General features: G+C 33.4%; 6 protein-coding genes, 3 long non-coding RNA genes and 1 pseudogene across 18 annotated transcripts; 6 read left to right on the top strand and 4 right to left on the bottom strand.

Annotated features, from left to right (window-relative positions):
* The first annotated feature begins 646 nt into the window (after positions 1-646).
* Positions 647-4,489, top strand: LOC112496068 (wall-associated receptor kinase-like 1). 2 transcript variants are annotated; one of them, XM_052440742.1, is made up of 3 exons: positions 647-1,726; positions 2,212-2,331; positions 3,182-4,489. In XM_052440742.1, exons 1-3 carry the CDS (start codon positions 862-864, stop codon positions 4,261-4,263), a joined length of 2,067 nt encoding a protein of 688 aa, XP_052296702.1. In that variant the 5' UTR covers positions 647-861; the 3' UTR covers positions 4,264-4,489. The 2 variants fall into 2 exon arrangements, with proteins under 2 accessions (XP_052296702.1, XP_024948918.2); XM_025093150.2 differs by having other exon boundaries at positions 3,170-4,489.
* A 35,846-nt stretch (positions 4,490-40,335) lies between these two features.
* Positions 40,336-43,923, top strand: LOC102608101 (wall-associated receptor kinase-like 1). The gene is made up of 3 exons (XM_025093166.2): positions 40,336-41,278; positions 41,791-41,910; positions 42,665-43,923. The coding sequence occupies exons 1-3, from the start codon at positions 40,417-40,419 to the stop codon at positions 43,774-43,776; spliced, it is 2,094 nt and encodes a 697-aa protein (XP_024948934.2). The 5' UTR covers positions 40,336-40,416; the 3' UTR covers positions 43,777-43,923.
* Positions 43,924-58,543: 14,620 nt separating this feature from the next.
* LOC102607808 (UDP-glycosyltransferase 76B1-like) lies at positions 58,544-60,487 on the top strand (annotated as a pseudogene).
* Positions 60,488-64,008: 3,521 nt separating this feature from the next.
* On the top strand, positions 64,009-66,249 carry LOC102607216 (uncharacterized). Its single transcript, XM_006492508.4, has 2 exons — positions 64,009-64,484; positions 65,214-66,249. The coding sequence occupies exons 1-2, from the start codon at positions 64,310-64,312 to the stop codon at positions 66,041-66,043; spliced, it is 1,005 nt and encodes a 334-aa protein (XP_006492571.2). The 5' UTR covers positions 64,009-64,309; the 3' UTR covers positions 66,044-66,249.
* A 508-nt stretch (positions 66,250-66,757) lies between these two features.
* LOC112495491 (heat shock 70 kDa protein 6, chloroplastic) lies at positions 66,758-71,065 on the bottom strand. Its single transcript, XM_025093156.2, has 8 exons — positions 70,188-71,065; positions 69,289-69,541; positions 69,076-69,155; positions 68,832-68,974; positions 68,641-68,739; positions 68,258-68,447; positions 67,718-68,116; positions 66,758-67,418 (listed from the first exon to the last, which is right to left on the bottom strand). Exons 1-8 carry the CDS (start codon positions 70,761-70,763, stop codon positions 67,014-67,016), a joined length of 2,145 nt encoding a protein of 714 aa, XP_024948924.2. The 5' UTR covers positions 70,764-71,065; the 3' UTR covers positions 66,758-67,013.
* Positions 71,066-93,659: 22,594 nt separating this feature from the next.
* On the bottom strand, positions 93,660-100,817 carry LOC102606928 (stromal 70 kDa heat shock-related protein, chloroplastic). Of its 3 annotated transcripts, XM_052441393.1 has the most exons (9): positions 100,116-100,816; positions 99,030-99,282; positions 98,782-98,861; positions 98,520-98,662; positions 98,327-98,425; positions 97,944-98,133; positions 97,353-97,751; positions 96,577-96,880; positions 93,660-93,969 (listed from the first exon to the last, which is right to left on the bottom strand). In XM_052441393.1, the coding sequence occupies exons 1-9, from the start codon at positions 100,695-100,697 to the stop codon at positions 93,869-93,871; spliced, it is 2,151 nt and encodes a 716-aa protein (XP_052297353.1). In that variant the 5' UTR covers positions 100,698-100,816; the 3' UTR covers positions 93,660-93,868. The 3 variants fall into 3 exon arrangements, with proteins under 3 accessions (XP_052297353.1, XP_052297352.1, XP_006492570.2); XM_052441392.1 differs by lacking the exon at positions 96,577-96,880 and having other exon boundaries at positions 93,660-94,255; positions 100,116-100,817; XM_006492507.4 differs by lacking the exon at positions 93,660-93,969 and having other exon boundaries at positions 96,280-96,880; positions 100,116-100,815.
* Positions 100,818-101,597: 780 nt separating this feature from the next.
* On the bottom strand, positions 101,598-106,441 carry LOC102615577 (phosphoribosylamine--glycine ligase). Its single transcript, XM_052442292.1, has 5 exons — positions 105,705-106,441; positions 104,778-105,021; positions 103,915-104,288; positions 103,085-103,615; positions 101,598-102,301 (listed from the first exon to the last, which is right to left on the bottom strand). Exons 2-5 carry the CDS (start codon positions 105,010-105,012, stop codon positions 101,885-101,887), a joined length of 1,557 nt encoding a protein of 518 aa, XP_052298252.1. The 5' UTR covers positions 105,013-105,021; positions 105,705-106,441; the 3' UTR covers positions 101,598-101,884.
* Positions 106,442-126,257: 19,816 nt separating this feature from the next.
* On the top strand, positions 126,258-130,608 carry LOC102615297 (uncharacterized). Of its 3 annotated transcripts, none has more exons than XR_008054448.1 (6): positions 126,258-126,773; positions 127,059-127,132; positions 127,226-127,764; positions 127,954-128,179; positions 128,770-129,352; positions 129,920-130,608. It is a non-coding gene; the product is annotated as an uncharacterized LOC102615297 (long non-coding RNA). The 3 variants fall into 3 exon arrangements; XR_008054449.1 differs by having other exon boundaries at positions 126,259-126,773; positions 127,226-127,477; positions 128,757-129,352; XR_008054447.1 differs by having other exon boundaries at positions 126,260-126,773; positions 128,757-129,352.
* Positions 130,609-131,235: 627 nt separating this feature from the next.
* Positions 131,236-137,630, top strand: LOC127902032 (uncharacterized). Of its 5 annotated transcripts, none has more exons than XR_008054453.1 (4): positions 131,236-131,850; positions 132,016-133,681; positions 133,973-134,833; positions 137,452-137,630. It is a non-coding gene; the product is annotated as an uncharacterized LOC127902032 (long non-coding RNA). The 5 variants fall into 5 exon arrangements; XR_008054454.1 differs by lacking the exon at positions 137,452-137,630 and having other exon boundaries at positions 131,241-131,850; positions 133,973-134,044; positions 134,257-135,537; XR_008054450.1 differs by lacking the exon at positions 137,452-137,630 and having other exon boundaries at positions 131,241-131,850; positions 133,973-134,899.
* On the bottom strand, positions 135,987-136,939 carry LOC127902033 (uncharacterized). Its single transcript, XR_008054455.1, has 4 exons — positions 136,608-136,939; positions 136,420-136,496; positions 136,238-136,291; positions 135,987-136,132 (listed from the first exon to the last, which is right to left on the bottom strand). It is a non-coding gene; the product is annotated as an uncharacterized LOC127902033 (long non-coding RNA).
* Positions 137,631-144,179: the final 6,549 nt, after the last annotated feature.

Here is a 144,179-nt window from a genome sequence, read left to right as displayed (position 1 = left end):
TGGGTGGATATGGATATGGATTTAGATATTAAGATAGATCCAGACCTGCCCCAGATCCGTCTTAGATCCGTACATCAATATTCAAATTCGATCCAAATTCATTTTAAACTGACCCAAATCCGATCCAATTAGATTTGGATCATGTGGATCATGGGTCAGATCCAATCCATTGCCATTCCTACAGTGCTGATTTGAGTTGTGCCAATTTTTTAAAGGTTTTGTGACGAAATGGAAACAATTAAAGAGCAACGTTTTGGATCGGTAATTGATTATTGATAGTTACCGACAAACTAGGGATTAAAGAACCAAAAAAAAAAAATCTAATTCCTGAAATAAAAAGATTAAAAAAATGGCATGCAATTCTGGGTTCTAGAAATAAAATTAAAAATCCGGAAAGAAGCCTAAAAATTAGGCAAAAGTTATTATAATTTGCGGCACCAAAAAATGGAATTTCTGAAAAATTTGCAGACGGTTTACAGTAATGTAAAATTAATATCTGATTACATATGTGTCTTGGTCAATAACTAACAATACCCACAATTTCATAGCCTTGTAATTAAAAACATCAGCACTGAATTTAAATACAAGAATCAATAAATTTATGGTATATTCTCTTATGTGTAAAGTCTGTCGCTTTGGTCTTGACACACGTTTCAGATCACTTGGGAAACCATTCCTTTTTGGTGATTGGATTGCTTTTCCTTTTTAATTTTCAAGTGTTCTGCGCAACTTGGTTGTAAATTAAAGAACTGCTGCATCTAAGAAGCAGCAGAGAAACTACTCTGCTTTGCTCTGATAAAATCTCTCTCTCTCTCTCTCTCTTTTTCTCTTAGTAGCAAAAACCGTGACAGCAGATTGAAAATGAATCTGCAGTTGCTGTTACAAGTTATAATATTGCTGCTTCTATGGCCAATAAAATCAGTAGCTAAAGCACCACCACCACCACCACCTTTAACAAAACCAAATTGTCCATACAGTTGTGGAAACAATGTTACAATTCCATTTCCATTCGGAATTGGAGAAAATTGCTATTTTGATAAACTTTATGCAATAGATTGCAAATCCAGTAAGCCAATCCTGAGAAGCATCAACCTGGAAGTGCTTGAATTCTTACTTGAAAAGAGTACAATGAGAGTAAATCAATCAGTGATCAGTTCTTGTCAGGACAAAACTACAGAAGCAAGTTTTGTAAACCTGGAGAAGCTTCCTTTTTACTTCTCATACTATGACAACATATTCTCTGGCATCGGCTGCAACAACCTTGCCTCAATGTCATCAGCTGATCATGACTTCATTCTTGGTGGTTGCTTCTCTATTTGTGATCCAAGAAACAAGACAGAAGATGATAGCTGCAATGGAATTGAGTGTTGCAAAGCAGGGGTCCCTTGGGCTCTCAAAAGTTTTAATATTTCTATAATCAGCATAAATAATGCAACAAGTAGCAGCAGCAGCAGCCAGGAGGAGGGGAAATGCAAATATGCATTTATGGTAGAAAAAGAATGGTTTGAAAGCAACTTTAAGAGTGCTAGGCGTGTTCAAAATTGGAATCAAGTACCGGTTATATTGGATTGGAGGATTCCCAATTCATCCTTTGGCGAGTTAGAAAGGGATGAATCTTCGAAATTTACATCAACTTCTCATTGTGAGAGTGATGAAGGTGGGCTTTTTAGATGTTCATGCAAGGAAAAATACCATGGGAATCCCTATTTCCTCCACGGATGTCAAGGTAAATTTCTTAATAAAATTAAGTTGTAACTTAATTAACTAAGCTTGGAATCTTTTACATGGCTTGGGCTCCTTAAGTATATTTTGGTATAAAATGTTATCAATGATACTAGAGCCAGATTGTGACCGGTTTGGATGCTTTAAGCAGGCTTAGTTTTTGTCAATTAAGGCTCACGTTGGTGTTTTTGCTTTCAAGCCATGATTGTTGTGAAATAAAAGTCATATCTATAAAATAAAAGGCTACATTATTAGAAAATTAAATATGAATTTTAAATGATATTTTTAACAAAATTAGTAAAATTAATATAAGTTTTTCATTGACAGGTAAAAACATCTTAACATGAAACTAGAGTTGCAAGTGTTAATTAATCAAATGTTGTACTTTAGAGTTGTGCCAGAAAGCAATATTAAATGATGCCAATAACATTTCTTGTTAGGTGTATAGATATTTACCTATTGTCATTTGGGTCTTCTTTTTCGTGACAGATATTGATGAGTGTAGGGATGGAACTGCCAATTGCAGTGGAGATCTGCGTTGTGAAAACTATGAAGGAGGCTACCGTTGCGTTAATCCCAAAAGACCAAAGGTTTACACGATCATCTTAGGTATGCCTTGGTTGGGTATATTTTTATAATCAAATTTTGCATTCATTTAGTTGTTATCTGGTGAGGATTTCTACACTTTAATAAAGTGCGAAAATACTACTACATAATATAGAATAGTGTAATAAACACCATATAGTATAATAACATTCCTCCATTTTGATAAAACTGCGGAGACCCTTATTAAAAATTTTTCTAAACATGGCCATCATTAACAGATAGTTTCAAATTTCATGTCAAAGATTTGCATCTTTATGTTACTGTTTTTATGTAAAGAGGTTTTAATTCTTCTGCTAAAGTTTTCAAGTATTGCTGGAAAAATGTAATCTTTTGTACAAGTTCGAAACCTTACAAACTTCATGGCTACCCCCTTAGATAATATTTTTATAATGCAAATCATAGGGTGTTTAATGGCTTATAAAATTATAAAGAATTAATATCTTGACTAACTACGTAACACGTAGAGACCTGAGGAGATTTTCAACCACAGCAGTACAGTCTATGGGATGGATGATGAGTCGGGCCGGGCTTTACCAAGCCTAATAGTGGTTCAGAAAATCTTAATGCTTTAAAAGTTCAGGCCCAATTTTGACAGGCCATATCTAAATCATATACAAACATTACTTTTCATCCGATTTGTTCGTATATATTAGTTTGTATAAAAGTGGTTGCCACTCTATCATTCTTGATATATGATATATGATTTACTTTTATTATGATTTCTTTCTTCTTAAAACTTATTTTTGAAGCATCAATAACAATAATAAAATGGTTTCGATCAGGCTCAATATTAGAGAATGAAACAATTCCGAATAATTAATTAAAAATAATGATTCTGTAGGAATTGGCACAGGTCTCGGAGGTTTGTTACTTTCTATTGGAGCATTGTGGCTGTGCATCATAATAATAAGAAGAATCAAGCAGAAAGAGGAGAATTTTAAAAAGAATGGTGGCTTACTTTTAGAACAACAGTTGCATTCACTTGATGGTAGCATCGATAGATGCAAAATATTCAACTCCAAGGAATTAGACAAGGCCACTGACCATTTCAATGTGAACAGAATTCTTGGCCAGGGAGGCCAAGGTACGGTTTACAAAGGAATGTTGGCAGATGGAAGAATCATTGCAGTGAAGAAATCCAAAGTAGTTGATGAATCAAAGCTTGAAGAATTCATTAACGAGGTTGTAATTCTTTCGCAAATTAGCCACAGAAATGTGGTTAAGCTTTTGGGATCTTGCTTAGAGGTTGAGGTTCCTTTACTTGTATATGAGTTCATTCCCAATGGAACCCTTTTTCAGTATCTTCATGATCCTTCTGAAGAGCTTTCACTGACATGGGAAATGCGTTTACGGATTGCTACAGAAGTTGCTGAAGCTCTTGCTTACTTGCATTCTTCGGCTTACTTACCCATTTACCATCGTGACATCAAGTCAACAAACATACTCTTGGATGAAAAATATAGAGCAAAGATAGCTGATTTTGGAACTTCTAGATCGATTGCCATTGATCAAACTCATGTGAGCACCAAAGTACAAGGAACTTTTGGATACTTGGATCCTGAGTACTTTCATTCAAGCCAATTCACTGATAAAAGTGATGTCTATAGCTTTGGAGTTGTGCTTGTTGAGCTTTTAACGGGACAAAAACCAATATCTTATATTTGGGCAAATGAAGGTCGAAATTTGGCAACATATTTTGTGGAATGTGTAGAGGAGAATTGTTTGTTTGACATTCTTGACGATCAAGTGAGAAAATCAGGAAAGACAGAAGAGATTATGGAAGTTTCTGACGTCGCGAAAAGATGCTTGAATTCGAATGGGAGGAGCAGACCTACCATGAAGGAAGTTGCAATGGAATTGGAAAGAATAAGAGCTTGCAATTTACAAGATGATGATGATAATATTCAGAAATGTTATGAAGAGTTGAGTAGGTGAGAAGTGAAGTAATTGAGCCTTGGGATATCGTTTCTACCTCTACAAATCCTATTGTCATCTAGTTAAAACTCATGCAATTTGATCGATAAAAAAATAAACAAAAGATGTGTTGTTGCATGTATACACTTTACTTGATTGTATAGAGTGTGTGTGTGTGTATTCTACTTTCTTGTTATTTCTGATTATCTTCTGTACATTTCAGAATCTTCTATTAAATTCTCATCAATTGGAAGTGACCTAGCTTGTTCTCTCTATAAGTTATCTCAAATTGGTAGTACTTATATTGACCAAAACAAATTTTTTCACTCTACAGTCTGAACGTTCTTTCCATTTTTTTTATTTGTTATTTTTTTGTGTTGGTGTTGTAAGCCCGATGATCAACAACCGGGTCAAATCTGTTGACAATTAAAAAAAAAAAGTTCAAAACTGAGGAGGACTAAATTGCTGAACATTAAAACTATTTAGATAATAAATTTTTTTACTAAATTAAAGGATTTTATTGATATTTTACAATTCACGCCTCACTCTTCTTTCTCTCTTCTAATTTTTCACTCCTCACCTAAAATAAAGAGCTAGGTGTCTCCCACAGTTGGGGCCCTACTCAGAATACCTCATGGTCAAAAAAAAAAAAAACTAATACAAATTATACAAATATTAAATTACAAAAATATAACAACCACATTTTACAAATATCTCTAAATATTTCAGAGATATCTAGACTTAAAATATTTTTACCTTCATTAGATATTTTTTTATTAGAAATATCTCTCATTCTCTACACAATTTTTGAGTCTTCCATGGATTGGACTTTGAACTTGGACTTGAAAAAATATAATTGGATTAGATTATGAAATTGGTGTTGGACTTTTAACACTCTCTCTCAACACCAATTTTCATCATATGATCCATATTGAGCTTCGAATAGAACTCTTAAAACTTTTTAGTTTTAAGATTTTTTATAAACAAATCCGTAACTTAATCTACTTATTTGTATAGATCTTTCATCAACTGCATCAACCAAGTGCTTTCTTAAGTTGCCATTGTCATTGCTCTATACTTCGCTTCTGTGGTTAATAATGATACAGTTGGTTGTCTCTTACTACACCAAGAAACTGCACCACACCCAATTATAAAAATATACCTAGTATTTGATCTTTCTTGTATCATGATCTTCGGCATGGTCAACGTTAAAATAGCTAGTTAGGTTGTAACTTTCTCCTTTCTTATACGATAGACCATAGTCAATTGTACTTTTCACGTATCTCAGTATTTATTAAATTACTTCCAAGTGAGGCTTCTTTGAATTTTTCATGTATTGACTCATTACACCCATTGCATATGAAATGTCTTGTTAAGTCAGCATTAGGTAGATTAAACTACTTATTAATTATCAATAGATTATTCTATTTAATAATCTTTGCCTTTATGTGCGACAATTTTGCATTAACTTCCATTAGAGTTGAGATTGGCTTGCATTCCAACATTTTAAACATTTTCAGCAAGTTTTTGGCATATTTCTACTAGCAAAAAAATATAACTTCTCATGTTCGATCAACCTCTAGAGCAAGGAAGTGCTTAAGCTAACCAAACTCTTTCATCTAAAAGCAAACTAATAAATTATCTCTTGTTCGCTGAATCTCTTCTTCATCGTCACTAATAAGAATCAAATCATCTATATACACTAGTATAATTGCTAACTTTCTTTCACTAGCTTTGGCAAAAAAGCTAAAACCTGCATGTACTACTAAATAACAACTCTGAGTTGGAAATTCAGCAATCTTACCATATCATGCCTTTAGTGCTTACTTTAAATAGTAAAATGTCTTTCTCAGCTTACACACATACTCTGGATGAGCTTTATCATCAAATCTTCTAGGTTGATTCATGTAGATCTCTTGATCTAATTTTCTATGTAGGCAGTTTTTACATCCGTTTGCCACAATTTTCATTTCTTGCTGGCTACACATCCAAGTAAGGCTATTACTGTCGTGAGCTTTTCCATCAGACTAAACGTTTCATGATAGTCTATCTTGTATGGTTGTGAGAAAACTCGAGCTACCAACCGAGCTTTGTATCTTTCAACTACTCAAGCTACTAACCAAGCTTTATATCTTTCAACTGAACTATTTGGGCACTTCTTATGTACACTCATTTGCAAGCTACTGGTTTTGCATCATTTGATTTCAGAACCAGATCCCAGGTCTGATTTTGCTTAAGTCTGGTGATTTCTTCTGCAATTGCCTTCATCCAATGAGAATTCTTTGTTACTTCTTCAAATGTCTCAATTATTTATTTATTTATTCTTCTGTAGCTACTACATTAATGTACTTGAGATTTAGATTTCTCCTTTTTTTTAATTTTCTAAGTTGAGGTTCAGGAGCTTCTAATTTTGGTTCACTTGGTTCTTCGTCTTCAATAGGGCTTTTATGAAGATGTATCTTCCAATGATTTTGTACCTTATCATGCTCAATATCATCATCCCTTGGATTATCAGAATCTTTAGATTCTTGCTGGCTCAAGTTAATTTTGGTAATTGTTCTTCATTTGATCTTCAATTTCGTTTGAATGTGCTAGCCCTTCTTTTCTTGAAGAGCAACATAAAAATGCTTCGTCAAACACCACATTTCGTATCATGTAGCATCCTCTACTAGTAGAATCAAAACACTTTTATCCTTTCCTCTGGCTATCATACCTGACAAAGATATAATCACTTTCTTTTTAAATTTACTTTGTAAGTGGCTTGGCTTGACGACATTGCACACAAAGCAAGATACACAAAAGTGGCTCACTGTAGGTTTCACATTCCATAGTTTCTTATAAGGTGATATGAACCCTAGTTTTGATTGAGAAATTCTATTGATTAATGAGGTATTATCTTCATAGCTTCGACTCAAAACTTTCCTAGTATATTCTTCACATGCATCACACACTAATAGATCTCTGTTAGATCTAGTTCTTTCGTTCTGTTACATTGCTTTCTTGTGATGTATTGGCACAAGTGAACTAATGACATATCTTATAGTTTTTAAGATATTGGGAGAAATCATGTGATGTATACTATCTTTTGTTGTTTGTTCATAGATAATAGACATTCTTTCTTACTTTTCCTTCGGCTATGTCTCTGAATTCCTTAAACTTTGAAAAAATGTCAAATTTTTCTTTCATAAAAAAGACTCAGGCATACCTAGGAAAGTCATTGATAAATCTAACCATGTATCAAATGTCACTAATAGAAGGTTGCTTGATAGACCCAAACATGTCAAAGTATACCAACTCTAATGGGTTTTTTATTTTGAACTACAACTCATCATATAGGAGTTAATGAGCCTTGTCATATTGACATCCTACACACATCGTGTCTATTCTCACATCATATTGAGATAAACCTCTAAGTATTAACTTGTTCATCATCATTTTCAACTTGTGACAAATGACATGTCCCAACCGAGCATGGCATAAATATACTGTCTTATTCTTTGGAGTCTTATCTACATAAGCAGACTCTGTTGATAATAGGTAGACTGACTTTAATCTTTATCTTTTTTTAATAGGTGCCCCTGAGATATTTACTTCTTGATACACCTTCATAACTTAAGAACTATACAATACATAGTTGCTTGATGATGTTGTTGTGATACTGAGAGTAATTCTCTTCAAACCTGGGACATAATGCACATTTTGAAGTGATGAATTGTATGGACCATCTTAAGGTGTAAGAACGGTAGTACCAACGTAAGTTATTGGCAGTTGTGAGTTATTTGTTGTTTCTACCACGCAACCTCCTTTGTACTTAGTGTTAGTGATATGCCCTAAAGGCCAATCGAATGGTGTTTGCTTTTAGGGAATTATTGTATTTTATTAGCATTTTGATATTTATAAAATGGCAAAGTTATCAACATTCATAAATTAATTTAATGAATATAATTCAAGAAGTAAAATAGCTAAAGAACACATTCTTGAATTTGTCAAAAATATGAAATGTGTATCCTTTATACTATACTTCTAAAATCGTTCTTAGTGGTGGATTTATGATTGGACGTCATAAATCCCTATTAATTAACGCTAGTTTGTGTTATGACTTATTTATAGTATGTGATACTAAAATGAATGGTGAGTTTCATATCATTGATACAAGATGTCAAGTCAAACACATAGGTACTTGTTGCGAGAACGAGTTTACTGAACTTGACCAAACATAATAAGCCACATGGTTTTGAGTGTTAATGACTTATTATTATATATTGTGATAGACACTATGTTTCGTAATAGTCTTTAGACCTGAGGCATCACATATGTCTTATACATAGACATTTTTGATATGTGAAAGCATAAGGATTGATTCTTAATCAAGGAAGAGATCTAACAATAGCTGTCATAGTTGGCTATGTATAGAGACAAATGTATGGCCAATATGGAATTCATCACTTTGTAATATACAAAAAAGATGTCCCTATGAGATAATATGAATTGGCATGAGAAATCCTTGGCCAAGTTCATTTAGATTTTTTTTTACATAAAGCATAAATAGTTAACACACTAAACCATAAGTCGTTCTTTTCTCTGAACATGGATGATGAAGAGATCAAGATATAGAGATACAATGGAATAAGTTCTAACAACAATTCTTGTTATTTGGGTTGTTGTGAAGTACTGCTAGGTGTCACTCATGACTTGTAGAAACCTTAAGATCATTATTGGTAAAGGGTATTAGCAATGCATTTTAAGGTCATTAGAAAGGTTCTAATTGATGACTAAAGAGTTTAACATCATTTAATGAATAAAGAGTTATCATTAAAATAATTCTACTACCTTATGATAAAGAACCTAAAAGGTCACACACCTAATAGAAATGAAAAAGAAGTTATTAGAAAATGAGAATTTAAATTTCATAATTTTAGGAAAATCGATATTTATATTATAATTCATTAAGAATGAATATATATAAATCTATCTTAAATATTTGATGTTCCATAAATAGTTTAAGGAACAAAATAAATTTCATAAATCTTCAATTAAACATTATGCATAAGATTAAGCATGTAAAATGACCATATTAGACATGTTTCAGTTCATAAATGTTAATGGACTTCTAGACCAATTTTGGGTTTAGAATTTTGGGCTTTTATTGTACTTAATAAGGATTAGGAAAAGACGTAAGAATGTGTCACAAAAGAGGCCCACAATTAACCATTTGATTTGATCAAAATGGGCTTAATTAATTAAAGATAAAATTAATTAATTTAGCTATTTATTTATTTAATATTAATTTGATTAAATAAATTATTGAAGTGATAAGATCACATTCAATAAAGAATGGTTTAGTGGGTGGGCCTAGCTCATGATAATGTTTGGTGCCATTATTGGAAATATAATGGTGGCTTTATTTGGTGAAATGAATGATTATGAACTAGCATTCATTTTTCTTCATTATCTCTCTCATTTCAAAACGAAATTTGGTGATTCCAAATCATATGAACTCCTAGAACATTTCTAAGTGTGGAACTATTAGAGGCATCATAATTAGGGTGCTTTAAGGATCTCAAATCATGCTAAAACAGAAGCTGTTTGTGCAGTGGTCTATTTCCTGGATAGTGTTCGTACCTTGCTGTTTTCAATCATTTTCTCCTACCTCACGAGGTCGTCTCTGAAACTACAAGTAAGGTAAATAAACTTTAATCTTTCCTCTTGATTTTTGTTTTCGAGTGAAGCCGATTCGAGGTTTCTAGAGATTTCACCATCTGTTTTAATTTTACTGCACAAAAGTTGCATTTTTAGGAACCTCATGGACAAATTTTGTCCTTCACTCGGTCATTTCTTCTAGCTTCTTTCCATCATCAGTCATGTGATTTGAATACTTTAAGTCAACGATCCAATCACTTCCGTAGGCAAGGATGATGACAAAGATTGATACCATGCATTTCCGTGGGCTGATATGCTTACACCATCAAGACACAGTTCTCAAAGCTGTGTAAAATTCTTTAGAAATGAGCTCAAATTTGGGTTCTCAAGTTTCAAGCAGAAAGGTCCTTCGAAATGAGGAGTTGATAAATCAAGAGTAACCAACCTTGTCATGCTTGAAATCTAGATAGGAATTTGCCCCGCGAAGCTAGCTTGAGTAAGTCAAATTTGTGAGATTGCCCAATCTAGGTGGCACTTGAACTTCATACAACTAATTGGAAGCCAAATTTAAGCTCCGCAGGTATTGACGACTTAAAGACCGGTAGCATTCTCAATTCCGCCAAAGATTGATAGCATGCTTAAGTCAAGACCAATAACATGACCAGCCTCATCACAATGTACATTGTTCCAATCACTATAATCTCTGCTTTGATTCCACTAGATCAGTTTAGTAGAAGTTGAATAAAATCTGAGACTGTTTTTCATTTGAAGTAACAGTTGCTGATCGCCATGAAATTGGCAGGAAACTAAGAACATTTCGATACCAAGGATATTTACTAAAAAGGGTACCAAGAAAAGCCATCATAAGATTAAAATTATCATTACAATAATAGCTGATCAAAACAAACTTGGAGAAGTGGTAGAACCGGATGGTAAGTATTCATGAACAACTTTTTAGCTAGTAATTAATTTCAACTTTGGAAAATATATTAAAGTTTGCAAGACATGAACCAAATGAATAATGTAGTACGAGCTAGAATAGAAATAATGAAAAGCAAAGTGAATAGAAATTTAAGTCATCAGGTCAAAGTGGCATAGAAAAAGCCGTGTATTGATAGTCAAAGCTTAAATATTGTTTAATATTATATAGTTAATTAATTAACTTAGTTATTATAAAATCGTTAGCAAACACATTCTTGGATTTGCTTGAATGTCTAAGTTGTTTATGACTAATATATATATTTTTATATTATTTGGTTTCTACTTTATAGGCTCCAACAAGTTACGCAGTTCAATTTCAATTTCTTTAAGTTCTGATTTTGGGCGGAAATTTGTACGAAGTTAATTTAGTAGTATAAAAGAATTGGTTGATTATCCTATGAAGATAACGACCAAAATGATCATTAATTTCTTCGAGAAAGCTGAGCTTATTATAATAAAGGTTGCATACGTGATTTAGTTACACCATCGACTTTTAGTACTGTATTTTTATTTTTTTGAATTACTAATATATGTGGTATAATCAGATGGCTACAACGTTGAAAACAGAGGAGATTAAAATGCACAAGACTGAAGCTATTTAGAGAATAAAAGAATTTTATTAAATTAAAAGACTTTATTGATATTTTACAAGAGAGAGACACTACAACAATCATGGCTTAGTCTTCTTTCTCTCTTCTAATTCTTCACTCCTCACTTGAAGCCTACAATAAAGAGTTTAAGGATATTTATAGTATACTAAAACTAATACAAACCACACAAATATTAACTTACAAAAATTTAATAACCACATTTTACAAAATTTCTCTAAATATCTAAGAGATTTTTTAGCACCATTAGATATTTTTAGGTTAGAAATATATCCTAATCTCTACATAATTCTTGAATCTTCCATGGATTGTGCTTTGAACTTGGGTTTCGACTAATGTAGTTGGATTGGACCATGAAATTGATGTTGAACTTTTAACACTCCCCTTCAACACAAATTTTCATCCTTTGATGCATATTGAGTTTTTGACGGATCTCTTCAAACTTCACGGTGCTAAGACCTTTTGTAAACAAATCTACAACTTGCTCGTTTGTCTTGACGTACCACATCTCAATTTCATCTTGTAATAATGTTTCCCTAATGAAGTGATAATGGACCCCCACATGCTTAATTCTTGCATGAAAAACTAGATTTTCAGTCTAGTTGTTTGACGATTGATTATCGTAATACAATACTATTGCGTTATCTACTGGTTGGTGTAGATCCTTCATCAACTGCATCAACCAAGTGCTTTCTTGAGCTACATCGTGGCTACTCTATACTCACTTCTGTGGTTGATAGTGATATAGTTGGTTGTCTCTTACTACACCAAGAAATTACTTCAACTCCAATTCTGAAAACATACCCAGTAGTTGATCTTATTAGATTATGATCTCTGGTGTAGTAAGCATCATAATAGCCAGTCAGCTTGTAACTTTCACCTTTCTTACACAATACACTGTAGTCGATTGTACTTTTCACATGGCCTAGTATCCATCGAGCCGCTTCCATGTGAGGTTTCTTTGGATTTTGCATCTACCGACTTATTACTCCTACTACATATGAAATGTTTGGTTGCATCAGCATTAAGAGATTAAACTACATACCAATTGTCGATATATAATTCCATCTTGTAAATATTTACCTTCATGTGCACAATTTTGCATTGACCTCCATTAGAGTTGAAATTTGCTTGCATTCTAACATTTTGAAATTATTCAGCAAGTCTTTGGCATATTTCTACTGGCAAAGAAATATCCCTTTTTTTGTTTAATCAACCTCCAGACCAAGGAAGTGCTTAAACTAACTAAGCTCTTTCATCTGAAAATAAATTTATAAGTTCTCCCTTGTTCACCGAATCTTTTTTTCATCATCATCGAAAAGAATTAAATCATCAACGTACATCAGTATAGTTGGTAATTTCCTTCATTGGTTTTGACAAACAAGCTAGAGTCTGCATGTGCTACTCAATGACCACTTTGAGTTAGAAATTCAGCAATCTTATCATACCATGCCCTTGGTGCTTACTTTAAATCGTAAAATGTCTTTCTCAGCTTGTATACATACTCTGGACGAGCTTGATTCTCAAATCCTCTCAGTTTGTTTATATAGATCTCTTGATCCAATTCTCCATGTAGGAAGATATTTTTTACATCCATTTGCCATAATTTTCATTCCTTACTCGCTATGAATGCAAGTAAAACTCTTAGTGTTGTGAGCTTTTCCATCGAACTAAACGTTTCATCATAGTCTAGCTCGTATCATTATAAGAATCCTCAAGCTACCAACCGAGCCTTATACTTTTCAACTGAACCATCTGGGAACTTCTTAATCTTGAACACCCACTCGCAAGATATCGGTTTTGTACTCTTTGGTTTCAGAACCAAATCCCAAGCCTAATTCTACTTCAGTGCAGTAAGTTTTTCTTCCATCGCCTTCTTCCAAAGAGAATTTTCTACTGCTTCTTCAAACGTCTCAAGTTCTTTTATTTTTTCTTCTTCTGCAGCCACTGCATTAGCATACTTGAGATTTGGCTTCCTTATTCTTTTGAATCTTTAAGTTGAAATTCAGGGTTCTTGGTTCTGGTTCACTTGGTTCTTCGTCGTCAATAGGGCTCTGGTGAACACTTATTTTCCAAGGAACTTGTGTCTTATCATGCTCAATATCATCATCCCTTGGATCATATAATCTTTAGATTCTTCTTTACTTGGGCATATTTCAGCAACTTGTTCCTTTATTTGATCTTCAATTTCTTTTAAATCTGGTATATCTTTTTTTTTGAAGACCGCTACGAAGATACTTCATCAAACACCATATTTCTTGCTGTGTAACATTGTCCACTTGTAAGATCACAATACCTCCATTTTCTCTAGCTGTCATATCCGACAAAGATACAACGTATTGCTTTCTTGTCAAATTTGTTTGCAAGTAGCTTGGCATGAAAACATAGCACACACATCCGGATACACAAAAGTGGCTAACTATAGGCTTCACATTCCACAACTTTTCTTAAGGTGATATGAATACTAATTTTGGTTCAGGAAGTCTATTGATCATATGAGTTACTATCTTTATACCTTCGGCCCAAAACCTCCCCAATACATTCTTTACATGTATTATACTTCACAGAGGAGGACTAAATTGTATAAATCTGAAACTATTTAGGCAACATAATTTTACTAAACTGAAGAACTTTGTTGATATTTTACATGAGAAACACTACAACACTCAACCCTCACTCTTCTTTCTCTCTTTTAATTCTTCACTTCTCACTTGATGCTTATAACAAAGAGCTTAGGATATTTATAGTATCATAGAATTAATACAAACCATGAAATATTAAATTACAAAAATTTGATGATCATATTTTACAAAATATCTCTAAATATCCAAGAGATTTCTAGAATTAGATTTTTTTTAGCGCCATTAGATATTTTTAGGTTAGAAATATCACATAATCTCTACACAATTCTTGAATCTTCCATGGATTGAACTTTGAACTTGGGCTTAGACTAATGTAGATGGATTGGATCATGAAATTGGTGTTGGACTTTTAACATACCAATTATTATATCGGTTATTTTCTAGCACTACAGAAATCAATAATATTATAATCACTCCAACTTCTTATTCTTATAAATATTAGAGAGACATCAATTTCATGGACAAATTATTGAAGAAGATGCCTACCTCTACCTAATTTTTAATTAGGAGAGGAAATAAGAGTCATGTATTAAAGTAATAGTCGTTGTTGTATTAACTACTCAGATGTGTTTGGCAGGATGCTCTAGCCTAGTCTGTACTATGTTCCAAAGTGCACACCGATGTTTTGGTCATGAGAACTACTATGCGTCCCTTGTGTCTAAGCGGGTCATTTTAGTTGACTACTCACAGCCAATGAGAGCTCCTCAGGAATAAGAGCTGAGATCGATGGACTCATCAAGAAACATTTGTTCATCTTAGTCAAGTGAGTTGCTTAATTACAACTGATAATATTATATGAATATATTATGCTTTTGGATCTTTATAATAATTCAGTCCTTTTTTGGTATTGAGACTAGGCAGTTATAATATAAGAACTATAGAATTAAAATGTTTGATAAATATTATTTGCTGTAGCTTGAAAGTTAGGTTGAGTTGATTTTGTACTTATATAATGAAAAACCGATAATATTTTATTATTTTTGTCAAAATTAGTATTTAAAAATTAGATTTACTGTATGCTATTAATTTTAAAGATTACAGCATCTTAATACCAAACAAGACATTAACTCTTGTATTTTATTGATGCATAGTGTTGAATTTATACAAACAGAGTGGGGTCTTTATGAGGAAAGGTGTTGAAAATTCAGTCTTTTGGGCATCGAATTTAGTGCCCACAAAGTTGATTTTTCCATACAATTTGGCTTGACAAATTGGAGGTTGGTGGCACAAATATTTGACAAGTTGAAGCCATGCATGCATGAAGATTTCAATGCCCACCAAAGTTGACCTTTTTCTTTTAAACTCCATTTGCCAATTTGACAAATTGTTGCCAATTTGGAAAACGATAGGTAAGCATTACTTGTCTATAAATAGAGAGGAGTGGAAGTGTTTTAAATAATCCAAATTGTAAGAGTTGAGAATAATTGCAAGTCAAGCAATTTGAGAGAGCTTCTACTTGAGTGCTCTAGTGAAGATCCATTTGGATGCATTAAGTTATTGGGTTTTGAAAGTTTTTCCCACTTTTGTAAAGTCCCATTTATTAGTGAAATTATCTTCCAGTCTTTGCTCGTGGACATAGACTTTATGTCGAACCACGTAAATTATTGTGTCCTATTTTCATTGCATTTGTTTATCACCACATTTATATTTTTCCAGAAGTCGCAGTTATCGTAATATTCACATATTTGCTCAATCTGCGCTTCTACAACAATTGGTATCAGAGTCGAAGGGTCATACTTGTCACTGTTCACATATATAGTACTATTCATAAATACGGTCACTATTCACTTCGGTATATGGTACTGGTCATTGTTCACGTATATGGTATTATTCATAGATACAGTACTGTTCACGTATATGGTACTGTTCACCGATACAATGAAGATGACCATTTTGTTTGGGAGATAGTCTATTGTAAGTAGTGTGTATATTTGCATGTCTAGGAAAGTTCTGTTAATAAGACGATAAGAGCCAAAGGATTTTGTGTTTTAAGTGGAATCGTTTTGACTCCTCCATACTAGGAACTTTCTTGGTGTATTTATTCACGCAAAATTAAAATCATAAAGGTTATTCTTTCAAGTATAAATAGTTGTTGAAGGCACTAGTCAATTGGGTTAAGATGGATGGCAGAGGCATCGTTATCGTCATCTTTATCGGCAAGGACTATTGTAACTAATACAAATTTTGAATTGGAGAAATTTGATACTACCAATTATTTTTGTATGTGGCAATATGAGGTTTTGGATGTCTTATGTCAATAAGAGTTGGAGCTTGCTCTTGAGCAAAAGCTTGACAAGATAGATGACAATGACTAGACAAAGATTAATAGATAGACATGTGGTATATTCGTCTCTGTCTGGCTAAAGATTAGAAATAATCTGTCATAAAGGAGACATTGGAAAAGAAATTATGGAAGACATTGGAAGAAAATACACGAAGAAAAGCCTTGAAAATAAGTTATATATGAGGAAAAAACTTTATTGATTTACATATGCATTTAGTATGTCAATGAATGACCATGTAAACTCATTCAACAAGATATTGGCGGTTTAGCAAATCTGGATGAGAAATTTAAAGATAAAGATAAGACTTTATTACTGTTAAATTCTCTGCCTGATAAATATAACCATCTCACCACCACTTTGCTTTATGGGAAGGATAATGTCACATTCGATGTTGTGTGCAGTGCATTGTACAACTCTAAGACTATAAAGAAAGATAAAAAGGATTGTAGAGATATAGTTGTAGAAGTATTGGCAACAAAAGGCCGTTCACAAAGCCGTAAACCTAGAAAGAAGCAAATTTAAAAGGAGGCCTGCCAAAGATGAATGTATTTTTTATTGTAAGAAAGGGCATTGGAAAAAGAATTGTCCTAAGTTACAAAATGGTAAGACTATTTCTAATGCATGTGTACCAAAACATGATGAAGATTCAAACTTTAGTTTAGTTGGCATGACATTAACATGTCACTTAGATGAGTGGATTTTGGATTTAGGTTATACTTATCATATATGTCCTAATAAAGACTTATTTTCTAGTTTCAAAGAGCTGGACAGTGGAGTTATTTTCATGGGCAATGTCAGTGCTTATAAATCCATGAGAATAGGTTCAATCCAATTGAAGAATCATGACAGATCAATCTAAATCTTGATAGATGTATGCTATATACCAAGCTTGAAGACAAATCTCATCTCATTAGAAGTCCTAGAATCTAAAGGGCTCACAATCAATCTAAAAGATGGATTCTTAAAGGTAGTACCTGGTGCACTGACGGTGATTAAAGACACAAGAAGAAATAACTTGTATTATTTCCAAGAAAGTAAAGTTATTGGATAAGCATAAACAGTCTCTGGAAAAGATACAGATTCAAAAGCAACCAAGTTGTGGCATATGCGTTTAGGACATGCTGGTGAAAAAGCTTTGCACACTTTAATAAAGCAATGCTTATTGAAAGGTGCAAATTCTTACAAATTAGAATTTTATGAATATTTTGTTCTAGGCAACCAGATAAGGGTAAAGTTTGGTTCAACAATTCACGCTACAAAAAAGATTCTAGACTATGTTCACAATGATGTGTGAGACCTACTAGAATAGCTTCTTTGAGAGGTATGTACTATTTTGTTACTTTTATTGATGATTATTGGAGAAAAGTGTGGGTTGTATTTAATAAAGAAAAAGAATAAAGTTTTAGGCACATTTCTGAAATGGAAAAAGATGGTAGAGACTCAGACTAGTTAAATGTTAAAAGACTTCGCTCAGACAATGATGGTGAATATAAGAATGATATGTTTCTATAGTATGACAAGATAAGAGTATTGTGAGACACGTCATTGTTTGAGATACACTACAACAGAACGGGGTGGCAGAACGCATGAACAAGGCTATATTGGAGAAAGTTTGGTTCATGTTGTCTAAAGAATTTTGGGCTAAGTCAATTGTATATGCGTGCCATCTGATCAACTGCTTGTCATCAGCTACAATTGGGGGCAAAACACTCATATAAATGTGGACTGGTAAACCTGCTATTGATTATGATTTTTTATATGCTTTTGATTCCACTGCTTATTATTATATAAAGGAATCTAAGTTAGCCCCAAAAGCAAAGAAAACATTATTCATGGGTATAACTGGTGGAGCAAAATGATATCGTCTCTGATGTCCTAGTATAAATAAGATTATTTTTAGTAAAATTGTGACTTTTGATTAATCAACCATGTTGAAACAAAAAGATTTATAAAAAGATAACAAAACCAGTGGTACTTTGCAGCAGGTGAAGTTTGAAAATGTTAAAAATGATTCAGCCAATGTTGAGGAAATAAATAGTGATTCTCCATTGACCGAAGATAAAAAGAGGTTCTGGCCCAAGAACCTTCACAACAACAAGATTCAATTGCACATAGAAGGCCACACAGAGAAATTCGTAAACTTGCTCACCATATTGATGGCCTACACACTTTCGGTTGTAAATGATGATGTTCCTTCCACTTACAAAGAAACAATGAGTAACCTGAAAAATGTACAGTGGAAGAGAATAATGGATGAAGAAATGCAGTCTCTTCATAAAAATAGAACTTGAAAGTTAGTTACACTGCTCAAGGAAAAGAAGACAATTGAGTGCAAATGGGTATATGCAAAGAGGGAAGGATTTCGTTATAAGAATGAAATTTGATATAAGGCAAGATTAATTTGATATAAGACAAGATTAATAGCAAAGGATTACGCTCAGAAAGAAAGAATAAACTGCAACAAAGTATTTTGCTCCAGTTGTGAAACACTCGTCTATTCGAATTTTGTTGGCTATGGTTGCACAATTTGATCTTGAACTATTTTAGCTTGAGGTGGAAACTACATTTTTACAAGGTGATTTGGAAGAGTAAATCTACATGACTCATATAGATGGATTCAAGGTTGCTGGAAAAGAAAATTAAGTTCGCAAATTGACAAAATCACTTTATGGATTAAAATAATCTATGAGGTAGTGGTACAAGCGATTTAATCGGTTTATGAAAGGGCAAAGGTACACAAGAAATAAATTTGATCATCGTGTATATTTTTTCATAAGTTACAAGAAGGATCCTTCATATATTTCCTCTTGTATATTGATGATATACTAATAGTATCCAAGAGTAAAGATTAGATTGAGAAGTTGAAGACTCAACTCTGTCAAGAGTTTGAGATGAACGAACTGGATAAAGCTAAGAAGAGTCTCGGCATGGAGATACGCAAAAATCGAGCTCATGGCAAACTCAACTTGTTTCAGAAGCAATATTTAAAAAAGGTGCTACAATAGTTTTACATGACTGAGCAAACAAAACCTATGAGTACCCCATTGGCTTCTCATTTCAAACTTTCTACACAACTATCTCTTTTTACAGATACAGAATGAGAATACTTGTTATAAGTTTCGTGTTCAAATAAAGTGGGTAGCTTGATGTATGCAATGGTGTGTACAAGGCCTGACATTTCACATGCAATTAGTATAGTAAGTAGGTATATGCATAATCCTGGCAAAAGACATTGGCAAGCTGTGAAATGTATTCTACGGTATGTTTAGAAAACCGTGGATGTTGGTTTATTGTTTGAGGGGGATGATACACTTAGTCAAGGTGTGATTGGATACATTGATTCTGATTTATGCTGGTGATTTAGACAAACGACAATCAATCACCGGATATGTATTTACTTTTACTAAAAGGCCAATTAGTTGGAAGTCTAAATGACAATCTACAGTTGTACTGTTGGCCATAGAGGCCGAGTACATCACAATTACAGAGGTTGTAAAAAATACTATTTGGTTACAAGCCTGCTTTAAAACTTGGGATTAGTCCAGGAACATGTTAATGTGTATTGTAATAGTCAAAATACTATTCACTTAGCAAAGAATCAAGTTTATCATGCATGTATGAAGATATCGATGTACAATTTCACTTTGTGTGAGAAATTATTGATGAAGGGAAGATTCTTCTTTAGAAAATCAAGAGTATAGATAATCTCATAGATATGTTGACCAAGGTAGTGACAGTGTTGTGCAAATTTTATTGTACTTGAAAGAGCGCGAATCTATTGTATAATAGATTCTATGGTGACGAGTGTCGATCCCATGAAGAGATAGATTTAATTATATGTAGGATTAATTTTCTAGGTGTATATGTGAGTTCGTTGGAAGAATTTTTTCTTAAAATTTAAAATGAAATGGCGGGAATGAACTAAAGATGAAAGTAATGCAAATGAAACGCTTAAGTCTTTAGATTCACATTCAACATTCACCATGGGCTTAATATTTTCTTTTTTTAATTCCAATTAATTCATGAGAGAGGTATTTCCACTCATCATAATCATCACTCTAATAAATATGGTATCAAGAACCAGAGATAATAAGTGTGGTGTCAAAAACACGTTGTGCGAATAATCCTTTTGTCGACAAAGTGGTAAGACCATCCACTAAATAGCTTATATATACTCTCTGTCGACACTGAGTCAAGGCGACTCACAAAATACTATAGGGGAATTTTATCTCTAATTAATATGGTACTAAGTGCTCATTATGCAAAACAGTAACGATCATTCACTAGAGAGTCGATATATCATGCAAAATCTGGACAAGATATACTATATGTCGACAATGAGTCAAAACAACCACATAAATCCGAGAGGAAAAGAAAATAAACTTACCTAATTAAGTTCATGGATCATGTTGAGGCTTCACCTGCAACCTAACCTTGAAACTAAACTAGCCACTTATAATTGAACTAAGGGTAAAATGATAATTTTATTAAAATACGTAAAAAAAATATAAGATAGAGAGAGAATTATAGAAAATAGAGCTCGAAAATGGATTCAGGGGTGTCATATTAAGGAGAAGCCATCTATTTATAGATACAATGGGTAAATCATGGCCATTGGATGAAAATAATTCGAATGCTCAAGATTGCGCCACGTGGCAAGTTTTGATTGATTGGAACACATTATCAGTCAACACCACATCAGCATTTTGGTCCAATAAAATGTTGCCACGTCATCGGCCAACATCAAATCAATGTTTTGGTCTAATAGCATCCTACCACATCGTCGGTCAATTCCATGTCATTATACCATATATGTGAACAGTGTCGTACTTGTGAATAGTACCGAATACCCTTTTATGATCCTCCTAAGGTTTTCGATTGTTCCAAGTTTAAAAATGCCATCCGTTTCACCGACTGACTTCTCATTATCATGAAATAGCCAAAATATTCCTAAAATACATAAAATACTTAGGTCATAATAAAACACACATAATAAAGCTTAGAGAATTTAAACACATAGAGTGAAAATGTTAGTGAGAAGTCAGTCAGTCACCAACAACGATGATGAAATTGTAGCCGGATAATTGGTAACTTTCACTTTCCCATCATGTTAAAATAAAATTAGTTTTTGGCTGTGTTGTATATATTTAAATTGTTAGTTTTTTTTCAGTTTAAATTGTTAGAAAGTGAAGGATTAAATTTGTAAAAATTCTTGGATGCATGCGTTTTACATGTTTAAATTGTTCTAAATTGTTATTATTATTTTAGTTTGAATTGATAAAAAAGTAATGTATTAAATTTGTAAAAAAATTTCAATCATTTTATACATTTAAATTGTTAGGATTTTTTAATTTAAATTGTTAGAAAGTAATGTATTAAATTTATAACAAATTTATCATGTGTTTTATACATTTAAATTGTTAGGATTTTTTTAATTTTAATTGCTGAAAATGATGGAGTAAATTATAAAAATTTGTGGATATGTTTTATATATTTAAATTGTAAAGATTTTTTTTAATTTAGATTGTTGGAAATAATGGAATAAATTTATAAAAAAATTGTGGATGTGTTTTGTATATTTAAATTGTTAGGATTTTTGTTACTGGACAAAAATGTAATAAAAATTTATAATTACTTATTCTTAATACATATGTTAATTATTTTGTAGAAATGGAGAATTTGGAAAATGGGCATGCATTTGAAGAGTTACAAGAAATAGGAGTCGACAATGTAGTTGGAATTGTGCAATCGAAAAAATATGAGCCAACTCTTAGAGTGTTATTCGATAGTCATGAGGAAATGTTTCCATTTTACAAAGCCTGTGAAGGTTCGAAGTACTAAGAAAGGGACTGATAGGGTTGTCAAATATGCGATATTTGCATGTGGTCATAGCGGCAAGTCAAAAAGTAAATATGCTAATGCACTGAAGCCGAAACCTAATGTGAAAAATGGTTGTGATGCAAAAATTAGAGGTTGTCTAAATGAATATAGAAAATAAGTTTTTCGAATTTTAAATCTTCAACACAACCATGGATTGAGTCCAGACAAAGCTAGCTATTTCCCTTGCAATCATAGAATTAGTGCAAGTGTTAAAAAGCAAATTGAAATGAATGATTATGTGGGAATTAGAATTGCCCAAAATTTCAATTCTATTGTTGTTGAACCTGGTGGGCATGAAAATGTCTCGTTCTTAGAAAAAGATTGCAGAAATTTTGTTGACAAAACAAGGCGATTATAGCTTAGGGAAGGAGATACTATGGCACTTTTGAAGTTCTTCTAGAAAAAGCAAGCAGAATGTAAGGGTTTTTTTTTAGCATTGATTTGGATAAGGAGGATCGATTAAAGAATGTATTTTGGGCAAATTCAAGGAGTAGAGTAGCTTACAAATATTTTGGAGATGTCATCACATTTAACAATACATATCCAACCAACAAGCATGACATGTCATTCGCCCCTTTTGTCGGAGTTAATCACCATGGTCAGTCTATTTTGTTAGGATGCAGATTGATTTCACATGAGAATACTGAGACATTTATGTGGTTATTTGAGGCGTGGCTATCATGCATGTCTGACTCCTCCTCTTGGTATCATTACAGACCAAGACAAGGCAATGCAAAAGGCAATTGAAAATGTTTTTCCTACTACTAGGCATCGGTGGTGTTTATATAATGAAGAAGGTGCCTGAGAAGTTAGAGGCATTTAAAGAATGTGAAGGTATTGTTTCTTCGCTGCTTTCTACTGTTTATGATTCATTGGGTTCTTCTGCATTCAAGGAAGCTTGGCATGACATGATTACAGAATATGATTTATGGGATAATAACTGGTTAAATGGTTTATACGATGAGAGGTATCGTTGGGTTCCATGCTATTTAAAAGACTATTTTTGGGCAGGAATGTCAACTACTCAGCGAAGTGAAAGTATGAATGCATTTTTTGATCAGTTTGTTAACTCAAAAACAAATTTGAAGTAGTTTGTGAAGCAATATGAAAATGCATTGAGAAGGAAAGCTGAATTAGAAAGGCAAGCAAGTTGAAGAGGTGTACATCATTTCTAAGTTCAAAGAATTCCAACAAGAATTAATTGCACTAATGCATTGTGATATATTAGAATATGGGATCAATATATAAAATAAGTGAATCATATGGGCAAGGAAAGAAAAAAATCTTTGAGGTTGTTTTTGAAGAAGCTGAGTGTGAAGTTAATTGTATCTGTTCAAAGTTCCAGTTTAGGGGAATTCTTTGCAAACATGCCCTTGCAGTGTTGATACGTAACTCAGTTGAAGTACTTCCAGAAGTATACATTTTATCAAGGTGGAGGAAAGATGTGAGGAGGTGCTATAGTAAGATTAAAGTTAGTTATAGTGTACAGAATTTGTCCATCCAGCAAGAAAGATATGAAAAAATGTGTATTTATCAGTCTTCTCCTTCAATGACCTATCAAAGATCGCAAAATGAGAATTTCCAACAGTTACTACAGCAGCAGTGTAATGAAGATAACAATCATGACACACAAAAAAACTTACATAGCATTAAAAAGTGAAAAATTGCGGAAAGAATGAGTTTGTAATGGAACCAAACCCTAACTTGCTAAAAGCGGCCCCTCCCCTGTTGGAGGAAGACCGCACGACTAAGAAGGCACGCTTCAGGGAACAGGGGTCCGTTGAAGATAATCCGCCTGTTATATCTTTTAATGATAGCTTAATGAAAGATCAGGCAGGGGATGCCACTGAGATGAATGAAGGTATGGATGACCTAGCTATTGCAGATGAGGATGTAATCATTGAAACAGATGGATGTATTCCTTCGGTTGTGTTTTCACAGAAGATGCAGGAACAGTTGGTTCGGCCATGGAAAAACACAGTGATTGTGAAACTATTGGGGCGTTTCATTGGCTATAGATCATTATGTACTAAACTGGAATCCTTGTGGAGAGTGGAAAGAGGGTTTACAGTAATTGACTTAGAAAATGACTATTATCTTGTTCGATTCAGAGCAGAGGAGGATGTGGAATTTGCTCTCACGCAAGGCCCTTGGACTATCTTTGGGCATTACTTAACTGTTCAAAAGTGGTCTCCATCCTTTGATTGCTTATCCGATAAGATTGAAACCATAGTGGCGTGGATCAGACTTCCAGGCATGCCATTGCATTACTATCATAAAAGGGTTCTTCGAATCCTGGGGGAAGTGGTTGGTCGTGTTATAAGGATAGATTACAATACGAAGGCTGCAAAACGTGGAAAATTTGCTCGAATTGCTGTTGAAATCTGTTTGAATAAGCCTTTAGTCTCACAATTTCAGTTGAATGCCAAGATTCAAAGGATTGAATATGAGGGGCTCCCCACTATATGTTTTAAGTGTGGCAAGTATGGGCACACAACTGATACCTGTCAAAGCAAGCAGGGGGTGCCGAGAAGGCAAGGCTGCGACGAAGTATATCAACCGGAGGGTGAAGCGACGGGAGTAACGGTGGATCCTGCAACCGTTGATAACCCGAATATTTCGCTTTTTGGTCCTTGGATGATTGTTGCTAAAAAAGGAAGGCCACGGAAGGCTAAGGAAGGTACGATCCAAGGAAATTATAATCAAGCCCAGAATGGTAATGTTCGATCTGGTTCCCGTTTTTCGCTCCTCAATGCTAAAGATAATATGGATAATGAGCGCGAAATCAGTGAAAGGATTCCTAGCAATCATGCACTTGAGATCAGCCTGGATGTGCAAGATGAAAACCAAAATAGCAATCAGCCCATGCAACCTAACCATAGATATTCCTTACGTAAACACAGTCAAAGGTCAAACCGTGGCAACGTTGCTCATCCTCCCAGCCCTAGCCTGGTCCAGCTACGTCCCCGCCCTCCCCATGCAAACCATGCAGTCCAAAACAAACTTTTATCACCAGACATACACAATATTAACCCAGCCCTTGCCACATTACAGAATCAGTCAGCCACTACCAGAGCCAACCAGCCCCACCTCGCAAGTACTTCCCTTGATCCTCTTAAACATTCGGTGTACTCCTTTGCTAATCCCCCTGATGGTGCGGACATGCTGACTCAGTTTGCTAGAGCGAACCCTCTTTTTGTCAATATGACAAAGGATAATAGGAACAATCCTATGGGTGAACCACCTGATAATGGGGGATGCAATGGGATTTGTGAAGATGAGGAATCGGAATGAAGCACTTATGTGGCTCGAGATGGTGTTGACGAGTCCCGAGATGATTCAGAATCTGGAGGGTCTCTAGAGGAAGAGTCGGATATGGAGTTGGAGCTTCAAGCTCACACCTTTCGTCAGTAAGGGCTTTGGTTCTTTTCTCCAATATTTTTGTTTAATGATTTTTTCCATTATGTTTTGGAACTGCCAAGGTGCACTTGCCCCTGAATTTCGAAGGACTTTCAAAGCCCTTATTCAGAAGTATAATCCTTCCATGGTTGCATTGTTTGAACCAAGGATAAGCGGGAAAAAGGCTGATGAGTTTATTTTTCGAAGTGGTTTTGAGCGGTCGCATAGAATTGAGGCCGAAGGTTTCTTCGGAGGTATTTGGTTAATGTGGAAAGACTGTGTTAAAGTGGAGGTGATCATAAACCATAAGCAGTTCATTTATTTTCGTATTGCTAATGATATTGGTTTCATCTCTTGGGTTACTACAGTTTATGCAAGTCCAAATAAACATATTAGGAACCTTCTATGGAAGGACCTTGAAGCAGTGGCTCGTAGTGTGCCGGGACCTTGGCTCCTTGGAGGTGATTTTAATTCTATTTTACATCCCTCAGAGAGGAGAGGTGGTTCGACTCGCTTAAATGGTGTTTGTCAGCGGTTTAGTGATTGGTTCATCGGAATCAGTTTTGTGATCTTGAATTCAGTGGGCCGAAATTCACTTGGGAGAGAGGAAACTTGCTGAAGCGCCTAGATAGAAGTTTTTGTAATGATGAGTGGGTTCAGAAATTTGCAAATTCCCATGTCATGCACTTGCCTAAACTCAACTCGGACCATCGCCCTATTCTAGTTAATTTTGAAAGGGGAAGTCGGCAAGCTAGTGGTGTTAAGCCGTTCCGCTTCTTGGCGTCTTGGCTCACTGACAGCAGGTTTAAAACCTTTGTTTCTGAGACGTGGCGAGGGAGTGGAGATTATGTGAACTCGGCTGGCCATTTTATTACGGAAGTGCGGAAATGGAACAAGGAGGTCTTTGGGTACATACACAAACGGAAAAATAATATCTTAGCAAGATTGGCCGGAATTCAACGTGCTATAGAGTGGCACAAATCTAGAAACTTGATGGATCTAGAGATGAACCTAAAGAGGGAATTGGAGAGTATTTTGAGTCAGGAGGAGATTTTGTGGTATCAAAAATCTAGGCGTGATTGGATTGAGTTTGGGGATCGAAATACTAAGTATTTTCATCGCCAGACGATCAAGAGGAGAAGACAGAACCAAATAGTGATGCTTAAAGATGAACATGGTAATTGGATTGAGGATGTGGATGTTATCAAAGCTCATGCTGTAACATTTTTTAAGAATCTTTATACAAAAGAGCCTGGGGAGCATATCCCTTACCTTCTGGTGAGTATATTTCCTAGAGTTGATGAGATTAATATTGGCAAACTTAATGCGGAAGTATGTGAGGACGAAATTAGGGAGGCAATTTTTAGTATGCATCCTTTTAAGGCTCCGGGGATTGATGGCCTGCATGCTGTTTTTTATCAGACACAATGGGATACTGTGGGAAGTTCGGTTTGTAATTTGGTGCAGGGGATTTTTAATGGACAGCGAATTCCTAGTGAAATTAATAAAACTCTAATTGTGTTTATTCCGAAAGTTGAGCATCCGGATAGCCTCCGATTATATCGACCTATAAGTCTGTGCCCTGTCATATATAAAGCAATTACGAAGATTGTGGCGAATAGACTAAAGGGCATCCTCTCTGACTTGATAGGGCCAATGCAGACTAGTTTTGTCCCTGGAAGGCACATAACGGAGAATATTATTATTGCCCAAGAAGTTATTCATACCATGCGTCGGAAGTCAGGAAAGATTGGCCAGATGCTAATTAAAGTGGATCTGGAGAAAACTTATGATAGGCTGAGTTGGGATTTCATCTTGGAAACTCTATGTGAAGCGGGGCTTCCGTCAGATCTTATCCGTATCACAATGAATTGTATCACTTCAGCATCTATGCAGATTTTGTGGAACGAGGAATGTACTGAGGATTTTGTTCCATCACGGGGGATTAGACAAGGAGACCCTATTTCTCCATATATTTTTGTCCTTTGTATCGAGAGACTTAGCCACGGAATTCTTCGTGCGGTTAATGCTGGCACTTGGCGGCCAATTCGGCTTTCTAAGCGAGGTACCCCTATCACTCATGTATTTTTTGCTGATGATTTATTACTTTTTACTGAAGCTTCTTGCAATCAAGCTGCTGTGATCAATGATGTTCTTAATACGTTCTGCGTGAGCTCGGGGGCGAAGGTCAATAAACAAAAGTCTCAAGTTTTCTTTTCTAAGAATGTTAAACCGTGTAAAGTGCGTAATATTGGCACAACTCTTGGTTTCTCTGTGACTACGAATTTGGGTAATTATTTGGGTATGTCGCTTTTGCACTCGAGGGTTAGTAAAGCAACTTATCATGGCATATTAGAGAAGGTGGAGCGTAAACTAAATGTTTGGAGTACTAAACATTTATCTCTTGCTGGTAGAGTCACTCTCACGCAGACTGTGCTGCAGGCGTTGTCGATTTTTCCAATGCAAACAACGAGACTGCCTACAGCGATTATAACTAAACTTGAGCAGCAATGCCGCAAATTTATTTGGAGTGGAAACTCGGAGGTTCAAAAGATTCATCTGATTAATTGGGCTGAGGTGTGTCTTCCGAAACTGTCCGGAGGTCTGGGATTGAAGAATTTAACGATTATGAATGAAGAACTATTAATGAAACTTGGTTGGGGCTTGCTAGTCAATAGTAATAGCTACTGGGCACAGGTTCTCTGCTCGAAGTATGGCTTTGATCCTACCACTATGTCAACTTCCTTGCCTACAAAATATGGCTCATATTTGTGGAAGGCTATTGGTCGGGTTTGGCCAAAGGTTTTGCAGGGGCTACGATGGAATGTGAGGGACGGTAAACGGATTCGTTTTTGGCAGGATGCTTGGGTTGCGGATGTTGGGCCGCTCTTTCATCTTGCGGTGGCTCCTATTCCTGAAGCTATTTTACATGATTGGGTCGCTGATGCCATTAGTTTTGATGGTTCATGGAATTGGAGCCGTTTTGGTTTTCTTCTCCCTCATAATGTGGTCTTAATGATTGCAGCTATTAAGCCTCCTACCCCGGTTAGTACGGCTGATCAGTTTTATTGGGGATCATCAAATTCGGGAGTGTTCACGGCAAGAACAGCTTATAACTCGATTCTTGGAAACTTTGCTCAGGATGAGGAGGTGAGATGGAAGAGTATCTGGAAATGGAGAGGGCCTCACAGAATTCGGACTTTCCTTTGGCTTGCTGCAAAGGAAAGAATTAAATGCAAAGCCGAACTTTATAGAAGACATATTGGGGTGGATATGATATGCATGCGATGTGGTTATGCTGTAGAGGATACGGCTCATGCTCTTCGTGACTGTGTCACATCTAGGAGAATCTGGAATATGTTGTTAGCAGGTCATGAGAGTGGTTCTTTCTTCACGTTGCCAACCCGTGACTGGATTTTCGCCAATATTCAAGGTATAGGTAATCATGGTAGCAATCGAGAATGGAGTTGCATATTCGGAGTAGCCATCTGGTGTATATGGGTGGCAAGGAATCAATTGCTTTTTGAAAATAAAGTTGTGAATGCGGAAAGCATGGTTCGGGATATCAAGATACGAGCTGAGGAGATACTTCGTACTTCTGAGGCTTTTCAAAGTGATAGCAGGCTGAGAGTTCAAGATATGTTTGGTTGGTTGCCTCCTCGATGGCCGTATTATAAATTAAACTCTGATGGTGCAAGGAAGGGATCCGGTTTGGCGGGTGCAGGGGGCTTAATTAGAGATGCTACTGGCAGATGGCATGGTGGTTTCTGCATGAATATTGGTATTTGTTCGGTAACAATTGCAGAGCTTTGGGGTTTGTATCAGGGATTGATATTGGCTTGGAAAATGGGTATAAGATTGTTGGTGGTAGAGATAGATAGCCTCTGTGTTACTCAGTTGCTAAACAAGAAAAGTCTTAATGCTACCTTGCCTCTTGTTAATGATATTCTTGGTCTTCTCTCTCGGGAGTGGCAGGTGTCTGTTCATCATGTTTATCGCGAAGCTAATTTCGCGGCAGATTTCATGGCTAGCCATGCTCTTACTCTCCCTCTTGGCATTCACTATTTTACTATTCCTCCACTAGGCGTCAAGACCTGGCTTCGAAATGATGGGTTAGGAACTGCGTTTCCTCGTGCTTGTAAGCCTTAGCTTTTGCTAGGGTTCTTTGTTTTAGCAAAAAAAAAAAAGATAACAATCATGATGCTTGACTTGTATTTTGGCTTTAAATTGTAGTGATGGGTCAATGATATATGTTAGATTTAGCGACTTGTGTATCATTGCATTATTGTTGTTTCTTTTGGTACACATAATATCTCTAGACGTGCATATGGTCCAAAGGGAAATGTCCATCCTTCTTACGGTTAAAGATTACAATTCATACATAACAATAATTTTGTCCTTTCTTAATAGGTATAAATTGATCAATATCTGCATTTAAATTAAAAATTATGCAAAATGCAAAATTAATATTCAAATCAAATATTATGCAAAAATTTGGTGCATTTCAGAGCAAAAAATTTGATGCATTTAAGCATTAATACAATATTTCCCAAATCAACTTATCTCACAAAAATTATCACAAATCAAGTAATTAATTTTTTTTTACATAATTATCATTATTCTTTTCACACAACTATCATACACAAATAAAATATATCACATAATTCAAATCACAAAATATTATTTTTTTAATTATTTAATAAAAATTGATACAAAATATTGATTTTGTATGACTGAGAGATAGAGAGAGTTAAACGGGACGAGTGGAGAAAGGAACACGTGAAGAACAAGTGGAAGGAACTAAATAAGTAACGAGAATGAGTAGAGGGGATAAAGTGAGTGGAGAACGAATGGTTGAGGATGAGAATAAGTGGATCAGATTCCAAATAATAAAGATATTTGAGATTTTTTTTATTTTTTATTCTTTATTATACTATTTGTTGTCGGTCCCACAAAAAAATTGGATGAGAGCAGGCGTGAAAGAGCATTTGTTTTTTCATTTTTATTCTTTATTTTAATAATTGTTATCGGTCCCACAAAAAAAGAAAATTGAATGAGGAGAGGCGTGAAACGGCAGCCAATTGTCGCGCTTTCGTCTATTTACCATTTTCCTTATTTGATTGATTTCATTTCCCACTAAGGAATAAACAACGATTTGATTCGTTTCAAGTGCATTTGATTGGGCTTCTGTCAAATTGGCTTGTAAAAAGCTCTAATTATTTAGATAAGTTAAGAAACAGACATGCTGGCCACTAGTGGAAGAGCATAACCAATAATTAACCTGATTTAAAAACTCAGATTATTCTACATTTTTTTGGACATGGCGCAGACATATGCGGTTTTAAATTCAATAGTTCTGTGAGTGCTATGTGGTCTAAAGATTTTTGATAAATTTGGTTAGAAGTTTCTCATTTATTTTTGCTTTGCTGCGTTTACTTATGAAATTAGAATATTCTCTTTACCTGTGGTTTTTAAAAATATTATCATACATATTATAGTTATTAAGTCACATTGAATTTTGGACTAAATAAATTTGAGGTAATTCTCAAATCTTGAGCATAAGCTAGATTCATGAGCTTCTAGAGTCTAACAAATGTACTAGTGGGATCATACTGCCCACTCACCAGTCCACGTGAGAGTAGACTATAGGAAAGGCCAGTTTATATGGAATGAGGTGTTGAGAACGTAACCCATATTGGATGCATATGTAATTAAATTATTTATTAGTTTAAATTTTGATCTAATAATTAAGCCTAAATCATAAGCTTCTAGCTAGATCTACTATGTATGGTCTTAAGAAGTTCAAATCAATAAATAATCCCTGCTAAAAAAATATTTTTTATAAGTTGTTTGAAAGTTTTTTGCCGTCAAATTAATAAACTTGTTCAAAGTAGAATTGAATGCATTAACTATACGTACATTGTTCTCTTATAGTTTTGCATTGAATATTCCTATTACAAATCAGACATTATAAAGTTTTGGAAAGCTATTTTCACTATAAATAATTAAAAACAAGTGCAATCGTTAATATTAATTTAACCCACTAATTCATCCCTAAGTAGGAAAAAGAGGTAGACCACTTGAAAAGTGCATAGTTCCACTGTTAGAAGAAACAAAATAAAATAACAGAAGAAAGTAAGTCTGATCGAGTGTTTCATGAAATAAAGTGGGGAAAAAAGGAATCGCTGGAAAAGAAAATCATATAAAATAAAGGGGAGACTACAAGAGAAAAGGATCTTAGCGATAAAATATTTCGTCAATAAAACTGTACACTTTCGTTGCTAAAAGCACCGTTGCTACGGACCGATATTCTTGTAGTGGGAGGTGCGGTGGGATCGACTAATTAAAATAGTAATAATAGAATTATTATTCAATTTTAATTTAAATATGATGTCTATTCTTTAAAGTTGACTCGTGTGTATTTATAGTAGTGTATATTTATATATATTTTTATTCAATATTTAGGGGCGGCTCTTCCTCTCTATGTAGTTGCCTAGAGCCCCACTATATATTAAGGTCTCAAATTTTTCTCCAACATTATAGTTATTAAATTATTTATTTATATTTATTATTATATTATTATTATTATATAATCTTTGCTCAAATAAATTATCAAATTCTTACAAAATCTCTATTTAATGTTATTTCATTTAAAACTCTATAAAAGTCACATATTTGTTAACTTATTATCCATTATTATTTTTATCAATTAAAATAAAAAGGCACGACACATTCAATGCTTTAATGCATAAGGAAAAAAAAAAGCTTTCTTTAATTTTTGCTTGAGAAAAACAAAATCAACTATTTTCATTGATCATTGTTGTTTAAAATTTCAATCCATCAAAATTAAAGTTTCAAATATCCATATTTTTTCTTCCTATTCTGTTCTTAATTAGTTGTGTTATTCAATTGTTGTTGTTTCTTTTTTAAATATTATAGTTGTTTTCTTTTAATTATCAAGCATCACCGTTTGCTTGTTTACTCTTCTTTCACTAAAAAAAGAAAAAATGACTAATAGAAAATGTGCATCAAGATACAAAAAATTCAAAAAAAAAAAAGAATAAAAAAATTAGTTCGATCTCAAAAAGGAGCTTTTCATAAGTTTGTCAAAAATAGTAAAAAAAATGGGAATTAGAGTGAAGAATTAGCAATTGACGAAATTTTTCAAAATTAAAATTGATAAAAACTTATTTAAGATCAACTAATTCAAAAGAAAAGTTAAATGATTTAGCTATATTGAGAAAAAAATATTAGCAAAATTAGAATATAAAAACTTGATCAATAATTTTGTACCTAAAAAAGTTAGAAAAATTAATTTTAAATAAATAATTTTTTAATAAAACTAATAATATATTTAACCTCAAATTTTTTAAAAAGCTTAATTAAAACAATTCGCCTAAAACCTTAAAATTAGTTGAGCCGCCCCTGTCAATGCCTTTTCATCACAACTTGTAATAAAAAGATCGGCACAAAAATCTAACTAGAGTTTTAAAACTAATTTGAATTCAGTGCTGATTTGAGTTGCGCTAATCATTTGAAGGTTTTGCGACGGACGAAATGGAAATAGTAAAAGAGCACCGTTTTGGAAAAATAATTGATTATTGACAAAAAGTTGTTGACAAACTACGGCTTTACTCACTTCTATACATAAAACAAAACTAAATAAATAAAAAAATTTCTAATGCCTGAAATAAAAGAATAGAAAAATGGCATGCAATTTTAAGTTCTGGAAATAAAATTAAAAATCCATAAAGAAGCCTAAAAATTAGGCAAAAATTTTCAAACTAAGATAAAAAATGGAATTTTTGAAAAATTGTCTGATGGTTTATAGTAATATACAATTGACATCTGATTATAGGATTCACATATGCTACAACTGTAGTATGATACCACACTTTTTGTCCTTATCTAATGTATCCATTAGATGGTTCAAAGCTTAATCTAACGGCTTCTTATTTTTTAGATATTTAAAGCTGCAACTTACAACCGTTCGAGCCGGTTGTTTATTGTTCAGTGAGAAGCACAAAAAAAGAAAAAGAAAAAGAAAAAAAGGCACTCTGTCGTCAAGTGTTTGTTTTTGTGATTCATTTAGGGTTTGAATTCAGGCTCGTACGGAATCGGATCTATTCGAGATCCGTATCGGCGCTAAAATTAGATCCTTTGCATGCCGCGGCTGGAACAGATCAGAAACCAAGCCGATGATCACAAAGCTCTGGCGATGGACGCGCGTAAGCTCAACCTTGAGAACTCGAAGCTGGTTAGAATCTTCGCTAATCTCTCTAGAAAATAACATGGATCTTATTAATAAACCTACATGCCGGGTTGTAATGGAGTCCGAATCTTGCAAAATTGGTGAATCAATATTGAGACAGTTCGAAGAGGAAGTAAAAGAGAGAATTCATGAACGCCTCATCACCGGATCAAACACCCATCTTTCAACTCTTTTCTCAGATAATCAGATATGCATAATTCCTAGAGTTCCAGCTCCACCCAAAGTCGGCTGCAGTTGCCTGAAACAAAACTATATTCATTTCAGAATTACATCCACCTGATACGACTGCGATTCCATTGGGAAAAGATTTGGATTATCGAAATTTTGTGTGGAAAAGAACTCAGAAATTTATGGGTTCTGGATATCGATAAGGGCCAATCAAAACAAATCAAAAACAGAACCTGTACTGTGTTTGGATCTTTATTTATTTAATATATAGTTTTTTACAGCCTCTTTGAAGCAACCGACTATTTTAATTAGCCACTGACCCATCTCAACCGTTAGATGAACTCATTTTATATCTAACGGCAGCTTTAAACGAAGACAAAAAGTTTAGTACGTTGTAACTCTTACCACATAGGCGAGTCTCTTATTATATATATATATATATATATGTACCTTAAGCTCCGTTTGATATAATTTTTTAAATAAAATTTTTATTTAAAAATTTTAATTTTTTAGTTGTTAATGAAAATTTTATTAAAAATTTATAAAATTATTTTAATAAATAATTTTTTAAAATTATACTATATATCAAAAGAATAAAATAAAATAATTAAATAAATAAATAATATTTTATATATTTTAATATTTAAAAAAATCTTTTAATATTTATTTTTAAAATTTAAAAATTTAAATTTTTATTAATAAAAATAAATATAATTTATTTAAATTTTAAAAATTTTATTATAAAAAAATAAAAAAATATTTAAAATTAAATAAATACTTAAAATTATTAAATAAGTCCAATCTAATAACTACCAGCATCCACAATTTCACTGTAATTAAAAACATCAGCATTCATTGAATTTAAATATCTTTTGTCTAATTCTCCAACGTGTAAAGTATGTGCACTGGTCTTGATGCACCTTTCACGTCATGTGGAAAACTATTCCTTTTTGGTGATTGGATTGCTTTTCTTTTTTAATTTTCAGGGTCCGCTTATAATACAGCCACTGCATGCCATACAGCCGTTTTTATTTTTTATTTTGAAACCTATTCAAGCAATCCAACGGCTTTTATTTTTTACGCATGAAACCTGCTACCGAATGAAAGAATTGGAAGTGGGAACTGGCAAATATCAGTAGCAATTATCACATAGCTACACTAATTTTATCTAAATATCAAAATTATCAATTTAAATTAGGAAAAATGTCAAAGACACCCTCCTCAGCATGAAAAATTTGCATTTTCTTATGGCTGAAAAAATTACTTTGAAACATGTAATGTCTATATTAGTGAGAATAATATTTATATTAGTGTAAACTAAGTATATTTTTTTCTTATTTTCCATTTAACTATTGGATAGTTTTCAAATAATTATAATTATTCATAGTACCAAATATCCTTATTAATCATCAAATATTGTTATTCTCAATATTAGTTGAAATAGTGACTAATATTAATGGTATAAATTTGTATTGTATACAAGGCGTATATAATGTACCATATAGTTGATATTTGGATTATGCTCACAAAGTTTCTCTTACACAAATTACTTCATACAAATTTATCACAAATTAATTAAATTATTGCATACTTTGTTTAATTTTTTTATTTTGCCACATTATTAAATTATCGCATGTAACATATTTGATCTTGAGTTATTACTAGTACTATAATTAATTATAGTTAAGAGAAAATGAGAATTACCTCCTACTGCCCCCCCTCCCAAAGTTATAATAACGTTAGCTTTATATATCATTTTACTATTCTACCCCTAATCTTACTGTTAGCTATAAAATTTAAATATTTTGAAAATACAAATTAAGTAAAATAACTTATATATCCTTAATGATCAAATTTTATTTTATAATAAATTGTAAATTATAGAGAAAAATTACAAGTGGGGAAAATATCCCTAATAGTTGTAAATTATCCATTTAAATTGGAATAACATTTGGTTATATATATCCACAATATGTGTGTGTGTGTGTGTGTGTGTGTGTGTGTGTGAAGTAATTTTTCTCGATAATTTATTATTAAATTTATTTAATCATTAGGGTTATATAAGTCATTTCACTTTATTTATACTCTAAAAATATTTAAATTTTATGGCTAACATCAAAACTATGTGTCAAATAGTACAATGATATATAAAGCTAACACAGTTAGAGTTGCAGGAGAATTTGAACTTATTTTAAAACACGAGAGGGTTTTTCGTTTTTCTAAACAACAAAGGATAATCTTTGTTTTTTTTTATATTGTTAATAACTGTCATTATAGTAATTATTATTATGATTAAACTAAATTCAACTGATGATATTTTTTACGATATTATATATTTTTAATGAAATGTCTTGTATAGTCTATATGATTTTATTTTCTATAATAATAAAAGTTTTAATAATGTTTATATACATAGTCCAATTGAATGTGTTTTTCTAAAGTGTGTATAATTTGATTTTATTTTTTAACCCCGCTTGAAAACCACTTAATCAAGTCAACAAGGTACAATTTGTTAAAAATTAAATTTTTAATAATATCAAGCATAATTTTTTAGGTATTATTACAATAATTGTTATTGACATTGTATTGTACCCTTAACTAAATTAACAATGTAACTAGAAAACTATAATTTTAGTGCAACACCGAGAATTAAATAATTTAGGGAAAAAGATACCTACACCCCCGAGATTTGGAAAAACAATTATATAAAACCTCATGTTTTCACCCAGGGACCCTAAGACCCCTTTGACTATAATACAATTTGGATTTATTGATTCAAAAAAATTGACTTTTAGATTTTTAATAAGTACAAATATAATTTAAATAGTTTAATTTGTCTAATAAATTAATAATATTAAAATATTTTTTAATATATAAAATAATTTTTAAAATGTAAATTATGATATTTATTTTAATTATATATGTGTATTTGTTAGAAAATTTTTAAATAAATCTTTAGGTTAAATAGAATATATCTCATGTATTAATAGTATTCAAATTTTGTATACAATATTGAAAATGATTTAAATTTTTAAATATTTATTTTAATATTATGTTTCTATTTATTAAAAAATTTTAGTTTAATATAATATAAGATTGTAAAGTACTAAAATATTTTTTATATATTAATTATTTTAAAATGTATATATTGTTACATTTATTTTAATATTATATTTCTACTTATTATAAAACTTTAGAGTCAATTTTTTTGAATTAATAAAGTCAAAAGCATTATAGTTAAAAGGGGTTTTAGTGTCTCTTAGTGAAAACTCAGGGATCTACATGATTATTTTCCCAAGCCTTGGGAAGTGACCTTTTCATTATTTACACTTAATTGCATATGTGATTATATGATTTAAGTATATTAATTAAAATTTTAAAGTATAATATATTAATTTGAGTAATACTCACTTATAAAATAGATATGATATAATTCGAGTAGTAATCAATGAAAAATATGATGTATAATCAATTATTACAAATTTATTACACTATTAGTATACAATGAAATAAACTATCACTAAAATATAATAATTGAAAAAAACTATTGCAATTTGGATTAAGGTATAAATTACGTATCCAACTATATAAGTATAATGTTAAATACATTTAATTTTTATGACTCATAAAAAAACTATTGCAATTTGGAGCAATAAATAAATAGTTTTAAAATTGTAGTCAACATTATTGTTAGATTATAATGTTGAATTTATCTGTAAGGGAAAATTTTCCTTTTAATACTTAATTGAGGAAGCAAAATTAATGTTTTAATATATTTTTCTTTTTTCTTGATTGCATTAATTTCCTAATGTGTTTTTTTATACAAAATATTATTTAATTTGAAATGCATTTACTGTGCTTAAAGCATTAATTAAAGATAAATAAATGGTGACTTAGTTGAATTTGATTCAAAGTAAATGCTAATTTCCAAATCTTAAAATTTCAATATAAAAATTAATTTTCACTATCCCTGTGATAATCATATAATAAATAAATAATTTGTTTTATCTTAAACATTTGAAAAATAAAAATTTGAGCTGTACAAATTGCATATGCAATTGTTAAAAATGAAATTTTGGTTGAAGTGATGAGATATCAAAGAATTTATTTTGGAAAGAAAATGAGTACAATTAATTTGAATTAATAAAATAGGCATATCTATAATGATCAAAAGCTCAAGTATAAATAAGTTGAGTTTAAGAAATCTCATGAAGTCAAGAAGATTAAAAAGAAAAACAAAATGTTCCAACATAATTAGATTAGGTAAGTTCCTAATCTTTTAACTTACAATGTTGATTGTGGTTTATAGAAAATTGAATAGGGGTTACAATAGTGAAATTTTAATATATTGTTGTAAGTTGATATTTACTGAAATAAGAGGAGTAAAATGAGATTCACCTTAATAATATTATTTGTTTTTCGTAATAAAGGTACCTTTGAATTTTATAATATCGACTTGGAATTTAACCAATAATGTTGAAACATAACGTAGGCACTGAGAACTTCAAACACAGAAGTAGTGAACTAATTAATTGAAGTAATTGAACCCATAAGTGAGAAAGTTTAACCAAAATATGGAACTTATCTAACCATATATAAAATCTAAAAAGTAAATTTGGTATCTAACCCAATTTATTAAAATCTTACATAAATAATCGGAATATTCAACACAATACTAGTGAAATTATTAGTTGAAACTCATGTACCAATAAAGGAGAAAGTTTAACCAAATGTAGGGATTAGTCCAACGAGAAATGAAATTTACTTATAATTTAACCCAATATATTGTTACTTAACGAATTTAATAGAAATATTAAACACAAAACTCATGGATTGAAAAGTTGAAATATATTAACCTATAATTGAAAAAGATTAACCAAAATTAGGGATTAGTCCAACCAAAAATAAAATCTTACAAAGTATATTTAGTATTTAACCCAAGTTATTGGAATCTTAACTAGATAATAGGAACACTCAACATAAAACTAGTGGAATTATTAGTTGAAATAAATGAACCTATATGAGAGAAAACTTAACCAAAATCAGGAAAATTATCCAATGAGAAATAATATATACTTAGAATTTAACGCAAAATATTGGTATTTAACGATTTTAGTAGGAATACTAAACACAAAACTAGTGGATTGAAAAGTTGAAACATATAAAGCTATAGTTGAGAAAGATTAACCAAATCAGGAACCAATAGAACCAAAAATAAAATTTTATAAAGTAAAATCGGTATCTAACCCAAATTATTGAAATCTTATCTCGATAATAGGAAGATTCAACACAAAATCACTAGAATTATTAGTTGAAATATATGAACCCATAATGGAGAAAGTTTAACCAAAATAAGGAACTATTCCGACGAGAAATGAAATTTACTTGGAATTTAACCCAAATTATTGATTTTTAACGATTTTAGTAGGAATAATAAACACAAAACTAATGGATTGAAAAGTTGAAATATATTAACCTTAAATTGAGAAAGTTTAACCAAAATTTGACAAATACAACCAAAAATTAAACGCTACTAAGTAATTTGGTACTTAACCCATATAATTAAAATCTTACCTAGATAATAGGAACATTCAACACAAAGCTAGTGAAATTATTAGATGAAACCCTTATACCAATAAGAGAGAAAGCTTAACCAAAATTAGAAACTCATCCTACGAGAACTGAAATTTACTTGTAATTTAACCCAAAATATTGGTATTTAATGAATTTAGTTGGAACATTATACACAAAACTAGTGGATTGATAAAATGAAATAAATGAACCAATAAATGAGAAAGACTAACCGAAATTAGAGACATACAAAATAAACTTGAAACATCCACCCATTAAATTGGTATTTAACCAAAAAAATTGGAATATAATTATTTTTATAATTTCTTAACATTTATTTATGTTAAAAAAATTTAAAATATTTTTCTCATTTAATTGATTTTTTATGTTTCAGATTTAAAATTTTCATATTTTTTTCATTTTATTTTATTTTTTAAGCATTAAAAACAAATTTTAAAAATTATTTAATGAGCAACCGGTAAAATACCGGTTGTTCTAGTTTTTGGCAGCGGCCGTATAAGATACAGCCCTGCACTGTAAGATGACTCTAATTTTCAAGTGTTCTGTGCAACTTGATTGTAAATCAAAGGGCTGCTGCATCTAAGAAGCAGCAGAGAAGCTGCTCTGTTTTGCTCTGATAAAATCTCCCCCTAGCCACCCCCCCACCCCCCCCACCCACCAAACCCCAACCCAACCAGTAGCAAAAAACGGTGACAGCAGATTGAAAAATGAATCTGCAGTTGCTGTTTCAAGTTATAATATTGCTGCTTCCAAGGCCAATAAAATCAATAGCTAAAGCACCACCGACACCACATTTAACGAAGCCAAATTGTCCATCCAGTTGTGGAAACAATGTTACAATTCCATTTCCATTCGGAATTGGAGAAAATTGTTACTTTGATCAACGTTATGCAATAGACTGCAGATCCAATAAGCCAATCCTGAGAAGCATCAACCTGGAAGTGCTTGAATTCTTACTTGAAAAGAGCACAATGAGAGTAAATCAATCAGTGATCAGATCTTGTCAGGATAAAACTAAAGAAGCAAGTTTTGTAAACCTGGAGAAGCTCCCTTTTTACTTCTCATATTATGACAATATATTCTCCGGCATCGGCTGCAACAACCTTGCCTCAATGTCATCAGCTGATCATGACTTCATTCTTGGTGGTTGCTTCTCTATTTGTGATCCAAGAAACAAGACAGATGATGATAGCTGCAATGGAATTGCGTGTTGCAAAGCAGGGGTCCCTTGGGCTCTCAAAAGTTTTAATATTTCTATAAGCAGCATAAATAATGCAGCAAGTAGCAGGAGCAGCAGCCAGGAGGAGGGGAAATGCAAATATGCATTTATGGTAGAAAAAGAATGGTTTGAAAGCAATTTTAAGAGTGCTGAAGCTGTTCAAGATTGGAATCAAGTACCTGTTATATTGGATTGGAGGATTCCCAATTCATCTTTTGGCGAGTTAGAAAAGGATAAATCTCCAGAATTTAGATCAACATCTCATTGTAGAAGTGATGAAAGTGGGCTTTTTGGATGTTCGTGCAAGGAAAAATACCATGGGAATCCCTATTTCCTCCATGGATGTCTAGGTAAATTTCTTAATTAAATTATAGTCTAACTTAACTAAGCTGAGCTTGGAATCTTCTCCATGGCATCGGTTCTTTAAGTACATTTTGGGTATAAAATGTTATGAATGATACTAGAGCCAGTTTGTGACAGGTTTGGATTCTTAAAGCTGGCTTAGTTTTTGTCAATTAAGGCTCCCATTGGTATTTTAGCATTCAGGCCATGATTGTTATGAAATGAAAGTTATATCTGTAAAATAAAAGTCAATATTATTAAATAATTAAATATAATTTTTATATGATAATTTTGAGAAAATTAATAAAATTAATATAAGTTTTTTTTTTTTTATTGACAGATAAAATCATCTCAACATGAAAACTAGAGTTGCAAGTGTTAATTAATCAAATAATTTAGGGTTGTGCCAGACAGCAATAGTAAATGAAGCCGAATTAGATTTCTTGTTAGTTCGGTATTCTTTTTCATGACAGATATAGATATGTACCTTTTTTTATTCGGGTATTCTTTTTCATGACAGATATTGATGAGTGTAGGGATGGTATTGCCAACTGCAGTGGGAATCTGCATTGTGAAAACTATGAAGGAGGCTACCGTTGCGTTAATCCCAAAAGACCAAAGGTTCACACGATCATCTTAGGTATGTCTTTTCTGGAGATATTTTTATAATTAAATTAGACATTCTCTGATTTATTATTTGGTGAGGTTCCCGTACTTACTAAAGTGCGAAAATACAATTACACCATAAAATATAAAAACATTCCCACATTTTAATAGAGTGTAGGAACCCTCGTTGAAAAGTTTATAGACAATCACTATTCACTTCTATACTGATCAAGTTTCAAATTTTATGTCAAAGGTTTGCATTTTTATGTTACACTTTTTATGTAAAAAAGGTTTCAATTCTTCTGTTAAAGTTTTCAGTTATTGTGAGAGAAATGTAAGCTTTTGTACAAGTTCGGAACCTTACAAAGATCATGGCTATCCCCTAGATAATATTTTGAATGCAAAATATGAGGTGTCTAATGGCTAATAAATTGTAAAGAAGATATGACTCTGACTGTGTAATACACAGAGACCTGAGGGGATTCTTTTCTATAGCGTATGGGGATGGAAAATGAGTGGCGCCGGGCTTGACCAAGCCTAAGGTTTTCAGGGAATCTCAATGCTTTCAAAGTTCAGGCCGAATTTTGACGGGCCAAATCTGAGCCATATAAAAACATCACATTGCATATATATGATATACGATTTATTTTCAATGTGATATCTTTCTTCTTACAGCTTATTTTTGGAAATATCAACAAAACCAATAAAATGGTTCAGATCAGCCTCAATATTAGAGAGTGAGATACAAGCCCTAATAACTAATTTGAAAAAAAAAATGACATTTGCAGGAATTGGCACAGGCCTTGGCGGTTTATTTCTTTCTATTGGAGCATTGTGGCTGTGCATCATAATAAGAAAAAGAATCAAGCAGAAAGAGAAGAATTTCAAAAAAAATGGTGGTTTGCTTTTACAACAACAGTTGAATTCAATTGACCGTAGCATTGATAGATGCAGAATATTCAACTCCAAGGAATTAGACAAGGCCACTGACTATTTCAATATGAATAGAATTATTGGCCAGGGAGGCCAAGGTACTGTTTACAAAGGAATGTTGGCAGATGGAAGAATCATTGCAGTGAAGAAATCCAAAGTAGTTGATGAATCAAAGCTTGAAGAATTCATTAACGAGGTTGTAATTCTTTCGCAAATTAACCACAGAAACGTGGTTAAGCTTTTGGGATGTTGCTTAGAGGTTGAGGCTCCTTTACTCGTATACGAGTTCATTCCCAATGGAACCCTTTTTCAGTATCTTCATGATCCATATGAAGAGCTTTCACTGACGTGGGAAATGCGGTTACGGATTGCTACAGAAGTTGCTGAAGCTCTTGCTTACTTGCATTCATCAGCTTACTTGCCCATTTACCATCGGGACATCAAGTCAACCAACATACTCTTGGATGAAAAATATAGAGCGAAGATAGCTGATTTTGGAACTTCAAGATCAATTGCCATTGATCAAACTCATGTGAGCACCAAAGTACAAGGAACTTTTGGATATTTAGATCCTGAGTACTTTCGTTCAAGCCAATTCACTGATAAAAGTGATGTCTACAGCTTTGGAGTTGTGCTTGTTGAGCTTTTAACAGGACAAAAACCAATATCTTCTATTTGGGCAAATGAGGGTCGAAATTTGACAACATATTTTGTTGAATGTATAGAGGAGAATTGTTTGTTTGATATTATTGATGATCAAGTAAGAAAATCAGGAGAGGCAGAAGAGATTATGGCCGTTTCTGACGTTGCGAAAAGATGCTTAAATTCATATGGGAGGAACAGACCTACAATGAAAGAAGTTGCAATGGAACTAGAAAGAATAAGAGCGAACTCACGAGATGATGAGAACAATATTCAGAAATGTTATGGAAAGGTTGAATATATATGTGAGAACCGAAGTAATTGAGCCTTGGGATATCGTTTCTACCTCTCCAAATTCTATTGTCATCTAGTTATAACAGATGCAATCTGATCGATAAATAAACAAACAAAAGATATGTTGTTGTATGCACTTTATTTGATTGTATAAAGTATATATTATGCTTTCTTGTTATTTCAGATTATCTTCTATACATTTCAGAAACTTCTCTTAAATTCTCATCCTTGCAAGTGACCTAGCCCGTTCTCTTTATCGCGAAAAGATTTTGTTATCCTAAACATAATTAAGGTTTATCTCAAATTAATGACTTATATTAGCCAAAGGAAATTTTTTAGCTCTAAACATTCTTTCCATATTTTATCTTTCCGTCGTTTGGTTGTGAGCCGGAGGATCAACGACGGGTCAAATCAAATTTTACAGCTGATGAAAAAAATAACGCAGAGGGTTTTTTAACCAACGCAAATCACAGTCAGAACCCCTTGTGGTCAGGTCTATGCATGAGAGGTGTACTCCTAAGTTAGGAGAAAATAATAATACTGTCACAGAGAAACTTACATCCTTGCCTCAACAATGAGCCAAGACAATATTAACTTTAAAATCAAATAATTAGTTAAATAAAATTACTTAAAAATCATTAAATCATGGCTCTAAGCTAGAAATGATCAAATGAATAAACATTAGAGTAATGGTTTCATATTTTATCTCTCGACACTCCTTTTTTCTACTTCCTTTCTGAACCTTTTTTAACTTTTAGTATTTCAAGACTTTCCTTATTTCACATATACGGTTCTTTGCTTTGTACTCTTTCTTTTTTTTATAAGTACTAATTTTTTAGTAGGGCCACATATTCTAATATCTCATCTTAAATAATGTAGTAGCCATACATTAGTTGCTGAGAAATTATAATTAATTTACTTGGATTTTATGAAAAATCATCAACTAATTTTATGTATGACGCATCACATACCACATTATTTAAGATACAATTTGAGATGAATTTTAGAATATCCTCGTTACTCTAATTACTTTGCCAGTGAGAAATAAACAATTGTTTGATTGGTTTCGTGTGCACGCATTTGAATGCAGGAAAAGCTTACGGCCAATAAATTATTGTACTATACAAGTATTTAATTTAAGAAATAGACAATAAGCGATGCAATGTTCTATTTGGTGGTATTGAAGTAAATTACAGTCGCTATAAAAAGAAAATTGTAATTACAAAAAAGTTAATAATGTATGATAAATATAATTTTTAAATAATAATTTTAACAAAAATAATAGAGATATTATAACTTTTCATCATATAAGTGATAGATCAATTTAATTTAATTTTCAAAACACAGTAATTAGTGTTTATCAAATATTTTAATATTATATCTTAAAAGTTACTGTTATCTAACCTCAATATTAAAAAATGCGATGATTTAACAAAGATTATTATGCATTATGAAGGCAATCCACCAACATAATTGGCTTTAAATGTAGCGATTCCGTGAATTTTCTCTATTCCAAAGATTTTAAGGTAGCTTTTCACTAAAGTGCCATTTATTCTTTTTACTTAATAATTTAATTGACTGAACTTCAGCCAGTTAAGTCATTGAGTCCAATTTTTTTTCAACTTAATGAAAATTTTCAATCATTAAGCCAATTTCTTTAGCTTTTTGCTTAATCTAAAAAATCTTACTAATATCATTAAAATATTCTCCAAAATCTCCCTACGTAGTTAATTAATTTTCATCCTTACATAAATAAAACTTAATTATTAGCATTATTACCCATCTCTATAACTTGTGATAATATAGTGGTAGATTATTATTACTTTTATCTTTTTAAAAATTAATGTTATTTATTTTCGTAAATTTTTCAAATATTTTTCATATAAAAATATCATAAACTACAATAAAATTAATTAAGATATACCAATTTAGAATATAAAGGTTGTTTTCAACTAAATATGATTTATATTACGATAATATATTATATTATTTAAGTTCTTCTTAATGTTTATTATTTATTCAACATTTATAATTTGTAAGAGCACAACTGTAAAATTACTAATTTTTAGATTTTTTAAGTTAAAAAATAAATTTAATATTTCTTTTTAGCAATTCAGACAAAAAAAAGCATATAATTTAGACTTAAACATTTAATTCAATTTAGAATTCAAATTAATTCTGGTTTATTTAAATTTCAGAGAAAAAACAAACACCACCTAACTTTTACTTTTCTTTTTTTTGGTATTTTTAACTTAAATTAGAATCTTTCGATTAACAATGAGTTTTTCACTTTATCAATTAACAATTATTTATAAACAATTAAACACAAGTCACAAGTTCCCAGTCTCCCGTGGTGAAGCTGATCAAATTAGTAGATATATAATCCTCATTTTTTTTTCCTTTCCACAAATGCAAGTTCTTTTTTAACACTACTCTTGCCCACAGAATTTTGATGAAATGTAGTGCATTAGTATTAGTATAGTCGCATCCAAAATAAATTTAGTTCAAGTCATTATCTTTTGCTTTGATTTGTAGTATTTTACTGTTTTACTTAAATTAGTAGATAACCCTGTTTTTTTTTTTTTTCAATCAAGCAAGTGCTTTCGTACAAGTAATCAAGATGCTTTCTAATTAAAAAGCAGAAAATGACTCGGAAAAATTTCTTCGGTGAGTTTACTTGCCATATTGGAAAATCAAAATTCGGAATCGGAATGATTGATGGTTTTTACTTCGCAAATATGGAGCAGAAATCGGAATCGGAATGGTAGATTCCACCACTATTTGGGAATGGGGAATCAGAGATTGATTCCCATGAGGGGAGGTGGGAATGAGTCTCCCATTCCCGGGATTGACCATTTGACCCTCCCCAAAATTAAAAATGCTCACTTTGTCCTCTTTTATAATTAATTAATATAATATAATAATTAATTAATTAATATATAAATATATTAATATATAAATATATTATTAACTATAATTAATAAAAATTATAGTTCTTGAATAAATAATCACAATAATTAATATATTATTATTATAGTTAATTAATTAATTATTACTATTAATTAATATATTAACATATTATTAATAATGATCATTTTTGAATAAGTTATTATTGTTATTTTAATTAATTAATTAATATACTATTATAATAATTATTAATATAATTAATTTATATATTATTATTAATGAATTAATATAATTATTACTATTAATAAATATATTAATATATTATTAACAATAATATATTAATAATTATTGTTCCTGAATAAATAATCACAATAATTAATATATTATTATTGTAATTAATTAATTAATATCTATTATAATAATTATTAATATAATTATTATAATTAATTCATATATTATTATTATTAATTAATTAATTAAATTAATATTATTTATTAAATAAATAATATGATTATTACTACTAATTAATATATTATTAAAAAATAATTATTAATAATTATAATTTTTAAATAATAATCACAATTATTAATATATTATTTAAATTAAGTAATTAATATTAATATTATTCGTTAATATATTTTTATAATAATTTTTAATATAGTTATTATAATTAATTAAAAACAATTACAATTAATTAATATATTAGTTAATAATAATTATGATAATAATCCATTAAGTACTTTTTAGTAATTTGTTACAATCTAATTCATTCTGATTCTGATTTCAAGACAAAGTAAACACATTAATGACAATCCAGCTTATCTCCATTTCGATTCCTACAATTCAAGCAAACAATTTATTTTGATTCTCATTCCCTATTCTTATTGCAGCCCATTCTTATTCATGTTCATTCCGATTCCAGCTCATTCCGATTACAGTTTAGTAAACGTAGCATTAAAGTAAGTGAAATGCTTACTTTTGTAGCAAATAAAGTCATTATTCATGAAACATATGATTGAACGCATTTACTTATTTCGAACTTGCAATTTTATCCAATAGCAATCCAAAAACAACTGCAACCATTACTGTTAATTTATCCCACGTACTAATTCCCAAGTTTTTTTCTAAAGAGTCTATTTGAAAAGTAAGTACGGAGATAAAGTTCCACTACTGAAAAAATACAAAAGAAAAGGGAAGAAAGCAGCATAATTGATTGTTCCCTCAGAAATAAAGAAAGGAAGAGAAAAATAATAGTAAAAAAGTGAATTTTATGAAATAATTGAGGAGGGGAAGAGGGATCTACTAATTAAAATAATTTTTTTTTGGGGGTCAAGTTTAACAAAGAAAAGCAACGAAAATGATCCATCAATAATTTACTTGCACTGAAGTTCTGAATAAAAAAAATTTACAGTGACTAGTTGATTCAAAATAAGTTCTAGATTCATCTTTAAAAGCTATAAACAATTCTAGATTCATATTTAGAATTGAATACCAACAGAATTTAAGATCTGCTTTATCAATTAGGCTAAACTTAATTGCATTGGTTACCAAAAGCAGCAAAAAAATAATAATAATAAAGGAGACAAATGACTTTTACGTGTGTCCGCGAGATCTCGCTCATCTATTAGGAACACCAAGTAATTAAAGGTTACTTGTTCAGCGAACACCACTTGTCTTTAATTTTTTATTACTTCTTAAATAATATAAAATTCTTTACTGCTTCCTTAAAATCGCCTTTGACTCAATAAATCAATAAAATTTCTTCCAAAGATCTTAAGCACAATAAAGTCTTAAGATAGACATAAGAAAGCTGAAGACTAAAGATATTGTCGTATGTGATATGCGCCCACCTTCCTAGAATTCTAATGTTTGCATGAATTGCTCTCTAGTCTCTATCCATTTCCTTGATAATTCTAAGGTTTGTATCAGTTACATGTTAACCTTGTTTTGAGATTCAATAGATTGTTTCCTTAAAGCCATACACACCAAATCACTTTATTAAGGGAAAAGTCTTCAAATAATGGAGCTCTTTACAGCTGCCCCACAGGCAACACCTCAAATCCTAGGTAATATATATATATATTTTCTTTTAAAACATTATTTCCAACTTCTTTATGCCCAAAAAAATTACAAAATCTTCCCTTGCACCTAATTAGAGCGACGGCTTTGTATTACAACGAAACTTGAACACCGTCACAATAAAATACATAATCTATGTTAGCTCTAAAGTTGAAGGTTACCACAAGTTTATGTTATTAGTCCAAGAATTATTCTCAGCCCGCGTGAGATTTTTTTTCTTCACCAATCGCCAAGAGATGCCAACACGAATAAACCTAACGTGGATTACAAATACTTGATGTTCCCATAAGATGCCGACACAGTTATACCTATCAACAAGTGTTCAATGAAGCTAAGTTATAAAAAGTAGGGGTGTTCAGAATCCAATTCGATCCGCTCAATCCGTCTAATCCGTGAAAATCCGATCCGTATAAATCCGATCCGTGGATCCGTAGATTGGATATGAATTGAAAATTTAAAAATCTGCAGTCGATGGATTAGATATAGATTTACTTTTGTAAATCCATAAAAATCTGTAAATCCGCCAATATATATATATATATATATATATATATAGTTAAAAAATTATTATAAATTTAATTAAAGAATATTATGAATGTGACATTACATAGTTACATAAGCACTATAACATATCTTAGCCATTACTCAATAATAATATTAAATAATCAAATATACAAATATAACTTGTAAAAATTGTAAAACAAAATAAAAGCAAAGTCACACGCACTAGCAAAAGCAAAGTAACATAACGCTAAGTTACCAACAATTTGCAAAGGCACCCAAAAGCAAAGTAATGTAATGTCAAGTCACCAACAATTTGCAAACAAAAAACCCTAAGCATCCCTGCCGTCACACGCACTAGCAACACCCAATACTGGTTCGATACACTCTCGACACCGATTTGAAGGACGTCGGCCTCGTGATTCCAGCGAGAGCAAGCCATCTTCTTCCCCAAGTACATCGAGCCACTTCACAATCACTAGTTCCAGCCAAACAATTGCACCATCACAATCTTCAAGATCGCCACCCGTACTTCTCTTGGTTCCCATCGTTGACGGCTCCGTAATCACCACTTTTCGACAAGTGCAATAGCCCTGGTGAAGGATTAGATTGTGTTTAGATTTAGAAACTTCGTCATTTGAATTAATTGTGGCTTTATTTGAATAATTAATTTCGGTGTTATATTAATGTATTATTGTAACTTTATTTGAACAATTAATCTTATTGTGTTATATTTTGAAACTTTAAATGTATTATTGTAGCTTTATTTGAACAATTAATCTCGATGTGCTATATTTTGAAACTTTGAATGTATTATTTTAGTTTTATTTAAATTAATTTGTTTAAATTTTATTCAAACAATTAATTTGTTTAAATTTTATTCAATTTTAAATTTAATTGGTAGTAAATTTATTTTTATATTAGATTTTTTTTTTAATTTCATTAGTTCATGGATTGGGGAGAACTAAAAATTTTTAATTCGAAAACTAATGCGCAAAATGGTGGATTGGATGTAGATTAAGTTAAATCCGCATCCGATCCGTAGACGTATGGATTGGATATGGATTGAGTCAAATCCGCATCCAATCCGCAGATGTATGGATTGGATTTGGATTGAGTTTAATCAATCTGTGGATTAGATTGGATTGAAAAATTATAATCCGTAAAATTGTGGATCGGATATGGATTGATGTCTAATCTGTAAAATCCGATCCTCGAACACCCCTAATAAAAAGATTGTAAGTTCTCTCTCACAGTTGCAAAACAGTGACAACAGATTGAAAAATGATTCTGCAGTTGCTTTTTCAAGTTACAAAGCAGCACTACCACCATTAACAAAGCAAAATTGTCCACATCTAGTTGCGTAAACAATGTTATAATTCCATTTCCATTCGGAATTTAGGAAATTGTCACCTTGATCAAACTTACGCAATAGATTGCAAATCCAATAAGCCAATTCTCAGAATCATCAGCCTGGAAGTGCTTGAATTCTAACTCCAAAACAGTACAATGCGATTAAATCAATCAGTGATCAGTTATTGTCAGGATAAAACTGTAGAAACAAGTTTTGTTAACCTGGAAAATCTCCCGTTTTACTTCCCTTATCATGACAATAAGTTCGCTAGCATCGGCTGCAACAACCTTGCCTGAATGTCGTCAGCTGATGGAGACTTGATTCTTGGTGGTTGCGTATCCATTTGTGATCCAAGAAACAAGTCAGAAGATGATAGCGGCAATGGCATCCAACGTTGCAAGAGAGGTCACTTGGGGTCTCAAAAGTTTCAATATTTCTATAAGCAGGATAAATAATTCAACAAGTAGCGGCAGCAACCAGGAAGGGGAATGCAAATTTCCAATTATTTTAGAAAAAATTCGTTTGTTAGCAACTTTAAGAGGGGCTCAAGGTGTTAAAAATTGGAAGCAAGTTCCTGTTATATTGGATTGGAGGATTCCCAATTCAACATTTGGCAAGTTAGAGAGGGATGAGTCGCCAACATTTACATCATCTCATTGCAAAAGTGATGAAAGTGGATTTTTTATTTGTTCTTGCAAAGAAAAATACCAAGGGAATCCCTCTTTTCTCCTAGGGTGTCAAGGTAAATTTATAGACTAAATTACATTCTAACTAAAAGCTAGTTTCATGATCTCTTTCTAAATTGCTAGTTGACTAATCTGATCCTGGAATCTACGTGACTTGGGTTCTAAGTATTTGTCTTATGGGCATAAAATGTTAAGAATGATACTAGAGCCAGCTTTTGACAGGCATAGATTCTTAAAGTGAGCTTAGTTTTTGGCAATTATGGAGGTTCTGTTTATTACTATGGTGTTATAATAAAATGGAAGCTGTGGTGGTGGAAAAAAATTGATAGAAATGCATAATAAAATATAGGCTTATCAATTAAATTACTTCAAGGTAAAAATTATAATTATTTATCAAGTACTTTCAGAGTTATGTTTGGACACAATAATAAATGGAGCCTAAGTGAAGTTATTTCAGAATACAAAATATTTAATTGGTTGGACAATGAAACTCTTTGACTTGAGGAATTTTTTATTTTTCGGTCTTTTTTTCATGTCAGATATTAATGAGTGTCAAGATGGAACTGCCAAATGCAGTGCAAATATGCATTGTGAAAATTTTGAAGGAGGCTACGTTGCATTAATCCCCGTAGAGCAAAGGTTTACACGATCATTTTAGGTATGCCTTTGTATATTTTCTATGCATTACATTGGTCACTTATTCTAGAAACAAAGATAAAGGTACGTAACTTGTTGATGCCAAAATCTGATTGTGTCGGTGGGTGTGGGGTACCGACTAAATTTCAATGCCAGCATTTGAATTTGTTTGTTTGAAGAGACGGTTACTAGCCTTAATTTAACAACCTGACCAAAAGTTGGCAACTAGGAATCTATAACCAGAAAAACAGTTAGGGTGTCGGAAGTGTTTTCGGCGTTAATCCTCCAATACTTAAATTAATATGCAAGGATTTTTGTGGAATAATCAAGTGTATAAATTTTGTGCAAGAATGAAAAAAAAAAGAACCAAAAAGAAAAATGTAAGAAGAAGTTCTCCCTTAAAATAAGAGGAAGAAGTAAAGACAAGATAAGGAAGGATAGAGATGGGTGAGGATGAAGAATCAGTTCAAAAAGTAAATCCTTTGAGATCCCATGGAGAATGAGATGAGATGAAGTTTTTTAAAAAATTGTCAACTGTTGGCATTCTTAGGAGTTTTATAGGGATCAAAATTGTCTCTAAGGATGACGCTATAGTAGGGTTTGGATAGAGTTTTCCCTTTATCCTCTATAAATTCTAGGATTATGGAGTTTTTGGATAAGATTTCGCATCCTTTACTCCCTAGGATCATGGGTTATGGGTTTTGCGGATAAAACACAATTCTTGGATTTTTTTTTTTAATGAAGTGCAAAGGTTGTTTTGACTGAGTTTGTCCCCAATTTCAACCGCCTCCTTGCCTACTGCTGCTCTCTAGTTTTTCCTCTGGGCCGTTTTAACTGGTGAGGTGAGCATAATCAAGCTTAAAGGAAAGCTCAATTCTAGTTGTCCTGCTTTATCACCCAAACATGAGTCCCTTAATTTTTAGTATTGAGAGTGTAACGAACAAAATTAGAAACTACATGTATAAAAATTCCCCTTCAACCAATACTCCTCACCAAGCCTGCTCACCGTTACCCATCTCTTTGTGTGTAATGCCCATGTCTCCTCTTTCGCCGAAGCTTAAGTTTTGCTGCTAGAATAATCAAGAAGAAGGATATTGAGGACATGGAAGGCTACCCCCTTGCTGAACTAATGAATGCCTTCTGATTTGGCTCCTACTAGTTGGATTGCATAGCGACCAGCTACAAAGAGTAGATTGCAGAGGATGATAATAGGATGAAAACCGAAATCCATACTTGGAAAAAGAGGACTACGATTCTTGAAGCTAAACTTAATGTTGAAATTTCCAAGTTTGAATCGGAATTAAAGGACTTCAAGACTCAGCTTGGCAACCAAAAGCCTTCGTTTGAGTAGAGGATGAAATCGTTGCTCAAACGAAATTCTATTTACTTTGAGCAAGTTTATGCCTTGGTTTTTTCTGCTTGCATATTTATGGTGAGTTTTAGTAAGTTCTTGCCTACTTATGGTGAGTTGAGAACGAACGAGTTTTATATGTTCTCGCCTACATGGTGAGTTCTATTTGTTCTCACCTGAACAGGGACTGCTTGTTCTTGCCTACACATGGCGAGCTCTACTTGTTCTTGGCTACATATGGTGAGCTCTACTTGTTTTGGCCTACACATAGTGAGCTCTACTTGTTCCTGCCTACACATGGCAAGTTCTATTTGTTCTCGCATACACATGGCAAGTTCAATTTATTCTCGTCATACATTGCAAGTTCTATTTGTTCTCACCTACAAATGATGAGTTCAACATGTACTCAAAGTTCTCACTTAATCCTGGCGAGGTATGCAGATTCTTGCCTAGTCCTAACGAGTCTTATAGGTCTATGGAGTTCTCACCTAGTTCTAACGAGGTTTATAGATTCTCACCTAATCCTGACGAGGTTTACAGATTCTCACTTAGTCTTAAGGAATCTTAGAGGTTTACGGAGTTCTCGCGTAGTCTTAACAAGGTCTACAGATTCTCACTTAGTCCTGATGATTCTTATAGGTTTTTGGAGTTCTAGCCTTGTCCTGATGAGGTCCACGAATTCTTATGTAGTCCTGACCAGTCTTAGAGGTGTTCTCACCAAGTCGTGACGAGGTCTACAGATTCTCATTTGGTCCTAACTAGTCCAGTTAGTTAATTTTGATTCCTAGTCTCTCTTCGAGCAAGTTTGAGACTTGAAACTTTAACTTGCCTTAAAAATAATTTGTACTTTCATCTTTCTACTTGCCTACTCATGGCCATGCCGAATTAGTAAGTTTAGGCTTTTTTTTTTTTTTGGGTCTTATCCACGAGGTATCCTGAGGAGGGCCCCAATTGTGGGAGGCACCTTTAAGCCCGTACCACAACCCAGATTAGAAGTCCCCGCTCGAACCGGGAGGCACAGGTTCTCCCAACAAATGCGACTTCCCTGCGACTCGAACTGGGGAGCAAACCCAGTCAAGCCACTTAAGGGGACTCCATTGCCAGTGGAGCCAACACTTTGTTGGTAGTAAGTTTAGGCTTCTTATCTCACTTTTAGTGGATTTTGAGACTTGAAACCTTTACTTTCCTTAAAGTTTTCATGCTTTTATCTTTTTACTTGCTTACTCACGGCCGAACTGAATTAGAAAGTTTAGGCTTCTTGTTTCATCTCAAGCAAGTTTTGAAACTTAAAACCTTTACTTGCTTTAAAAGGATTTTGGGCTTTTATCTTTCTTCTTGCCTACTCATGGCTGAACTAAATTAGCAAGTTTAGCTTCTTGTCTCACCTTATGCAATTTTAAAGACTTGAAATCTTAACTTGCCTTAAAATAATTTTGAGCTTTTACCTTTTTCTTCGCCTACTCATAGCTGAGCTGAATTAGTAAGTTTAGGCTTCTTATCTCACATCAAGCAGATTTGGAGACTTGAAATCTTTACTTGCTTAAAACGATTTCATGCTTTTATCGTCTCACGATCGAGCTGAATTAGTAAGTTTAGGCTTCTTGTCTCACCTTGAGTAAATTTTAAAACTTGAAATTTTACTTGCCTTAAACAATTTGTTTTGTTTCTTCTCTTCATCATATCATTGACGAACAGGTATGATCGGCCTAAGGTTTGATGGAGTGTTCTTTTGATGATTGGGTCTCAACTAATTTCCATTGGTTGAAATGAGGAGAATCTAGCCTGAGCATTTTGCCGTAAGTACGGTGTAGTGCTTATCATGTTACTTCTCTCGTTGTCATTCTATCGTGATACCTAATTAGCATGCTTCCCTTTTAAGCTCTTCTTTCTCATCTTCTCAACTCTTCAAGTTGCTCGCTTTTGACTCTAGCAACTTTCTCTTTTTTAATCCATATATCTATCTTTACTTGGTTGTAGACTTAGCTGATCGTTAGCGCCCTCAAATTATACCACGACCTAGCTATCTTCACTTCTTCTTTTAATCCCTTCAAAGCCTGAAGATAATTTAAAGCACCAAGCTTCAAAGATGTTTTATGGTATCTTTTCACAAAATCCTTAATGGTTTCCTCCTTACTTTTTTTTAGACTCATAAGTTCCATTACATGCCCTACATAACTGGTCAAAGGTTCTTATACTTCCTTGAGATACTTTTTTTACCAATCACGTGCTCGTTCTCCTAGTGTCAAAGGAAATGCTCTACACCTCTACAATGATATTAAGCACTTAAGCTTTACACTCCTCTCATTTCATTAAATTGCTCTATGTGGATCAAGGGGCCACTCTTGGTTTGGTAAGAAGAAGACTATTAGAATTATAGTGTTCATGATTTCTACTAATAGTGGGGACTCATTATCCATCATTATCTTCTAACTTTGAGTTCTTCCTCAATCTTGCATCTCTTTGATGATTCATGCTAGCCTTCGTACCTTGGCTTCAAACTCTCCAGTGTGACCAGGATTCTGTACCACTATTTGCTCAGGTTTTCTCTCTGTGTTTGACTGATGTTACCTCAACACTCTTTCCTTAATATTCTTCTCTCTTCGTGCCCCTATCGTGAGGTTTGGGCTTTTCTGAAGGGGATCATCCATTCCTGGTAGCATCGGTATAATTTTTAGTGGTCTTTCCGGTGCCTATCTTCTATGGTTTAACTCAGGCATGTCCATATTCCTAACATGATTCTTTTTATTAAGCCTCTTTTTCCTTCCCTTAGCTCCAGTAATGGCATAGCCAAGCTATCCATTTGTCTTTCCATCCATTCTATTCTTTAATTCACCACCTATCTCTAACCTCATGGGCGATTTTTTGTAAAATGGCATTTTCATTAACCATAGGTCTCCCTTTCTCTCTCCATTTCATCATCATTGATATTCATCCTTAATTCACCCACTTTGTGCTCGCTTATTCCTCTTAAACCCTCACATATGTTGATTTAGTAGAGTGGCTTCTTGTACTGTCCCCCCAGACAGCGCCAAAATGTTGACGCCAAAATCTGATCATGTTAGTGTGTGGGACACTCACCAAATTCCAACTCCAGTGTTTGAATTTGTTTGTGTGGAGAGACGATTTCTAGACTTGATTTAACAACCTAAGTAGAAGTTACTAACTAAGAATCTAACCCAGCAAGCAGGAAATGGCCAGCACGATTCTGTCCAGGTGAGCATCTGCAACAAGGAAAACGGTCTGGGACACTAAAATTTTCTCTGGTATTAATCCTTTGACATTCAAGTCAATATTAAGGATTTTTGCGGGATAATTAAGTGTATAAATTTTATGTAAAAACGAATAAAGGTGAAGCAAAAAGAAGGAACCTTATAAACCTGTATGGCTATTCTCTTCGACTGTACTTATAAATGCAAGACAGGTGTTTAATGGCTTAAAATTAATATTTTTTATTATAATTTAATTTTTTCTTCTTATTACTTGCATGAAAGTATCAGTGACAATAATAAAATGGTTTTGATCGGGCTCAAGATAGAGAATGATATTGCAGGCATTGACAGTTTGACACAAGCATTAGCGGTTTGTTTCTTGCTATTGGAACATTATGGCTGTGCATCATAATAAGAAAAAGAATCAAGCAAAAAGAGAAGAATTTAAAACAGAATGGCGGTCTGCTTTTAGAAAAACAATTGAATTCACTTGACACAAGCACTAACAGGTGCAGGAAATTTAATTCCAAGAATTAGACAAGGCCATTGATCATTTCAATGTCAATAGAATTCCTGGCCGGGGAGGTCAAGGTACTGTTTACAAAAGAATGTTGACAGATGGAGGAATCATTGCAGTGAAGAAATCCAAAGTAGTTGATGATCATCAAAGCTTGAAGAGTTCATTAACGAGGTTGTAATTCTTTTGCAAATTAGCCATAAACATGTGGTTAAGCTTTTGGGATGTTGCTTAGAGGTTGAGGTTCCTTTTACTCGTACAAGAGTTCATTCCCAATGGAACCTTCTTTCAATATCTTCATGATCCATCTAAAGAGCTTTCACTTACATAGGAAATGCGTTTACGGATTGCTACAGATGTTGTTGAAGCGCTTGTTTTCTTGCATTCATCAGCTTAGATTAAAAATCAAGGCCTCCATTTATTGATTTATATGCTTTATTCAGAGCAAAATGTCTCTTGAATTTGCATTAATTAACCTTACACCCCCAGGTCAGTCGATAGAAGCTCCCAAATTTAATGTTATATTTATTCACTTCAGTAAAATAATTAAATTAATTTCGCGGAGCCCCAAATTGATGTAAATATCACGAACACTTAACTATATAATAATACCTAATTACAGATCTTTGCATTTTTAGCGTATAGACACCATCGTTTTATGATGTTATAAAAAATTATGTAATTATCCAGATATTCACACTAGAGAAAGACTCTCCAACTATATAAATATGTTTTTAGATATAAACGGGGTTGTTAGAAGATTGCTACTTGAGGACAACTACTTGAACCGTTGAACATTTGCTAGTAGAAGCCAAAGACATCATGAAAACGAATAGACATGAAAAATTCTATATAAGCCGTTAATAAAATATATAGAAGGATTAATTATTTTATATGTGATTATTATTTGACTTTTAATTTGTCCATTTTCTTACTTAGGTGAGCGAATAATAAATAATATATAATCTCATTTTCCACATGATGCGTGAAAAAGGAAACAAATATGTATATATATAGGGAAATTACCGATTTCTCCCCCTACTATAATCATTATATACCATTTACACTCTTATTGTTTTTATAATAGCCAATAACCTCTTAATATCATAAGTTTATGCTATCGTCTTTATTTTCAAAAAAAAAAATTATTTATATTTATTATAGATTAAATAAATCACTAGCATGAAAATTAAAATAAAATAATCAAGTATTAAAAATAAGAAATATATGTTTTGATGTGAAAAAAATTAATAAAAAAATATTTTTCTTGTACTTTTTACATTTAGTTTTAAAATATTATAAATTTTTTATTATAAGAAAATGTTTACAAAATAAAAAATACAAGAAAATATTTTATTGTTAATTTTTGTGTTCATATCAATATATATTTCTTACTTTTAACACTTATTTTTATATTTTAATTTTCATTCATGTGATTTATTTAATCTATAATAAATATAAATAAAAGTACAAATGAAAATAAAGGCAATATTGTGAATTATTGCCGTCAGAGAGTTACTGGCTTCTATAAAAACGGTAGGAGAGTAAATGATATATATTCATTACAAGAGGATGAAAATTGCCAATATATATATCCATAGAGTGAGAACTGAGATTAACAAAGCAACAAGAGACCATTCGAACTACGCATAGAGACCCAGCAAGAATCTTGCAATATGCTACCAAGGAATGGAAGGCGAGTGATACTTTTCCCTCTGCCATTCCAAGGCCACATAAACCCTATGCTTCAGCTTGCAAACATCCTCTATAGCAAAGGATTTTCAATCACCATTGTCCACACCGAGTTCAACTCTCCAAACTTTCGTAAGTACCCTCATTTTGATTTCCATTCATTCTCAGATGGCGTATCGGAAATTGAAGCAACCACAGAGGATATCCCAGCTTTTCTTGCGGCCCTCAATGCCAAGTGCGTCGTGCCATTTTGGGATTGCTTGGCTAAGTTGTAGATGTCAAACACACAGGAGGATGATTCTTTTGCTTGCTTAATCACAGATTCAGCCTGGCATTTCGCACATGCTGTTGCTAATGACTTTAAGCTTCGCACGTTAGTGTTACAGTCCTGTAGTATCTCAGCCCATCTTGCTTTTGCTGCCTATCCAATTGTACGGGAAAAGGGTTACCTTCCTATACAAGGTGCGATGGTGATAATGCTTTCGAGTTACAAGAAATTAAAAATGCTCTGGTCTGGATGTCTACATAAATTTTTGTGCACGTACGCAATTTTTAATTTACCATCGATGTAATTGTGTTCGCACAAAAATTCATATGGATGTCTAAATCTGAGTATGACTCAAGAAGTCCTCCCTAAATTTTGTTCTCGTTATTTTATTTTAAAAAATCTACATACTAATACAATTTTTCATTTGCTTTCTCCGCTTATTAGATTCCCAATTAGAAGCACCGGTGATAGAGCTCCCACCGTTAAGAGTCAAAGACATTCCAAGTTTTAAATCAAAAGATCCAGAAGATCTTCATAAACTGTTATTGGCCATCGACAGTCAATTACAGGCCTCCTCCGGAATGATATGGAACTCCTTTCAAGACCTTGAAAAAGTTCAACTAACCACAATACACAAACAGTACTATAATTCCATCTCGGGGTTCGTAGTAGGCCCATTTCACAAGTACTTTCCGGCCTCTTCAAGTAGCTTACGGTCACAAGATCAAAGCTCCATTTCTTGGTTAGAAAAACAAGCACCTAAATCTGTAATATACGTAAGCTTTGGTAGTGTTGCTGCTATTAGCGAGACAGAATTTTTGGAGATAGCTTGGGGACTAGCCAATAGTATGGTTCCCTTTCTCTGGGTGATTCGACCAGGACTAGTCCGCGGAGCAGAATGGCTTGAACCATTGCCAAAAGGGTTCCTGAAAAAAGTAGATGGAAGGGGATACATAGTGAAATGGGCTCCTCAGCAAGAGGACTAGCTCATCCTGCTGTTGGAGGGTTTTGGACACACAGTGGCTGGAATTCAACATTGGAGAGTATATGTGAAGGAGTCCCCATGATTTGTCAGCCTTTTCTTAGTGACCAAATGGTGAATGCAAGATATGTTAGTCATGTTTGGAGAATTGGGCTGCACTTAGAGGGGAAGCTGCAGAGAAAAGAGATTGAAAGAGCAATCAGAAGAGTAATGGTAGAAGCTACAGAAGGACACGAAATGAGAGAGAGGATTTTGCAGTTGAAGGAGAAAGTGGATGTTTGTTTGAAGAAAGGAGGTTCTTCTTATCAATCCCGCCAGAGATTGGTTGATCACATACTATCATTCACTTGAAGTGGCTCGAAAAATCAGTTAAATTCTTCAAATAGGTCCCACTGATCTCCTCCTCCTTACTAATGAAAGCACGTAATAATCGGTTATATAAATATTAGCCTCCAAGAGCTTCGTACGAGCTTGTGATATCAAAATAATAATAACTATCAATATGTGGCTTGTGTGTGATAACGAGAAGGATATATAAGACTTCCATGTGAAATATTAAATACTTCCATGTGAGTGTTATTGTATCTGGTCTTACAGTTGTAAATATTCTTGTAATTAATTATTTTGTAGCTAATGTTTATATATATATATATTTTTGTCTTAACCACGAAGTATCTTGGGGAGAGTCCCAACTGTGGAAAGCACCTTTAAGCCTGTACCACAACCTAGACTAGAAGTCCTCGCTTGAACCGGGAGGCACAAGTCCTGGGAAGCACCTTTAAGCCTGTACCACAACCCAGATTAGAAGTCCTCGCTCGAACCGGGAGGCACAAGTCCTCCCAACAAAGGCGACTTCCATGCGATTCGAACTGGGGAGCAAACTCAGTCAAACCACTTAAGGAGACTCCATTGCCAGTGAAGCCAACACTTTATTGGTAATGTTTATACTTTTAACTTAAGTAAAGTGCAACAGATATGAACCCAATAAACCTGAGGCTTACACAATTTCCCTTTAAAGCTTCATTGTTTTAATATGTACTCGAAATTTTTAAATCGAAAAAACAGTTTTATATTCGTGAAATTGATATTTAAATATAAAATTTGACATAATCGAAATAAGTTGAAATCAATAAAAATAAAATAAAATCAATGCCTATTTACTTAATTAATTGAAAGTAATCAGTTTTATCTCATTTCTTATTAGTACGCTATCATTAATTTTTTTTTAGTAAAATACTTTATTTTTCAAGAGCACTACTATTTAAATAGAAAAATTAAACCGACGAGAGACGCAATTAACTGTATCATCATGCAATACAAAACAAAAAAAGAAAAAAGAAAAGAAAAAGAAATTAATTAATGCTATATTATCACACGGACCGAATTATAAGATTTTCCACTTTTTAATTCGTAAGGTCCACAAATAAGAATAAAAATGGGAAAAAGGTGGCATAAATTGTGCCACGCCAGCTTACCTCGGTCACCGAGATGAAAAGATTCGTGGACCCCCTGTGCCCGACACGTGTCTTCAGTTCTTTTTGTGGTGTGATAACGACGTGAGGTCTAATCAACCGACGCGAGGACGACACGACGTATGTGCTCCAGGCTCGTTGAGGTTATACACTGAATTTTTCTAATTTTATTTTTCAAATTCCATAAATGCCCTTTTAGTAGGGATGACAAAAATTCTCATGGAGACGGGTATCCTCGGGAATTTTCTCTATTCAGAGAGGGTATGGGGATAATTTCATACCCAATTTCTTATTCGGGAAAATTTTTTTACCTAATTTTTTATTCGGGGAGGGGACGGGGATGAGGTGGAATCCCCGTCCCCTACCTATTTCCCCATTTTAATTTTTAATTTTTAATTTTATTTTAATTTTTTAAAATTACTAGTAAATAAATTATAAAATTATAAATATTGGTAAAAATAAAAAATATCAAAATATTTATATTACTAAACTTTTAGGCCTAATTAACTAATTAAAGTCCTAAATTTTTATTTAGAATATTAAAAAGACCGAATAGATTTTATTAGCCCAACATTTTTTTTAATTTTAATATTCTTTAAATATTTTAAACTGAAATCTATTTTTTATTTATTTTTAGATGTTATAATTACCCACAGCGAATCACAATTTTAATATCTAATCTAATATTTGCTCTTGATTTACTCCGATTTAACTATTGTGTTGTAAAGGGAATAGTTCACATTTATAAAGTGTCCACGCCACCATTGAAAAAGTTAATTTTGAATCTAAATTCGATTTTATTTGTAACAATTTTGTATTAGACTATTAATTTGTTCATGATAGTTTGTAAAAGAAGTTTGTATCCCTTGCATGTTGCGTTACTTACTAATTTAATGTATGTGACTTTTGTAATAGATATTAATATAAGATATATTTCGAACTTTACTTTTATTTGAATTTTTTATTTTAATATGATTAACTCAAAATAAAAAAAAAATGTATTAGTTATTCGGGGATCGGGAACCCTCAGGGATCCCCTGTTATTATTCGGGGAGGAGATGAAGATTCTCTCAAGTAATTCTAATGAGGACGGGAACAAGACGGGAACATACGCAAAATATCAGGGATGGGTACAGGGAGATCGGTCCCCTCCCCTCCCCATTGCCATCCCTACCTTTTAGGTGCAAATGACATCAAGCTTTCATGGGTTGTCCGATTGTTGCTCCTTTCTCATCAAGTTATGATGATAATTATGTCGTATATATTCCAATCCACACGACACGTGTGATTAACATCCTTTCAGGCATGAAATTCTTATTTAGTTTCCTAATTAATTTCCTTAATGTGTTTACATGTAAACAAAAAAAAAGTTAATTTCTTGGATCTAATTATTCAAACATTTATTTTAATAATTTAAAAAAAAAATTTGCTACGCCTGAATTATTGCACCTCATCTAATAGATTTTGATTAAATAATCATAGAAAGCTTCGAACTTTCTTGGAGACCAAGAAATCCCTTCCCGCAAGTGAGGGAGGAGTTAGACAAAAAGAAAAGAAATTTAGACAAAAAGAAAGGAATTGGCTTAGACAAATCTTTTTTGTCGATAACTTCAAACCAATAATAAAAAAAAAGAAATAAAAAAAGAAAAGCGAGGGAATGGGGGTTTTGGTTCCTCTGGTGGTGCTTCCACGGGTTCAGGAGTTGCAACCATTTATGTGGGTTTTAAGGTTAGTTGATAAATCTCGAATCAGACCATTTGTACGTACTTCAACAAAAGAAGCACAAATCTCTTTGACATAAGATTTTTTTTTTTTAAAATAGAAAATGGGTCACTTTATGCCTGCGAATCGGTTCGAACAAGAGAAGTACGCCATCACAACTGCAAACACAAATATCCAATTTTTTGGCTAATAGAGGGATCAAATGGTATAGTTCTTTTTTTTTTGACGTAATCCCCGGAGTTTTTGGCTCTAGAAGAAGAGATTCTTGGTCCATCTTGGGTGATATAAAATCGGCCTATTTCTGACATCATATCGATAGTTAGCGCACTCTAGATGGTGATGTTAGTAAATGCTACTTATTCCATATATTACAAGTCTTTGAAATTGAATTAAGCTAATTAAACTCAATAAATTATATGTTGTATTGTTAAATACAATGATTCATCTTGTGATCTAAATTTTAAAGTAAGAACATTTCTAATTCACCTCTTATAAGTAAGAAAAGATTCAACTCTTCAAAAATTTTGATTAATCATACAAACGAGAGAACCATGAATTAGTAATAATAAATGCTTAATAATTTTATCTCTTATCTAATTAAAAACCACAACACTTCAATTTTAAACATAACTTTATTTTTATCTTTAGAAAATTTCCATTATTGTGAGTTTTAACTTCACTTTAAAAGTATCATATCAAAGATGCTTCAATTATAAAACATACCCAATTTTTTCTCCATTATGTATATCGAATAACCAAATCAAAATACCAAAATTAGCAACAATTATCTAAAAGAATAAAGAGTAGAGTATATTCCCCCATGAAGGGCATATTGATAAATTCACTATAAACTAAACTTCCCTGGAAAATAGCAATATACATGAAGAAACTGAAGAATAAAAAATTTGAAAGACCACAGAGACACAGTACCCCAAGAAATAGCCAACAGCCAAACAACTTACCTGCGGTCTCCTCAAATTTTCAGCTATTTTTAGAAATTACCCAGAAATTATCTTCACGTTCAATCTCTACCCATTTTTCCAAGCTTCCATTTTCATCTTTTATTCATCTGAATCCGAGAAAGCATCGTTTCATCCCCTTTTGATAAGAAATTTAAAAAAATAATCTTTTTTTTTGCTTTTAATTATTAGAATTTGATTTGATTGGGTTACAAAAAAATAAAATAAAATGTCTGAAGGTGGTGGGGATGAAGCGTTGTCGTCTTTGAATTCGCCGAGGAGCAGGGTTAAGTTTTTGTGCAGTCATGGCGGGAAAATCTTGCCCAGAGCAGTAGATGGAAATCTTAAGTACGTGGGTGGTGAGACACGCGTCGTTGCTGTTCCTCGTGAGATCAATTTTTCAGGTATAAAATTTAATCTTTTATATTTTATTGATAAATGTGTATGAATGGTATTAAATTCGCCAGAACCATTCGAGTTCCATTGTGGTTTTTGGAAAATGAACGGTTTAGATTCGATCATTTTAGGAAATGTGGACTCCCAAATTGCTGAGGAATGATGAATGATGCATTTTTGGATCATGTATTGGAAACTTTTCATGTGCATCCATACTGTTACTGGCTTTTTATGAATCATAGATAAAGATTAATGAAAATGGAGTGATCTCTCTCAATGATTCTCGATATATTGATTGATACTGTAGAATGACTCCTAAATAAATGATACGTCATATGTCACAAATGACTATATGGGTAAATTGAGCTAGAAAATGATCTTGTTAATTGAATATATATGTAGTTGTTTTTGTATCTTATTAACTTTGAACTACGAAGAATTTAACGCCTATAGAATAGAATTGACATATCTGGAAACACATTTTGTGAAGTAATATTATTGTGAACGACACCTTAGTCACCATTTTGTGCTACTGACAAGCTATGTATAAGTTAATTGTATCGTGTGCAACATTTTATGTTTCGAAAATCATGTAGGCTTGCCCGTTTTAGTAAAGAGTTATGGGTGCTGGTTAACAATAGAGAAATTATGTACGAAGCTTTTTGCTTCAGACAGTACTAGAATATCTTTTACTCATCTTTTATATGACATCCAGTTCCTCTTTTTTTGGAATGCAGAGCTAATGAAGAAGCTTAGCACAATAGATGATGGTGACATAGTTCTCAAGTACCAGCTGATTCCTGAGGATCTAGATTCCTTGGTGTCTGTTAGAAACGATGAAGATGTGAAGCATATGATGGAGGAATATGATCGTCATGGAAGCGAAGGCACTCCAAGACTCAGAGCCTTCTTGTTCCCCTCCACTCCTGTTGTAGTTGAAAGCCAAATACCCCCCATGGATCCCCTAGCGGTTGAGCAGCGTTACATTGATGCAATCAATGGCATTGTTCGTACAACTACTAATGGGAGACTCACCCCAATCAAAGCGACACGTTCATCATGCCTTTCCTCTGCTTGTTCTTCCCCGAAATCGGGCTCCCCCGACAGCATGGCTGTTGAATCCATGCCTCACGAATCCATATTGATGGATGGCTACCAGAATAGTAGACTATCCATGCATAAAGTTCAAAGCTCTCCTAGTCTTTACAATCTCAGCAATCCCCACCTCCAAAGCAGCAGTGTTAGCCCTCATCATTTTTACCAGAATCCTCAGCATTACTACCAGAACCACCATCAACCTCACCCTCCTTACCAACCTCACAGACCAGCACCACTACCTGTTTCAACAGGTCCAGTTGACTTGTCGAGAGGTCCGATGGGACATGGTCAAGCCCTCTACCACTCCAGAAGTTACTCAGCAAGTAGAAACTATTTAGGACTTGGAACCCACAACAAATACGCAGGCTTTGATGAGTCGATGTACGGGTGTAGGAGGTCAGAGACAGCAGGGAGTCTACCCCATAGTCCAAAGAAAAGCAATTTTTATGAAGGCAAGGGATCAGGGTGAAATCTTAAACACACGAATTAAACAACTGAAACGTTGGTAAATATGATTCTGTTTTCTGTTCGGTACATTAAATTTGTGCATCCTCCCCAGTTTTGCTGCTGTAAATTGTTGCCCCGCATCGTGACTAGGTTCTATTAATGTTACTTGTGTAAAAACCATACAATCATGAGTAATGAAGAGTGTTGAAGACAGAATTTTTAGCGGAAGCTTGGTATTTAGCTTCTCTATCCAGTCCTAAATCTTAAAATCAAGCAATGTTCGTAAAATCTCTCATAGAAACAAGAAGGATCTAGTATTTCAATTCGATTCATCAAAATGGAGCATTAATAGAAGGAATTGTCAATTACAGGAGGCATATTTTGAGGAAACAAGAGAATAACGAACATAGATTCACCTTCCCTAATACATATGCTCTGATCCAATGTTTTGAGTTTGTTAAAATCTGAGAAAAGAATTCCCTCACCCCCAATTTATAATCTATATAATCTAAGATCTTGAATTTAAAATCTTGAATTTGTTAAAATCCCAAAAACTATCAGCCCTGATGTGTGTATACACAGATGTACATATATATTTTCAATATATTGTGGCTCTCTCCTGCTTCAAAAGCAAATTATCAACCGCACAGCTTCTTGAATCTTAATGGGTAAAAAGCAACCAAGCGATTACCCATCTATCAAAATATAAATATGTGGAAAACAAACTGCTGAACAGTTGTGTAATGCAAGCGAAGCTTTATCATTCTCAATATGCTTTAAATAAAAACAGCTTTGGCCGTAACGGCAATGGTTCTGCTTTTTGTGTTCCTACTTAGTATCTCTACCATCCTCGATATTCCTAAAATCAATTCAACTCTGTTATCCATGCATCAAAAATGACTGGAGACATAACCCAAGTTATATCACATCCCGCCAAAATCAAATTCTTATACACATCCAATAAATTAGGAAGACAAAAACTAGGCAGATTTTCACTTGCTGTCAGTGAAATCTGCATCGATGACATCACCATCCTGTCCTTTGTTGGATGAGTCTGAAGCTCCAGCCTCAGCACCAGGAGTAGGTCCAGCGCCAGGTGCAGCCCCAGCTCCTGGTTGGTTGTAAAGGGACTGGCCAAGCTGCATAACTTCTTGGTTTAGGGCGGACATAGTGTCCTTCATTGCTTGGGTTGAACCCTCTGCAATTGCATCCTTGAGCTCCTTGAGTTTTCCTTCGACCTTCCCCTTCACTTCGGCTGGAACCTTGTCTCCCAGCTCCTTCAGCTGTTTCTCCGTTTGGTATACGACAGAATCCGCCTGGTTCTTGGTGTCAATAGCATCTCTTTTCTCTTTATCCTCCTTGGCAAATCTCTCACCTTCTTGCACCATTCTTTGCACCTGAATATCACAATCCAGACATTTTCAGCACGATTCCACCATAAACATAATCATAACATCTAAAAAATGCAATCCATCAATGTCAATACAGTGGAATGACTAATAGCTTCCGATTTAGACCATCAAGCATACAAATTATGGAGGACCCGAAAGCACAATTAACTCTACTGAACACAAGAGCTTGTTAGAAAATAAACTAGATTCGGTAACAATAAGCTGTTGAGGCTAAAATGTGGCCCCAGATGAGGCATAAGTCAGAGACAATTAAGAATTGCTCAATTAGCAAACATCAAACATACCTCATCATTGGGTAAAGTGCTGGCACCAGTAATGGTGATGTCTTGTTTCTTTCCGGTGCCTTTGTCAACAGCAGAGACAGAAAGAATACCATTGGCATCGATGTCAAATTTAACCTCAATTTGAGGAACCCCACGCGGTGCTGGAGGGATGCCATCAAGACGGAAGCTGCCAAGAGATTTGTTGTCCCTCACGAATTCTCTTTCACCTTGGAGAACATTGATCTCGACACTGGTCTGACCATCAGCAGCTGTTGAGAACACCTCTGACTTGGAAGTGGGCAAAGTTGTATTTCTAGGAATAATTTTGGTCATCACACCACCCAAGGTTTCCAAACCAAGAGATAATGGGGTCACATCCAACAGAACAATGTCACTGACATCACCAGCAAGAACACCAGCCTAAGATGAAAAAATATAAAACATGTCGTAAGTTTATAGAGATGATGTTATTCACACATGATTCATTTCCCCAATTTACGTCTTAACCACATCGAAAATTTACAACATTAAGAGGTATTATTGCACTAGCATTGAACCTACCTGAACGGCAGCTCCTAGGGCAACAACTTCATCAGGATTGACTGTAACATTTGGTTCCCTTCCAGTCATCTTCTTCACCAGCTCCTGAACAGCTGGAATACGTGTTGATCCACCGACAAGAATAACCTCATCAAGATCCTTGAAGGAAAGTTTTGCATCCCGCAAAGAAGTTTCAACAGGCGTCTTGAGCCTATTAAATGCAAATAGCAAAGATGAGTCTAATAAGCATTATTACCCAAATAGAGTAAAAATAGCCAAGAAGTGATAGGAAGAACATATAACTATTCAAACTAATACTTAAACCGACAAGCACCAATCCAACTCTCCCATCACATAATGCATAGGCGTAGAAATGAACAAGCTTGTCAAGCAACAAAAGGTACCTGTCCAGTAGGTCTGAACACAATTCCTCAAACTTAACCCTCGTAAGGGTGGTGTCAATATGCTTCGGCCCATCTGCAGTAGCAGTAATGAAAGGCAAGCTGGACAAGCACAAAATCATCAGTACAACATACTGCCCGGTGGGAGAATGTGTCCATGTACAAACAGAGTTACTCATGTACATGCAACATACCTGATGTTTGTTTGAGTCAAAGATGACAGCTCCATCTTAGCCTTCTCAGCCGTCTCAGTTAGACGCTGAAGAGCTTGTTTGTCCTTCAAAAGATCTATGCCTTCATCTCTCTTGAAGTTTGAAGCAAGCCAATCAACAATCCTCTGCATACGTCAGGTGATAAATGTCAGTCCATTTAGCACCTAATCAGACTCAACACACGCGAATAAAAATGTTAATCAGAGACGAGACGAAGAATTCAAACCTTATCAAAATCATCACCACCCAAATGCGTATCGCCTGAGGTGGAGAGCACTTCAAACACTCCATCACCGACCTCAAGGACTGCAATCAAAGTGAAATGAATGAGACAATGCTCAAATGTTCAAATACAGGCAGTTCTTTCAATTCAAAGTGCAACACGTGTAACTACAGAAAACAATATAATAGATAAACCTCGAATACTTCTCAACAGTACCTGAAACATCAAAAGTACCACCACCAAGGTCAAACACTAGGATGGTCTCGTTGTTTTTCTTTTCAAATCCATATGCCAACGAAGCAGCAGTAGGCTCATTAATTATACGCAGAACATCTAAGCCAGCAATTCGACCAGCATCCTTTGTTGCTGTTCTCTGGGAATCATTGAAGTAAGCAGGCACTGTGACCACTGCTTTAGTCACACTATCATTTAAGAACTTGGACGCATCATCGACAAGCTTTCTCAAGACCTAAATCAGTAACAAAGAGTAAACAAATGATATAAGGTACCCTTCAAATAGACCAATTAAGATGAAGTAATCATGTTGTTTAGCCAGCACGCATATCACAGATTACAAATGCATGTGAATACAAATTGTTCACACTTTCACATGTATTCATGCACATATATGAATGTCTTCGAAAACCAATCTTCAGTGTGACCACATCTGCTGCCAAACAAAATTCCCTAAATATGTAAACAAAGTTTATAGAACCACCCATTGACACACCTAACTAATCAACATAAAAGTACTTGTCTCTTCAACTTGCAAGAAGAAATTATTGTTCCATATAGAAGCCAACATTAACCAAAACCTATTTCCCTAATCCAAAAACCAAAATTCAACAAGATGCAGACACCTACATTTTCTTTCACTGCAGAATCACTTCCTAAAACCAGAAATTTCCAACTCAAACTAAAAACCATCACTAAACTAATTAGCACCCAATCCAAACACCCAAACAACACATTCCAAAATCTCAAATTCTCAATAGAAATAAAAAAAAACCACAAGTAATTCCAAAGCAAACTAAACAAAAAAAAAAATAACATAAACAAAAATTCAACAATACCCCTAAAAATACAACACATTTCATCTCACATATATTATTTACCTGGGCCGAAATCTCTTCAGCAGCAAACTGCTTGCCGATAGCAGGACACTCCAACTTCACATTCCCATTCTCATCTCTCACAACTCTATACGAAACCTGCTTCGATTCCTCATCAACCTCCACCATCTTCCTCCCAATAAACCTCTTCACAGAAAAGAAGGTGTTCTCCGGGTTCACGACCGCCTGCCTCTTCGCAATCTGACCCACCAACCTATCCCCATTCTTCGTGTACGCCACCACAGACGGCGTCGTTCTTTGCCCCTCAGCATTCGTCACTATAGTCGGCTTCCCTCCTTCCATAGCCGCGACAGCCGAATTCGTCGTCCCCAAATCAATCCCCACCACCTTCTCATTCACCACCCTCACCGGCCCGACATACCTTCTCCCTCTGTTCTCACTCTTCAACCTCAAAAACGCAGCGCTTGGGACCGACCCGAATCGGTTCCCGCCAACCCTTTGCCCAAAAAACAAATTTCTCGACCCCGCCGTGTTCTCACGACCGGTTTTACTGTTTTTTCTCGACGAAAATGAAATATTACCGAGGAAATGAATTTGAGCTGCCGATGAACAAGCCATGCTTATATTTCAGAAAATTAAACAAGCCCTTTTGTTATTTCAGTGAGATATGTGGGAATTTGAATGCGGGCTTATTTGTGTTTGTGTGTGTGTGTGGGTGTGTGTGTGTGTGTGTGTCAGAGAGAGACAGAGAGTTCAGTTTTAGTTCTTGAAGACTGCGAAGAAGAAGGAAGAAGATAAAGAGAGAAGGGTTTAGGGGGTAGATAGAGAGAGAGTACAGGTGAGGGTTAGGTGGTGACACGTGTAAGGATTCTAGAATGGTCTTCTGGGGGGAGAGGGTGATTTGCGGCCGTATGATCGGTGATAGAAAGATCGAGGATGTTCGCGTTCGGGTTAGTTTTGTCTGCGCGTTGGATTGAGTTTTCCAGTCGAAGACCCCACTGTGGTGTGAGCCAATAAGACCGCCAGAGACCTCTGTGGCACCAGTGGTACACACAAGTCATGGGTAATCATTGGTCCGATGAGTAGTTGGGCTGGGCTCGTTTAATTAATTCTTGGTAAAAAAAAATACAATATTGACTAGAAAATCTTGACCTTCTTTATATATATAGGATATTATGAAATTTACAGCCGCCTACCTATTTGTTTCCTCTTTTATAAAAATACACAAATATTTTTTTTTTAACGCGCCACTTGAAGTTACGTTTTTATTTCACTTTTCCACTTCCGTCTATTCTCCGTTAATAGAGTTAACAGATATTAATGAAATGACTTTTTTGCCCCTCAAGGGAAAATTACAATTTAACTGAAATAAAAGACAAGAAAATAAGATTCAAAAAATGTAACCGTTAGCTCTCAAACGACTACAATTTCGGCTATATATAAACACAAGAAATAACAAGAAACATGTCAAACAACTCACAATGCTCAAAGACGTTATCTTCCAACACATCATTTATACCATTCATTTGCCATTTTTAAAGCTCAGAACCAACCAAATTGAAACCAAAAACCTGCTTATACATCAACCTAATTTGCCTCATATAATCCATCAAACCCATAACTGCACATTAAAGCAAACAATTATGCCATCCATTTGTCCTAATTACAACCATTACCAGCCAAATTGAACTTAAAAACCTGCTTATACATAATCCACACATTCAAGCTCACAACTTTTCCTTTTCTCTTTTACAAATGGCATCGAGTTATAGCTCAAGTTCTGCAGTTAGTGGACAGCCACATAGAAAAGTTAAATGCATTCCTAAGAACTGTTGGTGTGGTGTGCAGGCATGTGCTATGGTTTCCACTACACAACAGAATCCTAATGCAATGTTTTGGTCATGTAAGTTGAATAAATGCAAGTTTTGGCAATGGTTTACTACTGAAGCTCTCATATACCCTAGTATTGATCAAATGGCGGATAATCAAAAGATGGAGCTGAATGATGATGTAGTGAAGATAAAGAAAAGACTTAAGCTCATTGAGGGGAAGCTTAAATATATCATAATTCTGCTGCTTTGTGTCTGTGCAATTGTGCTTTTTAAAATGTAATGTAGCTTTTTTTTATATACATTAATGTAATTAACTTCTATCACTGACAATTAATGAAACAATTATAATTTACCTTAAAACTTAAAAGTGGCATACTCCAAAACTGTCATGTTGGTTTTATAAGCTATAAATTAGTGATGCTTTTAGCATCAACAACGTTAACAGATGCAACTCGAAAAGGTAACTACTGAACAAATGCAAGCTTTTTAACACAACAGCAAAATCCTTGTAAGAAAAGAAGCAAAATCACTGTTTAACTAAGTTCCAACATACCATAATATCCAAAATGGTAACTATCCAAGAGGGCAACTACTAAGACATCATAAATAGTCTATGTGATTTCCAAAGTAACATATCATAATTATCCAAACTGAAGCCAAAATAACCATCATAGTATTAAACAACAGCCTACAAAACAAGTTAAAAGTCAAGTTTACTTCCATTTTGCTCATGCCGAAGTTGTTCATCCTCTTGTTCCAGCATGTCCACCGCTAGATCCAGCCTTTCTTTTCTTTGTTCTAGCTTCAGAAGTTTCTCCCGGACCACTTCGTATCTAAATACATGAAATGTTAGTTAAACAAGCTCAATCACAACAACAAAAATATGAGAACATGGAAGCATTTTTATATGCACCTGTTTTCGCTTTCTTAGTGCTTGGGATGAGGCAGTTACTGATTGAGATGAGGTTGCTAGTTGGGATGATGTTAGTGCTTGGGATGAGGCAGTTGCTGGTTGAGATAAGGTTGCTGGTTGAGATGAGGTTGCTGGTTGGCCTGAAGCACTTGAACGTGATGCTGATGCTTGGGAAACATGTTGTGAATGAGTATCGAATTTCACAAGTAATGCACAATAAATAAAAAATGGGAAATTAGCACCTGTTTTCTCCTCCTCATTCTCTGCTCTGAAGCATTCAGTGGCTGATTTGTTGTAGGTAATGCCTGCAAAACATGATAAATGTAGTAAATGCTGAACAATAAACATAATAAATAGTAATAATTTATTTGTAATAAATAATAATAGTATAAACATACATTGGAATTATTTTTTTCTAACTCGAGCTGCCTTTGCAACGGATGGCCTTAATGGGCAGGATCCGACATTATAATTAGATCCACCACAGAATGAGCAAATGATAAAAAATTTTCTTTTTTCTTTATGTGGCTCATTTGTGGCTCTTTTTCTACATTTCTTGGGCCTTCCAATCTTCCTTTGCACAATTGGAGGATCAATTAATGGTCTTCCAGTAGGCTCCCATGTACACTGGTCTGGAATAGGATTAAACATCAACGAATATGTGCTAAGGTAAGCTTGTTTGCTAAAGCATATTGGAACATACTCCTGAACTTCATGTCTTGCATATCCCATGGCAGCCATAGCATGTGCACAAGGGAGGCCGACAATTTCCCAATAACCACAATCACATTTTCTGCACTCTAACATCACCACAAACCTCCTAGCTGGATAATAAGCTTTATCCATTACTTGAAAATTAAGATCGCCAGAAGCTTACACAATCATTTTTTGTGCAATTGTGCTTTTTTTGTCCAGATGTTTCAACACCTTAGGCGTCAAAGGGCTTTTCTAAGTGGCTGCTTTATTTTTTCTCTTTGTAAACCGTTTCATAAGTTTACATCTGATTTCTTCAAGCATTGTCAAGCAAGGTCTGTCTCGATAAGCTAATATCCAGCTGTTGAAGCATTCTGATGCGTTATTATCAGTTCGATCTACCATACAATTTCTGTCATACGTATGCATCGACCAATTATACCCCAAAAGCTCTTTTTCCAACCACTGATATGCAGCTTCTTTTTCAGCCTTGATCTCTGCCATTGCCTCGTTGAAATCATGCTTGTTACCACTCTTAGCAGCCCTCCAAAATAGTTGTTCCAACTGTGCACCAGCAAACAACTTAGAAAAATTTGCATAAACATGCCTAGTACATGCCCTATGATAGGTAGTAGGCCATGTGTTTGCAATTGCATTAACAAGTCCCTTTTGTCTGTCACTGATAAATGTCATTAGTCTGCCATCATCCAAGTAATTATGCAGGTGCTCCATAAACCAGCCCCATGTCTCCGTATTCTCAATTTCACAAACACACAATGCCAACGGAACAATCCCATTGTTAGCATCCATACCAACTGCAGCTAATAGCACTCCACCATACTTACCCTTCAGGTGACATCCATCCACTCCAATAAAAGGCCTGCAGCCATTGAGAAAAGCATTTTTCTGTGCAGGAAAGGAAACAAAAAACCTTTGGAATAAAACTTTATCAGGTATAGAGACAGCATCACACAACACTTTGCAAATTGCTCCTGGATCAGCTTTCTGAATAGCTGCAGCATACTGAAACAGTTTTTGATATCCCTTGGAATGATCCCCAAATACCTCAAGTCTTGCCTTCGCTCTAGCCCTATACAATGTCATCTTTCCAATATTCAACCCAAAAGTCTCTTCCAAATAATTCTTCAAGATATCAATCTTCACATTGGGATCAACAGCAACTTGATTCTTTATTTTACCAGCAACCTACGTGGAAGTTACTTTCACTGTTTTATTAGTAAGTCTGCAGCTATGCGTCTTTTTGTACTCTCGCAATATGAAACCACTTCCATTGTTCATTTTTGCACCAACCACATACCATGGACAGCCAGATTGCTTACAAGTAGCCACAAATCGTCTCGACTCACTATATATTATTTTAATAGCGAACATTTTCTGAACCATCACCTCATTTAATATCTCTCTAAAATGAACTACATCTCTGAATACATGCCCTACTTTTAGCCTATATTTCCCATCAGCACCTATTTTGTACTCATGTTCCTCTATATAATTAGTCAATTGGGCAGTGCCAAGCTCAATGTCATCATCAGAAGAGTTAATCACATTTTTTACCTCTTTATCAACATCAAATAAATTATCATCTGAATCAGTTTCCAAGTGGCAGCTTTTAAGTCTTTCAGTAGCTCCACCACTAGCTCCATCAACAGCTCTATCAAGATCAGCTTGCATGAAGTTCACATTAAGATCATCATCACTGTTAAGCCTTCTGTCCGAGCAATCAGATAGCAGTGCATCCTCATCAGAGTCATCTTCCTTAACAACAATATTTTTCTCAACAGCAGCATGTTCCACCACAGAAGCATGTTCCACCACAGAAGCATGCCCCCCCATAGCAGCATGCTCCCTAACAACATCATTTTCCTCAACAGAAGCATGTCCCTCAATTGAGTCATTTACCTGAGTAATAAGCTCATCAGATAATACAACTTCTAAGTTAGTCAACAATGCCTGAAATAAAGCAGCATCTTTGAACTGAGGGCAAAGAACTGGTACAATGTCAACTTCAAATACACGGGCACCCAAACGCCTATATAGTGCCAACAAACACTCCAACCCAAAGTCTGAATCTAGCGCAATCTTAACCTTATTCTCTGGGTTTGTAACGTTTAACAGAATCTATGAGCTCGAGCCTAATCCGTATGCACCCGTAATCGTCAATGCAGCATCCTTTATTTTGGTTACGGTACAATCAGGTCCAAGCAATCCAAAATTCTGCGTCTTATCTCTAAAGGATATTACTAACTCCAGTTGTGTCATCCTAAACGATTTAGCAAATTCAGGTCCAAGCAACCCATCGAAAACGATTTAGCAAATTCAGTAACACGATTATAAAATACATGCATTATAGTAAATATTCTTTTAGTTTTGTGAAAATAAATTCTAGGGTTTCCAACAACAATGATTAACAAGAATCACCAATGGAACAATAATTAACAAAACATTGAGACTTAATAGCAAACAAATTCAACGAAACTCACTTGAAATTTGGCTGAAACCTCCTAAATCGAAACGTCCAGGCTTGTAACAATTCATCTGTTTCGTCAACACTTTTGAATCTTCGTATGAAACCTCCTAAATTGAAACCCAAGCTTATTTCTTTGATGAAAATATATGGAAATTGGAGATTAACTGGCTTGATTTAGCTTTTTCAAGCAACACAGTCAAAGACGAAGGTGGATGCCGGGAATGTTAGGAAATGTTTCTTACTTGTTGGACCTAGGAAATTCTATGTATCAATTTCGTTAAACGACTGTGGATTTCTTTTTTTTTTTTAATTTTTCCATAGAAGTAAAACGACGTCGTTTTACTCTTTTAAACAATATTGCGATACGGTGTAGTTTTAAATATCCAAATGAAATATCGATTTTGCCCCTTTAACATCAACAATGTTCCAATGGAGAATAGACGGAAGTGGAAAAGTGAAATAAAAGGGTAACTTCAGGTGGCGCGTTGAAAAAAAAAAGTGTTTGTGTATTTTTGCAAAAGAGGAAACAAATAGGTGGACAGTTGTAAATTTCCCTATTATCATTTTCCTATTAAAGTTTTTCTGACAAATCAAATCAGTACCATGTTTTGGTAAAAACTACATTTTATCACTAAATATTTAATTTGTTATCATTTTACTACTATTCCGTTAACACAGTTAAATATTTACTGATGTCACAAGGACTTTTAAGACATTTTTGGCTGAAGTCAAAACGCTACATTTGCAATTGGAAAATAAACATTTAGTCTTGCAAGGTAAATAATTAAAAAAAGTAAAAAAATTGTAACCCTCCATCTCCAATCGCTCTCTCTCTCTCTCTCATGGCCCCTTTCTCTCTCGCGGTCAACCAAGCACAAGAAGCAACAAACAAAACACAAACACACACAGGAGCCGCATCTTTGCAAAGCCAAATCTCTAACTTTTCTTTTCTCTTTTTTTTTTTTATAAAAGATTTCTCCCACCTTTTCTTTTCTCCCACCACTTGCTACTAGCTTCTACTTTTTTTTTTTTCTACATATACAGCAAAAAGGGACCACGATTGTGTTTGCGTGGCGACTCTTGACTCTCAAGAGTTGCCTCGGCAACTAGTTTTCATTAATTCGTCATCACCTAGCGTTGACATAGCCATTGTTTTTCCTTTTTTTGCTCTAATCTTTGTGTATTGAAGCTGTTTGTTAAAATGATTAAGGGTAAAGCCGTATAGAGAAACCAGGGGACTCTGTCATTGGATGTCTGATGTGGGAAATAATTCGGTTTAAAGAAATGCTTGCCTTGTGAGTGTGTTTGTACTTAGCTTTCTTCTACTTCGCACTCAAAGCCAGTTGTGGGAATAAATTAATTGCTTGCAACAAATCTGATTCGGATGATGGTAAGAAGAAATCTGATAGCAATGAGGGTGAGACCAGGTCAGAGGAGAGGTCTGGAGAAAAAGTTGATGGTCAGGGAGAGGAGAATGAAGATCAAGAGTTGGAGAAAGGTTCTGATGATAACTGGCTTCAACGGTCGACAGTTCATGCCTTAATAATCTATTAAGCGATTTTGATCGTTGGATTCAATCTTTTTACATCCAACGACACTTTACAATAAGGACAAAAAACGTGATACGGTGTCACAGTTACGCTGTAGCTGTAGTTGTAGTTGGATCCTTTTAATTAATGGATTCTTGCTACAATAATTTGTAGTTTTCTTTTTTGTTATTTCTTTCCTTTTCATGGCCAAAATAGTCTTTTAACTCATATTTCGTTAAATATTAACTTATTTTTAACGGAAAAGTAGTAAAGTGATAACAAATTAAACGTTTGGTAGTAAAATGTAGTTTTTACCAAAGTATAGTACTGACTTGATATGTCAGAAAAACTTTAGTAGTAAAATGATAATATCCCTTATATATATTCAATTGTTACCTGATATTATAATTTGGGATAATCAACATCGATACACTCATAGCACAGTTTAAAGGTCTACCAAGAGTATAACTAGAAATTAAGATATTTATCTCTAACTATAGTTATAGGAAGGGAAATAAATTATTTTAAATCACCCAAATATAAAAGACTCAAATTGGTACCTTAAATGATTATTCGGGCACCGCCTATGATTAGGTGGAAGCCTTGCTAGCAAGAGAAATTGATAGTGAGATGTTGTGGTTTAGTGAAATGATCATATGGACTTCATTATTCTTAGAAATGATCACACAAATTTTTTATAAAGACGTACTGACAAATCAATGACCATTCAGAGTTTTATACTGGAATCAATTATATACCGTTTTCAAACTAGAGAAATAACGGAGAAAAATTTCATTTGAAATTATATGGTAGAAAGCAACATGAGACTGGAAGGCCACAATTAGCTTTAGATTTGTTTTAATGTCCACCTTTTTAAACAAACCTTAAGGACTTGTGTAACTATCTATAAACATAAAAAGGATATACGTAATTACTTTTAAAAATAACAGGATTCCTACGGTGCCAAATTAACATGATTTTGTAAGTTCTTTCCCTATTATTAATAATAACAAAATAACTTTAAGCACACCTTGGAGATACAATCTCAAATACTATATAGTAAACAATTGCGAAGAAAGAACATAATAATTTTACATGGTTCGATTCTCAGTCTGTATCCACGGGGCGAACGCATGAAGATAATTTAACTATAAAAAAATATAGGACGGTATAAATTTTGAACAATAATATACCCCAACCCAAATCCCAATATCCTAAAAATTCTCTCACCCTAGCTCTCAAAATTCACTCGATCAAATGCAAATCTCACATAAAGATAATCTTGGTACTTATGGTGCGTTTGGAATTGAGGTTGGATAGCTGTAACTTAAAAGATACAGTACTAAAATATTTGATAAACACTAACTGCTGTAACTTGAAAGCTATTTTTATATGATTTTTCACTTGTATGATGAAAAATTTATTATATTTTAAATAATTTTAGTAAAATCATTATTAAAAATTTATATTTACTATACACTATTAACTTTTATTTCATAATTATAATTTTTTTTTTCTACAACAACTGTAAAGTTACAGCACTTAAATTCCAAATAGGCTCTTAGTATCCTTGGCGCCACACAAGGATCGGTTTCTTGGAAACTAACAAAACTCTGACATTTGCCTTAATACATTGCTCGGTATCCTTAACCTGACAATGCAGACGACCAAAACATTTTTAATACAATTAAATCTTGTGAGTTTCAGAACTTGAAAAAACATGATATGTGTGTGTGTACACACAAGGGACAGAGAGTTAACTAATAAAAACCTGAAGTCTAGAACCACAGCCAGTGATGCTCCGAACCCAGTAGTGTAAGCAAACTTTGATAGTACCTGAATGCGCGAATTGTAAAAAAAAAAAAAATGGGCGAGCTAACAGAGCTCAACTATTAAACTTATTCAACTTATTGAAACTTATATGAATTGACACATAGCCTCCAGAATATAATGCCTTTTCAAGTATGCTGCTTCTTTTGATACCCTGCATTCTTGGTTAATAATTATTCGTTGACAATCAAATTGCGTATCAAGTTACAATGAGAGAGCGATGGAGATTTGGTCATTATGCAGCAAGTATAGTATATCACCTTTTGCTCCTCATTGTCTTAAATATCTATGAATGGCATCAATATTGCTCTGCTTGTATTTGTGCTTGAACCTAGATATGCAACAAAGATATTAATGAAAATAGATGGACCATGCAAGGGAAGTCACATTCTTCCAAAGCCAAGTGCGATGTTACATACTCTGGGTAAATCCTTTCACCAAAATAAAACGTTTTTCAACCACTACTATTTGTCCAGCAAACTATCAACCAATATGTGGGGGAGGGGGACGACCTCAGTATAAGAAAAAGTTTATTCAATAGGAAATTAAAATAGTAGAAAATATAACATACTCCTGATAATATTCAGATTACTTTAGGATAATAAATGTCCGGATCCTTGAGGTCTGTTTCAAATGTCTAGCTCACATCATACTTGAATCTGCACCAGCATGCTGTAATATTACGTATGAACAAATCAAGAAGTTGCTTAATGAAACCGAAGATAAGGCTATGAAAATCTGTCTCGATGTTTGCTTTCGAGTTAATGATCTAGCTATTGATGAAATCCCCACGGCTATAAAATATATGGAGAGTGGTGATCATGATTCTGCCGGCCGATATGCAGAGGATGAAATAATTGAATGTGATACTTGTGACAGTTCTTTTTTCAGAATTTTCAGAAATTCCGAAGTCGCCAGTAATGATAGAAATAATTGTTTGAATAACCTTTCTACGGTTAATTTGGATATTATAGTTGTTCAACTTGGGTCAATAATAGTCCTGGGGGTAATCCAAAATAAAATAAATAAATCAATAATTCTATTCATTGCTATTCTATCATGTGGAATATATAAGTTATTAGCAATTTTTAAGTCGTCTTACTTGATCGGTCACTGGAGTTCAAATTCTGGAGAGGTATAGGGGTTAAAATAATTGACTTGGGTTTTACCCAACACGAGTTCTAATCTTCTAAACAATAAAACAATATTAAAATTTATGTTTTTCCTATCATACGAGAGATTAAAAAGAATACATTAAAATAAATGGATCGTATCTGTGTTTGCTTAAATTTGACATGACACGATTGCATGAATTAACACTCCTAATTAACATTATATATATTTTTTTGACTTGGGGAGAAATAGTCATACAATTTGAGTTATGGTAGCCCGCATGAACATAAAAATGAAGAACATAGAAATGCACACTTTATTTCTAAAAAAATTCATAGCCTAATAAACACAAAATCTATCAGAGCAAAATGCAGAACATAAAATTAAATTAATAACTTTTAGTTGGTAAAATACTAATACTACTTTTCTTTCTACCTCTCAAACTCCTAAAGAACTCCTTGGGCTGCAACGCCATCACAATTAACAAGTCAAGGTATTGTTTTGTACTCAGAGGATTAATTTTTAAACAATAGTTGTTGTAAAAAAAATTCATAACTATGAAATAAAATTTGATAGTGTATGATGAATAAGTCTTTTCAATAAGAGTTTTGATAAAAATAATAAGATACTATTGATTTTTAATCATACAAATGTGAAAGAAAATCAACTTACTTTCTAAACCTTAACGGCTATTATTTACCAAATATCACGGTGCAGTTTAAAAATTATAGCTATAAATATCTCTTTTGGTGTAGCATCAAATCATGACAAAGCCACGCGTACGTGCATAATTAATAACATGTTGGTACAAATGACCTGGTGCTCCAGCAATTTTTTGGGAGCAAAAATCAGGCTTGTCTTGTACAGATTGAAAAAGGGGCAAAACTATGGTGCAACTGTGGTACCATACCACAGTTGCATTCAGCCGTTAGATTTAGCTACAATTGTTATCATAAGTTGATCCAACGGCTAGAAGAAACTGTAGTATGGTACTACAGTTGCACCATAGCCGGACCCTTGAAAAAGAAGCGTTTTGAACTTTTTCAAACTTATATGAATAGACACATATAGGGACTATAATATCTCGCCTTTTTAAATATGCTGCTTCGATTAATCCCCTGCAATCTTGGCAACTATCCTCTTAGCTAGGGTAGCTCAATGCCCTTTAACCTCACAGTCCCTACTAGCATGTACCTTAAAGAATCAGTCCTATCATTTAGCAAATGCTTTGTAAAGTAACCAGTGAAATCAATTCAAATGATTTCGAAATGACTTGAGAGAGTGCGTTTTTGGTGTTCAAATACAATGCTTCTTAAACGGTGTCATGGCTACCGTTTCAGGATTAATGAAGCATGTGAGACGCACGTGAATGGGATTCTAATAACAGAAGCTGTTAAAAGTTGTTGATGAAGCATGGCTTGCACGTGAGCATCTGGAATTAGTTTCCAGGTGGTTATCAGCAACTGAAAGGAGCTGATTCTGGTGCAGCAAGCTGGTGACGAACCATGAGTATATAAGGGGGGTTAATCTCTCAATTGAAAGTATGTAATTTCCATGAGATATATTCTGTAATTCTCTGTAACCTTGAGCTCATTCAATAAAGGCATGTTGTCTTGTTCCTCCGTGGATGTAAGCTAATGGGAGTTAGCTGAACCACGTTAAATCACTCATGTTCTTTATTCTTTCTGTTTCATTGATTCTTTGAGTCTTTAATCTTTTGTGATTCTTAAACCATTGATTTGTTACTCAGAGTTCTTGGTTAAGTTTCTTTGAGTCATCTATAGAAGCATCTAGGAATCTGATCTTGGATCTTGGGTAGAAACTGCAGGTATTAAGAAAACTAAAGTGCCCTTCAGTTTCTACAATTGGTATCAGAGCAGGGTTTCTTTAATCAGATTCTAGTATGGCTCATCCTAAAGTTGATCTGGAGAAGTTTACAGGCAAGAACGACTTCAATATGTGGAAAGTGAAAATGAAGGCTCTACTGATAACTCAGGGACTAGGAGATGCTTTAGAACCAGTCACTAAGAAAGAGGGAATAGAAGCTTCATCATCACTAACACCACAACAGGCTACTGATATAGACAAAAGGGCAAGAAGCACAATAATCTTGAGTCTTGGAGACTCTGTTATTCGAGAAGTTGCCAAGGAGAAAACAGTGGCTGATTTGTGGGCAAAACTGGAAACTATCTATATGACAAAGTCTCTTACCAACAGACTTCATATCAAGAAAAGGATGTTTACTCTAAAGATGGCAGAGGGATCCTCTCTTGATGATTATATCGATGAATTCAATAGAGTGTGTGACACATTGGAGACCATTGATGAAAGCCTCAGTGATGAAAGTAAAGCTCTGCTCTTGGTAAGTTCACTTCCACAATCATACTCTAATTTTGTGGATGCCCTAATGTATGGGAGGCAGACATTGTCCTTGGATGAGGTGAAGGCAGCCTTAAATACTAGAGGGTTGCAAGAAAAATCTGTAAGTATAGAAAATTGAGTTGGGTTAACAGTAAAGGGAAAGTTTGAAAAGAATAAGAATGCAGCAAGAATCAGAAGCAATCCAAACCTAAAACCAAGCTAAAGGACCTGAAATGCTTCCATTTCCATAAGGAAGGACATTTCAAGAAGGATTGCCCAGATTTAAAGAACAAGAATAAGGAGAGAATTGGGAATGCAGCTACAGCTGAAGAAGAGGATGGCTATGAGTCAGCATGTGTGTGTGTTGCTATTGAGGATATGCAAAAGGGTAAGTGGATTCTTGACTCTGGTTGCATATTTCATATGAGTCCATATAAGAGTTATTTTTCTGATTATCAAGATCTTGATGGAGGAAGAGTAATGATAGGTAATAACACAGTGTGTAAAGTCATTGGGATTGGTAAAATTCATCTTAAGCTACATGATGGGTCTATAAAAGAAATTAGACAGGTTAGACATATTCCAGAACTTAAAAGGAATTTGATTTCTTTAGGAATTATGGATAAAATGGGATGCAGCATTAAGCTTGAATCAGGGGTGTTGAAGATTCTAAATGGATTCACACTGGTTATGAAAGGAACCAGAAAGAATGGAGTTTATATCTTAGATGGGGAGTCTGTAACAGGGGTCTCTAATGCCATTGAAAGCACTGCCATAGATAAAACTAAACTATGGCACTTAAGGTTTGGGCATATGAGTATCAAAGGTCTGAAAGAACTTAAAAAACAAGGTGTTTTGAGGAGTGATACAATTGAGGAGCTAGTTTTCTGTGAAGAATGCATCCTAGGTAAATCTATTAGGAATAGCTTCAAGAAATCAATACATAAGACCACTGAGATCTTGCAATATATACACTCAGACCTTTAGGGTCCATATCAGATTTTATCTCTGGGTGGAAATAGATACTTTATGACCATGATAAATGACTACTTTAGGAGAGTGTGGGTGTATGTGCTGAAAAGTAAAGATAAGGTGTTTGGAAAATTTAAAGAGTGGAAAGCTCTGGTAGAGAATCAAACTGAAAAAAGGGTTAAAAAACTAAGGACAGACAATGGCCTTGAATATTGCAATCAAGAGTTTGATAGTTTTTGTGCTAATGAAGGGATTGCAAGACATAGAACAGTAAGGTTAACCCCACAGGAAAATGGCCTAGCTGAAAAGATGAACAAGACTTTAATGGACAAAGTCAGATGCATGATGATACAGTCACAACTTCCTAAGGGGCTATGGACAGAAACCTTGCTGACAGCCTATCTTTTAGTGAACCTTATCCCATCTGCTGGAATTGACTCTAAAACACCATTAGAAATGTGGTATGGAAAACCTGGTAACTATGCAGACCTTAAAGCTTTTGGATGTGATGCTTATGCACATGTTAAGCAAGGGAAATTATCTCCAAGAGCTCTGAAGGGAAAGTTTATTGGGTATCCAGATGGTGTAAAGGGTTACAAGCTATGGTGCACAGACTTATCCCCACCAAGGTGCATCATCAGCAGGGATGTGATCTTTAATGAAGAAACTGTGCTCAGAAAAAAAAACCACAAATAAATGATGCTGAACCTCAGGATGAAACACTTGAGAGTATACAGTTTGAGGTGGAGCATCCAAATAAGAAGTCTTCTCAAGAAGGTGCAAATTCTGATGGAGATGAAGATGACAGTAGTGGAAACACTGAGGCACAATCTCAACAGCACACTCTAACTCAACTTAGAGACTACCATCTGGCCAGAGACAGAGAAATGAGACATATAAAACCTCCACAAAGATATGGTTATACTGACCTCATTGCATATGCTCTGGCTGCATCACATGAGATTGATGAAGATGAGCCAACAAGCTACAGAGAAGCTCTGAAGAGTTCATATAAATCAAAGTAGCAAAGGGCTATGGATGATGAAATAGACTCACTATACAAGAATAACACCTAGGAATTGGTAAAGAAACCTGAGAAAAGAAGGATTGTGGGGTGCAAATGGATTTTCAAGCTGAAAGAAGGACTGACAGCTGATGAGCCTAGGAGATTCAAAGCTAGGCTAGTAGCAAAAGGGTATACACAGAAGGAAGGGGTTGATTTTAAGGAGGTCTTCTCACCAGTGGTCAGACATGTTTCAATAAGGGTATTATTAGCTCTAACAGCTGTATATGACATGGAGCTTGATCAACTTGATGTCAAAACAGCCTTTTTACATGGGAGATTACAAGAGGAGATTTTGATGACTCAACCTGAAGGATTTGTATGCTCTGAATACCCTGACCATGTATGCTTGCTGAAGAAGTCATTGTATGGCTTAAAGCAATCCCCAAGACAATGTTACCTCAGGTTTGATGAGTTCATGATATCTTATAGATTCATGAGGTGTAATTTTGATTGTTGTGTATACTACAAGCAAATAGATTTAGATCATCATATATACCTGCTATTGTATGTTGATGATATGTTGATTGCTTGTAAAGTGAGGGAAGAAATTGAAGCTTTAAAATAGATGCTGAACTCTGAGTTTGATATAAAAGATTTGGGACATGCCAAGAAGATTTTGGGCATGGAAATCACAAGAGATAGAAGGAAGGGAACTATGTTCTTGTCTCAGAAGAAGTACTTGGAAAAAGTACTTAACACCTTTGGAATGAACAACTGTAAACCAGTGATAACACCTTTGGCCTCTCATTTCAAACTCTCAAACCAGCAGTGTCCAAAGACAAGTGAAAAAAAGCAAGAGATGTCCAAAGTTCCCTATGCCAATGCAGTAGGGTGTATGATGTATGCAATGGTCCTTACAAGACCAGATATTTCACATTCTCTAAGCTTGATAAGCAGGTATATGGCATCACCTAGAAAAGAGCATTGGAGGGCAGCTAAATGGATGCTGAGGTATCTAAATGGAACCTTGGATTATGGGCTGTTGTATGGAAATGGTCGAGAGACAAATGAAGCTGGTTTATGGGGCTATGTTGACTCTGATTATGCTGGAGATCTGGACATAAGGAGGTCACAAACTGGATACATGTTCATGTTGAATGGATGCCTGATAAGCTGGAAAGCAAGTTTGCAACATGTAGTGGCCTTATCAACAACAGAGGCTGAGTATACTACAGCCTCAGAAGCTGTCAAGGAGGCTTTATGGCTTAAAGGCTTAATCAGTGAGTTGGGAATACCTCAGAAGGTTGTTGATATCCACTGTGACAACTCAAGTGCCATTTACTTGAGCAGAAATCCAGCTCATCATGAGAAAACCAAGCATATCGACATTAAGTTGCATTTCATAAGGAATGTAATATCTAAAGGAGTTGTGAAGATGGTCAAAATACATACCAGCAACAATCCTGTTGATATGCTTACAAAGGTGGTACTTACAGCTAAGTTCAAGACCTGCTTGGACATAACTGAAATATGCAGTTTGTAACTTGCATGAAATTAAGGAGAAAGATGAACATGGATGAATTGTTTCAAGGTGGAGATTTGTAAAGTAACCAGTGAAATCAATTCAAATGATTTCGAAACGACTTGAGAGAGTGCGTTTTTGGTGTTCAAATACAATGCTTCTTAAACGGTGTCATGGGCTGCCGTTTCAGGATTAATGAAGCATGTGAGACGCACGTGAATGGGATTCTAATAACAGAAGCTGTTAAAAGTTGTTGATGAAGCATGGCTTGCACGTGAGCATCTGGAATTAGTTTCCAGGTGGTTATCAGCAACTGAAAGGAGCTGATTCTGGTGCAGCAAGCTGGTGACGAACCATGAGTATATAAGGGGGGTTAATCTCTCAATTGAGAGTATGTAATTTCCATGAGATATATTCTGTAATTCTCTATAACCTTGAGCTCATTCAATAAAGGAATGTTGTCTTGTTCCTCCGTGGATGTAAGCTAATGGAAGTTAGCTGAACCACGTTAAATCACTCATGTTCTTTATTCTTTCTATTTCATTGATTCTTTGAGTCTTTAATCTTTTGTGATTCTTAAACCATTGATTTGTTACTCAGAGTTCTTGGTGAAGTTTCTTTGAGTCATCTATAGAAGCATCTAGGAATCTGATCTTGGATCTTGGGCAGAAATTGCAGGTGTTAAGCAAACTAAAGTGCCCTTCAGTTTCTACATGCTTCATATTCACAATTACAAAACATCGATTACTTATCACAACTATGATAAATGAATAAGATCAAAACTTAAATGAACTCAAAAATTTATGGCAATAAAATATGTTAAAAGATTCAATTTCAAGTTATTTATAAAATCATAAACTTTTAAGTTTATTTTTCATTAATATACCTAGCCCGCATGTTATTAATGGTCCACGGGTTACATGCTAGCCCTCCAATGAAGTGTGCTTATTGTGGGGTTTCTCATGGACCGTGCTTTATCCTATCTCTAATTGTGACGCGTTTTTAAGACCCACATGCCTAATATTCTTGGCCCAACATAGTTCATACATGTACCGTGCTGTACTACATGTCCTACCAAAACATGCTCATGTTGTGTTGTGTTGTATGGACATGTGCTGTGCTCGTGCCGTGCCCATGTCGTGCTACTTGCCTCCTAACCCATTGGGCATCTCTACTGAATAAGTTGTTGTTAGAAAAGAGAAAATGAATTTGGTGTAAATTGGCAATGGAATCAACAACACAATCATTTCCTGGAATGAAAGGCACGGAAAGGATCATTTATCTACTTACAAAACTGCTACAGTTAGTGAGTGATCAGCTATGCAATTTTATTCTCTCATTTTCACCTTATGAACTGTAGTATATATACATTAAATTAACAAGCAGCAAAAAATAAGATCAGTAAACATGGTCTTGCTATATTCTAACATATATTGATTAGCTTTTTTTTTACTTTTTTTCAAATTAATGTAGTGATTAAGGGGCTGGATTTGTGACAATGAATATAACATTTGAGAACATAACCAGACCAGAACAGGAAACAGGCCAGGCAGTAGCATTAGTGAGTGAAGCGGACTCGACTTTCTATAGTTGCTTAGTAAATGATTGTTCCTATGTTGGATAATTGAGCTAGATTATTATTATGCTAACAATATCATCCATCTTGCACTCTATAGTATTTCTATTTTATTTGCTCAAAGTTTTTATTAATATTTTGTAAGAAAATTATGTTATCAAGTCTATTCATTTTTTAGAATTTTACTATCTTCTTGTTCTACATTACCTTTTAAATTAGAAAAAGCACTAAGAAATTAATACTCATGAAATTAGAAACTTTTAATAATTTTTTTTCTGATTATAAGGAATGTTCTTTTTTCTACTAGTCAAAATTGGTCTTTTAAAATTATTTCAAAGTCATCAATATGTTATTGCTAAGGCCTAGTTTGATAATATTGTATTCTTTTAAAATAATTACTGTTAGCTATGCTATAGAAGTAATCAACTCTGAAAAGAATCAATTAAATATTTAGTAACATTTATTTTTAAAAGTGCTGCAAATATTAAAAACAATTATGTGTGTTTGGTAAAATTTACTGTTAAACTATTGTAAGAATATAAATGACTAAATTAGACATAATGTTGAATAAAATTTATTTACACACTGATAAACATAACTAAAATAAATATTTATATTATTAGTTTTATTTTTTATTTCATTATCTCAATAATAATCATATTGATTTTATTTCCTAATTAATAAGGATACTTTTAGATTTTTTAATATATATGAAAAAAAATGTATGGAATTGTATTAAGTATGAAAGTAATTCTCAAAATCAAATTTTGAAAAGGTACTCCTTTCCTGCTTTTAAAAAATTGGTTGTAGGATGGGGTGATTTTGTCAAAAGTGATTTCTAAAAAAATTTACTAAACACTAAAATTAGCTTTTATCTTTTCAAGAGCCCTAAGTCATACTACAGTTGAAAAATTCCACTAATTAATTAAATTTAATAGAAAATGATAATCTAATTATTGAATAGAAATAAAAGAAAATTTTGTGTTGTGAAAAGAAATTATGGAAGTCTTTCAAGGAAAGATGATAATTGCATTTTAATAAACAAAAAAGATTTATAATTTGCTCAATGAGGAATGAGTATTTATCTAACAATATATGAAGTTTTTTCAATCCAGGAATCCCGTGTTTTATTTAAGTCCAAGTTTTATTTGCAATATTGTAAACACGTCTCGGACTAGAAGTTGACTATATTTATATTTGGTAAACTTCGATGGTATGAGGATTTATTTGACAAAATATGTAAATCTAAATCATAAATAAAAGGGTAAGGCTCTATTACTCCACACTCATGATCAATTAATAAATACATTAGGGTTATTTTAGTAATATAAAATTTTACTAAAATTAGAATGTGCAAAGAATATATTAGAGTGTAAATAATCACATCCTAAATAAAAATAGAGATTTGATGAATAGCTCAACTCTTCTATTGGTCTATAAATAAAGAAGTGTGCTTATTGCGGGTTTTGTCACAAGTCATGTTTTAGCTCATCTTTAATTTTGACTTATCTTTGAGACACACATGTCTAAAATTCTCAGTCCAGCATTATTCACAATCCTATCAAAATGTGCACATGTCAGGCCATATTGTATAAACATGTGTCGTGCTCGTGCTGTGCACATGTCGTGCCACTTACCTCCAAGTCCATTGGCCATCTCTATTGAATATGTTGTTGTTGGAAAAGAGAAAATGAATTTGGTGTAAATTAGCAATAAAATCAAAGACACAATAATTTCCTGGAATAAAAGCCACGGAAAAGGATCATTTATCTACTTACAAGACTGCTACAGTTAATGAGTGATCAGTTATGTAATTTTATTCTCTTTTTTCTCCTTATAAATTGTAGTATACATGCATTAAATTAACAACAAACAAAAAATAAGATCAGTAAACATGATCTTGTTATATTCTAACATATATTGATTAGCTTTTTTATTTTTATTTTTTCAAATCAATGTAACGATTAAAGTGGCTCGATTTGTGACAATTAATATAACATTTGACAACTGGACCATAACAGGAAACAAGCTAGGCAGTAGCATCAGTGGTGAGGTGGACTCTGCCTTCTAGAGGTAAAAGTTTGCTGGGTATCAGCGCGCCCTTTATGCTAGAAGCAATAAACTGTTCTATCAAGAGTGTGATGTCTATGGTGTAATTGATTTTATATTTGGAGATGCAAGTTAAGTGTTCAAAATTGTAATATCTACATTCGTTGTTTCCTTGGTGGGAGTGTAAAGATGGTCACAGCCGAAGGAAGAGAAAAAGCAAGGGAAAATGGAGGAGTAATCATTCATAATTGCACCATAACTACTGAAGGGAATGTAAAGACAATCATAGAAGACTTCTCTCAGAGCAAACATCAATCGAGACATACATGGGATGACCGCGGAGAAATTATATATTCAAGAACAATAATCTCGCAAACTTTTCTTGATGAAATAATTGATCCTAAAGGTTGGATTGTGGCAAGGACAGAGCGTGGACACTTTTACCATGCTGAATACAGTAACAAAGGACCACAGTAAAATAATTCATTTCAGGCAATAAATGGATTCTTATTTCCTTCAACAGGAATTCCATTTTTTTTTCAGGTTTACTATAAAATTAAGACCATATTTATGTACGTGAATAAAAGGAAACTTTGGTATATTATTAGAATATTTACTTACAAATGCATAAATATTTTTAAACATCATCAATTAGTATCATACCAAAGTGAATAGCAAATATTCACAAATGGCACTTCAAGATTTTTAAAACTTCTTTATTAAGGCCGCTAGAATGAAGAAATCATCAAACAACTGAGTCAAATAATCTTGGTGCTAACTCTATCGGGGCTTCTATAATTAGATATCTCAGCGTATGCAGATCAAAAGTCAATACCCAAGATATGATCAATGCATTGCCAGATGTTCAGTGCCACAAAAAGGGGCTTTAGGACAGAAATAATCGTCGCTAAAACGTATAATTTTCATCGCTAAAGACTACAACGATTTTTTTCATTAACATTTTGTTGCAATAGGAGCGTCACTTCATATTTTTGGCGAGAAGTATTCAAATTTCATCACTGAATGTTTTAGCAATAAAATTAGCTTCGTCGCAAAAATGATAAAGGCGAAAGGAGCAAAAGGAGTACAAAAAAAACACACTTTTGGCGATGAAAAGTTTCCTTACCAAAGGTCTCTTTTTTAGCCATAAATACAATTGTCACCAAAAGCATAAACTGTTCATTAATTTATGTGCTGTGAATATGAGTTTTAGTAAACAAACTATTTCGGCACTGAAAGTATTTTTAGCGATGGATATTATTTCATCGCTAGAACACATCATTTTTTTAACATTTAATTATTATTATTATTATTGTTAAAATATTATCATTTTCAACACTAAATTACAATCAGAATTAACATCATTATGATAAGATGAAAAGTAATTAATTTAAAATTATTATTATTGATGAAAAATACAAAAATAATTACAAATATGTTAAAAATAAAAGAGAGTAAAGAAGTAGAGAATGACTGAATGAGAATTATATATTAGAGATAAGAGAATTAAAGAATAAAATTAAGAGAATGAGAGAATCAGAAAGAATAAAAAAATGAAGTAAATGATATATAAACAGAGAACTAGAGTTTTTAGCGATGAAAATTAAAATTCATCATTAAAACTTAATTCTCACGTTGTCTAGTGGCAAAATGAAAATTGTTGCTATAAAATACATTTGGGGATGAAATTTAAATTTCATTGCGAAAGGTCTAAAATTTTGGTGAAAAATTAACCATTTTAAATATTTAATTGAATATTTTTAGCGACGAACTTATAATCTCATTACTAAAAACCTAAAACTTTGGCAAAAAATTAACAACTTTAAATCTTTAAATTTCATCCCAAAAAAGGTATGAAATTTTGGTGGTTCTTTAGGTCCTTAGCGAATATTTTAGCAATGAAATTACAAGTTCTTCACTAAAAATACACATTTAACGATGAAATTTACATTTCGTCGTAAATAGGTCTAAAATTGTGACCTTATATTAATTTTTTATAAGAATATTTTCAACGAAAAAATATTCATGGGCTTGAAAAAAGCTTGCCAACAGCTTGGCACGTCCTCTTAAAAAAAAAAAAACTTATCGTGCTCTTTCTTGGGCACGACCGAGCACAACATGCGTGGCTCGTGTTGTGTGTCGTGCTGGGCCTAAGCTAAAAAAGTCAGACACAACCCATTCAGTTCACATGGTGAGTTGTGCCATGCCAGCCCACGGGCCGTCATTCACCTTCCTCTTGCTCGCACGGCTCGTTTGTCATCTCTATTTTGAAGTAGGGCTCTCCATTACTTGGATAATAAATTTTTAGATTGAGTTTTATTTGGACTATATGAAATTAGGCGTCGTCATTACTACTTTTAACAAATTTTGTACTGGAATTGGGATATTTTTACCCACAATCTGTGTAGATCCACCCATTTCAAAAACTAATTATGAAAAATTCATATTATTTTCAAAAAATTCAAAAAGAGAAAACGTTTTGACAATTAATGAATAAATAATTTTTTTCGACCTAAGTTTATTGACCATCTTTGACTACTAAGATTGCTTTTACTTAATTTTAATTTAATCATTTTACTCTTATAACGTAAAACGATTAAATTATCTAAAAAGATGTACCATAACAATTTAGGAATTTAGTTTTATAACTTATATAATCTAACAATTTCCCCCTCCACTCAATTTGCGTAACCTCATTTTCTCTCATGGGGTCATTTGGAAAAGTAATTGTTCTCTTTTGGATCAAATGCAATTATTATGCAGAAGAAAATGAATATTTCCCAAATTTGGAGGAAAAAAAAAAAAAAAAAAAGCTATTCCTTCGCATCTTTCCTTTAATCCTTTTCCAATTGATGACCTTTTTATTAAGCAGTCGATCGCCAATGTTCTATAAAAGCCATGTCACACTTTCATTTCATAAAAATCTTTTATATATATAGGTTTTACCTAATGCATCGCACATGCTGATAGTATCATTTTATTAGTCATATTTTACGAAATACAAACTTTGTATTTCAAATTCAAAGCAGCATGATTGGAACGGAAGTGTTGTTTTTTAATCCACACTCACTAGCTGTAAACTATAAGCATTGGATGAGTGGTAAAACATTTATTACCAAATAAAGTTAAAAGCACCACAAACACTCACTTAGTAGACCTAATAGTTTACAGCTTTCTTATTCTTTTTGTTGACACATTTAAGATAGAAAAATGACAAAGGTTGAATGACGTTATATAAACGATATTACGAAATTAGTCACTTTGAAAGACTTTTACCTAAAAAACGGGGCTAAAGCTTAAAAAGAAAAAAAATGAATGGCAGATGAAATTTAATAGTTTATTGTAATTATAGATGACAAAATTAGCATCTTTATCCTCAAGCTCGAAGCATTAATTACAAACGCAATGGCTCAGGGCATTTTTAGGACATTTTTCAGTGCAATCACCTTTGCTTTGCGCTGAAAATTTCAATGATATTTTTAATGTGCAGTACTCTCTTCTCTATCCACTCAATCTCAGATCGTTACTTCATCCCCATAACAATAACAAATTCACACATACAACATTGAGATCCCAGCATTATTGACAACATATCACACATAAATATTCAAAATTAACTCTAAAATTCAACATAAAAACCATATTCTGCATTTAATAAATGAACTATTGTTGAAGTGCATTTCATACACAAGAAATAAAACTAGTTTCGTTTGCAAATGGGGGTTTCCTACCATCTGTAGCTGTCACCAATATCTTCTATATTTCTAAAAACAACGTTGTGTCCTTTGCCCATGCAACAAAAATGATACCAGGAATGGGAACAGAAAGCTGTAAGGTACTCATTTGCTGTCAGAAAAATCGGCATCAATAACATCACTATCAGGTCCCTTGTTGGACGAATCCGACGGCCCAGCTTCCGCACCGGGAGCAGGTCCAGCACCTGGTTGGTTGTATAGAGACTGGCCAAGCTGCATGACTTCTTGGTTAAGGGCGGCCATGGCGTCCTTCATCTTTTGAGTTGACTCTTCTGAAATGGAATCCTTCAGATCCTGAAGTTTCCCTTCAACCTTCTCCTTGACTGGTGCTGGAACTTTTTCTGCCAGCTCCTTCAGCTGTTTCTCTGTCTGATACACGAGGGAATCAGCTTGGTTCTTTGTGTCAATGGCATCCCTCCTTTCCTTGTCCTCCTTCGCGAACTTCTCAGCTTCTTTCACCATTCTCTCCACCTGCAGATTTTGATAGAGACATTAGTACAGCACAATTCGCTGAATGATATAGGTCCCAGCTTAAGAAAAAATTTCATTTACAAGACAATAATTGTAGCAATCATGCAACTTTTAAATTCATATGAGCAAGTTCCATTAAAACAGCCAACGGTCAAAACATATTGTAAGACTGGTCATAAATAATTCAGCCACAGAAAATTCTTACGGGGATGGGAATCTTTGGGGATTTTCCCTATTCGTGGAGGGTATGAGGACAATTTGATACCTAATTTCTTATTCGGGAAGGGAATGTGGATAATTTTTTACCCAGTTTTTTATTCGGAAAAGGGATGGGGATAAGGTGAAATCTCCATCCCGTACCCATTTCCCCATTTCCTCATATTAATTTTTAATTTTGGTTCTATTTTTTAGAATTATTAATAAATGAATAATGAAATTTAAATTATATTAAATATTAGTTTAAATAACAAATATCAAAATATTTATACAAATCTGCTATAAAAATTTCGAACCTACTTAACTAGTTGTAGTCCTGAATTACTATTCAACCAGACCTTATTCTAAATATCTTGGCCCAAAACTATTTCAGATAATGAGTCATATTGTTTAGATTTTTTTATTGTTTTAGATTTGAAACCTGATATCATCTCTCAATTTGTCACATTTCTTGAGGAAGAACAGGAGGAGTATGAGGTACAAGAGTAAACGCTTTTATTAAAAATATTAATTTTAGTATCTATACCCATTTCATTTATTTCATTATTGATATAAAACAATTTCTTTTTTTCATAAGATTATGAAGATTGACGAAGATAATTATTCTGATCATTTATATTTTGTAGTACGATTTTTGTAATGGATTAATGTTAGTGTAAGATATATTGTCAAACCTTACTTTTGTTTAAATTTTTATTTTAATATGATTAATCAAGTTCAAAATTTAAATATAAAACGTATTAGTTATTCGAGGTTTGTGGACCCCTCAGAAATCCCCTCTTATCATTCGGGGAGGGAACGGTGATCTCCTCAATCAATTCTAATGGAGATTGGGAGGGGACAGGAATATATGTAAAATATCGGGAATGAGTGTGGAGATGTCGATCCCCTCCCCTCCCCTCCCCTCTCCATTGCCATCCCTATTCCTTTTCCAATTGATGAACTTTTTATTAGGCATATGGTCGATCACCAATGTTCTATAAAAGCCATATCACACTTTCATTTCATAAAGATCTTTTTGATATATAGGTTTTACCTAATGGATCACAGATGCTGATATTATCATTTTATTAGTCATTTTTTACGAAATACAAACTTTATATTTCAAATTCAAAGCAGCATGTTGGAACGGAAGTGTTGTTTTTTAAGCCACACTCACTAGCTGTAAACTATAAGCATTGGATGAGTGGTAATACATTTATTACCAAATGAAAGTGTCTTGTGCTGGTTTGCTTTCAAAACAAAGTTAAAAGCACCACAAACACTCACTTAGTAGACCTAATAGTTTACAGCTTTCTTTTTCTTTTTGTTGACGCATTTAAGATAGAAAAATGACAGAGGTTGAATGACGTTATATAAACGATATCACGAAATTAGTCACTTTGAAAGACTTCTACGTGGCCTAAAGCTTTAAAAAGAAAAAAATGAATGGCAGATGAAATTTAGTAGTTTATTGTAATTATAGATGACAAAATTAGCATCTTTATCCTCAAGCTCGAAGCATTAATTGCAAACGCAACGGCAGTTGCCAGAAGCACACTTTTTCTCAGGGCATTTTTAGGACATTTTCCAGTGCAATCACCTTTGCTTTGCACTGAAAATTTCAATGATATTTTTAATGTGCAGTTCTCTGATTCTCTCTGTCCACTCAATCTCAGAAGTCAGATCGTTACTTCATCCCCATAACAATAACAAATTCACACATACAACATTGAGATCCCAGCATTATTGACAACATATCACACATTTTTTTTTTTTTTTGAGAATGACAACATATCACACATAAATATTCAAAATTAACTCTAAAATTCATCATAAAAACCATATTCTGCATTTAATAAATGAACTATTGTTGAAGTGCGTTTTATACACAAGAAATAAAACTAGTTTCGTTTGCAAATGGGGGTTTCCTACCATCTGTAGCTGTCACCAATATCTTCTATATTTCTAAAAACAACGTTGTGTCCTTTGCCCATGCAACAAAAATGATACCAGGAATGAGAACAGAAAGCTATAAGGTCCTCATTTGCTGTCAGAAAAATCGGCATCAATAACATCACTATCAGGTCCCTTGTTGGACGAATCCGACGGCCCAGCTTCCGCACCGGGAGCAGGTCCAGCACCTGGTTGGTTGTATAGAGACTGGCCAAGCTGCATGACTTCTTGGTTAAGGGCGGCCATGGCGTCCTTCATCTTTTGAGTTGACTCTTCTGAAATGGAATCCTTCAGATCCTGAAGTTTTCCTTCAACCTTCTCCTTGACTGGTGCTGGAACTTTTTCTGCCAGCTCCTTCAGCTGTTTCTCTGTCTGATACACGAGGGAATCAGCTTGGTTCTTTGTGTCAATGGCATCCCTCCTTTCCTTGTCCTCCTTCGCGAACTTCTCAGCTTCTTTCACCATTCTCTCCACCTGCAGATTTTGATAGAGACATTAGTACAGCACAATTCGTTGAATGATATAGGTCCCATCTTAAGAAAAAATTTCATTTACAAGACAATAATTGTAGCAATCATGCAACTTTTAAATTCATATGAGCAAGTTCCATTAAAACAGCCAACAGTCAAACACATTGTAAGACTGGTCATAAATAATTCAGCCACAGAAAATGACTGGGTATCCTGTAGCTTCTGCCTTCTGACTTGAAACGCCGAAATGTACAAAGGCTGCAACATAATTGGCTCTTAACTACAAAGTAGTAATGGATGCAAGGTAAAGTAGAAAGAAAATAAACTTAGCACAAATATATTAAGCTGCGTTAACCACTCCTGAAAAAGCAACATAAATTCTGCAACAATTAACGATTTTATTGAAGGCACTGCAAGATGAAGAAAAATAGTAGTTTTAAACAAGCACCCAGTTAGCTAGAGTATATCAAACTGACCTCATCACTGGGCAAGGTACTAGCACCAGTAATGGTGATGTCTTGTTTCTTCCCCGAGCCTTTGTCAACAGCAGTGACAGAGAGAATTCCATTGGCGTCGATGTCAAATTTGACCTCAATTTGGGGGACCCCACGTGGAGCTGGTGGGATACCATCTAGACGGAAGCTGCCCAGTGATTTGTTATCCCTAACAAACTCTCTTTCACCTTGAAGGACATTGATCTCAACACTTGTTTGTCCATCTCCAGCAGTGGAGAACACCTCTGATTTGGAGGTAGGAAGAGTTGTGTTTCTTGGGATGATCTTTGTCATAACACCACCGAGGGTTTCTAAACCAATAGATAGTGGTGTAACATCCAATAGGACAATGTCACTGACATCTCCAGCAAGAACACCTCCCTAAAGTCATAAAATATTTCATAAGACTATGTAACTAAATGGAGTAAGAAAAATAATCGACCACAAATTCAGCCTAAGATAGTTGTGAAATAATATCCACCACGAAATCAGGATTATAAAATTCTCCTTTACAAATTTAATGAACTCAAAAATGCACAGAGCAGAATATATTTTGGTAAGTATTGAACCTACCTGAACAGCAGCTCCTAAGGCAACCACTTCATCAGGATTAACAGTGACATTTGGATCCTTCCCAGTCATCTTTTTCACCAGCTCCTGAACAGCCGGAATACGGGTTGATCCACCAACAAGGATAACCTCATCTAGATCGTTGAATGAAAGTTTTGCATCCCTCAAGGCAGTTTCAACAGGTTTCTTTAGCCTATCAAGGCAAATCAAGTAGATGAGACTAAAAATGAAGCATTTAAAAAATGAAGCATTTAGGACCCCAATGGTTACACAGAAGAGGCCACGAGATAATAGAAACATCTACCGTTACAGCAAGGGCTCAAAAGCAAATATTCCGTTAAAACATGCACCGCCATGTTGAAAGAACTAGTGTAAAATAAGCTAACCTGTCAAGTAGATCAGAACACAATTCCTCAAACTTGGCCCTTGTAAGGGTAGTCTCGATATGCTTAGGCCCATCTGCAGTAGCAGTAATGAAAGGCAAGCTGGAAAAACAAAAAATTATTAGTACAACAAACAGCCAAGAGGATGATATGCACCTGAATAAAAAAAAGAGTTAAATAGATACAAATAACATACCTGATGTTTGCCTGAGTCAAAGATGACAGCTCCATTTTAGCTTTCTCAGCTGCTTCTGTTAGTCGCTGAAGAGCTTGTTTGTCATTCAAAAGAACGACACCTTCATCTCTTTTGAAGTTTTCAGCAAGCCAATCAACAACTCTCTTCATATAGCATATGATAATTGCATGTCCATTAATCACATAAGTAAATCCAAATTACTTTGCTCTTACACATAGGTACAAACAAAATTGAAGGCACTATATTATAAAGGTATTCCAACCTTATCAAAGTCGTCCCCACCCAAATGTGTATCTCCTGAAGTTGAAAGCACTTCAAACACTCCATCTCCAACCTCAAGCACTGGAATAGAAAGAAATAAGATATTTAAGAATGAACAGACCTTTCCATTCAAAATAATTTGATAGTCACCAAGATCAATTTCCAGCCGCATTACTTAAGCTGCAATTAAAATAAATTCCCTAAGATATCTGCAGAAGACAGAACAAAAATGAACTTCTGAAAGAGTACCTGAAACATCAAAAGTACCACCACCAAGGTCAAACACTAGGATGGTCTCATTGTTTTTCCTTTCAAATCCATAGGCAAGCGAGGCAGCGGTAGGCTCATTGATGATACGCAGAACTTCTAAGCCAGCTATACGACCAGCATCCTTTGTCGCTGTCCTCTGGGAATCATTGAAGTAAGCAGGCACTGTGACCACAGCTTTAGTTATTTTATCATTTAAGAACTTGGATGCATCATCCACAAGCTTTCTCAAGACCTGATATAGAAAAACAGAATAAATTAACCATCAGCAAGTACTCTACATATGTAAAATGAGTTAATACACCTAAAAGGAAGACAAATGCACGGTGCAATTTCAAGTTGACCAATTAGAATGAACTACTTCAATGTAATTCAAAAAAATAATAATAAAGAATAACTATATTTGTTTCTTTGAGCCTTAAGAAGTTCCTCGCAGGTTGCAGGTAAGTGCATCTTGCACATTGCAGAATAACAACATAGCAAGTACTATAAGATTATGCACAAGTGGGTTTACATGCATTATAACAATTTTCCTTGCGGAAGAAAATGCTGTCACAGAAATAAATATGAGAACAAACAAAAAATTTGAAAAAAAAAAAAAAAAGAGCTCATCAATCCCACCCAAAAACCCTAATTCATCCCCAAAAGAAAAATTAACTCCTATGCAACTATCAACTCTTTCTTTCTTTTCCTATTACATTCTAGAAACTAAAAAGCTCCAACCCACCCTGGAAAAAAAAAATTCAATTCAAACATTCTCATATCCAAAATCCACATCACATTATCCCAATGTAAAACAAAAATACCATCATGAGCCCAAATTCCAACTTCAACTACAGGTCTACACCCATAACAATAGGATAGCAGTAAATTTTAGTATGTCAGTTACTGTTTCACTTCTGCTTAATTTTAAACGCATGGCTATGTGGTGAATAGCCACATGTCAGCAACATGACACAAATTCATCATTCCATCATAAGCCAAACAACGCAAAAATAAATAAATAAATAAATAAAATCGAAACTTTCAACAAACCCATTACACAAAAACTTCATAACACCCTTATACCTGAGCCGAAATCTCTTCAGCAGCAAACTGCTTACCGATAGCAGGGCAATCCAACTTCACATTCCCATTCTCATCTCTCACAACTCTATACGAAACTTGCTTCGATTCATCATCAACCTCCGACATCTTCCTCCCAATAAACCTCTTCACTGAAAAGAAGGTGTTCTCCGGGTTCACAACCGCCTGCCTCTTCGCAATTTGACCCACCAACCTATCCCCAATCTTCGTATACGCAACCACAGACGGCGTCGTCCGTTGCCCCTCGGCATTCGTCACTATCGTCGGCTTCCCCCCTTCCATCGCCGCCACCGCCGAATTCGTCGTCCCCAAATCAATCCCCACCACCTTCTCATTCACCACTCTCACCGGACCCACGTTACACCTTCTTCTAGTATTGTTTTTTTCATTGTTTAACTTCAAAAAAGCCGCGTTTGGGAGGCCAAAATGCGGTTTTCTGCCCAGTGCTTGGCCGAAAAAGGCGGTTCTCGGAGCGGATGATTGAAAACTAGCGGCTTTAATCCTTCTTGAAGACAAAGGAATGTTACCCAGAGAGTGAATTTGGGTTGTTGAAAACGTCGCCATGTTTGTGATTGTGGGTCTGTGAAAATGTTGACTTTCTTTTGGTGGAGAAGATAAGGGTTTGTATTTGGTGGGCGTTGGAGTGGGTGAAGAGAAATTGGAAACCCCTAGGGTTTTATGTACTGCAAGAGAAATCAATTATTGTATATTTCAAATACAATTCTTTTTTTTTTTTTTTTACTATTATTCAATTAAAATTTTTTTAAATTTATTTTTTAACTGGATATGTTAAATATAAATTTAAAATAATGTGTTCGTGTCATTTCATTTTGATTGAATTTTTTCCTTTTCAAAATTATTAATTAGAGTATATAAATTAATTATTTTAAAAGGATGCATTTGGTTGAGGGATAAAATGTTTGGGATGGAATTATTTAAAAAAAAAATTCATTCCCATCTCATGTTTAGTGAAAACAAAATTTGGCCAACATAATAAAAATCTCAATTTAAAAATAAGAGAGCTATGGGTTTGAATTCCACTCATATGGGTGGGATGATTCATTACCATTTGATAAAATATAATAAAAGAAATTGTGATTAACTTATATTTTAATAAGATAAATATATAAAAAAATTGTATCTCATGGAAAATTTTTATCGTGAATATAAAAACAAGTCATGTATTTAGTCTAGAGTAAACATGTCATCTAAATGATAAATTTATAAACAATAAATCATTCATTATTTACTCCATAATAAATATCGTAGAACATGTCCTTTATCTTGAATATAAAAATAACAAGTCATCTATTATGTAACACACAAAAGGGCACATAATTTAAACTATCTCTTATAAGTTAATTCAAAGAGTCAAGTCTCATATGTTACACACAAAAAGGCACATGGCAAGGCAATAAGCCAGTGAAACAACAGGTTTAAGGGTCTAAAATTCGGAGTCATAGCTGAACCAATTACAGCTTGTGGGTATACAATTCGCACAACCGTAATTCTCTTAGTATTGCATTATTAAGAAATTGCTGCACATCTTTGTTTGATTCATGTCAGTTAGAATACACTTTCGTTTGATTGATGTCAGTTAGAATAAACAATGAAGACTCCTTGGGTAACAAGGCTGAGAACCTCATCGACTGCATTTTCCTTTGGTACATGATTCGGTAATACATGATCCATCTCAAACGTTAGAAACGGATAAAAAAAAAGTGCTAATTTCTGGGATCTGGACGTTAGTTTTACTCTCTTGTAGCAAATTGCTTTTGAGGAAGTGCTCTCCATCCAATATCTCGCCGGTAGAACCCTCCTGGCCAGTTGATTTCCTCCACTGCTAGGTAAGCTCTATCTCGTGCCTCTTCAACATCTTTTCCCTTTGCAGTAACCCCAAGAACACGGCCACCAGTGGCAATGAAGTTGCCATCCGCGTCAAGTGCTGTCCCTGCATGAAATATCTTTACAGAAGGAGCAACTTGTTCTGCTTCTTCGAGGTTCTGGATCACAGATCCTTTCTCATAGGATCCGGGGTAACCTTTGCTCGCCATTACTACAACCATGGCAGATCCTGGGGACCAGTTCAGTGTTACCCCAGTTAACTCTCCTCTGCAAGCGGCAAGTAGAACTTCTGCCAGATCAGACTCCAACCTCACCATCAAAACCTGTGTATCATTATTAATGGGACAAGGCACAGGTTAAGGCAAAACCAATGTCAGTGTTTAACAAAATTATACAAGCTGCTACGCAAGTAAAATTTGCAGCCAGCAGTAGCCTAAATCTTAGTTTGAGCATCAACAAACAATCATGTACATGCACCAAAAAGATGGCCACAACCGCATTTTGGCATGATTACTTCATAAATCATATAAAATAGATAATACTATTATTCTAATTACAGGGCTATGATTTAAGTAGGACATACAAAAGCTACATGCACGAACCTATATCATGCCGCTTTTAATAAGAAAACAGTGTAAAGCAAGTCCATTTCGTTGAGCCTCAACTGACAAAGCAGATGTTTTTCCAAAGGTAAAGAAGAGTCCGACTCATATTTTTCGGGCAACTACAAGTGCAATAACAAATTCAAGCATATCAACATCTTTTGTACGTCTAAAAGTTAATCCCTTTCCATTTCACAAACTCTCCCCTCACTACCGTGTGTGAACATTGACATACTCCATATACTTTCACAACCTTAATCTAATATGAATAAACATCAAGACATGGCACACTAGTGAATAGTCCCTTGGGATGGAATTTCATTCACACTGATAATCAGGACAAGTTTGATTTAAATCTGGGTGGGTAACAAAATAAAAAAAAAATTAAGAAAAAAGATCTGCCTTGTGGTAGAACCAATTCTTCGAACAAACATTCCTTGAACCAATATTTAAGATTAAGCTGGATCACATGAGACAATTATGCCAAGAAGATTTTCAACTCACCTGACACTCTGGATCTCCAAATCGTACGTTGTACTCAATTAGCTTAGGTAAGCCAGACTTCTTCTCAATCATGAGACCAGCATATAGGACCCCAACAAACTTGCATCCCTCAGCTGACATTCCTTTCACTGTGGGGAGAATTATAGACTCCATGACCACAGACTGAAGTTCTTTCGTTAAGACAGGTGCTGGAGAGTAAGCCCCCATCCCACCAGTGTTGGGCCCAGTATCACCATCACCAACTCGTTTATGATCCTGAGCAGACTCTAGAGGTATGGCATTCTCTCCATCGACAAGGGCAAAAAAGGATGCTTCTTCTCCTTCAAGAAATTCTTCAATAATGACACGACACCCGGCAGAACCAAAAGCATTTTTCAGTAGCATTGAATCAACAGCTTCATATGCCTCCTCCAACGTCATAGCAACAATAACTCCTTTTCCAGCAGCCAATCCATCTGCTTTGACAACAATAGGTGCCCCTTCCTCTTGAATATACTGCTTTGCAGCATTTGGGTCCGTAAATGTTTTATACTGCAGCAAAAAATCAAAACATCAGCTGAGTGTTTCTTTTGCACAGGAATGAGAAAGTTAAGAGACCAAGGACCTTAAAATATTAGTTGACCAGGAAAAAAAGGAGGCCAAAAAAAAAAAGGCAAAACAATGATTTTCCTGCCAAATAATAGTTCAACTTTTTCATAAAAGTTAAAAGGAAAAAGAAACCAATAGAATAAGAAATGGCAACATCATTATTGAATCAGCAGTGATCATGGTCATTTCCCTGGTCTGGTAAAATCAAACTTCTAATTGAGATCAAAGCCAGAAGCAAAAACCTTAGCAGTAGGAATCCCATATTTGTCACACAAATTCTTCATAAAGTTTTTAGAGCCTTCCAAAGCAGCAGCTTCTGAAGATGGGCCAAAAGTAGGGATTCCAGCTTTCACTAGTTTGTTGGCAAGACCTGAAACCAGAGGAGCCTCTGGTCCAACAACAACTAGTCCCACACTCCATTTGCGACAGAAAGATATCACAGCATCGCCGTCCAAAACGTCTAGGTCCGGGATACAAGTAGCATCACCTGAGTTGGATATCCCCGCATTACCAGGCGCACAAAATACAGCATCACATGAGTGAGATCTCTTCAAAGCATAGCAAAGTGCATGTTCCCTTCCCCCTCCACCAATGACCAACACTACCACCCTCTGCCCTGCACCAATAGCAAACTAGAAAGGCTTAATTTATCAACAAATTAAAAAACAATCATTCATAATTCTGTTTTTTCCTTCAATCGATGCATAAACAAAATTGTTAAATTGAAGTAACACTTCCACATTACAATCTTATCACTATAATTACAAAATTCAATGCTTTCAGTATTCTTCCATGCTTCGCCATAGAAATTGAAACAGATCAATTAATTATGGCATTAGACCAACACGAGAACTAGCAAATACCATAATCCTAGCAACTGAAATATCAAAAACTATTTGTACAGCCTGCATATAATCTCTTTCCCAATATTTTCACACTGATAAAAATTGACATTTTTATCAATAAAACATTATACTACACAAAAACAATGACCCATCTGACAAGATAACATTAGAACCAAAATAAACAAAACCCATAAATTAAACCCCCCCCCCCCCCCCCCCGTGGTGGGAAAAAAAAGATTCTCATTAATTAACTTACTTACCGGCATTGGTGGGTGCATTAACTGAAACGGACGGCTGTGATTTCTGGGCAAGGCACTTGAAAGTGCTAAACAATGAACTTTTACTACCCTGGGGATTAAAACTGATGCTGAAATTGGGTCCCACAGAGAATCTAAGATTATTTGATGAAGCAAATGGCTTCGGAAACTGAAAGCACTTGCTGCTGCTGCTGCAAAGCTTCACACAAGGAGAAAGACAGTAGCTTGTGCAAGCCATATTGTGAAACTGTTTTGGAACAAAATGGGTCTGAGATTAGAATAAATTTCAGTTTTGTTCACACTCTAAGAGGTGGGCAGAATACAGCTCGGTTCGGTCCAGTTCTGGAATCAAAATCAAACTGAATTTAGAACCGAACCGAACCAAATTTTAAGAAATCAATTTTGAAATCAGTTCGGTGAAATATAACTAAATCATATCCAGTGCATATGATTTGATTCTAAGAAAATAATAAACTAAAATCACATCCTGAACATAGGATTTGATTCTAAGACTTCTTGTACCATCCAAAAGACTTAACCCATTGAACTAACTTTAGAATGAAAATAGGCGACTCCAAAACCATATGGAAAAGGAGCTCGCTGTTAGCTACTAGGTTTACGACTAAATGGCATTTCTAAAAGAAATATTCTCCAAAACATTTCCAACAAATGTATCTAATTATGCATTTTGAAAAAAAAAAAAAGAATTATCGAATATTCTCAGTCCCTGGAAAAATCATTTTGAAAACAAATACTTCAAGACAGACAGACAACGCAAGAACATCTATAACAATGTCCCATCAAAGCACTTTTTACAATGTCAAAAGTACTTCTAAACAAAGCCTTCATAGTTTGAAAAAACAGACCATAAATTTGTCAAATCTAACAAATGCTACGATCATTGAACTCAACTGACAACTCAGTACTCACCTTCACCGGCCGCGACAGCAGCGACGGAGAGAGGCTGCAAGAGCTGGCGATATGAATGAGGTGACGACTGCCGAGCCGCGGCTGGCGAAGATGAGACAGTAGACGAGCGGCGGTTGACAGTGGTGGATGCTTGAACCGTGAGTGTCGAATGAGTAACAAGCGGCGGCTGGCGAAGATGACGGCAGGAGACGAGCGGCAGCGGTCGTGACGGCTTGAATAGTTAGTAATGGGTGGTTGATGCTTCAGCGGCGGCCGGCAAAGATGACTGCAGGAGACGAGCGGTGGCAGATGGTGGTGACGACGCCTGAATCGTGTTTGGTGAGAGTGAGACCGTGAGTCCGCGACGTGAGTGTGAAAGTCTGAGATAGATTGCCGCGGATCTAGGGTTTGGAAGTGGATTGGAAATTAGGAATTGAATTTGATTTCTGATTTTATATTTTAAATTAAACAATATTTTTTAAAGAAACGGTCGGTTTGGCTGTCCGTTCGGTTCAGTTCGGTTAAAAAAACACCGCCTGCATACCCTCTATCACCCTCTTTATCAGGAACAGGAAGAGAGACTCAGAACAGAAGACATGTTTTTGTAAAAAATATTATTTAATTTAAAGAGAGAAGGTTACGGTTTGGTTTTCCAGAACCGAACCGAAAAACCGATCGATTCGGTTCAGTTTAATTAAAAAATGTTATTCAATTTAAAATAAAGAGAACATGGATTTGCTCGCAGGGTTTAAGGCAAAGGGAGCATGGATTTGTTCATAGGGTTTAAGGTTTTCAGTTTCTTATTTTAAACCTCTTTCAAAGAGGGACAAATTTCGTTTGTTTAATAACATTTGGACCCCTACAATTTTGATAAATCACAGTGAATGGCACAGTTTAAATTATTTTTAATTATTGCTCAACAATAATACTTTTTACTTCTTAGAAAGGAGAGGACAGTGACACTAGTTTGTTAAAAGATAATAGATATCATTTCCTGAATAAAAGATAAACGATGTTTCAACATCTAAATGTACTCATGCATATTATCTATATTTATTGGTTTCAAAACTTGAGATGGTTGCCATGTCGTCTTTCTCTTTGATAGGTGCATATCATATCGATTACTAAAAGAATAATAAACAATGAATCATCCAAATGATGAGTCGACTCATAATGTTTATACTTGTCGGTTTCAATAAATTTAGGTATAACTTAGAATAATTAATTTATTTAGATTAAATTACATCAAAGTTTATTTTTTTAATTTTACTTTATAATAAATATTCAAAGCACAACACAGAAGGGTGAAATTGTCTCAATAAATATTGAATAATTTCCTTTTCAACTTTCGTTGTAGACTTCTATAACAAATCAAATAATAGATTTAAATTTCACTTTATCATCTCCTCTCTATTATTTTGATTTCCTCTCACTTTTACAACCAAACACCATCTCCAGGTTGAGTAACGTTGATAGTTATCATTAAAATCTCTATTCCCTTTATAGGAAAAGATAACAACACACGTGATTTCACAAAACCGTCAAAAGAAATTCCCTCTATTTTCATTAATGATCATATATATCTCTTTTTGGATAACTATACCCTTTGATTAGTGACTTAGGTGTATTCGTTTGGAAATAATTGTTCAAAAAGAGATCCATGTGGTAATTTTTTGTTAATCATATAAAATAATTTCTCAATACAATTTAGTAATAGTAAAAATAATTTCATGTACATGAATTTTTTGTTGGAGCAATGAGATTAAAGAAATTATTTTGAAAACAAAATATAGGGATTGAAAAATGAAAACTTAATGCTTTATATGATTGATTTTCGTGATGAATAAGTACAATTAATTAAAATGATAAAATGGACATAACATCAATAAATATTAAAAGGTTTTTAACATAAATGACATGTCGCATATTTAAAAAATAAATTAAAAAAAAGAGAGAGTGGGATAAATGATGCATCATCTATTAACTTAATTTAAAGACGACATGGAATTCACTTAAAATAGATTAGGTTGACATGTCGTCTCCCTGCATTCACGTAGCCGACATGCGTATAGAGTATTTGACGATGCATACTATTGACGACGTTGTTTATATTTTTAGACAAAAAACGTTTCTTCTATATTATACTTTTATCGATGAAATGATGTATTGACCTTTCTTATACAAGCAACACGTCATTTGTTGTGCCTAATTTCACGAGTTTTTTTAAGTAAGAGATTTTTTTTCTCCTAACAATTACATGGAATAATAATCTTTTTTTTTTTTTTGTAAGTACATGGAATAATAATCTATTTCACTTGTTTGTATGTTTTTATATGTTTGTTTTTCTCTAGCACTGGAAATATGCTATTTGCATATTTGAATAAAATTAAGATAAAAATTTTAACTTCAAGACTACTTTTTTTTTAATACTGATTATATATTAGATTACTATATTACACAGATATTTATAACTGCTATTAGAGAAGACATTACACTGATATTTATAATTAGATATATAACTAAGACTTACATTATTACATTAATTCTATAAAGTACATGCACAGACAAGGGATGTCTCTACTCCACTCGCATTTCGCAAGGGAGAAAGACTTACAAATTAAGTTTGCACAATTTTTTTCTTAATTGAGGAAAGTTGAGCCTATACAGACTCGAACCACTACTCTCATAGTCCTGCTTAACTTTGACAGTAGCGGTTCACCACTGGCCCAAAGCTCAAGTGGCAACTTCAAGATTATGTTTAAGTATGAATATACCATATATATTAGTGAAAGGATTGCCACATAGTAGTAGGAGTCATTGTGATTCAAGTAATTCTCATTAGGCTGCTTCTAGAGAGTACGTGTTTTGGGTGACTTCTGCAATTTATGGAATTTCATTTTCATTGGTATCTTTGTTGCATATGCATACGTTCAAGCACAAACAGAAATAGAGCTCGAGGAGAAGTTGGTAAATGTAAAATTGTAGAGTAGAACGAGTTGATAACTGATAAATTATAAATTAATGCATAAAAACTAATTTTCCATTATTCTCTCATGAGTAGTGCTAGGGAGCGAGAGAAATGAGAGAACCACAAGAGAAACGGCTGCAATTCCTCATTTCTCTCGCCCATTGAAACAATAAAAAAATAAAAATAATGAATAAAGAAATGGGTGCATGCAGATTGAAATCCAAACTTTATCTTCAGCCAGGCTTTCCTCTTCCACTCTCCTCTCTCTCCTCATGCAATTCACCATCATCGTCCACGGTAGCAACTGCTCACGGCTTATCTCCAGCCAGGTTTTCCTCTTCCACTCTCCTCTTTCCTCACGCAAATCACCATCATCGTTCACGGAAGCAACCGCTCACAGTGACGCACCATCATCGTTCACAGCAAAGCACGCTTCTTCATCCACTCGTCTCGCTTCATGAAAAATCACCATCATCGTTCACGGCAAGCAACACTGTTTCCCCCTTTCTCTGGGCTCTCTCAGCAAACATTGAGTAAGCAAAATGGTGCCTTTTTTTCAACTTGTTCTTTTTCTTTTACTTTTCTTGCATTTTCTCGGCAAACAATAAATAAATGGAATTTAAGCAATGTAATTGAATGTAATAAGCTTCTGGAATTTAAGCAATGCAAGATATGATAAGCTGCTATGATTTTGTGTAATAAGCTTCTGGAATTTTTTTTTTGACATTTCTTCTGCAGGTTCGAAACTAATTGAAAAATAATTAATTGATGTCTGAATTTCTGTTTGACATTTCTGTGAAAGATTTGGTTTTTGGTGGGTGTTTTGGATTTGGGGGTTTTTTTTTTTTGGGTCTCGTCGGGTGGTTTTTGTGCAGAATTGGAAAAGTTGGGTAGAATTACTGTGAATTTTGGTTTGCAAGCTTAGTGAAAGAAAACTAAGAAGATTAGCTCAAAATTTAAAGTGAATTTTCTTCTCCTAGCCTTAGTAACGCAATTATATTGTTAATCATCAAGCTTATGTGTGTTACTTCTCCAACGGAGAAAATTTATCCACTTTATTACTGATTGGTAATCTTAATATGTATTAGCATTGAGTTTTTATTACATATAATTATTTACGTGTGTATGCTACCCTTCTCTCCCTTAATATAGCACAATATGTATTGTCTTACATTAATCAGTGGCCCATTTATGTGTTCTATTTAATGTCTACTACTCTTATAATGTTGGTATCGTAGTAAATTGGCAGTAATTAAACTTTATTAACGTTAATTTTGTACTAAATTACCTGTTATCCCACTGTAATTTTCGCTGCTTGTTATTAACTTTGGAATTTTAAGAGGGAAAGGCTTTTATACTTTGTCTTATGAGTGCTTTGTGTTTTAATGCTTTTTTTTATTTATATTTTGGTAGTTTAAGTAGTTTACTACCGACGATGTCATCTAGTACAAATGAAACCCGAAATTCATTGCTAATATATAATGAATACGATGAGCAAATGGAGTTGTTAACGTCACATACTACAAAGAATCCAAATCACAAATTTTGGAAATGTAAAGGATGTAAGAACTTTTAATGGGCAAAAGACCGTAAAGCCAATGAAGAGAAAATTGATTTGTTAGTGGAGTAAGTTAGAAAGTTGGCATTGGAGATTGAATGCTTGTTTGTTAAGTTTCAATTATTTAATAAAGAACTTGAGCATATACAAGAATGTGAAGTGCAAAGGTGATTGTTTGATGATGAACTTCGAAGAAGACAAACACCATGTTATGATTTCATTAGAATTCTTGTGATTATTTTACTATGTTTTATATTCAAGATTTTTTTTAAAGTCGTTGTTTTAAGTTGTACTATGTACTGAAAAAACTTGTAGACAAATATAATAACATTTTCTTTCGAAATATAAGCTTTATTAAGTTTGAAATTAGATTCAAATGCCTTAATAAAATTAATAACAATAAGTTTAACAACACAGAATAATGTTGAAATAATCACTAAACCAACAAAAATTATCAAAAGATTAAACAATAGTGCAATGAATGATGTCAACAAAAACATAATATTCTCATATCATTAATTCATTACTGCAATTTGTCGTCTCAAGCCAAATCTAAGTGAAATAATAGTGAAAATAATTGAAACAAATTCAAATCAAACATCAATTTGTTGTCTCAAACCAAATCTAATTGAAATGATAGTGAAAATAATCGAAACAAATACAAGTCAAACATCAATTGCGGCGATTGTTGTCTTCGTTACATTGTTGATGTAACAATTGTTGAAAATTCCCACTTCCAGATCCTTCATACGTCATCAAAGGAGAAAAATAATGCAATTGCAAAGCATACGGTGGGACTGGTTGTTATAATACACAAGAATTTAAAATATCATTATACATTTTAAAAATTTGACAACGTAAAATATAAGTATGTATTGAAATTTAAAAATATAAGTATACTTACTGTGTGCCAGCTATAAGGAAATGGCTGGTAAATATTATTTCCACTAACTTGAACTGGGTATACATGTACCTAAACAAAAAAAAATATGTAAAATTCATATTAAAATTTACTCGTGAATTTGATTCTTACATTATAATAGCCTAAACTCCCGTACTGATTGAGATTTGCATTAACAATACTTCCTTCCTGAAACGTCTACATATACTCAACAACATACTTAGTTACATATGTTCAAAATAGTTGAGCAAACATTAATAATAAAAACTCACAAAAATATACCATGGCCATGTTGTTCTGCTGTGTGGAGATTTCATTAGTCATTTTAAAAGATGTTGAAGCATTTTCTTGCAAATCCTATAAAATTATAATATACAATAAAATGAAGATAAAATGAAATTAGAAAACATATATATGCATTTAAACAAACCTTATTTTTTTGGCAGTCTTGTTCTTTTGGGTAGTTTTTTTTTTTAAGTGAAGATTGTTTTCTCAAATAAGGACGACGACCTTTACGATGTGCCACTATTGGATCATTAATTACATGTTCAATATTGTTGCTGCTACAACTTACTTCACCACCAATAGCAGTTGTTTCCACATTTGCACACCAAATTTGTTTGGGCAGATCCTTCATTATTTTATTAACCAATCCAACACAAATTTGTAACTACTCTCATCATCAGCAGCTATGTTTGCAACCTCAGTGAAATCAATACACATTTTGTCATATCTCTCTTGCTGAATGCATAAATTCTGCACACCATAACTAACTTTCACCTTACTAATACATCTCCTCACATCGTTCCTCCACCTTGATAAAATGTACATCTCTGGAAGTATTTCAACACCGTGACGTATTAGCACTGTAAGGGCATGTCTACAAAAAATCCCCCTAAATTGAAATTTTGAGCAGATTCAACTAACTTTACATTCAGTTTCCTCAAAAACAACCTCAAAGCTTTTTTTCTTTCCTTGCCCATATGATTCATTGATTTCATATATTGACCCAACAGAATCCAATGTATCACAATACATCCGTGCAGTTAATTCTTGCTGGAATTCTTTGAACTTAGAAATAGTGTACATCTTCTTAACTTGCTTTTCCATCTCATATCTTGTAACACATGGAGTATTTTTATTAAAACACTTGGCATATGCTTGCCATTCCAATTCAACTTTCCTTCGCAATGCATTTTCATATTACTTCACAAACTGCTTTAAATTTTTTTTGGGTTAACAAACCCATCAAAAAATGCATTCATACTTTCACTTCGCTGAGTTGTTGACATTCCCGCCCAAAAATTGCCTTTCAAATAGCATGGAACCCAACGATGCCTCTCATCATATAAACCATTTAACTAATCATTATCCCATAAATCATATGTTGTAATCATGTCATGTCAAGCTTCCTCAAATGCAACAGGGCTCAACGAATCATAAACAACAGAAAGTAGCAAAGAAATAATACATTCACTTTCTTTAAAAGCCCCTAACTTCTTAGGTACCTTCTTCATTATATGCCAAAAACACCATTGATGCCTAGTCGTAGGAAAAACATTCCCAATTGCCTTTTGCATTGCTTTATCTTGGTCTGTAATAATACCAATGGGAGGAGAACCGAACATGCATGATAGCCATGCCTCAAATAGCCACGTAAATGTCTTTGTATCCTCGTGAGAAATCAATCCGCATCCTAATAAAATAGACTGCCCATGACGATTAACTCTGACAAAAGGGGTGAACGGCATGTCATACTTCTTTGTAAGACACGTGGTGTCAAATGTGACAACATCCCCCAAAATATTTGTAAGCTACCTTACTCCTCGGATATGCCCAAAATACATTCTTCAATCGATCCTGCTCATCCAAGTTAATGCTAAAAAAAAAAAAAAACTATTGCATTCTGCTTGTTTTTTCTCGAAATACTTTAAAATTGCTATAGCATCTCCTTCTCTAACCTGTAATCGTCTTGCTTTATCAACAAGATTTCTACAATCTTTTTCTAAAAATGACACATGTTCATGCCCACCAGTTTCGACAACAATAGAATTAAAATTTTAGGAAATGTTAATTCCCGCAGAATCATTCATTTCAATACGCTTTTTTACATTTGCACTAATTCTACGGTTACAAAGGAAATATCTTGCTTTGTCTAGACTCAATCCATGATTATGTTGAAGGTTTAAAATTCGAAGAATCCATTTTCCCTCTTCATTTACACAACCTCTGATTCTAGCTTCGCAACCAGTTTTCACAACAGGTTTCAACTTCAGCATATTAGTAGATCTACTATCTGATTTGCCGTTACGGCCACATGCAAAGGTCGCATATTTTACAGTCTCGTCGCTTCCTTTCTTACTAGTTAGCTTCTTAACGGGAAACCCTTCTTGTTTACCATACGCTTTGTAAAACTCAAACATTTCCTCATGACTATCGAATAGCATACCAAGAGTTTACTCATATTTTTTCGGTTGCACATCTTCAATTGCACACTCATTTTCAAATTTTCCCATTTCTATAAAAATAATTAACATTTGTATTCAGTTTCTAAAAATTTAAATTTTAAAAAAAAATTCTAAACCAAATAGAATTCAAATAAAACAAAATTCATTATCATTTATCAATAACCACCCTCACAAAATTTAAATAAATGAATTCATATTATTCTTTTAAGGTCACAACATAAACTGCAATAACTCCAGAAGCACACATCTAAATTCAAAATTACAAGAAGCCATAATTGAAACTAACTTTCCCAAATTCCCAGCAATTTTACATCACACTAAACCAAAATTCATCAATTTTCACACAAATTAAACCAGCTTTTTAAATTCTGCACAAAAACCAAATATTTCATAGAAATGTCAAAACATAAATTCGAACATCAATTTGTTTTTCAATTAGTTTCGAACCTGCAAAAGAAATGTAAAAAAAAAATTCGAGAAGCTTATTACACAAAATCACATAAGCTTATCATATCTTGCATTGCTTAAATTCCATTTATTTATTGTTTGCCGAGAAAATGTAAGAAAAGTAAAAAGAAAAAGAACAAGTTGAAAAAAGGCACCATTTTGCTTACTTAATGTTTGCCAAGGGAGCCCAGAGAGAGGGGGAAACAGTGTTGCTTGCCGTGAACGATGATGGTGAGTTTTCGTGAGGAGAGACAAGTGGATGAGTGCTTTACCGTGAGGAGTGCTTTGCCATGAACGATGATGGTGCGTGCCGTGAGCAGTTGCTGCTGTGAATGATGATGGTGATTTGCGTGAGGAGAGAGGAGAGTGGAAGAGGAAAGCCTGGTTGGAGATAAGCCGTGAGCAATTGCTGCCGTGAATGATGATGGTGATTTGCGTGAAGAGAGAGATGAGAGTGGAAGAGAAAAGCCTGGCTGAAGATAAGGTTAGGATTTCAATCTGCACGCACCCATTTCTTTATTCATTAATTTTATTTTTTTATTTTTTTATTGTTTCAATGGGCGAAAGAAATGAGGAGCAAGGAGATGTACTAAGACATCTCCCATCAGTGGCAACCCAACCAGTTTGATTAGAGGGCTTAGATAAAAAAAATTTAATTCAATTTAGATAACTTTATTTTTTTAACTAAGATTTATTTTTTTAATTTAAAAAGCAATAATAGTAAAAAATTAAAAGAAATTTGGATAATTATTCAAATTTAATATGGTAACAAATAAAAAGAAATCCAGATAAATATTCAGATTTTGTTCTTTTCCTTTTAATTTTAATAAATATAATAATAATACAAAGGAAATATGTATAAATATCTTTTAAAAAAAATTACCACTATATCTTTGCCACTAAACTATAATGCTGCGTTTATTTCATAAAATGAGAATAGGGTGGGGTGGGAATGGACTGGGAATGAGAATGGACTGGAATGAAAATGAGATTCCAATGTTTACTTGACAAAAATAAATGAAAATGGGAATGTGGTGGAATGTCATTGATGTATTTACTTGGCAAAATAAATGGGAATGAAGAATGAATGTTAGAATTAATTTACCAAAATACCCATAGTATTAAATAATGTAATTTTCACTAACTAGATACATGTATAAATATTATTAAAAATGATATTAATTAAAAAAGTAAAATTAATAATAATAATAATAAATGTTAATAATGATAATATTAATAAAAATGAAAATAAAAATAATTAATAATAACTAAAATAATAAAGTTAATAAAATTTAATAATAATAATAATGACATTTAAAATAATAAAATTAATAAATTTTGATAATAATAATAATAATTCATAATAGTTAAATTAATAATTTTTGAACGAGTGTAATTCAAGAAATATGAAAAAATTAGAGGGATATAAAAGTCAGTTCAGGGAATGAAAATCCCCATTCTTAACCTTCCATGGGAATAAGATTCTCATTCGTTATTCCCAAATTGTGTAGGACCCACATATTTTATTTTCATTCCCAAATTACATTTTGTCATGTAAACATGAGTTTCATTCCCATTCTTTCATTCTTATTCCCTAAACCCTCAAGTAAATACACTATAAGTATTTTGTTTAGTGTAACTGTGATCAAAAATTTTTTTTTATTGTCTTTTTTTTAAAAGGCTTCAAGTATATTTGAAAGGAAAAATAATGATTCAGAGGGGAATAAATCTATCAAATGACAAAACTATCAAGTTGGGTTGCATTAGGGTCAAATCAAATTAAAGTAAATAGAAATGATCAGGCATGCATATATTAACTAACAAAGTAAAATAAAAATAAGATTTGGGGCATTATATAGCTTGTGCCCATGAATATTTGCCGTAACATTGGTAATGACTATTACAAAAGTAATATTATATTGTCTCTAAGAACCCTTTATGAAAATTTCATCTTATATGTGGTGTGGTTCAAACAAAACCACTGGAATGAAATAAAAATTGATTACTTTTTTTTTTTCAATCGTATCCAACAATACGAAAAAATAAAAAGAAAAACTTGTGGTTAATTGGTTATAATTAAAATGTCAAAAAAATCAATTGGACTAATCACTTCTTTTTATATTGATCACCGCACATCTCATGAATATTTTATTTACCTATTTCATTTTCATAAATATAATATGACTATCTAATGAAAATTAAGCTTAATTGGCTAGTTTCTTCTTTTTGTTTTAACAAAATTATCTTTAGGTCGATGTTGCTTTTATTAAAAAAAATAGAAAAATATGTCTAATTAGCTCAATAATCTTTTATTCATACATGCATTATATTTAGCCACTCAAAATTAAACTAACACAAATTTTCATGGCAAGTAATGGTTTAAACTTCAAATGGATAGCCAAATTGTTTAAGTCAGTACCAAATACTAAATAAACCACAGTAACCACAGTAAAGTACTAAGAAAATGCGTGATGATAATATGTTATTTATAGAGGAGAATTAAGAAAATTGGCAAACTTGTGAAAGTTTTCTCTAACTTTAACTACAATCTACTTCAAATTTAAATATAAAATAGACATGGAGAAGTATAAATAAAAGAGTGAGCATATTGAAAAGAAAGGGAAAAAATAGAGAGATGGAAGAAAAAGTATATAAAAAATAAAATTAACATGGATCAGTAATTTCTTTTGCCCATTTCAGATTTCATCCAGAGATGAAAACAAAATTAAATGATAGATAGTGCCACAAATTAAAAACTCTTGTGAGCTTTGTTCTCGGTATTTATGAATGAACCAATAGAGAGCATGATCAGAAAATAACAGTAACAGTGGATGTACAAATCTAAGATTTTACAGAAAAACATGCTGACAATGACTTATTTTGAAAACCATAGTAACTAACAAAAATTGATTTGATTCTGAGTTTTTTACATGTTAAACTAGACATCTTCATGAATGATTTGAAATTTGTTTCAAGCTACTCAGATAAAAATTCAGTTTTTTAATGTTTTTCAGACTCATGTTTGAAAGCCTGGAAATTTCTAATTTCAATGAAGATTATGAATTATGAAATTATTTTACCGTACCTAGATTTCTTTAAAAATTATGAAATTTGGATCAATGATTTGTATATATGTCTAGCATGATTTTGGGAAGTTTCATGATTTTATGATAAAAGGATAAATTGTTTGTATATTTAAAGCAAATATATTCAAAACAGAAAATAGTTTGACAAATTTGATGAAATCTAAAACATAAATTAATTTAAATTGTTTTGGATGGAATTAAAATTTGAGATTTTTCCGGTAAGGAAATAATTTACTAACAATTGGAGAACATAGTATGCTCTACTTTAGAAATGGATATTGAGATTATTTGAAGTTAAGTGTATGACATTTTTATGATGAGAAATTTGAGGACTTTGGAGTTTATACTACGATATGATTTTGTTGAAGTGTGAGCTCTGAAACTGGTTTCCAGAGAGTCATACGTCATGTCAGTTTGTGGTTGTAATACCATATGACATGTCGGTTGTGGTTATTCGAGGTCGTGTGACAATGTTACTTGGTCATCCATTTGTAAATAAGTGAAGCACGTGGCTGTCACATGCTTTCACTTAACAATACGACTTGCTGAGTTGCCGTTACGGAGCCATCATTAAACGTGAAGCAAACATGTGGCTTAGAGGCTGTTATGTTCTGTTACTAGAGTGGGAAAATTCTAGGTTTATGGTTACAGAATTTAGCTGACTAATGTGGGAACTTTCTGGGCTCTCTTAGGTGTGTGTATTTATAGCCTTAGGAGAAAAGAGATCAGATAGAGTGATGCTTGTAACTTCGTCTTTAAGATTGTATCTTGTGCCTGGTGATTGAATAAAGTTTGCTTCTCTGTTCTTCAGTGGATGTAGGCCATCTCCAGGCCGAACCACTATAATTCCGTTCTTCTTTGATTGTTGTTTTTAGTTTTGCTTCTGTTTCTTTTGTGATTACTTGGTGTTTCCTTATCAAATATCAGAGTGTTTAGCTAGTCTTGGGGAGTCTTGATTGGTTAAATTATATCAAGGTTTAACAGATTTGTACATCTCATGAGAGTTTTTATTTTATTTATTTTAAGCCAAGGACATTGATACAATATTACTTCTGGATATAAAAAGGTAAGTGAATCATATTTTAAAAAGAATAACAATAAAGAATAGGTAATGTTTGACATGTTTGAAAAGCTTATTTATATATATATGAATATGGATTTAGAGGACATACGTACGTATGAAGGTTTTTTGGCATAAGCATGAGTGCATTATGTTTTTTATAAAACGAGAAAGTGAATTTTAGCAAATTGTCTAAAGAAAGTAAGTTTTTTGATTGTGTTAAGTAATAAGCGGGTGAAAGATGCTTGTGTGAAGCCCAAAAAAGAGTGTTATATGAAAGCGTGAATGTTAAGGAAGAGTCTTATTAATTGGTAATTGAATTAAGATAGTTCAAGTAAGATATTTGAAAGAAAATGTGAAGTTTGAAAGTAACAAATGAGGCTTTGATGAATTTGCTTTACGATGTGCTCAAAAGACCATTGGATATCATGTATCACATTATATATAAGTATGTATGCATTTCGGTATATTAAGAACTGATTTACTTACTGAGTCTTATACTTATTATAGTTTATTGTGATTCTCAGAGATTAAGATTGATCCATGATGAGTAAAGAAAAAAAGACTTGATTTAAGGATCGTAGATGGTTTGGCATATTAAAGTCTTCTGCTATTTGAGGATTGGATTATTTTATATATTGTATAAAGATTTTAAGTTTATTTATGAGTTGTATTTAAGGACCACATCGAATTTGCTCCCAAGTTAGGGGCAGCTTGTTGCATAGCCGTACTTTCAAGTAATGTCAAAGTCAAAATAATCTACTTTGTGTTTTACCAAAATCAAACACACCAGGTTGCATTTTGCTTTGTCTAAAGAATCAATAATCAGCGATCTTTATATATTAATATTTGTTTTTAATTAGTTACTTTATATTTTAAGTGTAATTGATTTTTAGGAAGTGAAAATTAATTACTAGTTGGTTCTTATTTTTTAGATTCATAGAGGATGGTCAATAACTTGCTTGATGCTTGTTATTTTTAGGCTTATAGTTTTGAACTGACACTACAACAAATATCACCTTTGATAACATGATATAGTGGCATTTTTTCCATACTGCTACTATATGTCAATTATGATTGCATTTCTTTACAACAATGCTACAATCAATTATCTAAGTCACAGTTTACTTTTTATTATAGTAGTCTTCAATTAGAAGCAGATTTTAAATGCTATTTATCAAATTAGCCAAGTGGCACTTTACAATGCTACAAAAAGATCATTAATTTGATGGCGATAAACAAATGTGACAAAAAAGCGGTTACAAATGGTGCAAAAAGAACATTACTTTGGTAATAATAAACAAATGCTACAACAACAAAAAAAAGGTTAAACGGATTTTAATAAACCGCCAAGGGTATCCTACATTTTGCCACAATTTCTATTTTGACAAAAATCCATAAATCCCTCTCCTCCCTCCCCATTTGTCTCTTTATAATTTGCCAATCTTCCAAAAGCCAAAATCCCTCTTGTCTTTTCTTTCCCACTAAATCAATCAATCAAGAAAAATGGAGGTTACTCACGGAGAGTTTGCTTTTAGTCAATACCAGTTTAGCCTGTAAATCATTTGAATCTTCTGGCAGTCTGAGACTGAAGCTGAGAGGGCAGATGTGAGAGCTGCAATCAAAGCTCGGAATATATTTTATTAGGCTATGGCTACGTTGGAATTCACCTAGGAGTACGAATCTCAGTCACACACGCAAAGTGATAAATAATAAAAAACTCCTTATAACTCATTATTTATTATTTATCACATTGTGTGTGTGGTTGAGATTCATGCTCCACCGCAAATGAATTCCAACATAGCCGAACCCACTTTTTTAATACTCTTTCAGAAGTGTACGTGCTTTGGCCTTAGCTATACTTTTGTTTTATTTAATTTTAGAAAATTATTTACCATCTACCTATTTGTTTTGTCTTTTTTAAAAATACACAAATATTTTTTTTTCAGTGCGCCAGTTGAAGTTAGCCGTTTATTACACTCGTCCACTTCCGTTTGATCTCCATCAATGGATTTAACATAATATTAACGAAATGACCTTTTTGCCCCTCAAATGAAAATTACAATTTAACCCAAAATAAATGAAAATTGGAGATAAATTGCTTGCATTTAAGTTTTTTCAAGTAATAGAGTTAAACGCAAAGGTGGATGCTAGAAATTGGAGAAAAATAGTGTTTGTTGCTTGCTAGACTAAGAAAATTTGTATTTATTTTTTCTCTTTCAATTGAGTTAAACGACGTTGGTTATCTTTCGTTGTTTTTTTTTTTTAATTTTCAAACTGCGTTAAATGACATCATTTTACTCTTTTTTTAAAAAAAAATTAGCATCATACAACATAATTTTAGGTATTTGAATGAAATGCCCATTTTACCCCTCTAATGTCAACAACGTTCTAACTGTGGTTAGACAAAAGTGGATGAGCGCAATAAAAAGCTAACTTCATGTGGCACACTGAAAAAGAAAAAAGTATTTGTGTATTTTTTAAAAAAGCAAAAAAAAAGAGGTGGATGGTGGATACTTTCCCTTTAATTTTTAGGCACATTTGAATTCAAGTTAAAAGTGATTCTATTTGAAGTTAAATATTTTACTAAAGTAGGCAATGTATTCTTATTGTGGCTAAGCTATGTGAATGGTTAGGCTTCATATACTTCATGAACCTTTCGAAAGTGCATTCATACATTTGAATAACTTATTAAAGAATGGTCTTACTATTAATTGGTCGATGATTGATAATTCATATAGATGACGTACTTGATAGTAATTATATAATGCGGGATAAGCTTTGTACATGCCATTTATATAAATTATTCCTACCCTTGAAAATGTGATTGTCGTTTAAGCATACTTCAACAGTTTTGCTGGTAAAGTATTTTACTATAATAGTTCAAAGCTACTGTGAATTTTATTTGCTCTATATTATTACTCTTTGTTATAAATTTTGTATTTGTAGAATTTCTCGATCCTTGAGAATTGATTTTCTATGGTATCATGTACTCATCAAGGTACCATACATCTTAGACCTCACCAAGAAGGATGCTAAATGGATATTTTTCGTGTGCCTTGGACGCTCGTTAAGTGCAATTCTACTCCAACCTGAATATGTTATTATTCCTTGCTGTAATTTTCTTTCAATAGGTAATATATTACTTATATATAAACTTTCGTTATTTGATATTTGTCACAAATCCTTGCCTACTATAATCATGTATAACAATAACTAACTATGGGTTTGGAGGATTTTGTATCTGTAACTGATGCTTAATATAAAACTTATATGTTGGTGATTGTATGTTCCATTTGTAACTGGTCCTACTTTGTAAGCCGACGTCCCAAGAACATAGATTGCATGTGTATTTTTTTTTTTTTTTTTTTTTGCACTGCAGAATCTTAAATGTTCCATCAAAATTAATTAAGTTAAAATTTTTAAAATTTATAGCTAAACTGTTGTTATCTAACCAAACTTGCTAAACCCTTTTAAAATTTGTTCGTACTTGAGAGTTATAAGAATATGTTTTTATTCTTTATTTTTTATTTTTTCATTCATTTAGTTTTGTTTTGAATTCATAATGCGGGTAGTGAAGATTAAGAAAATTTTATTCAGAGGCGTTGAAGGCAAATGGAAGATAAAGGCGGTTTTCTCCTTGATGATAAAGGCGGATTAAAAGAGCATATATTAAAAGAACATATTTATGTTGTGGTATATGTTATTCTTTTTTTAATGTAATTTGAACTTTATCTTGTAAATTATAATCGTATATGTATATATTGTTAATTTTTAATACCATATATTATCTATAATTTTTTCTCACCAATGGAAATGAGTTGAATGATAGCATGTTTATACAGTTTTGGTGATATTTATATTTAGATGGATACCGTACCTGAACATCCAATATTTAACTTTATACAATGCTACCAAAAGCAGTATAACGATATTACAAAAGTAATGAAGATTACAATACACAGCATTTTCCAAAAGCTATAACTGCAATTTCATAGAATTTTCAAAAAGCTATAAATGGGTAATCTAATGTAGCACTTCACAAAGCAATAATAGCTTTTCCTGAATGGATATGTTATAGGTCATGGCAACTAGTTAAAGCTACTTTATTTAAAGATTTCTAGCTAAATGGGAAACTTGGTGTTGGCTAAAACGCGATATGGTGATATTTTCCAAAAGCTATGACTAATCCAATGTAGCACTTACGCAAAGTGCTTTTCCTGAATGCTATATATATATTATAGGTCACAGCAAGTCAGCAACTAATAAAAGCTACTTTATTTGAAGGTTTTTAGCTACATGTGTTGGCCAAAATGCTATCCTTCAGTTTAGATAGCATTTTCTGAATGATATTCCATGCCGTCTTTGTTGTAGTGTAAAATTCTATTTAAAATATGATGTTATTCTATTAAAAAAAAAGGGGTCTTGGATATTATTTTTTTGACAATTAAAAATCGTATTTGAGAGTTTATTGATTTCTAAAATAACCAAATCTTACTTTGAAAGTGTATAAATTCTTTAAATTAATTTCATACAATTTATATTTGTAACATAATCTGTCTCTCTTTTCCAACAAAATTTGAAGATTTGGGCAATATATCTCGGCCAATTTCGATTCAAATTAAATTAGATGTCCCAACTTTGATTTCTGGTGGCCACTTGAATTAAAATCATGACGAGAATATGCGCGTAAAAATTTAATCTGATTTTTTTTAACTTAATTGACTTTTAAAAGGTAAATCTAATTGTCCAAAGATTATGAACTAGGGATTTAGAATTTTAAATTAAAATAAATCTAAAGAAACCTTCAATTGATTCGACGGAAGGATTATTAATGGCCTGCCCCCACGCAGTAGACTCAGCTTATGTAAGATCTTCGGCATTATTATGTTATTATTGGCCTTCCCTTTCTATGATAGAGAGTTTAAGACAATCATATGATTTCTAATTTTGCATGATTTATAAATGTTTTTCTTTAATTTAATATGTTTGACTTCGACAGAAGTTACGAGCTAATTAAATAATTCATTTAATTGACAGCTTGCCATTCTAAAGGGAAATAACCATGTTTACTGAAGCAAAAAACCTACGAAAATTGACTTATAATAATAATTATAAAATTTACTTGTAACAAATCAGTATTTCGAAAAAGAAAAAAAAATCTTAACGAGAAGTTTCTTTCTCGGTTTTTGAGGTTGGGTTGTGAGTGCTAATTAATTATTTGTTTTTTTAGAAGAATTAATTATTTGTTTAAATGTATGTAAAATGATTTTTTTATTATTTAAAACCATCATCAATTAAGGATAGGCCGGACACCCTACCACACACTTTCTGTAGTTTAAAAATAAAAATAAAAATATATACATTTAGAAGGAAATTACTGAATTCTAAAACCTCCAAAAAGAGAAATAGCAAAAAGCAAATAAAAGAAACAAAAAATAAAGAAGAGAACACCGCAAGACAAAGCCTAACAAAAGAACTAACTTCATGTATTCGATCAACACTTAAGCTTCTTCTGATCATTAAAACCATAGTTTGGTCAGCCTACGTCGGTAATAATTGTTGGTTGCTTCCTCCAAATCTATTCCAAAATTGCCAAATCTTCATATGAAAGCTCTCCTTATAAGCAACAAGAAGAAGAACAAAAGCCCATATAATGAAACTGAAATGTCCGTATGGGCGTGGTAGAATAATGGAGACCAATGAGACTGAGCAAAGAGATCCCGAGATCATCTCAATTGCCTTGAAGACTTGAAGCTCCGATTTCATGGCAGCAAAATATGCAAAGGCGTAGATGAGTATAGCCAACAGAAACAGGCACATACTCATCAAGTGCGTTTCAATCAAGGATTTACTTCTGTTTTGAACATTATTAATTTCAATAACTCCAACAAGCAATGGGATTAGAAATACAAAGATTGTGTGGTATGGTGCCGATGATGATGAGAAATTTTGCACACTGCCAAACCATCAAAATATGATATAATCACTTAATTTGCATAATAAAGTTTTGCGTAAAAGTAATATAAATGATCTATGGACACTATTGTAAAGGGAGATTGCCAATTTCATTGCCAATTTCATTGCCAATTTCATTCTAATGTAATCAATATATACAATTTACCCCATGTTGTTTTTATATTAGCCAATAACTTCCTAACCGCATAAGTATACAATATTACTCCTATTTTCAAATACACTTTTATTTATATTTATTATAAATTAAATAAATTATATGAATAGAAACTAAATAAAAAATTTAAGTATTAAAAATAAGAAGTATATGTTTTGATGTGAACAAAAAATAATAATAAAAAAACTTTTTTGTACTTTTTTATTTAGTGAACATTTTCTTCTAATAAATATTTTAAAATATTTAAAAATTGAATATAAAAAGTAAAAGAAAATATTTTATTATTTATTTTATAATATTATTTATTTATCATTCAAGTTTTCTTATCATAATTTTCTTATATATTTATTATAAGAAAATGTCTATAAAATAAAAAGTACAATAAAAATATTTTATTATTATTTTTCACATCAAAATATATATATATTTTTTAATATTTAATTTTTTTATTTTCATTTCCATTCACGTGATTTATTTAATCCATAATAAATATAAAAAATAATAATATTATAAACTTATACTGTTAGAGAGATTATTGGCCGTTATAAAAATAACAGGGCAACAAATGGTATATATTGATCACCGTAGGGGAGAAATTGACAATCTCCCCTACTGTAAAATCTTAACTTCTTATTCCTTCTCTTAAACATATATTTACAGAATGAAAGTAAACGCTTACCCAATAATAGTTGGTGGATGTATATGGGTTACAGTGTTGGACATGTTAATCACAGTGTATGACCTGCAAAATATCATATTCTTTATTATGAATTAATACATTTATCTCTCCTCTTGAAACCCAAATTTTGTAATGAAACGAAAGGATATTCTTGTAATTAAGCAAATGATCTGTGTATACTTGAGAGAAGAGAAGAGAAGAGAAGAGAAGAGGACAGAATGAATTCGTACCTTTGACAAGGGTCACGCCTCCGCACTTCCATTTCTTTGCTTACCTTTTATGTTATAAATCTCTCTTCCACTAGAAAAGGCAAGTTAATAGGAGGCAGCAAGACTTAAAAGAGTTGGGGACGTTAATTAATTTACTAACTACTAATACACTGAATTGGATTAAGAAGCAAGTTTGTGATTCAACAAAGGGTACAATGAGAGAGTTTATATAGGCAAATTATTATGTGTGCCTTTTCCATGTAAGAGGAAAGAAGTGTGACGAATGGGGATGTGGAAAAGAGTAAGAGCAATCTATAATCTGCATGGTGTACATGGACTGAAAAAGGACATGAATTAATACATTTATCACGGTGTTAGCATATTGCCCTAGTCAAACATCCACAATCAGGTTTACAAAAGCAATACCAGACAGTGACGAAAGAATAATTCTCTTGGAAAAGATGATAAAAAACCAATATAAAAAATCCCCATCTTAAATCTCTTGAACACCACCGAGATGGGTGGGATGGGGCCGTTGTGGAAACAAGAAACACAAATTAAATAATAGAGGAGACATTGAATGGCTTATGTTTAGGTCTAGCTAGCACCAACCTCTAGTGGAAAATCTTTAACTATATTTTACTCCCTAAATATAGGGAGTAAAATATATTCGATCTGTTTGCCCAGTGCTGGCAAGCAGCTAGGTAGTGCGCTCTTTTATGCAATGAAACACTTGACCTAGGACCTACGTTAAAGTTGCCCGCACCATCTGATAGGGACAAGCTCCAAGATGCTTTGTTAAGTGGCAGCATATTACTCCAGTCAAAGCTTAATTATCAAGGCAGTCACAGTAGCCCTCCACCAATTTTCAAATAACAAAAGCCAAAGAGTATCAAAAGTGAAAATAAATGCAAAGAGGGGTACAAGAAAGGATCAAAAGTGGAAAATGAGCACATGTTTGTGATTGTGGGTCTAATTTTCAACTTGGTGCCTTAAGTTATTTCGAGGTAACTATTAATTAATGGACACATTCTACTATTTTAAAGAGGCCAACAAACCCAAATATTATATGTTTGACCAAAGCAAAAATTAATAGCACCGCGATGAGATATGAGAAGATGAGATAATGATGTCTTGAGTTGGAGATCTCACTCTCACCAAAGTTGGACTTAAGAATCCGAGCTTTAATAGAGGCTGGAATTAAAACGGAAAAAAAAAGGGCACCGCAGAAACGAGATTTCTTTGAGAGAGAGAGATTTGATTTGACAGAGAAAAGAAATAAATGAGACAGACAGATAAGACACTACGGGCAGCGTATAAAAAGTAGAGGTCTTAACAAGCAGGCCGGGTGTCATGTTTTTGCCTCTTGCTCAAAGATATTCTTTCTTCTTTCTACCGTTTTGAGGACATGACGGCGACAAACGGCGTCGTTTCACTGAGGTTGATGTTTCATAGGATCGACGGTTTTGACTTGTGGCGTCTGATACTGAGGAAGTTCATGTCGTGGCTGTTGATGATAGCCGAAGGAGAGCTCTGCAATTCCTTGGATCAGATGAGGAGCAGAGCGCTAATGGCTTTGATGTGGGTGAATTTTGATCTTGATTCAAAGTTCAAACATTAGGATCAATTTTCTGTATTTTTGAATAAAATTTTCGAGCTAAATTCTAGTCAATCGTGCACTGGATTCAGGGTTTAAACGTGGATTTGATAATCACAGAGTTGATATCTTAAAGAAACCAAGATAACAACTTTGTTTAACTTTCTTTATTCAACAATTATTTTCTTAGTTTACGAAATCTATTTTCATTCATTTCTCAATCTGTTTTTTTCGTTTTTTTTTTAATTTTTTCTTTTAATCTTGAGCAGGAATCATATACTCTCGGAGAGACACCAGTTGTTATTATGATGTCATCAGAAAATATTTTGGCGCGCATAGACAGGTAAAATATATATTAATTTAAAAAACTGAAAATTAAGTTGAAAGTTTAAATTATTTTGCAGATTTATCATTGATTTATGTTTTAAATTTGAAGATTGCTGACAGATGTTTAGAGGACGGAGCAGAGGATTTTGAAACGCGTCAGATGGGGGTGAGGCTAAGAGATTAGAGCTCGACAAAATGGAAAACCTCATTGATTTGAGACTTTATTTTGACAAGGAAGAAGAAGGAGTCGTCAATTTAAAGGAATTAGCAATGGAGTCATACAGAGGCAACGCTGTTTTCCCCAGCTGGATGATCTCATTAACCAATCTAAAGAGTTCAGCACTCATTGATGGCAAAAATTGTGAGCAGTTGCCTCTTTTTGGAAAATTGCTATCCCTTGAAAAGCATTAATTATTTTGAATCAATTTGTCTCTAAAGAATACGCAATATTTTCTAATATTTTACACGTGTAAATAAATGAATGAAGCTGTGGTGGCTCAACTTGTCAAAGGCTGTAAATTCTTGACATGTTTGAACCATTACCTGAGATTCACAAGTCTACATTAATTTAGAATATGAAACCAGCTCCTGGACTCAGTTGGCAGCGAATTCATAGATATATTCTGTAGATAATGATCAGCAAAGGTGGTAAGTCAAAACTGCTTAATGACCAAGCCTCCATTGTTCTCTCATTTTAACCTGATTTGCAGTTCAATTTTTTATGATTAATTGTTGGGTTGGAACTGAAATTCTAGTGTCCTTATGTCAATTCATACAAGTCTGGCTAAGGGTAATGGATGAAAAATGTTAGCTTCTTTTTCTTTTAATTTTGTGCAGTTACATTTAGCTGCAGCTGGAAATTTTGAGGATTTGATAGCTGCAGCTTGGAGCGAGCAGCCTTTATTGCCAGGATTTTCCTCGTTATCAGAATTTCTTGAACAATAACTCGGGTTTTTATTATCAACATTTTCATGTTTCTCGCAAGTTAAACTTCATCAGAATTGTTTTGGTCTTCTACGTTTGCTGGAAACTGGTAGAGCGCCGCGCCAACGATGATGGCAAGGTACTAATAACATTGCCTTTTTCATTTTTTAATTTTTAATTTTAAGAGTTGTATTGGGATGTGGGCTATCAGTGTCAAATATGAGTAGACAAAACAGAGTAATGAAGCCCTTCTCACAACTAATTGTCATTTAACAACAATAATGAATAATAATAATAATTGTTAGACTAGTTAATGAGATGATGAATATTATGACTGTAAATTCTGAGAATTAAAAAAGTTGTCACTCTCCTAAACTCTTTCAAAGAAATTCGTACATCACCACAAACAATTTGATTTAAAAAAAAAATGATCAGCTCTTTCACATTTTACCCGAACCCCATGCATTAGGGTCGTACGTGTATAAAAAATTCAAGAGGCAGGTCTTATATTTCTACAAGTAAAATTTTTAACATATCAAAATATCAAACAGTACAGGTCCCCAGGATGGAAACTAAGAACGAAATAGATTAAATGCTTTGAAAAATTAGACACAACTTTTTACTTTATCTAAAGTCTACTCAAGGCTCTGTATGTATGAATGTCGAGTTGCTGGTCTTTAATTAATCTAAAGTTTATACTTTTTGATTAATGCTAGCAAAATTTCCCAGACATCAAAGATCAATAGCACTGGATATAGAAACAATGAAAAGCATGCTTTATGAAGCAGCATTAAAAGGGTGTGAGCCTACCTTGTTAGAGTTGCTTCAGCAGGATCAATTAATCATAGGCAGAGTTGGGGTGAATTGTCTCTCTGAGTTTCCTTTGCATGCGGCAGCATTGCTTGGGCATGTGGATTTTGAGGGAGAGATTAGACGACAAAAGCCAGAGCTTGCTGGAGAGTTGGACTCAAATCAATTTTCAGCACTTCACATAGCATCACAAAAGGTTCATGTTGACAAGATAAAAGCACTTTTACAAGTTAATCCTGCCTGGTGTTTTGCTGGCGATCTGGATGGAGCCCTCTTCATTTGGCAGCCATGAAAGGACGGATTGATGTCTTGGAAGAGTTGTTCAGAACCAGACCGCTTGCAGCTTCAGCCACGATGATTTGGGGTGAGACCATCTTACATCTGTGTGTGAAACATAATCAGCTGGATGCACTGAAATTTTTGTTGGACAATATGGATGATCCTCAATTTTTGAATGCTGAGGATGATTATGGCATGACTATCACGCAGCTCGCAGTTGCAGGTAAACAAACTGACGTACTGTTTTATTCACATTTGTAAAGTACATAATTTGTTTGTGCTGGGAAAGAAATAAATATACCTATGGGTGAAAAATCTTCAAGTTCAAATCAATCACAATCTTAAGAGTTTTTCTAATGAATTAAATTATCTCCACCAGTTCCCAATAATTTGATTTGTAGCAAGCAAGAGTTACTTTAGAAGGTCAATTTTGGCTTGCTTTTCAAATAACAAGTTTGGAAATCAAATGCAGATCATGTTATAGGCACTCATTTATTTTAATGAACATTTGTATTTGGGTATAGTTTGATTTACCCCAACTAAAATGACAATCTTTAATTTACTTGCAAGATATGAAATTATCAATTTACTACTATTTTCATTTTAAAAGATGAGGGCAAAATGAGCGTGTGTTGATGAAATTCTTTTTATCTTCTTAACAACAAATGGAGTAAAGTTATGTTTTCAGAACCTCGTGGAATTAGTTGAAGAATATTGTCATTCTAAGTGGGGGTATGTAAATTGAAATTTATGCTTTCTTTTTATCATATACTAATAATCAAATATGCAGGTCATACGGTTTTTGACAACTAGAACTATGATAGAGGTGAATGCTCTTAATGCAAATGGCTTCATGGCATTGGATACACTAGCACAAAGCAAAAGAGACAAGAAAGATTGGGAGATTGAGGAGTTGCTTTGACGTGCTGGGCCATCTATAGAGCAAAGGATGTTCAATTGTCAGCAAATGAACAGACCAACAGCTTAATATCCCTTGAAAATAAATTAAATAATAACCAAAAGCAACAAGGCAAAGGAGTTGAAAATTCAATTAAGAAGCTGGAAGATGATTGGTTGGAAAAAAATGCGAAATGCCTTAATGGTGGTGGCATCATTGACTGCTACTATGGCTTTCCAAGCTGGTGTGAACCCTCCTCATGGTCCTTGGCAAGACACTTCTTTTTCTTCTTCCCAAGGTCATGCAACTGCACATCGTTACACTTGCATTTTATTTTTCAACACCACAGGTTTTCTGGCTTCTCTGAGCATTATACTACTGCTCTCTATAGGTGGGTGTGCTTGATAATGAGTATCAGTTGGTGCCAAGTATAATATTAATTCATTTTGTTAGCGATTTTCAAGAACTCAATTAAGAGACAATGGACAAATTCAGCATCAAGATGTGTACTGCAACAAGGACTAATAATGAGATATTAAAACAAAGGAATTAGTAAAATACATTGATAATTTTTGTTTTCATCTCAAGGACTAAAAATGAGAGAAAGCAAAGAGTTATTAGAATGTGTACTGCAACAAAAGAGTACAAACTTGGATTTTCATACAAGACATTGTGCATTCATTGACCAGATTTTTTGGCCATTATTAACCTTATATTTTTTATTTTTAACCAGACTATTTTGCTTTATTAACTATAAATTTATGATAATGATGCCTATTAATTCTTTAACTGTCATTCTAATCACACATTGGCCCAGAAGATCTATGTAATCATTTTTTCAAACCTTGGGGTATAGATATGTAATTTAAAACTAGCAAATCAAATAAGCTTTCGAAAACATCATTAATAATCCTTGAACGTTTCGATGTCAATGTTGATGAATAAAAGTCAGATATGTGAAAAGGAAAAATATAACCACATTTTGATTTGAAAATGAAAAAGGTGATTAATCAACTACGTAGGAAAGTTAATAAATAAATAATCACCACAAATGAATACAAAAGAACAAACAACAAAGATTTTCTACATTACAAAAGTGAGTTATTTACAACTGTTCTCGACAGATTAGTTGCATCTACTATTACAAACAAAAATTACTTTGATACTTCCCAGCAATTGCGTGTCACTTACATCCACTTAATTTCCCAATCAGCTTTAGCGTGTGGGGTCTCCTTTGCATTACTTTCATCCATTACAAACAAAAATCACTTCTTAATCTTCTATAAGCTTTGAAACTTCCCTCCGATTGCATGCCATTTGCATCAGGTTAAGCGTGTGGGGACTCCTTTGCATTATTGCAGATTCAGAGACGCAGCATATAAAAAGAACGCAAAAGGCTGGATGCATTCTCTCAACGTAATTGCCTTTTAGCATTATTCACCAACACCATGGTTGATGCCATCGTTTTTCCTCTCTTAGAGCAGCTGATTTCCTTTTCTGCTGGAGAGGCGACACAACAGGTGAAGCTAGTTAAGGGGGTTGAACAGGATGTTGAAAAGCTTACAAGCCATCTTCAAACGATTCATGCTGTGGCCAGTGATGCAGAGCAGAGGCAAGTGAAGGAGAAGTCCGTCAGACTTTGGCTGGGTCGGCTCAAGGACGTATCCTACGATATTGAAGATGTGTTGGATGAGTGGATCACTGGGCGACGCAAATTGCAAATGAAGCAGAATGCTCATTCAGCTTAGAAGCAGGCATGTTCCTGCTCCCCTGCATCTAGCATTGGTTTTAAATGGCCGTATTTGAATCATCCTCAGCCTCAGGTCATTTTTGCTCCTTGCTCTCTCGATTTGTCATCTAATTCAGAAACAAGAAGTATTTGAATCAAATTCTACCCAGGAATATATTATATGGAATATCTTCTCTTCTCTCAAATATGTATAAATCATTTGCTTAACTTCAATAATATCCTTTTGGTTTCATTACAGAATTTGGGTTTCAAGTGGAGAGATAAATGCATTAATTCATAATAGGGAATACGACTTTTTGCAAGTCATACACTGTGATTAACATGTCCAGCAACGTAACCGATATACATGGACCAACTATTATTGGGTAAGCTTCTACTTTCAATCTGTAAATATATATTTAAGGGAAAGAATAAGAAGTTAAGCCTTACAGTAATGTCCGTGGATCATTTATATTACTTTTATGTAAAATTTTATTATGCAAATTTAGTAATTATATCTTATAATGATGGTTTTGCAATGTGCAAAATTTCTCATCATCATCGGCACATACCACACCCTCTCTGTATTTCTAATTGCATTGCTTGTCGGAATTATTGAAATTAATAATGTTCAAAACAAAATAAATCCTTAATCGAAACACACCTTGATGATTATGCACCCGTTTCTGTCGGCTCTATTCATCTATGCCTTTGTATATTTTGCCGCCATGATATCAAAGCTTCAAATCTTCAAGGCAATTGCTGCGATCTCAGGTTCTCTTTGCTTAGTCTCACTGGTCTCCATTATTCTGCCACATCCATATGGGCATTTCAGTTTCATTATATGGGTTTTTGCTCTTCTTGTTGTTGCTTATAACAAGAGGTTTCATAAGAAGATTTAGAAATTTCGTAATAGATTTGGTGGAAACAACCAACCATTATTGTCAATTAATGTAGCCCGATCGCATGCTAGGAATGAAGGAATTAAAAAATTTCCAAGCAAGATACCAAAAATCCGTGGGATTAATCATTTTCTCCTCTAAATAATACACTGATACTACATGGATCGATAAGTTACCTTTACTAAGGTAAATACATAAATCACATAAGATTTTTTAAAAAAAAAAAATTAAACAAGAAAACTTGTTTATTAAACACTAGAAATGGAATCAGGATTTTTATTAAGAGGGACCATACCAATTAATTAGTAATTGATAGATTTTTCTAAATCTCAAATTTGTCAAAATTTATTTGAAGCTGTGATTTATATACGTACTAGTAACAAAGTGACACGTGCTCTAAATTGCCACTTCAAAGAGAAAAACCTGCACCATCTAAAAAGACAAAAATATGTTATATAATATCATTATTTGATGGGATATTATCATTTTAGTTTCTCCTGAAAGTATTCTGATATATCAAGTCTACCATAGTTTAATAAAAATTATATTTTACTAATTAATATTTACGTTGTTATCACTTTACCACTATTGCATTAAAAAATAAATAAATAATTAACAAACTATAAGTTAAAAGTCGATTTCGTACCTGGCACATGCTTTTGTCCTTTAAAAACAAAGAAATAACAAACTCGTCTTCCTCTTTTTTATTTTTCTCTTCGTCTTCGTTTCTCATGCTTCTCTGTTTCTTCTTCATCTTCAAGTTTCCCTCTTTTTTCTTTTCTTTTTTCTTTCCCTCTTGATTTATTCTTCTCTTTTTCTTAATTTTTTTTCCCTCTTTCTCTTCTTCTTCATTTCTTCTGCTTCTCTATTTCTTCTTCACATCTTCAAATTCTCAACTGAGATCACCCTTCTTCAAATTCACAGAGCATTTGTCTTTCTTTCTCTGTTCTCTCTCAATTTCATCATCCTTGTCGATGTTAGAGGCTGCATCGGCTTTGTTAGTATCTCGGTGGCGGAAAACTTGTAAGACTTCGGTAATGAAGATAGAGATGGGCGTTTTGACCCAAACGTTTGGCTTTTATATATATGTATATTAACATTTTGATTTTTTTTTCTTTTTGAATTGCTTTTTTAAATTAAAAAATTAAAAAATTTGCATGAACCGGCATATTTAATAAATGATGCGTTTTAGCTTCAACCAAATTTTTTTTAAATGCCGTTAAAACGGTAGTAAAGTGATAACAATGTAAGTAATAGGTGGTAGGATGCAATTTGACCAATTGATTGATAAAATTTAAATTTCTTTGGTGCTAGATGTAACATGTGAAGCAGGCAGCAGAGCAAGACTGCGGAAAATAGAAGCTTTTAGTGAAAGCCTAAACTCGGGTAATTCTATAAAGTACATGTTTTGGCTGATTTATCTAAATCAGGAAATTTTATTTCCATCTGTTACAAGATCAAACAGAAACTGCGCACAAATAAAAGGATTCAGATTATGAAACCATTTCCAAGCAGCAAATTCATCCAAAAGTTTTAATAAGTTTCATGGTTGAAAATTGTTAGCTTCTTTCGCTTAAAATCCCAGTTTGGATGAGCAGAGTTACGCTCGAGCTTTCTGTTGCGACACTATGTTCCTGGTTTCGATCGTCAAGCCCTTATAATCTTTGATCAGAAGATCCTTTCTATCTACTCCGACTGAGAGATGGCCCCTTTGCGGTCGTGAAAGCCAATGCTGAACCCTTGCCGGCTTAATAGATCCAGGATGTGCCTTCTACTCCAGGAGACCCTTGACTCTCAACGAGAGGGATCGCACCCCTTTCTTTAGCCCTTTCCGCCCGTGTTGTTGTCAGAAGCTGCGGTTCTTTTCATCAGCCTGAACCTTAACCTGTCGCTATGGATAACTCAGGTTTTTGTTAGCAGCTATATCATCTTTTTCACTGTTTTGAAACTCTTAAGATTAAGCTTTAGCAAAGTTGCTTCAGTTATCCATGTAATCAGGCTGAGGATACTTAGCAGCTTGTTTAGGCAAATGTCAGAATTCAGTTTGTTTGTTTGCCGAAAACTGGTGCGGTGACAAGGATACTAGCAAGGAGAATATGATAGTTTTTTCGTGTGAGTGAATTTTGAGAGCTGGAGTGTATTGGGATTTGCAATTACAATCATCCTCTGCCTCAGGTAATTTCTTCTCCTGCTCTGTCGTTATTTGTTCTCAAATTGAAAAGCATAAAGTATTTCAATAAAATTCTATACCAGGAATATGTAAATGTTTCTAATTTTTTTTATTTCCATCTGTTTGCATTCATAACTTTGCGGCACATGTACTAGTTAAAGAACAAACAGAAACAGAGTTGAAAATGAAACCTTTTCCAGGAATCAATTGGCAGCAAATTCATATAAAGTGTAAGCAGTGATGAACAAAAAAGCTGATTCGCAATTTCCTTTTTTTATAAAGCTAATTGTTAGGTTGGAGTTGTTAGAAGGCCATTGGGCTAATCTACGTCGCTACTTGCCTAGATTGCAGGGGGTCAAAACTAAAAAGAAGCACTGAATTTTAAAAGGCATGCAATAATTCTTGTGGCCATATGTCAATTCATGCAAATTTGGATAAGTTTAATGGTTGAACGTTGTTAACTTCTTTTCCTTTTGTACATTTTGGTGTGCTATCAAGTGATTGCCGTAGGTATGTTTGCATATAGCTTCTGCTGGGAAATTTGAGGATTTGATGGCTGCCCGTGTTATTGTCTTAAATTAGATGTGATGTGATAAGCTTTTTCAGTATTTTTTCTCCTTCTAAAAGATAATATTTTAATAATTTTTTTGGAGACAAAATTTTCAGTAATTAAAATTCCAAAAATGATTTAGTGGCAGTAGCTAAATTGAAGGGTGATCTGGTCCCATGCAGTAGACTAAGCTCACATCACGTCTTCGGCAATATTATGTTATATATTATTGGTCACGTGTAAATATATTAATTGTATGCAGATCACAGCTTCAAACAAATTTTGACAAATTTGAGATTAAGAAAAATCTATTAATTACTAATTAATTGATATGGTCCCTCTCAATATAAATCCTGAATTCAGTTCTAGTGTTTACTAAACAAGCTTTCTTGTTTAAAAATTGAAAAAAAAACCTGAATTGATTTATGCACTTACCTTAGTAAAGGTAGTTTATTGATTTATGTAGTATAAATTATCCAAAAAATGTACTCTGTCAAAGCAAGAAAGCGAGAAATACCTATATCATGATGACAAGTACTCTGTGGCAATCCTTTCAATGAAAAGCTTCTCTTTTATATATCCTGCTCCATGGCCTCAAGAAGTTGTTGATCAGCCTCCTCCTTCCTCCATCTCCTTCTTCCTTGTCAAAATTAAGTCTCAAGTCAATGGGGTTTTTCATTTTGTCAAGCTCTAATCTCTTAGCCTCACCCACATCTGACACGTTTCAAAATCCTCTGCTCCGTCCTATAAATATCTGCCACAATTTTCAAACTTTAAAACATAAATCAATAATAAATTCTGCAAAATAGTTTAAACTTTCAAATTACTTTCATTTTTTTAAAATTAATATGTATTTTACCTGTCTATGCGCGCCAAAATATTTTCTGATGATATAATAACAGTTGGTATCTCTCTGAAAGTAAATGATTGCAGCTTAAGATTAAAAAGAAAAAGAAAAAAACAGATTGAGAATGAACAAAAATAGATTTATGTAAATTAAGAAAAATACTCGTTGAATAAAGCGTCAAACAGGGTTGCTACCTTGATCTTCTTAATCAACTCGCATCCGGTCATTCCAGGCATACAGTAATCTGTGATTATTAAATCCACCTTTAAACCTTGAATCCAGTGCGCGATTGATTAGAATTCAGCTCGAATTTTATTTAAAAAAAAAAACAGAAAATCTAGCCTAATGCTTGAACTTTGAATCAAGTTCAAAATTCACTCACATCAAAGCTATCAGCGCTCTGTTCCTCATCTAATGAATTGCAGAGCTCTCCTTCAGCTATCATCAACTGCCAGGACATGAACTTCTTCAGTATCAGTCGGCGACAGATCAAAACCGTCGCTCCCATCAGACATCAACCTCGACAAAAGGACGCCGTTTGTCGTCGTCATCTCCCCACAACAGAAAGAAAGAAGAAAGAATTCTTAGCTAAAATAGAAATAGTGTAACTTCAGTGACTTTCTTTGACCCCTGCCCTCTTCTTTTATACGCTGCCTGTAATGTCTTATCTGTCTATTTCATTTGTTTCTTTTCTCGATCAAATCAAATCTTTCTCTCTCTAACGAATCTCGTTTCAGCGTTTTTTTTTTTTAATCTTTTAATTCCAGCCTCTAATGACGCTTGGATTCAGGTGCCCACTTTGGTGAGAGTGGATGATGATCTCATGTAACATTGGGTCGTTGACCTCTTTAAAATGGTAGAATGAGTTTATGAGTTACCTAGAAATAACTTAAGGTACCAAGTTGAAAATTGGACCCACAATCTCAAAACTTGTATTTCCTTTCACTTTTGATATTTGTTTTCACGCTAATTTTGATACTCTTTGGCTTCTTGTTACTCGAAAGTTGGTGGAGGCCTACCGCCACTGTCCTGATGTTGCCATGTTTGGCTGTCTTCGTGCCACCAAAATTGGCGCATACTTTATTCTGGTTACTACAACTAAGCCAGATTCTAGGTTTCAAAATTGTCTTAATTTTAATAATATCCTTTTGGTTTCATTAAAAATTTGGGTTTCAAGTGGAGAGATAAAATGTATAATTCATAATAAAGAATATATTCTTTTGCAGGTAACACACTCTGATTAACATGCCCAGCAACGCAACCGACATACATTCACCGGCTATTATTAGATGAGCATCTACTTTCACTTTGTAAATATACATTTAAGGGAAAGTAATTACTTTTTAGAATTGCTTGAGTAATTACTTGTACTTTTTAGAATTTTTGACTTTAGTATATCATATGAGAGGTGACAAAACGGGTCACCGGGTCGTGCTCAAGTCGTGTCAGTTTCGTGTCATATCAAATTTAGGTAGACTCAAACACGGCCCATTTAATAATTGTGTCAAAATATTGAGACCTTAATCCGACATGAAAAATAAACGGCTTACCCAATAACCTTCTTAGTATTTATATATTTAACAAAATTTACATTAAACAATTGTATATTGTGTATATATATATATAATTTATCGATATTATAAAATATACATGTCTATTAGTATTTTTCACATTTATACTATTGAAATTATAAACCTATGTAAAATTTTATAAATGAAATACTGTGTTTATGTTTATCCTTCCAAATAAAAAAAAGAATAATATCGAATATTTGAGTTTTGGTGACAAAAACCTACAAATTAATTTATAATAGAAAATATGATCATATTACTAATCGGGCAAATAAGTCAAGTACTTTAATTTTAACCTAATATGAAAAAAAAATATGTCTACCCAGACCCAATCCATTTAATAAGTGTGTCATAATTGATTATCCAAACTCATTTTTTTATATCGAACAAATATTTATATTGAGTAATCAAGCCGTGTCAAATTTTACTAGCTCTATATAACATCACCAAAATTGAAGGGAAAGAAAAGGTGATTGAGGCATCAGTAGATTGGTGGTGATGCACACAACCTTATGTCTCAAGCAGCATCCAAAAGAGTGGTAATTAACAGAATATTATATATGTCTCAATCATGAATCACCTTTTACCAAAACTCCCCGTGTGGCCGTACCAATGTTTTTCCATAAATAATAACACTTGCCTCCTCATTCTTAAACTCAAAATCTTCCTCTTTCAAAATTCAAAACCTTCCTCTTTCAGTGTATTGGTTGTTAATAAATTAATTAACTGAAAGAGAAAGCAAAGAAATGGAAGTGCTGGGGCGTGCCCCTTGTCAAAGGTATGAATTAATTCTCCTCTCTTCTCTTCTCTTCTCTTCTCTCAGTTATATATAAATCATTTGCTTAATTTCAATAATATCCTTTTGGTTTCATTACAACATTTGGGTCTCAATTATAACCTTTTGCAGGTCATACATTGTTATTAACATGTCCAGCAATGTAACCCATATGCATCCGCCAACTATTATTGGGTAAGCATCTACTTTCATTCTGTAAATATATATTTAAGGGAAAGAATAACAAGTTAAAGCTTTAGAGTCATGTCCACATATCATTTATATTACTTTTACGTAAAACTTTGTTATGCGAATTAAGTAATTATATCTTATTTTGATGGGTTTGCTGCAGTGTCCAAAATTTCTCATCAGCATCGGCGCCATACCACACACTCTTTGTATTTCTAATCCCATTGCTTGTCGGAGTTATTGAAATTAATAATGTTCAAGACAAAAATAAATCCTTGATCGAAACACACTTGATGAGTATGTGCTTGTTTCTGGTGGCTCTACTCATCTACGCCTTTGCATATTTTGCTGTCATGAAATCAGAGCTTCAAATCTTCAATGCAATTGCTGTGATCTCAGGATCTCTTTGCTCAGTCTCATTGGTCTCCATTACTCTGCCACACCCATATGGACATTTCAGTTTCATTATATGGGTTTTTGTTCTTCTTCTTGTTGCTTATAACAAGAGGCTTGATAAGAAGATTTGGCAATTTTGGAATAGATTTGGAGGAAGCAACCAACAATTGTTGCCAATGTAGGCTTGTTTAGAATTGTAGTGTTTAGGCTATTCATTTTCATGATTAAGAAGTACCAAAAAAAAAGAAAGAAAGAAAGGGTCTTGTTTCAAATATGGTGGCGTCCCATAAAGCGTTTAATTATACGTTCTTCTTTCAAAAATGATGGCATCACCTAAAGCACTTAATTCTAGAACATTATATTGATTCATTGATTCTATCACAGTGACTAATTTCATAGTATTGCGTACGTAAAAGTCTTTCAAAGTGACTAATTTCATGATGTTGTTTTTATTATAGCATAATTCAACCTTTGTCATTTTTATCTTAAATGGGTCACTGAAAAGAGTTAGAAAGCTATAAACGATTTGTGGACTATATTAGGCCTACGAGGTAGGAACATTCTTGTAAAACACTGCAAAGTTTATAGAGCTTTCAAAGTTGGATCGGCTTTCTTATAACGTTAATGGGCCACGGCCCATATGTATAGGCGGAGGACCGGGCAAGTCGGTTGCAAAGCTGCTACAGTACTAATTCGTCCACGGACTAATTTTCTTAATTCTCCTTGTCTAACTATATTTAAATTTGTTTTTGAAGTAGATTGTAGGTAAAGTTATACAAACTAACGTTTATAATTTTGCTAATTTTCTTAAGGGAGATTGCCAATTTCTCCCTTACTGTAATCAATAAATACCATTTGGCTCCCTACTATTTTTATAATAACCAATAATTTTTTGACTGCATACGTTTATAATATCACTTTTATTTTCAAACACACTTTTATTTATATTTATTATGGATTAAATAAATCACATAAATGAATAAATAAAAAATTAAGTATTAAAAATAAAAAAAAATATGTTTTGATGTGAAAAAAATTAATAATAAAATATTTTTCTTATACTTTTTTTATTTCTTAAACATTTTCCTATAATATATATAAGAAATTATTATAAAATGATAAAAAATTATTATAAGAAACTTGAATGATAAATAAAAAATTATTATAACATAAATAATAAAATATTTTTCTTGTACTTTTACATTTAATTTTAAAATATTATAAAACATTTATTATAAGAAAATGTTCACAAAATAAAAAAGTGCAAGAAAAAAAATTATTATTAATTTTTTTGTTCACATCAAAACACATATTTCTTGTTTTTAATACTTAATTTTTTTATTTAGTTTCTATTCACATGATTTATTTAATTTATAATAAATATAAATAATAGTATATTTGAAAATAAAGGTAGTATTGTAAACTTATGCTATCAGGAGGGCTATTAGCTATTATAAAAATAGTAGGGGAGTAAATGGTATATATTAATTACAATAGGGGGAAAATTGTCAATCTCCCTTTTCTTAATTCTCCTCCATAAATTACATGGTATCATCATGAATTTTCTCATTACTTTACTAGAGTAGTATTTACTATTTAGTACTAACTTATCCAATTTGACCATCTATTTGAAGTTTAAACCATGAGTTGGCATTATAATTTGTGTTAGTTTGGAGTGGCTATACATAATGCACGGATGAATAAAGATTATTGAGCTAATTAAACATATTTTTCTTTTAAAAAAAAGCAATTTGGACCTAGAGATAATTTTGTTGAAAAACAAAAAAGAAAGAAAGAAACTAGCCAATTAAACTTAATTTTCATTAGATAGTTATATTATATGTATAAAAATGAAATAAGTAAATAGAAGATTCATGAGGTGTGAGATGATCAACATAAAAATAAGCAATCAATCTAGTTAGTTTTTTGACATTCTAATTATAATCAGTTAACCACAACTTTTTTATTTTCACTTTTTCATGTTTTTACATAAGATTGAAAAAAATATAGCTTATTTTACATAAGATATATTAAGTAATCATATCTTATTTGAATGGTTTTGCAGTGTGCAAAATTTCTCATCATCATTAGCACCATACCACACGCTCTCTGTATTTCTAATTCTACTGCTTGTCGGAGTTATTGAATTAATAATGTCCAAGACAAAATAAATTCTTAATCGAAACACACTCGATGATTATGTGCCCATTTATGTTGGCTCTACTCATCTATGTCTTTGTATATTTTGCCGCTATAATATCAGAGCTTCAAATCTACAAGGCAATTGCTGTGATCTCAGGTTCTCTTTCCTCAATCTCATTAGTCTCCATTATTCTACCACATCTATATGGACATTTCAGTTTCATCATATAGACTTTTGTTCTTCTTGTTGTTGCTTATAAGAAGAGGCTTCGTAAGAAGAATTGGCAATTTTAAAATATATTTAGAGGAAACAACCAACAATTATTGCCACTATAGCCCGATCGCTGGCTAGGAGTGAAGGACTTAAAATTTTTCCAAGCTAGTCCTTTCAAGTGTTATTATTGTTTAGACCAAACTATGATTTTAATGATCAAAACAGGCTTTTGTATTGATCGAAGCTCGAAAGAGAAGTGCTAGTGTCCCCTCTCGCCATGTGTCCCATTATTTTGGTTTCTATGTAATTCTAAATCAATAATAAAATATTGGGTAAAAAAATAAAATAAAATATTGATAACATTTAATTTAATTTTAATATTATTATCTTTATGCCGATAGAATTGCCTTAATATCCTCTCCCTTTCTCTCTAAATTTTTTTCTTCTTTGTCTGCTGCCAACTGCAACTTCTACTTCAATTTCTTCATCAATTTCTTTTTTCGTAGATTACGTTGATCAATGAATAAAACAAAAATACAGCGAATTTTAGGGAAAAATTTTGATGAGAAGAAAATAAAAGGGTTCGAATAAAAGTCTTGATTTCACTTCTTGTGTTAAATAAACAAGTTTTCTTGTTTAAAATTTGGGAAAAAAACCCTTAATTGATTTATGTATTTACCTTAGTATAGGTAGTTTATTGATTTATGTAGCATCAGTGTGTTACCAGCTTGGACAAGGGAGAAAAAGAAAAATTATTGATCATGCAACAACATATACTCCTCGGCCAAATGGTAATTTTCTTTTCATTGTTTAATTTTTTGAAATGTTGTATTTTTATTTGTGCTTTGTACATGGGTGATGGAAAAATAAATAGCCTATAAAATACCTTTTGAAAAACGTGTCATGAAATTTATTGGTTGACAATAATTATTGGTTGACGCGCTACATTGACAATAATTATTCGTTGTTTCCTTGAAATTTATTCTAAAATTGCCAAATCTTCTTATGAAGCGATCGGGCTCTCTCTTTCTGTTAATTAATTTGCTAACTACTAATACACTAAATTGGATTAAAAAGCAAGTGAAAGAGGAAGATGAAACAAATGGAAGGCAAGAGTACCGAGATCAAATAATGAAAGATTTATAAAGGAGAAACGAGATTTCTTGAGAGAGAGAGATTTGATTTGACAGAGTTACTAAATAAATAAATAAATAAATAAAACAGCAGATAAAAGGTGTGACGAGTCGGGATTAAAATGTCAAAAAGGTTGTGAAAAAGTATGCGAAATCATCAGCAAGTTAACGAAGAGAACAATTCCCATAATGCGAACATATAAAAGTTGCTGGATTAAGGGAATAATGTGCACACACTTAGGCATTGGTGTCGGCTGACGGTTGACTAATCGATAAAAAGGAAGTGTCAATCAGACGATTGACAATTTGACATGACATATTTAGGCTGAGTTTTCTGTATTTTTAAATAAAATTCGAGCTGAATTCTAATCAATCGTGCACTGGATTCAAGGTTGAAAGGTGGATTTGATAATCACAGATTACTGTATGCCTAGAATGACCGGATGCGAGTTGCTTAAGAAAATCAGTGTAACAACTCTGTTTCACTCTCTTTATTGAACAATTAGTTTTCTTTGTTTACAAAATCTATTTTCTACTATTTTAAACACGAGTAAATTAATGAATGAAGCTGTGGTGGCTCAACTTGTCAAAAGCTGTGAATTATTGACATGTTTGAACCATTACCTGATTCACAAGTCTACATTAATTTGGAATATTTGAGTTGAACAAATTCTGAAGTAAGTGACCAATTACTTTTTCGCTAAATATATCATTTGATTCAGGTAATTGTTGTTTACTTGCTTCTAGAGAGTTCATGCATGCATTGGCTAGCTGATTTATTTATTTCATGAAATTTCATTTCTACTGACATCTACTTCATTTATGTTCAAGCCCAAAACAGAAACAGAGCTAGGAGCAAGCAGCCTCTATTGCCGGGACTTACCTCACATCAGACGCATAGGCCAGTAGCCAATTACACCTAGCTTTTTTGTCTCAAAGTTTTGGATATAAAATCATCAGTACCCATAGGCCAGTAGCCAATTACAGAGTCCTCCCTCACTGTAAAATCAAAGCCCCAAGGACATTATTCTGCAAACATGGATAAAACTTCTTCTATCAAGACCTCAGTCTGGATCATTCTCATCTTGTGCAGTCAATCTCGTTAGTCTCTTTCCCATCTCCTGAAAGGCATTATATGTATATATTTTGTTTGGGAAGTCTGAATAATTTAAAATGTGAATTCAAAACGAGCTGATACTGCAAAATGTAAAGACGTTTGCATTTAAAAATTTTCATATGTACTTATTAAATTATATATTTTGTATATTTAAAAACATTAGCGGGGATAAATATAGCACAGTCTTTTGTTATTTATAGCTCCTCATATTCCCTGATCATTAAAACTCTATATTTTTTGTTATACTCTTCGCTTACGACGTGTTACCCATAACATACCAAATTTTAAGAGTATATATAATGGGAAATTATCAGTCATATACCCTTAAATGACACCAGTATCAAACGTACTACAACACTTTTCAAGTGTATCACTCATATACCCTAAGTTGACAAAACACTTCTGCCGTCCACTGAT

The sequence above is a fragment of the Citrus sinensis genome, chromosome 5, assembly GCF_022201045.2.
Source record: "Citrus sinensis cultivar Valencia sweet orange chromosome 5, DVS_A1.0, whole genome shotgun sequence".
Lineage (NCBI taxonomy): Eukaryota > Viridiplantae > Streptophyta > Magnoliopsida > Sapindales > Rutaceae > Citrus > Citrus sinensis.
The sequence above is the reverse complement of the archived record's forward strand: the minus strand, read 5'-3'. Positions and strand labels throughout refer to the sequence as shown.

Excerpts from the sequence above, each read along its gene's own strand:
- LOC112496068 (XM_025093150.2), top strand. The coding sequence starts at position 862 with ATGAATCTGCAGTTGCTGTTACAAGTTATAATATTGCTGCTTCTATGG. Across the intron at positions 1,727-2,211 it reads TTTCCTCCACGGATGTCAAG|ATATTGATGAGTGTAGGGAT; the intron begins GTAAATTTCTTA and ends TTTTCGTGACAG. Across the intron at positions 2,332-3,169 it reads GGTTTACACGATCATCTTAG|GAATTGGCACAGGTCTCGGA; the intron begins GTATGCCTTGGT and ends ATGATTCTGTAG.
- LOC102608101 (XM_025093166.2), top strand. The coding sequence starts at position 40,417 with ATGAATCTGCAGTTGCTGTTTCAAGTTATAATATTGCTGCTTCCAAGG. Across the intron at positions 41,279-41,790 it reads TTTCCTCCATGGATGTCTAG|ATATTGATGAGTGTAGGGAT; the intron begins GTAAATTTCTTA and ends TTTTCATGACAG. Across the intron at positions 41,911-42,664 it reads GGTTCACACGATCATCTTAG|GAATTGGCACAGGCCTTGGC; the intron begins GTATGTCTTTTC and ends TGACATTTGCAG.
- LOC102607216 (XM_006492508.4), top strand. The coding sequence starts at position 64,310 with ATGTCTGAAGGTGGTGGGGATGAAGCGTTGTCGTCTTTGAATTCGCCG. Across the intron at positions 64,485-65,213 it reads TCGTGAGATCAATTTTTCAG|AGCTAATGAAGAAGCTTAGC; the intron begins GTATAAAATTTA and ends TTTGGAATGCAG.
- LOC112495491 (XM_025093156.2), bottom strand. The coding sequence starts at position 70,763 with ATGGCTTGTTCATCGGCAGCTCAAATTCATTTCCTCGGTAATATTTCA. Across the intron at positions 68,975-69,075 it reads GTGGTGATGATTTTGATAAG|AGGATTGTTGATTGGCTTGC; the intron begins GTTTGAATTCTT and ends TGACGTATGCAG. Across the intron at positions 68,740-68,831 it reads TTGACTCAAACAAACATCAG|CTTGCCTTTCATTACTGCTA; the intron begins GTATGTTGCATG and ends GTGCTTGTCCAG.
- LOC102606928 (XM_052441393.1), bottom strand. The coding sequence starts at position 100,697 with ATGGCGACGTTTTCAACAACCCAAATTCACTCTCTGGGTAACATTCCT. Across the intron at positions 98,134-98,326 it reads TGTTCTGATCTACTTGACAG|GCTAAAGAAACCTGTTGAAA; the intron begins GTTAGCTTATTT and ends TTGCCTTGATAG. Across the intron at positions 93,970-96,576 it reads AGGTGCTGGACCTGCTCCCG|GTGCTGGACCTGCTCCCGGT; the intron begins GTGCGGAAGCTG and ends ACAACCAACCAG.
- LOC102615577 (XM_052442292.1), bottom strand. The coding sequence starts at position 105,012 with ATGGCTTGCACAAGCTACTGTCTTTCTCCTTGTGTGAAGCTTTGCAGC. Across the intron at positions 104,289-104,777 it reads TAATGCACCCACCAATGCCG|GGCAGAGGGTGGTAGTGTTG; the intron begins GTAAGTAAGTTA and ends CTATTGGTGCAG. Across the intron at positions 103,616-103,914 it reads ATGGGATTCCTACTGCTAAG|TATAAAACATTTACGGACCC; the intron begins GTTTTTGCTTCT and ends TTTTTGCTGCAG.